The following is a 119,939-nucleotide window of genomic DNA, read 5'->3' as shown; positions in this document are numbered from 1 at the left end:
CTGCCACTTGTCTGCTGTGTGACCTTGGGCAAGCCACTTAACATTTCTGTGCCTCAGTTCCTCATCTGTAAAATGGGAATTAAGACTGTGAGCCCCACGTGGGACAATCTGATTACCTTGTATCTACCCCAGCACTTAGAAGAGTGTTTGGCACATAGTAAGTGCTTAACAAATGCCACAGTTTTTATTATTGTTATTATCATTATTACACATTTCTTACTGCATTTTTTAGCCTTCATTTGCCTCTGATGTATGTTACATCTTGACTTATGTGCAGGAAACCCTGCCACTGCGTAGTCAGAAGGCAATTTCAGGAGCAAATTATTTTAATAAGTAAATGTGGCCTTGTTTTAGACTGACAAAAATATTTTTCTTTCATTCAAATCACAATTCAATTTGCATTAGAAAATCGCCGTAAAAATAAAAGGTGACATTACAAAACTATCAATTGTTTTAATATTATAGAATTATATTTTCAATAAGCAATACATGTGAATGTTATCACTTTATATTCTAATTTTATAGCAAGATTCTACAAATATGAACATATTTATTTCTATGCAAGCACTCACATGCACTACATTTAAAACATTTCATCTGACATGCTACATCATGGGTTCTAGATATACTAGAGTGAAGAAGCAGTAGTTATCAAAAGCAAGGCTGATGTTCTGGAGTCAGAAAACATCTCAGTGAATATCCCCACTTGTCTTCATTGTGTTTGCGTAAGTTTGCAGTGTGTCAGTGTGCATTTGCGCAATTCTCTTTTGTCCGTCCAGCATCAAGGAGGCGACTGCATGAAAAGTTCAGATCTTTACTTAATTTCTTTAGGTGAGAACTTAGACAGGGCCATCAAGGCAGTCCCGAGGAAGGACAAGCTCATTGCTTTAGGCTTCTTTAATGCCAGAGTTGGTTGTGATTTTGAGTTCTGGCCCATTGCTTTAGGTAGACATGGTATGGGTAAAGCAAACACAAACAGCACCCTCCTTCCGAACAACTGGATGAGCAACCAGCAGGTCATCTCAAGCACAGCTGGAAGCAAAACACAAAACCACATGGATGGACTCACAATCCCATAGCCGGCATCTAATAGATTATGGTATTGGGTAATTTTAAGGCAGAGTAATAGACAGGATGTCATGGTCACATATTCTGTGAGAAATATCTGTGCTGCTTGACCATCATTTTGTGACTAGCAGAATGCAAATTAAGCTGACACCTTCTTAGCACCACCATGGCAAGTTACCTACTGAGAAGCTCAATCCGTGAGCTTTGGCTCTGGCTGTGCTACACTGCAAGCTATTCGACAGGATGGATCCAATTCTTGACTCATTCTCATATTTCAACAGTTCAGATCAGGAGGCTGCATAGTCACAAGAATGCCATTTACAGCACATCTGCAGATGTTTTTGGCTTGGTATTGAGAAAACACTAAGATTGTTTTGATGTAAATGAGAGCGAGGGAAAGCAGATGCAAGAGCCCACTCTTAATATCAAGCATGGATCAACCACAGGAACCCTGCTGCAAAAAAGCGTCTCAGCATTTCAAGGAACTAGCACACCAGATGAAGTGAAAGTGGTGGATGGTAAAAGTTGAGGAGGAGCTGTAGGCTAAAGTTGATCATAAGGACAATAAGAAGCTTTTTAAAGAGCTTCCTGGAGTCTCTGGATCGAAGTCCAGTGGCTCTGATCCCATCCTAAATGCTGATGAGTCACAATCGTGGACTGATTCTGCTGCAGTCCTAGACAGGTGGGCTGAACACTCCAACAAACTTCTTGTTGCCTGTCATCAGTTTTGGTTATCACTAAAAGCGATCTGGAGTCGTTTCTTAAAAATAACCCTCTTCCATTCCTACCAACCATTAAGCTTCACATGGTCCAGGTGACTGGCCAGAAAGTTTACTCCTCTTCTGGGCATAATCTGGGAATGGGAAGAAATAAGTACCAAGAAGTTCAGAGGTGTCCGCTTTGTCCATCTGTTTCAGAAAAAGGACACTTGTGCTTCGTGAGATCATCACTGTGGATTTCTCTCCATACCACAGCTGGAAAGGTTCTTGACAGAGTAATGCCGGTCCACCTAACTGACCAGCTGGCTGAAAAAGTGCTTTCTGAAAGCCGACATGGCTTGCCATTAGAATGCAGGACTACTGACACAATCTACGTCTCTATAGTCTTCATCGACTTCTCAAGGCTTTTGCCTGAGTAAATTGTAATGGTCTGTGGGGTTTTCTTCACAGGTTTGGTGATCCAGAAAATTTTGCTAGCTTTGTTTGTCAGCAAGTTTGCTCCATGCTGGAATGGATCAAGGCTGCTTATCGACACCCTTTCCAGTCACGCATGGCATAAAGCAAGGCTTTACACTTGCACTGACACTTTTCACCATAATGTCCATGGCCTTGCTGCCTGATGCATTCAGAGGCAAGGGCTGTGCAGTCTATGTGCAGTATCTCCAAAATGGGGAGCTCTTGAATCTTCAGTGACTCTGTGCCAAGAGAAAGATGCCAAAGACTTTTCTTTATTTGCAAATTATTGTTCACTAGTGGCCTACACTACACCTTTGGAGACATAAAATCACTGGTTGTTTGGCAGAGTTAATGAATGCTTTGAGTTGACAGTCAGTCTGAAAAAGACCCAAGTCTCGTTCCAACGAAAGCCAAACAGTAGTATAGTATTATCCATCAAAGGTGTGCAGCTTCAAGCCATTGAAAAATTATGTTTCATGGTCACCAGGCTCTCACAAACTGTTGTTACTGATGCTGATGTCACAAGACATATTGGCTTAATCAGCGCAGTGTTTGGGAAGAGGAGTCGTCCTGAAGAGAAAGATCGACGTCTACCTCGCCGCTGTCATCACGACACTGTTATACTACTGTGACGTAGAGGCATCGTACCAATGATATATCAAACAACTTGATCAGGTCCATCTGCACTGCCTGAGGTGGAGAGCTGGCAAAAAATGGCCAGATATCATCCTGTACACAGATGCAAAACTACAGCTTCAAGGCAGTGACGATCAGAGCTCAACTGTGGTGGTATGGCCTTCTAGTACTAATGGAGGCTAAAATGAATTCCCCAAATGACCTTTTACGAAGTGCTCAGCGCAAGAGCTTACTTCAGAGGCAGCTAGAGGAAAAAGTTCAAAGGCGTACTGAAGGCCAATGTCAAAACATGTTCCACCGACACTATTTTTGGGAACTCGTGAGCCAAAACTGGTCTTCTTGGCATCAGATCTGCCATTTGGCTTTGCAGTTTTTTAAAGATGAATACATTGCTGCTGCAAGGGCTCTCCCTTGTACTACACTAAAGGCAGCTTTAGGTGCAGCAAAACAACCAGCACTAACCTTCACAAGCACAGACTGCAGCTGGCCCTGAGCCTCATGCCTTGGCCTCTTTGTGCACCTTGTAATGCATGGAAAGAGAGAGGTCTGAGGCTTGTCCGTGGTTTTCTACAGGAGACTCCATCATCAGGTTTTTTTTTTCAAATCTTGACAGAGGCCAGGGAGAGCTAATAGACTCAGAAGAGAGAACTAAAGCAACAAGTACAGGGGCATAATAAAATTCAACAGTTCAACAAACACTTCACAACAGAGAAATCTATTAGTTAGCTGGAGCAAATTGTTTAGCTTAAGGCTCTCTTAGTACACTGGTTTATCTCGGGGGCTTAGACAGAGCTCCACTAGGTGGGCTGAGAAATTCCACTCGTGCACTGGTCTAGAAGCAGCATGCTTGGATCCCGAATAGAAAAAAATTATTCTCTTCCGTCTCTAGAACCTCATTCAGGCTTAGATAGATTTCAAAAGGAGCAGAGGGTAGTCATCTGTGGGCAAAGCCAGCATTATGCCAACATAATCGTCTCTCATCACAAGCAAGGTGAAATGAAGAGTTGAGCAATTTCAATGAATATGATCACTAGAGACAAGAATCAGGATAATGCAAACTATCAAAGTCCCTCGGTGGGGTGGAATATTGCCTCATTTTGCTTTTGCAAGATCAATATGTATCTTCCTTTTATGTAGATGTCATGGGGTTAAAGAAAACTCTGGGTACCCATAGGAAATACAGGAGATAGAGGAATTTAGAGAAACCCAGATGGATTTCACAGATGGAAAAAGAGTTTCTTAGCTGTTCTTCTTACTAACATCCCAAATTTATTTAAAATAACCCAAACATCTTATTAACCACTTTAAAGTATTTTTTAATGGTCTTAATTGTATCTGATTTTTGAATGCCATTAAAATTGTAGGAAAAAACAAAACTTGCAAGAGTATTTACCAGCAACTACAACAGCCTTATCATCTTGGATGGGTTGGCATGTCAGAAACCAAAAGCCGTTCTATTAGAGGAGGTTCTACAAATGCAGAATTGGAACTAGGAAGAAGTGGAGGGATACATTTAATAGAGCAAATTTCCAGATAAAAAACCTACTTCAAATGCCAAATCAAAATGGCTAATAGTTTCTTTAAAATAAGCTGTACTATTGGACACCTAATTTTTACCAATAAAACCTATTACATCACTGTAATAAGATCAATCATTTCTCACAAACTCTGCTTAAAAACATCAACTCAAAGTATTATGGGGGGGGAAGTAATCCGCTTCCATTTAAATCAATTCACATGCTCCTCCCTCCTTTTTTTTTTAACCTGGGTGGGAAATATCATTTCACGCTTAAGAGATCATATAAGTAATCTTCAAAATGTTGTCCTGAATATTTTGGTTATGTGCCCTAGGTAAGGCTTCCACAGTTTAGTCGCTCAAAGAAAATCTTTCTCTTTTGGGTACGTGCATGCGCACACACACATACACACAAACACACAACCATATCTTTTATATTTATAAGAAACCTAAATTATACTTTATAAAGTATTATAAATATTTACTAACTTATTTTAGTACAGAAAAGACATCCCAATCGTGTGTTTGCTATAATGCCTTAAAATGTACAAAGGAAAAGAATTGAATTGGTCTGTCACCTAGAAATGGGACATTATAGTTTGTATCCCTAAACTAGCAGTTCAATTTGACTTGAAGGAGGGAATTTGAGGATAATGAAGATTGAGTTACCTGGTACTGTTCAATTCTGAACAGACTGATTACCATATCACCCCAATTTACCATTCTTCTTGGCACTAATTGGACCCCCTTGTTAGCCGACTCAGCAGAGATTTAATAAGCCCCAGTGAACAACTACCCTTCATTGCCTTACTACCTCCTCACTTCCAAAGGTTGGGCCCCCTCGGCTTCAGGAGTAAGGTAAATTATAAGAAGCAGTAGTCCCCAGGGGTAAGCAATTACCTTCTGTCTCCAGGGAGATAACATCACTCACTGAGAAAAATCATTTTCTTGGACCTGGAAAAATGTAAAGCCTAGAGAATTTACAAAAGGTTTCTTCTGTTCTTAAATGTACTTTTTCATAATTAGCACAGGACCAGGTAATATATCACTGTGAGCTCTCACTACTTTTCAAATGCTTTCTTCTAAAAGATAGTCTTCTAGTGTCTGATTTTTTCAAAAATGGGTAAACTTTGGTGCAATATTATCATGGGGACAACAGATCAGCTTTCTCAATTAATACAAAATTACCTTCAGGACTAACAACAGAATGCAGTCCATGCCTCACAAGGATTTACCTAAATTTCATATCTTGGGCATAAATACTGTTGCCATAACTCATTTCCTTGCAATATGCAAGGTGTCTTTGATGAAGGATATTTTAAACCCAACCAAAAAATTCAGCATCTTTCTCTTGGTTTGAAGAAAACAGTTTGTAAAGGCATAAGCTGAATGAATCCTATTCCTCTTTGTTTAGCAAGGACTACAGGATGGGGTCAACAACACCAAAGGAGGTACATTTTGCCAGAAATAAGCCTCTTCCAATTTCTCCTTTTTACCACATATGGGATTTAGATGCAAATGGCTGGAACCATCTGAGAGAAGTTTCTAAATGGTTGTACTCTTTTAAATGTGAGGTAAGGGTAGTTGAACCATTAAAAGTTACTTTTTGTGGAAACCACCCTCCTCCTATCTCACCTCCACCCGCCCAACTATTTCTATGTATTAATCCAAGATTTCTTTTAGGCAAGGGTGGATTTTTACTTAGATCCATCTGTTGCAACTGATCTCAGACTAAATGAAATAGGAAATAGCGTGAGATTTCTTAACACAAAGATTAATTTGTTAAATGAAATTAACCTTTGTCATAAAATACAAATTAATCTGACATCATTTGTAAAAGTTGTGTTTTAAAGAATATCTTTTCCTGGGTAAAATTTTGAAATAATGTTTCTGTACTTTCAAAATGTGTGTGTGTGTGTGTGTGTGTGTGGTGTTCACGCATGCAGATACTAAGCTCCCAAAGGGTAAACCAGTGTTTCATGGTAATTAAACATATAATTTATGGCTCCAGTCATTAAATATGCTTTGTAAAATGTTACTTTTAAAATGCATTTGAAGACAGTAATTGCCAGAAAATCTAAGTAATTCCAGAGGTACTGCACTTGGATGTTCAGATTTGACAGTGAAAAAACTTATAATCTCTGCTATTATTTGATAAGTAGCATTTTGTACGTTATCAGAAAATAGTTACAGGTTAAAAACACTTTATATTAACAGATTAAATGTGATACAACATGCTAAAAACATACATTCTCACACTGCTGCTGACACTTTCTTTTATCTAGTGCATGCAATTCCCTGAATGTGATTGTCAGAAGATCATGTCATACAACCAATATGTAATTTGAATTGCTCTAAGTTTTCAAACCCCCAAAGAGTAAAGCAACTTAAATAGGGTGCTGCTATCCTATTTTGACTATTATGTTCTAGGAAGGGATAAATGAGGAAAGCATTTCAACAACTTAACACCAAGCAATCATCTAATATAACTGAGTGTGAAACTATTCCTTCAATTTCTGCTGAAATAATTGGTCTATTTACTCCCACATCATTTAATTTATTCTATAAAGCTGGCTCTGGACTTTATCTGGCTTTTATCTGACTCTAGACAAGAAAGACTTTTTTTCTTTACAAAACATTCAGTATTAATGCAAATAATTTCAAAAATCAGGTTTGTCTTCCCCTGCCCTCTCCCCACATCTCTGACTCCCCTCCCCCCATCCCACAGTGAATGCCCAACTTTGAAAAACTTATAACCAGGGTTTCAGACACCAGAGGCTGGAACATCCATTGACATGTCAATTTCTAACAGCACAATGCCTGTTCATGCAGTGCAGTTTCTTTTCCATTAATAGCTGGAAGGTATTTGGTTTCTCTAAATGCAAATGCATATGTGCCCAGTTTAAACTATTGTCTCATGGTCCCAGCCGACTCGACTTGGATTTATGTAGCAGCAGTATCTGTCGTATGGACTGTTCTCCTTGTAGGAACAAACAATAATACTGTCTTGTGGTACAAAGAATATGTGGTCCTCGGGCTCTGGACAATCAGATCTATCCCAGGTAGAGCACTTTGGATCTAAGGCACTGAAGGTGGGGGTACTCCCTGCAGCTGGGCATGCACCTGAAGGTTGGCTTCCTTCCAGGTATCTCAACATTTCATCCTGTTCTACCTTTTGGTTCAGACTTTTGCATTCCCCTGCCCCGGTAGCTGTAGTGGCCGTGGCAGACCCGGACACGGACACAACCCCCTTAGGGGACAGCTTGCCTCTGAGGAAGGTCTTTTTCATCAGCTCATCAGAGCTCCCTTTGCCTGATTCTAGGTCCGAGGGGGTCCTCAGCAGTTCGATCACTTCCTTGTCCTTTGCCTTTTTGAAGCAGGGGAGTTTTCTGCACCAGAGCAGTTCATTCTCGGGCCATTTCGTACAGCCCTCAGTTTTCCTGGCCAGGGCAATGGCAGCTATGCCAGGCAAGCAAATGGCCGGTCCGATGGCAAGGAGGGGGATGTTCCCCAGGGTCTCCCCTTTCATCCCAGACACAGTAAACATAAAGCCAAAGACAAGGAAGACGCTGACCAAGGCCACCACCAGTCCAGTCCTCGGGTTAATGTCATCTGGTCTCATCTTTTATTCCATCCAGTTCATGGATTGCTTCGGTGAGAGGTGGAGCAGTGCTAAAATTTCTTCTGTCAGGGCTGAAACCACAGTTAGTAAAATCCAAGAAAAGTTCTCCCTCTCTCACTTACACACATACCCACACCTCCCACCCGTTCCCCCCCCCCCACTTCCCCCGCCCCCCACACAAGCACACGCACACATAAAGAGAGCTCTTGAAGGTACCTGAGACTTCTCTTTCAATCTCCCAAAGGATTCCCCAGGAGAAGGGAAGTAAAACCAGTCAGTTTCAACAGAAAAATCCACAGCAGCTGTCCCTCAGCTAATTTCCAGGTTTCTTTGAGGCAGGACTGTCGGCTTTTCCCACTGACTGCACCAGGCTGAAAAGGGAGGTACCTCTGCCCAGCTGTCCCAGGGGTTTCTGAAGCTCTTCCTTTGTATTCCAGGTCAGAGCTGCCAGAACCATGCAGAGTGCTGAAGTGTCCCCCCCGCCCCCCTCCACACCTTCCCCTTCCCCCTCCACACACACACTCCTGCCTTCAAGACAAGGAGCTTATGTGTGTGGATGACTGCAAGTGGCAGTGGCGGAGTGGGAAGTCTTGAAAAGAAAGACTTGAGTCTACAATTACATCATATTTCGGAACGAGCTCAGAAACAAAGACTGTGGTGTGTGTGGGGGGTGTGTATGTGTGTGTGTAGGTGTGTGTAGGTGTGTGTGTGTGTTCGGGGAAGAAGGGAGGGGTCAAGAACTGGAAATCAGCAACACCCACTTCTACTGGACTGAAAGGGTTTGATATCAGGGAGGAGATAAAGCATTCGTGTTTAACCTGAAGAGGTGCTTACGCGGTAAGAGATGCCCGACGTATTTTTTGGTCCGCATTCTCCATCCGGAGTTCGAAAGTGAGCGCATGAATCTAGGGCTCCCACCGACACCATGACAACACACTTAAAAGGTGCAGCACTCCTATTGAATCTTTCAGTTGCCGCTCCGCACTACTGCTCTTACGTGTGACTTTCTGATCCCGGCTGGAGCCAGCGACCCTGCTCAGGGCGACACTTTTTAAGAAAGTTGGCACGGGCAGGCCGACAGGAAAATTGCTTGGCTGTGGCATTCCGTTTGTTTGGCACTGTTGTCTGATTTATGTTGGCTAATAACGCAGAGATTTTCCTTTGCTCTCGTTCCCATAAGGCAGGCTGAAGTTTGGATTACTTTCCAAGTTGATTCCCTTGGGGTAGTTGGGAGTGGGGGTGCTGGAGCCTGCTTCACTATTTGTTTAGCTTTTTTTTCTCCCTTTGCAAGCGAAGAGCTGCTTTTGGGACCTAGCTGGGAGCCAGCTTCTTTTGACAGCCCCTTTGATGTCTAATGCCCCTTTCACCCCGATTTGGGGCAAGAGGCTAGAAAAGCTGCCCTACTGGCGGGTAGGGGAGAAGAGGTATGTGTAGATGTGGGTGTGGGTGTGAGAGGGTGGTGTGGCCATACGCACACTCAAACGGAAATCTCACCATCAACGATGTCTTCAAAAAGGAAGGACAGCTATTTGAATAGATTTGGGAGTTTAGGGTGAGAATGGATTTTAGGGTCCGGCTCTAAATCGGGAGTGGAGTTTCATTTTCCTTGAGGGGTGTGGGCGCGGGGCGGGGGGAGGGGGAAGGAGGGGAAGGAGGGTCTCCGTTTGAGATGGCAGAGCAGACAAATGACTTCGAGAGTTACCCCACATCAAGAGGGGAAAGTGTACGGAGCAATGTGTACAGTGCTCTGCACATAGTAAGCCCTCAATAAATACTAATGAATGAATGAATGAATGAATGTGTGTGGGGGCAACTGATGGGAGGAAGGCTTGAATACGCGGGGGAGAATTATACTGTCTGTTAATGAAGACAACAAAAAGCACTCAGCTCAAAAACTAAAATGCCCGACAGGATAACAACCCAACCCCCTGCCCCTCCCAGAAAGATAATAATAATGGTATTTGTTAAGCACCTACTATGTGCCAAGCACTGTTTTAAGAACTGGGGTAGATACAAGGTCATCACGTTGTCCCACGTGGGGCTCACAGTCGTAATCCCCATTTTACAGATGAGGTAACTGAGTTACAGAGAAGTTAAGTGACTTGCTTAAAGTCACACAGCTGACAAGCGTTGGAGTGGGATTAGAACCCACGACCTCTGACTCCGGAGCTGCTTCGAAAGATGATGATGTCGAGGCTCTGGCTGGGCAGTCCGGCCGTCTCAGTTCCCCTTGCTGGTCCAGGTTCCCCCTCTTAGACCTGGAGTGGCTCCCACCTGAGTCCAGATCTTCCACCCCCTACGCGGCCCACCTCCTTCCACCCTTTCCTCTTCTTTCTTTCAAAAGTCTGTAGCCTATAATCTATGTCTGGAAGGGGGCGGGACGGGGCGGAGCGGAGGAGGTGTTTGCAGGTTCCCTAGCTACCCGTCTTGTTGCCGCCGCTGTTGCTGCTGCTGGCCCTCTCCGACATAACTGTCCTGTAGAGGGTGGGCATGTGAGTGGCGGCTGCAAACCGGGGGCTCTCGTTGCTGAGAAGCGGGATAAGCGGTTGCACCGTGTCCCGCCCCGGTACCTCATCTCTCCCTTCTTCGCTCGCTCCCTCCCTCTCTCTGTCTCTCCGTCCCTCCCTCCATCTCTCTCTCCCTCCCTCCGTCCGTCCCCCGTCCCTCCTTCTCTCCATCCCTCTTTCCCGCTGCCCCTTCCTTCCTCCCTCCTTCCGTCCCTTCCTTCTTCCTTCGATCCTTCCTTCCCTCGGTCCCTCCTCCTCCTCCTTCCCTCCCTCCTTTCCTTGCCGCTCCCTCTCTCCGCTTCCATTTCTGGACGGAGGACTCGTCGACTTGTCGCGGCGAATGCCCTTTCCTCTCTGCTCTCCCGGTGACCCCTCAGTCCGGCTTGCCATTGCAAAAAACGGGGAAGGAAGGCGGCGCCGTTTGTGTCGATGTTTGAGGCTCTTCCCACCCTCGGGCATTAAGAATATAAAAGCCCCGTTTTCTCCTAAAGAGAAACTGTTTGGAAAGGCTACCTTTCACAACCATCACCCACCCTCTTTTGAAAAGGAATGAATCCCATTCTACAGATGAGAAAACCGAGGCATAGATTAAGTGAAATGACTTGCCCAAGGTCACGCAGCAGGCAACCTGATGAGCCGGAACTAGAATCCAAGTCCTCTTTTAAAAAGGAAGAGTGGCGGTTGTGTTCCATCGATTAAGTCGATACAGCAGCCTGGTATAACGTTGCTTTCGACACAAATTCAGTCAAGAAAATGATGCTGTAACTGCTGTGGATGAGAGTGCACTTCAAGCGTTCATGGTTCAATTGATAACAATAATGACAATTATCAATATTTAAATTCTGCAAATGAATGAATTTAAAACGGGTATACCCAAGTCTCTCTCCTTCTCCCACATAATCAATTGGCTAAGCTTATCTGCCTTCCACTCAGCAAGTCAAGCCCTCTTTCCTATCAACATCTTTCTATCAGTTTTTTCTGTCTTTGTCTGCATGTCTATTTAGGGGTCTGCCAGGACAGAGCCAAACCCAATCTGGTCCAGGAAAGCCAAACCTTAAAAGACACCCTTTAAATGCTTATTTAACTACCAAAGTGAATGGTGATCTGCTTCTGATGTTATTGGTATTCACTGGAGCACCTACTGAGTATGATGTGCATCTGTGAAAGTAAAACAAAAGCACGGGCCTGGGAGTCAGGGACTGGGATGCTAGCTCTGGCTCTGCCTGCTGTGTGACATTGGGCAAGTCATTTTACTTATCTATGCCTTGGTTTCCTCATCTGTAAAATGGAATTCATTACCTGTTCTCCCTCCTCCTTAGACTGTGAGCTCTATGTGGGATCTGATTATTTTGTATCTGTCCCAGCGCTTAGAACAGTGCCTGGCACATAGTAAGCACTTAACAAATACTATTTAAAAAAAACAAACTATTATTATTTAGCAGAAGACACTGTGAGGTCCCAGCTGGGACTTCAGGCAGGCTGCAGCACCTAGCTCACTTGGCCAATTTAAAGAGGTTGGGTGCTTTTCTTTAAAGCACTTCATTGACAAGATTCTAAAACATCTGGAATTTAGGCAAGCCAGATCCCCAATAATTCTATGTCTGTGGCCTCAAAATCCAAACCGTGCAGAGCATATGCTAACTATACATTTCTATTTGTGCGTCTCTGTCTCTCTGTGGTATCACAAGCCACAAAACTGTGGTGTTCTTTCTTTTTGTATATCCTCTTTTTCTCACATTTGTATTTGTCCCAGGCCTTCTGCTTCAGCCTCCCTTCTTTCTCTCTTTCTGTCTTACTGTCTCTATCCCTCTGTGTGGGGTCTCTGTCCCTGCCTATGAGTGTCTGTTTCCCCTTCTCTGTCTCTCTATTTTTTTTCTGTCTGCCTCTCTCTGTGTCTTTATCTCATTTTTATTGGTGATCTCTTCCTTCTTTCTTGGTCTTTTTCTCTATCTTTTTGTGTTTGTCCCTGTTTCTGCCTCTGTACGTCCCTCAGCCTGCATCTTTCTCACTTTCATTTTGCCTCTGCTTTTGTCTCTATGACTGTGTCTCTTTTTTTAGTCTCTATTTCTGTCTTTATATCTGTCTCTGGAACTCTCTGAATCTGTCTCTGGTCTCTCCAAATCTGTCTCAGTCCCTGTCTCTCTGTTGCCTTTCTCTAACCCTTTGTCTCAGACTATGTCTCTATTATCTCTGCCTTTGTCTACCTCTTTGAACATCCCTTTCTGCTTCCATTTCCCCATGTTTTGTTGTTTTTCTCTATCTTTCTATTTCTGTTTTTTGGTATTTCCACCTGTCTTTTTTTTCTCTCTGTGACTCACTGTATCTTTGTTCAGACATCCTCTGAGCCCATATTGGTGTATTATTTCCCTTCACCTCATCCAAGATATGAGTTCCTCCTTAAAAGGTTCCTCCTTAATAGCAGCTCCTCACTGACAGCAACTGGGGTCTGGGGGGGCAAGCAGCCTGGGACCTGCACCTCCTCATTGCTCTTTCTATTTCACTATGGCCTGGGAAAATTGTTCTTTTTTATTATTTTAAGTGGGTTTACTTGACACCACTGCTGTTTGTTCTTTCTGTTTGCCCTTTTTAGCTAAGATTGGGGATCCTTAGTGTGTTGGTTTTACATATGCCTAGTCACTGGAAATTTTCTGACTAGGGAGACTTGGGGTAATTACATATAGGATGAATAAATGCCCTTCAAACATGTCTAAACATTCTTGCTTTCTCAATCCAAACCTAAACATTTCAAAACCCTCGGACCTGACCTATTTTCCAATCCAGCTACATAAAGTATTACCATGCAGAACTGCAATACAATATATAACAGCAGTGTCCTCAGTCTGCAAAGACCTCCAGTGGGTGAGGCTTGCACTTTTCTGAGAGAGAGTAAAAAATGAGCTGAACCTAGGAAAGGAGCCACTCAAGGACAGGTGTCTATCTTTAATAATATTAAGATTTGCAATTCCAAGCTTCTGATGAATCATTCCCAAATTAACAAGGAGACTGCTAGGTTGAGAAGAACCAGAATCACAGTAGGTAGGTAGGTATGTTTGAGCCTAGAGTAAGTAGCAGGCATTGTTACAAATATGTTTTATATATATATGTTATAGATAATATATATATATACACAGAGAGAGTGCTAAATATCATTTAAATAAAATTCTAATTATATGAGTACATTGGGGAAGGAGCTATCTATATTGTCTAAAGCAAACCGGATAAACTTTCTAAGAGGTGGTGGCCCTCAAGTTGTGATTTAGAGGAAGGGAGAGATGTGATGTACTATACAGGAGGAGGTAAGTTTTTTCCAAACATTGGAGGCTGTTTAGGCAAAGATTCAGAAGTAACAGAGTGACAGTCAGGGACAAGGAAGTTATAACACATAGGTGCATGGAGAATGTAGGCTGGAGATGAAAGTGGACTGGTTGAGTAAATCAGTGGGCACCTAGAAATGAGATGGTCAGATGTTTGGGTCAATGGGACAGCAGTGATTGGAAAACATAGGAATGGCAAATAATTTTCACTGTAGACTGTGAAATGTTTTGGAGTTTGTGCACCAGTTTCCTCTTTACAGTATCTACATATTCTTTCATCTGTCCTGTGTTATATAAAGTGTCATGGAATATATTTCAGATTCAAACTAGCTGTGGTTCCAACAGTGATTCTCACATTTAAGAGGGTGACCTTAAGGAAGTAGGGACTGAGACCAGGTGTCTTTTTCCATCTCCACTGCCAGTTGCCTGTGTGACTTTTGGCAAATCATTAGGTCTCCCTGGGCCTGAGTTTCTCCATTGGTAAAATAGCCTCTGTTTATGCAAAACTAAAGGGAAAATAGAGCAATGTTTTTACACTCATGTGCTTCCCAGGCTGTCCCTAAAATGATGGTTGGCATTTCTGCACAGAAAAGTCTGCATCAGGGTTGGGCCTGGAGCTACAAAGCAATCATAGTCCTGGAGGGCTCAGAATGGCCAATATGTCAGCCCCTCCTCCCAGGATAAACACCCAATCCCTTTCTCATTTTTGAATCAGATTAGATCCATATATAAAACCAACATGATGTTTTAATTACTATTTAATTATAAACCTCTTTGAGCAGTGTCTTCTGACTAAGCCCAGAGAGTTCATTACAGATGGTCTTATGAGTGGAAGGTACTCGCCAAAGTCAGCAACATTCAGAGACAGAAATGACTTATTTAATCATTTTGTTCAACTCCTGTCTACTCAGAATGGTCACCCATAATGGCAAACCTTGAACGGTGCTTACTGTGCCCTAGAATATTCATTGTTGCCTGGGCATTTACTGCATACTCAAGTGTGGTATCAAAGCTGGAAAGATAGCAGAGAAGTTTGGCGTGTGTGTGTGTGTGTGTGTGTGTGAGTGAGAGAGAGAGAGAGAGAGTGCATTAGAGAGAAAGAGATATATTTCCTGCAGTGCCCTGTAGTTTTACTTCCATTTCACTCAAAAAACAAAAAGCTAACCAATGTGGATTTATAAAATTTAATTCTGCACTATTAGAGCATAGATCTCCCTACAATTTTGACATTTTGAAAGAAAACAGGAGATATTTAGGGGCACGATTCTATGCTTTATGTCTCAGGTGTTTTAGTTGTAGCCCTATCTGGAAGTTCCGGCTACCCCTCTAGTTCTCTGATGCTGTGAAACCATTAGCATCCTCATATTTTCTCTTTTTATTTGTAATGGCATTAGTCTTTTGATATACAGGAAAGGGTCTTTATTTTCCTTCTGAGCATTCCCACTCTGACTTCTGAAGTTTCCACTACCATAGTAATTGCCATTTTTCATCATATTCTGCCAGAGGTTTTGTGGGAAAATCAACAGCCTTGAACAACAACAACAATAACAACCAAAAAAAACACACAAGGCTCATCCCCTCTTCTGACTTCCTTGATTTCAGTTTGTCTCCAGAGATGTGGAAGCAAGGGCATTTGTTTTCCACTGCTGAATTAACAGAATTTTAGAATTCTTTCAGCTCATTAGGGCTCATTAGATTCTGCAGAACCTCAAAGTCTGAAGTTTTCCTTTTTCTTTTTACTGTAATATAAAGTTGGTGCAAAGGAAAGGTGCTTAGATCAATAGTCCTAAAGGCTACTTAAGTCTATAAATAATCATAGAGAAAAATTAATGTAATATGGAAGCCAGCAGTGTAATCTTCACTACTGCCATGCCATCTAAGACTCAATTTACAAGGATTTCATAACACTTTAGATCTGGTAATTTGGGTTTTGATACAGGACCTATTGTTTTGGTGACAAGGGGAGATAGGCTAGGGAAATATACACTTATGCTATTTAAAGGTTAGCCCTGTCTAGCCCTTACTTTAAGGGAGTACATCCTGGAGGCACTTCCGTTACCCTGTCTACAAATCCTTGTTTTTCCAAATTGCATCTAGAATGCAAAGACTTATACTCTAGGGACATGACAGAGACCACTTATTTCCCTGAGCTCACTAAGCAGCCATTTTATGGGCCCTTTGGTGGCATTTCATTATGTCCTTAGATCCTGTTAAAAACCCTGGAAACTTTACAAAATTAGTAGGATGACTCAGACCCATAACAGGTCTGTGGCAGAAGCAGAAAGATGCCCTTCAAAAGTAATTCTCAAAAAATCAATTTTTTATTCTGTGAAAGTTAGTTCAGTTTCACCAGTCGGAATCCTGAAAGAAATGAACACACCCGCCACCCCCCCTCCGCCCCAGGAATCTGATGACTAAGATCTTCTCTAATACACCTGGAAAACATGACCTATATCACAAGATATTCATTTCTTCAGGCTTGCAGTATCACTGCCATCAGATGCTTCATGGACATGCTACTAGGAAGGAGAAAAAGGGCTTGCAAATTTTCACAGGCTACACTTACCTGCAAGACAGTTTTGATTCTTTGTAGAGAAAATAGAAGAGAGGGACAGAGTCACTGTGCCCTGAGAAGCAGATTAGGATTTAGAGGGCTAGAGGTCTGAATTTTGTTATTGCTGCAATCTCAATTGCCTCAACTGTACAGTGGAGATTAAACTTTAATCTAGGGAATTGAGTGGAAGAAACTAATCACTGGGTAGGGCTGGAAAAGTTCTTACGCATATGAAAAACTAGTGCAAACACAATCAATAATATTGGAAAGTATCCAATTTGAATCCCCCAAACTATGGTGCCAGGAAGATGTAATGGAAACAGGGGAAGAGAATCAACTGACTACTAACATTCCTGCCTCGTATTGCTAGTCAAAAGCCAGATTTTTTTATGGTATTTGTTAAGCACTTACTATGCGCATGCCCCATGTCCCAATCCAGAGAGGCTTCTGACTGCACAGTCTGAATTATTCTTTTTCTCACCCTTTCAAAGTCTTATTGAAAACACACCTCTTCTAAGAGGCCTTCCCTCACCCCCTTTCCTTTACTCCCTCTCCCTTCTGTATCACCCTTGCACTTGGATCTATGTGTGCCCTTTAAGCACTTGATATTCATCCATCCACAGCCTAGCAGCACTTATATACATACCCATAATTCTTATTAATTTCCATTAATATCTGTCTCCCCTTCTAGACTGTAAACTCCTTGTGAGTAGAGAATGTGACTACCAACTCTCTTGTATTGTGGTCAGTAAATACCATTGATTGATTAACTGATATTAAATGGTAAAGAGGAAAAGCCAGCCTATCCAACCCTAACTCCAGCCTTACCACAAGTTTACTTGAACAAAGGGCTGAATAGGGTGTAATCAAAGGTGATTTCTGCAGTAAAAAAAAAAAAGAACTTCTGGGAATGTCAGAATATATAGTGTATGGAAGCTCCAAACTTTAAAGGACAGGGCTATTGAGATGGAAACAAGAACACCCATTCTGGCGGACAAGAATGCTGTTTACAGCAAAATGTTCACAGAATATGCCACAGTTGAATGTAGAACTGAGCAGACTATTTTTAGTTTTAGCGAGTAGATCAAGCAGAAGAAACAACATAAAGTTCCCAAGCTTCCCAATGTGGAAAGAGAAGGGAAAACCAAAAGTCAAAAAAAGGCAGACTCAATGAGTAGGATTGCACCTTGGGATTTCACATCTGGATAATAACAGCTGGTGGTTGCTTTGCAACATAAGTCATGGTGTCCCGGCAACACAGCCTGATTATCCCTCCTTTAGGTGGAATGGGAGGGGCCGTCACCAGGACTGAGTCCAGACAATTTTGCACCTGTTGCACAAGCCCACCTTGAATGCAAATGGAGAAAGGGTATTGACCAGAATCCTCTCTTAGACTTATGCTCATGTTCCCTTCCCTCCCAGACCCTACCTCAGTTCCCAGCTGAGCCATGATGATAATGGGGGAGAGAGAGTTCCCCCCACCCTCCCCTCACAGAGGCTTAGTCGGGATGCCTGAACTGTGGCCCCCAATGACAGGTACAACTATGACAGTAGTTAGCTTGGCTCTGGTGGTCTTGGTCCTTTGTGTGAGGAGGTACTTCTATGAAGAATGCATATGGGACTTGTTCCCAGCTCACAACCTCAAACTGAAGCTTGGTGGGAACATTTTTATGAGGAGAATGGCATATTTCTCTCTCTCCCTCTGTATATATATACACAGATATATACAGCAGATATATATATGTATATACAGATATATACAGAGAGAGAGAGAAAGAGACATTTAGATATATACAGCAATTCTGTGACTGGCAGAGCAGCTGCTGGTGCTCCCCTGGAGGTTTTATTTTATCAGCTTGGAAGCAAATGTAACAAAAGTCTTCTAAACAGTCAGAATGGCTGCAAGCAGCTTCATGGGTATTCCCTGGTTCATCTGGGCACAAATCAGCAGGAATAAAGAAAAGGAGGGGGGCAGTGGAACTCTCGTCTTCCCTTTGTGCTCAGAAGAGGGCATAGCTACTGATCCCAAGGTTGAGTTAAGATCTTCACTTTTTTTCCTCTGTGGTTTTCTATTTGGAAATATCAGGGAACATCAGAAAGGACAAGGTAGGATCTGAGTAGAACCAAAGGGTGGTGCTTGGTTCACCACTAACACTTGGGTAAAAATCAGCCTAGCATCCATCCAATCATTATTTTCCTCTCCTCAGAATACAGAAATAAAGCACTCATACAGAGAAAACCTCCTCTGCCTCTGCTCCACTAATCATGTCAGGCTGAAAGATTAGAAATTGGAGAGTGGAAAAACTTGGGGATTCAGGTTTATTTTAATTTTCAACATTAGATTCCTCCTCCCTTTAGTTGCCAGAGTGGTGATGCAAAGTTAAACAGCCATCAATCATCGACAGTATTTGTTCAGCCTCTCCTCGAGTGTCTTCTGTGTACAGGGCACTTTGATGATATTCAGTATGAGACCCTGTGCTCCAAGAGTTCACAATCCACTGAGTTTACAATTTAATAGGACTTCTTTTCTGCTAATCCTAAATGCCCCAGTCTCTAAGGCCCCTTTTAACCATGTGTCCTCTGACTAGGACTGGATTAAGGCATGGTCTCAGTGGGTGAGCTACAACCCATCACCTTCAGAGAGCCCCGCTGATGGTTACGGGGCGGGGGGGGGTGAACCGCTATCGGGCATCCACGAGGACTACCCTGACAATAACCCCAGCCTCTTAATAATAATTAACGATTATGGTATTTGTTTAGCATTTTCGAGTTAAATGCTGTTCTAAACACTGGGGTAGATACAAATTAATCAGGTTGGACACAGTCCCTGACCCACATGGAGCTCCTAGTCTAAGAAGAAGGGAGAACAGGTTTAGAAATCCCATTTTACAGGAGGGAAAACTGAGGCACAGAGACGTTCAGTGACTTGCCCAAGATCACAGCAGGAGGATAACAACAGAGCTGGGATGAGAACTCGCAGGCCACGCTTTTTCCACTAGGCTATTCTAATCCTTTTTCCACAGCTAATATTCTGGACTAGAAACAACCCATGCCAGTACTGAGGAGATGTAGGAGGATTGGTGAAGAGATATGGGCACATGTCATTTGGGAGAAGTAGGAGAAACAAACTTTGGCTTGAGGGGCTTTCTGCCCAGGGTCCACTAGAACCTTAAATTAACCTTTACCTTGATTCTTCTTTGCCCCTGACTGTGGTTGAAGAGTAACAAAATGTGTCATCATTGTCTCCTTTGATGGACCTTTGAGAAGATTAGAGTCATCTTTACTAAAGTATGATGAGTAGTTTCCACTGTGCTTCAGAAAATAATGAAGGAAAGCATCAGGGTTTTTCTGGGTGACAGGAAGTAAGTCAACCAGCACCAAAATGAAATTGTAAACTGCCAAGTGAAAGGGCTAAATCTTAGGGTAGTATCAGAGACTTGCCTCTGTTCCCTGCTTGTATTAAAATTAACTTTAATTATCAACTACACACCTTTTCCTATGATTCCTCACCTTGAAATAGCATCAACTATCCTTATTGGGTCCAAACCATGCAGTTTTATAAATTTTTTTTTGTAAAGAACATCCACAGTTCATATATCTATTTGAGTGTTTCCAGCTTCCATTTTGGGAGCTTGACAAGAGTTACTAAAATGCCAGGGTATTTATTTGTTTATTAGTTTTTAATTTATTTATTCCTCTGTCTATTATCTATAGCTACGATCTGGTATGTTAGTCATCTTGTTCTTATTCTCTTTCCTCTCACCATTCAGATGTAAGCTTCTGTAGAGCAGGGATCAGGGGCACCTATTGTGCATGGAATGCTCTGCTGGGCACCTACCTTGTACAGAGCACCACCCTGGGCACTTACTGTGTGGAATGTAGCAATCACCTTTCATGCCCAACACCTGCAATCCCTCTTTCTCCTGCCCCGCCCAGTGAGCTCCTTTCTTCCCCAGGTGCTCCAAATGAAAAAAACAGCACTACCTCTTTTAGGCCCCAGAAGCTTCTGTAAGCTCTCTTGGCCTATGTGTGACTGGGAGAGGGGCTTGTCTGGTTCAGACTGCCTTGGGAAGGAGACAGAGTGTGGTCCTCTGGGGCCTGGTGAGTCCAGGTTGTGGCTGCTCATGTTAGCCCTCCTATTTCTTGTTACTTTTTTGTGGTTGATATGATTTATGCTTATTATATTGATAATGAAAATGATGACAATTGGGGAAGTGTTGCTGTTGACAATTCAGAAATGATTTGGGTATGATTAATGACTTGTGCATAACTTGGGCTGGGTGGAAGAGGGCTAATTCTGATGTCCATGGTTTTTGTTTGAATTCTCTTGTGGGTATGTGGGAGCCTGAGGAGGGGATACAGTGGGGGTTACTGTGCTGCTATTGACAATGTTGCTATATTTTTGAAATGGGTGGTCTTGGGTGGAGGATTGGAAAGCGTGGTGGAGGCTGTTGGAATCAGGTGGTCTTAAATGTGAGGAGGGTTAATCTTGACAATGCTAATTGCTGGACCAAGAGGGTGAGGGGGGGAAGACAAGAAGCATAGTGATCAAGAGCACATGAAGCATGTGGTGTTTGTTGGGGGGGGCGGGGTGTGGTTTTTCATATTTAAAGCCTCAGGCAACACTAAAATCCCAGAAAAACAAAAAAACAGAGCATCAATTGCCAAAGAAAAGCCACACTACCATACTGTGATCAGGAAGAGAAGATGTCTGGGAGACTTTTTTTGGGAAGAATGGAGTGACAAGGAGGAAAAAAAAATACCACCAGGAGCAACAACCATAGCACAACAAGCAGTGTTTGTGTGGGCTTGGAGAGGTCCTTTTGACTGTTCATTGTTGTACTTTTTCAAGCACTTAGTATAGTGCTCTGCACACAGTAAGCACTTAATAAATATGACTGAATGAATGACTCTTTGTCAGTTCCTCATCTGTGTTCATTTCACCGTGAACTACTACCATCATATGCGTGCTTAATTATTAGTCACTCTAACCTTTGTCTTGGGTTTGTCACACTCTCTCCCGCTACACTGTAAGCCCTTTGAAGGCAGGTGTTGTGTTCCTTAATTTTGTTTTACCCCACGATGATATGCAACAATGGATGAGGACACAAGCAACTCAATGATGGATAGAGCCTGGGCCTGAAAGTCAGAAGGACCTGGGTTCTAATCCCAGCTCTGCCACTTGTCTCCTGTGTGACCTTGGGCAGGTCATTTCACTTCTGTTTGTTACCTTGTCTGTAAAATATTCTCCCTCCTACTTAAACTGTGAGTCCCAGGTGGGACATAATTATCTTGTATCCACCCTAATGCTTAGTATAGTGCTTGGCACAACAGATACCATTATTACTGTACTCTCTCTCAAGCACTTAATACAGCACTTCAACACTCCAGTGCCATTGATTTATTGTAAGATGCAGTAGAGGAAATCTAGTGCTCTTCTCCCCCAACTACAGTGTTGTAAAGTTGCAAGAACATTGTCTGATGTACAGGTACCAGGTAGAAGAAAAGGTCATGGTTCACAACAAGCCCACATCTGTTTCCCCCTTATACCTAAGTGCCCTCAGCTGGGCAGATGCTAGTTGTGGGTCATGCCAATAACGGACTGTATTCTCAGTTTGGATCCCTCATACCCATGGTGCACAAGAAACATGGTGTGTTGGTTCCACTGTGTGTGTTGGGGCAGACAGCCCTTTTCTCTCCTTCCAGATTGTGAGCCCACTGTGGGCGGGAATTGTCTCTGCTGAATTGTACTTTCCAAGCGCTTAGTACAGTGCTCTGTACACCGTGCTCAAATACAATTGAATGAATGTTTTCTTTCATATATTCTCCAAGTTCCTAGGGTAGGTCTGCAGACACTAGGTGCTCACTAAATACAGTTGATATTGTCAACCTAAATACTATCATTTACCCTTCCTCTACAAACATTGGGGAATGGTAACAAAAGCCTTACACTGGATTGACCAAGTGGCAATGCTGAGTGACAAATTTCCCCCTTTGTCAAAGTTTCCTATTATTTAAAATGATGTCCACAAGTTCTGTATTTCCAAGGATTTTCACATTCCAGGGAAATCTAAGAGGTTCAACGTGCCAGGGGACACACAAAATAAGCTGTTTCTTGTCCTCCCACTTCTCCGGCTCAATCCCAAAATCTCATTTTCACCTTGTCTTGAGCCTGCCAACACCTTACATATTTTTTCCAGAGATGACACTGTGTAGGCTAACCGGAGGTCTCCTCAACTCTAGCATAAAAACCTAACAAGTGTAACAGGTACGTTTGCTTTTAGAATAGGCTCCCTAAGGGCAGTTTCTTTATTAATGACTTCAATGTCTTGATCGCTATCCTGGTTGCCAAAATTGATAGCTCCTTATTAAATTTGCAGATCATACTAAGTTGAGTAGGATTCCTAATCTTTTGAGAGACAGGGACAGAAGGTGTGTGACAACTAAGGCAGTACTACAGGTGACTTCACTTAAAAGGTACAATCAATTCTTCCATAATAGGGAAGTTGTGTTCTTCATGACCCTCACACTATGGAAAGAATATTCCCTCATTCTCCAAAAATATTTGGTTCAAATTACATAATTAAAACACATTAAGGCAAAACAGATTGCACTGATGATGGGTGATGATGACAGTGATGGAGATATTGGAATCTGCTTCATAAATGATGGCCAAGCCCTGGTCTAGTGACAGAGACTTAAGGACTGAGAACCCACGTGAAGGAATTGATTATAGTGTTAGTGACTTGTGCAGCATCACCCACACTGTTCCTGGTTTCAAAGCTGTCTCTTGGTATCCCAATTGTCACGGAGCCTTTGCTCAAAGAGAGCAACTCCTCTCCTGATTATTGCCACCAAGTTTGGTCTGTCTGCTATGTCACATGTCTAGGGGACAGAGCACAGGCCTGGGAGTCAAAAGGACCTGGGTTCTAATCCTGGCTCTGCCACTTTTTTTTATATTTGTTAAGCACTTAGTATGTACCAGGCACTGTACTAAGTGCTGGGGTGGCTACAAGCAAATCAGGTTGGACATAGTCCCTGTCCCGCAAAGGACTCAGTCTTAATCCCCATTTTACAGATGAGGTAACTGAGGCACATAGTCAAGTGACTTGCCCAAGGCCACACAAGTGGAGCTGGGATTGACATGTCTGCTGTGTGATCCTGGGCAAGTTGCTTAACTTCTCTGGGCCTCAGTTACCTCCTCTGTCAAATAGGGATGAAAACTGTGAACCCCATGTGGGACATGGACTGTGTCCAACACGATTACCTTGAATCTTTCCAGCATTAGGACAACGCTTGACACATAGTAAGTGCTTAACAAATACCATTATCATTATTATTATTTTCAGACTATTCATAACTGTGTCTTTGAATCATAGTATTTTATTCTGATGTTTTTGTTTGCCATTTCTTGTTTTTGTAAGAATGAAGAAAAGATTTCCCTGACTTTGACTAGGTCACTGTCTCATACTCACAGATGATTTACCAATCGGAGGAGGGCACAGTGGTGAAGTGCTGCCATTGAAATCTCAAAGATATTCTACTCTGTGACCCCAGACCGCATCTGTTCTCCCTACCAATTACATCATTATGTCCTTGGGCATAAAGAGAGATAAGTGGATCGGGTGGGAGAGTGTGGATGACTCGATGCACACCATCACCACTAGTTCAAAAATGATTGCAGTACGTATCCTGCTGCTGGAAGGACATTCCTTTCCTCTTTTAGCCAATGCAATTTGAACAGTGCTCAGCCTGAACTGCATGAGACCTGAAAGTAATGGATCCAGATAGGATTTTCATAGGCTCAGTGTGCAACAGACTCCTCAGTGTAACAGTCACACTCATGAATGTGAGCTGATTGTGTTTTAGGACCTCGTTAATAAACTTGCTCTGCTTTGTGGTGTTGGTTGGTGATGAAACTGTTCAGGAAGCTGGATGTGCCTTCTGTTGTAAATCTAGGTCTCACAGCTTTATAAGAGGTTGTAACTCCACAACAGCCTTACAGAGTGGTCTTGAGCTCTATGTCCTGTGATCTCCATGATCTATCTGGGACTCTTCCGAAGGTAATGCTGGCCCTTTTTTATTCTGTTTTCAACTTCTTTGTCTATCCATGGACCATTGGTCAGTGTACTGCTAAGACAGCAGATTTCAACTGCTGCTTTATGTCCTGTGTTGCCAATTTCTATCTTTGGTTATATACAGGGTTTCCTGGATGGGATGGGACGTAACTTCATGATAATAATAATGGTATTTATTGAGTGTTATGTGCCAGGAACTGTACGAAGTGCCGGGGCAAGATAATTGAGAAGCAGCGTGGCTCAGTGAAAAGAGCACGGGCTTGGGAGTCAGAGGTCATGGGTTCTAATCCCGGCTCTGTCGCTTGTCAGCTGTGTGATTTTGGGTAAGTCACTTAACTACTCTGGGCCTCAGTTGCCTCATCTGTAAAATGGGGATTGACTGTGAGCCTCACATGGGACAACCTGATCACCTTGTATCCCCCCAGCACTTAGAACAGTGCTTTGCACATAGTAAGCGCTTAACAAATACCATTATTATTATTCAGGTTCCACATGGGGTTCACATTCTAAGTAGGGGGAAGAACAGTTTGCCAGTGAGGGAATTGAGGCACAGAGAAGTTAAGTGACTTGCCCAAAGTCACACAGCAGGACAAATGGCAGAGTCAGAATTAGAACCTAGGTCCTCTGACTCCCAGGCCCGTGCTCTTTCTACAAGGCTACTTTGCTTCTCAGTTTTTTCTTCAGATTTAGTTTCAGCTCATAGATTATTTTTTTTGTGCTGAATCTCCAAAGTGATCCGTTATCATTTAGCCTTGATAATGCTCATCGAAGATGAGGCTGAAGCAAACACTGCCTTCACAAAACTACTTAAGACCATTAAAAATGTCAGGAAGCATTTTGTAAGAGAAGGTTTTAAATCACAGCATCCTGGAATTTTGCCCGTTCCTGTAATTATGACTGACTTGCTCAGTTCCCAAGCAGTCTTCACTAGAATCTTTGGAGACTTTTATTTTCTATCCCAAATTGTTGTAGTCTGTTGCTCTGTGGCTATAAAATTCTGGCTGGGTGGTTTCACTAGAGAAGCAGACAGGAGATTCATCTGTTCCTCACCTACCGATTTTTTTTTTTTCCAGAGGATCTGTAAGGCTTAATTAACTCTGGTTTGTAAGGTAGGCTTGAGATTTTGGAAACCAAATAGCATTGTAGACATGTGAATCCAACTCTCCCATTCGATGCTCCCAAGTTTGCATCAAGAAAGGGTGATAAAGGCAAGCTCCCTCCACCTCTTCCCTTGAACTGTTTCAGCTAGACAATCTCTGCTTGGGGTAGCTGCAAGGGCTTTTCCACCTGCTGTAATTGCCACCTTCCCACCTGGCTCTTTAAACTGCCTTAGGAGCTGTCACAGAGTGAGGCAGCAGTGACTCTGTCCACAGCAAAAATCACCAACAGGGTATGTAATAGTAATAACTGTGGTATTTGTTACTATGCAACTGGCACTGTTCTGAGCACTGGGGCAGATACAAGCTAATCTGATTGGACATGGCCCTGGTCCCACACAGGACTCACATTTTATAGATGAGGAAACTGAGGCACAGAGAAGTGCCCAAGGTCACACAGCAAACAAGTGGCAGGTCCGGGATTAGAACCCAGGTCCTTCTGACTCCTAGGCCTGTGCTCTATCCATCAGGCCACACTGCTTCTCTAGCATTTCCTTAAAGTAGGATTGCCAGATATGTGGGGTATACAGTATTCTCTCTGTCATTGCCTTTTGCCATTTCCTTGAAGGTTATACAGGAGGGCTTGCAAATTATCCCATATTTGAGTGACACAAACTCTCTTTTCACAGAAACAGAGGGCAAGTGAAACTGGACTGCAGTTCTTGTCCCAGGGCCTCCCAACTTTAATTTGGCAAACAAACCTCCCCTAAATTGGGCTGTGCATCTTTTGCCTATCAACCTCCGCACGAAACAAAAACTCTTCACTCTTGGCTTCAAAGCTCTCCATCACCTTGGCCCCTCCTACCTCACCTCCCTTCTCTCTTTCTACTGCCCACTCTGTATACTCCACTCCTCTGCCGCTCACCTCCTCACTGTCCCCTGGCCCACGTCCTACTGCTGTCCTGGAATGCCCTCCCTCCTCACCTCCGCCAAACTAACTCTTTTCCCCTCTTAAAAGCCCTACTGAGAGCTCACCTCCTCCAAGAGGCCTTCCCAGACTGAGCTCCCCCTTTTTCCCTCTTCTCCTCCCCCTACCCCTTCCCCTCCCCTTAGCACTGTGCTCATTAGTATATATTATTTATAACCCTATTTTGTTAGAGGCGTACATCCCCTTGATTCTATTTATTGTGATAATGTCTTGTTTTTGTTTCGTTCTGTTTTGCTCTGCTGTCTGTCTCCCCCAGTTAGACTGTGAGCCTGTCACTGGGCAGGGATTGTCTCTATCTGTTGCCTAATTGTACATTTCAAGCGCTTAGTACAGTGCTCTGCACATAGTAAGCGTTCAATAAATACTAATGAATGAATGAATGGTATCAAACTCTCCACTGGAGGTGATGTACCATCTTTATGTGGTGCTCAGGGGACAGGGAAGAGGAATCTCCTCTAAATCCATGTAGACACTCCTATTTCAATTTTGGGCTCAACAAAGTCCAATTCCCCTATACGTAGGAAAGGAAATAAGCCTCAATTCAGAGTTTCTTTGAAATTCAAATCATTTACAACGAATCATATCAGCTTAGAGTTTATCTAGAGATTCATATTAAGTACAGATTAAAAACAAATTAAAATGTTGACTTCCTACTTAAACCCATTTATGGCTAGAGTTAGGCTTCTGGGATTATTCTGTCATGAAGTTTGGTTCCAAAGAGGCCCAGTGAATACCAATTAGGTTGATTTTTCAAAGCCTAAACCCTTAAGAAAGGGTTCTGAGATATCTCATATGTAAGACTTTGGGCACTAGAAGAATTAAAGTCTCATTTTTTCCTAATGCAGAATGTCCTGTAAGTGGCATATATCCCTGTGCTTGGTGACCTAAAGAAAGGACATGATTATAATTCATGAACATCAGCTCATTTCACTGAAAAGACATTTGATCAGGTCACAAATGGTAATGAACAATTTACATCTAAAGAAGATTTTAATTTACGACCTGCAGGAAGTCTTTTTTTTTTGGCCTGAGAAACATCCACATTTCATCAGTGTTTGCACTTCAGCTGGTACCTCAACTATAAACTTTCTTCCTGAAAACCTTCTGTTTCTTACAAATTAAAGTCATGTTTTGGCTCTGTTCCTGAATTTCTATAGCATCATCTAGACTATTGTGGTACAAACATTGCCCTTGAATTCTCTCTGAGAACCTGTTTATCAGTGCAGGGAAGCAGCGTGGCTCAATGGAAAGAGCCTGGGCTTCGGAGTCAGAGGTCATGGGTTCGACTCCCGGCTCTGCCACTTGTCAGCTGTGTGACTGTGAGCGAGTCACTTCACTTCTCTGTGCCTCAGTTACCTCATCTGTAAAATGGGGATTAACTGTGAGCCCCACATGGGACAACCTGATTACCCTGTATCTCCCCCAGTGCTTAGAACAGTGCTCGGCACATAGTAAGCACTTAACAAATACCAATATTATTATTATTATTATTCTGCCTAAATGTAACTGTATACCAGTATTCACCATTATAATAATTTTGGTTTTTACTAAGTTCTTAGAAGATTCTAAGCACTGTGTTAAGTACTGGGTAGATACAAGATGATCAGGCCGAACTCAGTTCCTGCCCCACATGGGACTCACAAGCTAAGAGGTAGGGAGAACAGCTATCCTTTTCCCATTTCACAGGTAATTTATAATAATGTCTGTCTCCTCTTCTAGACTGCAAGCTCATTGTGGGCAGGGAATGTCTGTTGTACTCTTCCAAGAGCTTAGTACAGTGCTCTGCCCACAGTAAGCACTCAATATAGTTGAATGCATAAATGAAGTAAGAAAACAGATCCAGAGAGGCAGATTTTAAGGTCTCTGCTATACAATCCCAAGCATTCTGCATACAGTAGGTGCTCAAGAAACATGATTGATCAAATGTCTTGCCTAAGGTCATAGGGCAGGACAGAGCTGGAACTAAAACCCAGGTATCCTGACTCACACTAGGCCATGCTACCTTCCATCTTTATTCCAACTGAATAGCCACTTGAGATTTCCTCCTTGCCTGTAAGTCGGTTTATATTGTTGTGTCTGGGAATAATCAACACAAACATTTCACCTTAGGCCTTACAGATTGTTTTTTTGTACCTAAATTTATTGCAAGTACATCACTTTGCCAATATTTCATTGAGGACTAACAGGAGGAGCTGAGCACTATACAGGCATAACCCATGACACAACCAGGGGATACAGCCATCATTGTTTGACACCTTGACAATCTAATACATCACTAAAAGATTCCAAAGCACAAGAGGGTGCTGTGATCTATCCATCACCGGCTAAAATTTTGGGATTAAGAAATCTTGAATCAATTTTTTTTAAGTGAACATATTTATAAAAAAATGATTAAAGAAGACCCTGGTGGAGAGAGAAGTTCAAAGGTGTGAAGAGGTGTTTGGCTGGAGTTGGCCTGCTAGAAAGTACTTTATGAAGACAAGAAGAAAGCTGTGTTCAATTTAAGTTGGACACTAAAACCATAACTCAGAACAAGCATCTACTTTTGCTGCTTCCTACAAAGCTTCATAATCATACTACAACTCCTCCTGGGACTCCACACAGATTCATTCATTCAATAGTATTTATTGAGCGCTTACTATGTGCAGAGCACTGTACTAAGCGCTTGGGATGAACAAGTCGGCAACAGATAGAGACAGTCCCTGCCGTTTGACGGGCTTACAGTCTAATCGGGGGAGACGGACAGACAAGAACAATGGCACTAAACAGCGTCAAGGGGAAGAACATCTCGTAAAAACAATGGCAACTAAATAGAATCAAGGCGATGTACAATTCATTAACAAAATAAATAGGGTAACGAAAATATATACAGTTGAGCGGACGAGTACAGTGCTGTGGGGATGGGAAGGGAGAGGTGGAGGAGCAGAGGGAAAAGGGGAAAATGAGGCTTTAGCTGCGGAGAGGTAAAGGGGGGATGGCAGAGGGAGTAGAGGGGGAAGAGGAGCTCAGTCTGGGAACGCCTCTTGGAGGAGGTGATTTTTAAGTAAGGTTTTGAAGAGGGAAAGAGAATCAGTTTGGCGGAGGTGAGGAGGGAGGGCGTTCCAGGACCGCGGGAGGACGTGACCCAGGGGTCGACGGCGGGATAGGCGAGACCGAGGGACGGCGAGGAGGTGGGCGGCGGAGGAGCGGAGCGTGCGGGGTGGGTGGTAGAAAGAGAGAAGGGAGGAGAGGTAGGAAGGGGCAAGGTGATGGAGAGCCTTGAAGCCTAGAGTGAGGAGTTTTTGTTTGGAGCGGAGGCTGATAGGCAACCACTGGAGTTGTTTAAGAAGGGGAGTGACATGCCCAGATCGTTTCTGCAGGAAGATGAGCCAGGCAGCGGAGTGAAGAATAGACCGGAGCGGGGCGAGAGAGGAGGAAGGGAGGTCAGAGAGAAGGCTGACACAGTAGTCTAGCCGGGATATAACGAGAGCCCGTAATAGTAAGGTAGCCGTTTGGGTGGAGAGGAAAGGGCGGATCTTGGCGATATTGTAGAGGTGAAACCGGCAGGTCTTGGTAACAGATAGGATGTGTGGGGTGAACGAGAGGGACGAGTCAAGGATGACACCGAGATTGCGGGCCCGAGAGACGGGAAGGATGGTCGTGCCATCCACGGTGACGGAGAAGTCTGGGAGCGGACCGGGCTTGGGAGGGAAGATGAGGAGCTCAGTCTTGCTCATGTTGAGTTTTAGGTGGCGGGCCGACATCCAGGTGGAGACGTCCCGGAGGCAGGAGGAGATGCGAGCCTGAAGGGAGGGGGAGAGGACAGGGGCGGAGATGTAGATCTGCGTGTCATCTGCATAGAGATGGTAGTCAAAGCCGTGAGAGCGAATGAGTTCACCGAGGGAGTGAGTGTAAATGGAGAACAGAAGAGGGCCAAGAACTGACCCTTGAGGAACTCCAACAGTTAAAGGATGGGAGGGGGAGGAGGCTCCAGCGTAGGAGACCGAGAATGATCGGCCAGAGAGGTAAGAGGAGAACCAGGAGAGGACAGAGTCCGTGAAGCCAAGGTGAGATAAGGTATGGAGGAGGAGGGGATGGTCGACAGTGTCAAAGGCAGCAGAGAGGTCAAGGAGGATCAGAATGGAGTAGGAGCCATTGGATTTGGCAAGAAGGAGGTCATGGGTGACCTTAGAGAGAGCAGTCTCCGTAGAGTGGAGGGGACGGAAGCCAGATTGGAGGGGGTCCAGGAGAGAATGGGAGTTAAGGAATTCTAGGCATCGATTGTAGACGACTCGTTCTAAGATTTTGGAAAGGAAGGGTAGTAGGGAGATAGGACGATAACTGGAGGGGGAAGTGGGGTCAAGAGCGGGTTTTTTTAGGATGGGGGAGACGGATACTGTGATTGTGCTCAGCACCAAGCTGCAAAGACAAGGGTGAGAAATCCATCTCTCCCCTGTCACTCTCTGCGTGTACATTTTCACTCCTCTACTCCCCTCCAAGGAAGGGGAATATAATGCCCTGTAAAAAAAAAACTAGTAACTGGGAGTCAGGAGACCAGGCTTCTAATGACAGTTCTGCCACTTATCTGCTGTGTGACCTTGGGCAAGTCACTTAACTTCTCTGTTTCTGTTACCTCATCTGTAAAATGGGTATTCGACACCTTTTATCCCTATTTAGTCGCTGAGCCCCAGGTAGGTCAAGGACTGTGTCTGACCTGATTATTTTATATCTATCCCAGAACTTAGCACAGTGTTTGGCATGTAGTGAGTGCTTAACAAATACCACAGTTATTATTTCCCCAAAGATGGTGGGTATGGGTGGCTTTAGATCACTTGATTCCAAAATCCCAACACCTTTAAGGGAAAAAAAATTAGTTGGGCATGGAAGGTTTATAATTTACGAATCAACTGTACTCTCCCAAGTGCTTAGTACCCTTGTCAGCTGTGTGACTGTGGGCAAATCACTTAACTTCTCTGTGCCGCAGTTACCTCATCTGTAAAATGGGGATTAAGACTGTGAGCCCCACGTGGGACAACCTGATTACCCTGTATCTACCCCAGCGCTTAGAACAGTGCTTGGCACATAGGAAGTACTTAACAAATATCAACATTATTATTATTATTACAGCACTAAGTACAGTGCTCTGCCCACAAGTGCTCAATAAATAACAATTGATTGACTACTGATGTGATAATTCTGATGAAAGGCATTCTGATAGTGGGAAAATTATCCTTTGGGAGGTAAGTTCCCTAGAACAGGTTTTCAGAATCAGGGGGGCAGCAGGGCAGAGGGCTCTGCAGTAAATGGCTGAGGAGCCTCGGCTTCTTAAACAGGCAAATGGATTCCTAAGTGTGGTTTTTAGTGTTTTGCCATGGGTCTGGTCTAGTGGGAGCTTGGGCTGCTCCCAGAAGGTGTTTATAGGGAAGGGTGTCCCAGATGTTAGGGGTGGTTCTGGGAAGCCAGGAAAGTGAGCCGAATCGGCCACCACATGGACTCGGGTGCTCTCCTCCCAGGTGGCGGTTCCTTGGACTGCCTGCCCCCCATTTCCAGGCTAGCTCTTTAGCAGCCTTTTTGGCCACCGACCGCGGACTTTAGCAGCTTGTTGGCCGCCGACCGCCGACTCATCCACGCCGAGACCACCCCCCTCTCCCGGGAAGCTGAGCCTTGTCATCGCCCGGACCCCTGGAGCCGTTACCTCGTGGGCTCGGGATGTCTGCTCCCCTGAGGCGCAGCCTCGGCCCGCCCGGCCCCGATTCCCGACAAACCCCTCACTTTTTGCCTGCCGCTCGCCGACTCATCTGCGCCTCCTCCGCCTCTCCCGGGGAGCTGAGCCTCGGACCGCCCGGCCCCGCGCCCGCCTCATCCTTTCCCAACCTGGACCTCCGCACCCCCGCTCGGGAACTTCGACACTAAGGATCTTCGCCCCCACAGACTCCCAGCCACCAGCTCCCATTCCACCCCCACCCCCGCTCGGGCCCGGGGACATTGCGCTCCCCTTCTCGACCCTGGGGACATTGTGCTCCCCTGCTCGGCCCTAGGGACATTGTGTCCTCTGAAGACATTGTGTCCCCCTGCTCGGCCCCGAGGACATTGTGCTCCCCAACCGCCCCCCAACTCCGCCTGAGGCGGCCATTTTGGGAAGCCCTCACTCCCTCTTCCCCCTTGAGGTGATTCATCTCCCCCGCCCCGGGCGACGATGTCCTTGTTCTCACCGTGTTACCTTAGCCGCTGCCTACAGCCGCAACCCACCCCAGACAACCTCAGCCCCCTCACCCCCCACCCCCGCCCCGCCGCCTCAGGGACATTTGGTCATGAGCTCTGGGACTCTCTCGGCCTCTAGCCGCTTGACTTTGAGTCTGATAGGGTAGGGTCGGGTTGTCCCCCAACCCTGGTCATGGCCTGCTTATTAACACTATTGTATCTTACTGTACCATGTTGCTATATTAGCGATTTCGTTAGCGATTTTGCTTGTTATTTATTGTCGTCAGTGCTGCCACCCACCTCTCTGGCCTCACCAGCCGCCTGAGTTTGATGAGGTCGGCCCTTAATCGAGCCTACCCCTGACCCTGGTCATCGCCCGCTTATTAACACTACTGTATTGTATCATACTGTATCATGTTGCTATATTACCGATTTCGTTTGTTACTGTTTATTGTTGTCAGGGCTGCCACCCACCTCTCTGGCCTCACCATGTCCCTCCTCCCCTGCTCCTCCCTCCCGCCCCTTCCTATCTTCCCCTTCCCCTCTCTCGCTCAGCCCTTTCCCGCTCTCTCCTCTGCCTCCTCCCCACCTCCCCTCCCCCGCCCTAGAACCCCACTTTACCAGCGCTACCCCTCTTCCCCCTCCCCCTACTCTCCCCCCCACCAAACCACCTCCTCACCCCCTCCCTTCTCTCTTCCCCACCCACACCCCATCTCAGTCCTCCTGTCCCACCGCTACCCCTCATCCCCCTCTCCCCGTCCAGGGCCCCGCCACCTCCTTCCCATCCAAGCCCTCCCCTCCCCCTACCCTTCCCCCCCCCCCCCTTGCACCCACAGCTACTTTCAAGTGTGGCCTCTGGAACCCCCGCTCTATTACAGGCAAGCTACCTTTCATCCATGACCTTTTCCTCTCCCGCTCTCTCCTCCTCCTCGCCCTTTCAGAAACGTGGCTCACTCCCGAAGACACGGTCTCTGCCGCTGCTCTCTCCAGCGGAGGCCTATCCTTCTCCCACTACCCCAGACTCACCGGTAAGGGAGGAGGCGTCGGCTTCCTCCTCTCACCCCGTTGCCGCTTCTGCACTATCCCTCCTCCCCCCTCCCTCTCCTTCCCCTCCTTCGAAGCCCATATCATTCGCCTCTACCACCCCCTCCAGATACTTGTCGCTGTCATCTACCGCCATCCTGGTCCCACCTCCGACTTCTTCAACCACCTAGACCCTTTTCTCACCTTCCTTCTCTCCTTCTCTCTGCCCACTCTGATCCTCGGAGACTTCAACATCCATATGGATGTACCCGATGACTCCTCTGCCGCCCGCCTGCTATCCCTCCTCGACTCTGCCGACCTCCTCCTCCACCATACCGCGCCCACTCACCGACTCGGTCACACCCTCGATCTCATCATCTCCTACCGCTGCACTGTCTCCTCCCTCACCAACTCTGAAATCCCTCTCTCTGACCATAACCTTCTCACCTGCCTCATCTCTCACACTCCCTCCCCCTGCAAGTCTTTGCTACTGCCCCACAGAGACCTCCGCTCTCTTGATCCCATCCGTCTTTCCAAAAGCATCTCTCCTCACCTTGCCACCCTGTCCTCACTTCCCACTCTCAGTGATCAGGTCTCCGCTCTCAACTCCACCCTCTCTACTCATCTCAACTCTCTCGCCCCCCTTTCCGTCCGCCGCTCTCGCTCCACTAACCCACAGCCCCGGATCACCTCCTCTGTCTGCCTCCTACGCTCCTATTCTCGAGCTGCTGAGCGCTGCTGGCAAAAGTCCAAGCACCAAGCCGACCTCACACACTTCAAATTTATCCTTTCCTGCCTTAACTCTGCCCTCTCCTCCGCCAAGCAAAACTTCTCCTCCCTCATCGACACCCATGCCCGTCACCCCCGCCGATTGTTCCGGACCTTTAACTCTCTCCTTAGGCCCCCTGTTCCTCCCCCTCCCCCATCTCTCACCCCCAATGATCTGGCCACCTATTTCATCACAAAAATCAACACAATCAGGTCTGAGCTCCCCAGAGTCACCCCTCCGCCTCTCCCCTCCCCCCCACCAACCCTCTCCCCTACTTTTCCATCCTTCCCTGCAGTATCTTCAGAGGAGATCTCCTCCCTCCTCGCAAGTGCCACCCCCTCCACCTGCGCCTCGGACCCCATTCCCTCTCACCTTATTAAAACCATCGCCCCTGCCCTCCTCCCTTCCTTAACTTCTATTTTTAACCACTCAATCTCCAATGGCTCCTTCCCCTCTGCCTTCAAACATGCCCACGTCTCCCCCATCCTAAAAAAACCCGCTCTTGACCCCACTTCCCCCTCCAGTTATCACCCTATCTCCCTACTACCCTTCCTTTCCAAAATCCTAGAACGAGTCGTCTACAATCGCTGCTTAGAATTCCTTAACTCCCATTCTCTCCTGGACCCCCTCCAATCTGGCTTCCGTCCCCTCCACTCTACGGAGACTGCTCTCTCTAAGGTCACCCATGACCTCCTTCTTGCCAAATCCAATGGCTCCTACTCCATTCTGATCCTCCTTGACCTCTCTGCTGCCTTTGACACTGTCGACCATCCCCTCCTCCTCCATACCTTATCTCACCTTGGCTTCACGGACTCTGTCCTCTCCTGGTTCTCCTCTTACCTCTCTGGCCGGTCATTCTCGGTCTCCTTCGCTGGCGCCTCCTCCCCCTCCCATCCTTTAACTGTTGGAGTTCCTCAAGGGTCAGTTCTTGGCCCTCTTCTGTTCTCCATTTACACTCACTCCTTTGAACTCATTCACTCTCACGGCTTTGACTACCATCTCTACGCAGATGACACGCAGATCTACATCTCCGCCCCTGTCCTCTCCCCCTCCCTTCAGGCTCGCATCTCTTCCTGCCTCCAGGATGTCTCCACCTGGATGTCGGCCCGCCACCTAAAACTCAACATGAGCAAGACTGAGCTCCTCATCTTCCCTCCCAAACCCGGTCCTCTCCCAGACTTCCCTATCACTGTCGATGGCACGACCATCCTTCCCGTCTCTCGGGCCCGCAATCTCGGTGTCATCCTTGACTCGTCTCTCTCGTTCACCCCACACATCCTATCTGTTACCGAGACCTGCCGGTTTCACCTTTACAATATCACCAAGATCCACCCTTTCCTCTCCACCCAAACGGCTACCTTACTGCTACGGGCTCTCGTTATATCCCGGCTAGACTACTATGTCAGCCTTCTCTCTGATCTCCCTTCCTCCTCTCTCGCCCTGCTCCAGTCTATTCTTCACTCCGCTGCCCGGCTCATCTTCCTGCAGAAACGATCTGGGCATGTCACTCCCTTTCTTAAACACCTCCAGTGGTTGCCTATCAACCTCCGCTCCAAACAAAAACTCCTCACTCTAGGCTTCAAGGCTCTACGTCACCTTGCCCCTTCCTACCTCTCCTCCCTTCTCTCTTTCTACTGCCCACCCCGCACGCTCCGCTCCTCTGCTGCCCACCTCCTCACCGTCCCTCAGTTTCGCCTATCCCGCCGTCGACCCCTGGGCCACGTCCTCCCGCGGTCCTGGAATGCCCTCCCTCCTCACCTCCGCCAAACTGATTCTCTTCCCCTCTTCAAAACCCTACTTAAAACTCACCTCCTCCAAGGGGCCTTCCCAGACTGAGCTCCCCTTCTCCCTCTACTCCCTCTACCACCCCCCCTTCACCTCTCCGCAGCTTAACCCTCTTTTCCCCCCAATTCCCTCTGCTCCTCCCCCTCTCCCTTCCCATCCCCTCAGCACTGTACTCGTCTGCTCAACTGTATATGTTTTCATTACCCTATTTATTTTGTTAATGAAATGTACATCGCCTCGATTCTATTTAGTTGCCATTGTTTTTATGAGATGTTCTTCCCCTTGACTCTATTTATTGCCATTGTTCTTGTCTGTCCGTCTCCCCCGATTAGACTGTAAGCCCGTCAAATGGCAGGGACTGTCTCTATCTGTTGCCGACTTGTTCATTCCAAGCGCTTAGTACAGTGCTCTGCACATAGTAAGCGCTCAATAAATACTATTGAATGAATATCAGAGTGATTGAGGGATCATCCCTGGGCAAATGTTTTATGACAGGATTTGTGTATCTGCTCATCTGTCAGTTTCGCATTATCATGGGCTTCTGGTGAATTCAGTTCTTCTCAAAGGGGCATGGCCATTGCCCTATATGGGTGGCAGCTGTGCAAGCTTCCAGGTGTGGCCCTGGGACTGACATGCATTCTGAGCAAATCCACTTTTCATACAACCTTAAGCAAGACGGACAGAAGAAATCTCCCTGCCCATTTGTTTGTAAAGCACGAGACGATGATTACACATGACAAATTTGTCACCAGCTGTGAAGCTTTTGATTTTAACATGTTGGGATAAAGGCATTCATTAGCACAACCGAGCTAAAAGCTACAGAACTCCCGATGCCCCAGCAAGCTCTTGCTTGGGGGCATTTCTTCATGCTCATTGGGGTGAATTCTCATGCAGCAAGTGCCCTTACTTTTTCTTGAAGCCACCTATAACTTAGCTATGTCTTGTTGTTGGGGGCGGGTAGGGGGGTTGATGGTATTTAAGTGCCTACTGTGTGCCAAGCACTGTATTAAGCGCTGAGGTTGATACAGTCAGGCTGGACACAGCCTATGTCCCACTTGGGGCTCACAGTCTTAATCCCCATTTTACAGATGAGGTAAGTGAGGCGCAGAGAAGTTAAGTGACTTGTCCAAGGTCATACAGCAGACAAGTGGTGGAGCTGGGATTAGTGCTTTTTGTTATGGTTAAACCAGGGGTGAGTTTGTAATTTTCAGGCCTTCTTCTGCTGAGATCCCTGGATGAAAAGTCTACATTTATTGAAATATCTTACCAGTCAGTGATAGTATTTTGTAAGTGCCTACTGTTGGTAAAGCACTGCAACTAAGAACTGGGAAAAAAATTACATGAGGATTAGACATGGCCCCTGTCCCTTAAGGGAATCACAATCTATGAAACTGACGGAACTGGAATAGTGTATCCAAAGCCTTTCCAATACTTTTTTTTAAAGGATTTTAATCATTGAAAGTAATTCTTTCCCAATCAATCAATGGTATTTACTGAGTGCTTACTTGCACAGAGCACAGTACTAAGCGCTTGGAAGAGTACAATATAACATTCCCTGCCCACAAGGAGTTCACGGTAACTGAATAGAATGGAGTTGGTCTGCAAAGCCGTGCACGACATAGTCCACCTGTGATTACAGAGAGTGGGGAAAGAGAAGAAGCATTTTTCCCTGCCTGTGCATGGGTACTGGGGACCCACATGGATTTTGCTTCACTTGTGGGTTACCCCAATACAACTGCCAAAAAAGGGGTAAAAGAAGAGCAGGAAGGAGAGGAGCAAGATTGGAATCAATGAGTAGGCACCTCTGGAACCATCTTGTTAGCTACATCATGCTACCCAGAGAGTTCAATCAATCAATGGTATTCACTGTGCACAGAGCACTTTACTAAGCGCTTGGGAGAGTACAATGCAGCAAAGTTGGTAGACACGATCCCTGCCTAGAGTTGAGGGGAGAGGGGCATTTTCCAGTCCAGTCAAGTGGAAGCTGAGGCTTTCTCCAGTTCAGTTAAGTGTACAGTTATCAGGAGGTTAAAGAACATGGAATGGAAGCTCCCATGACCTTTACACCCAAAAATACATGTCACTAGAGAAGAATCAAGTTCATTACTCCATCTGCACACCTATCCTGGGAAGTTGCAGATGAATAAAACTCAAGGACAAATAGAAAAATGACTTGCTCAAGTCACCAGTGATTATGAACTGTGACATGTTTCTTAGCTTTACTGATTCTGCAGGGGCATTTACTTTAAGAGAACTGGAGACAAGCCTCAGTAAAACAGAAGCCATTTGAGAATGTGTGGCCAGTTTAGTAGTTTAACTCTCAGTCTACTTTGAAGAAGTATACCACCCTCCAGGGGCTTGTAAAGTGATCCGAAGAAATATCTGTTTGCTTCAGAGGTTGGATTCATTTCTGGATTCTTTATCAATTTGCTTTATTTGGGTTTCCTTCTATCTTATGGCTACTGGAAGTTAGTTTTTAGAGCATAGGGCATCCCAGAAATTTCACACTAACACGCTGATAAAATTGCAACTGTTTGAAGTATTTCTCAGGTATATATAGTATTGCTGAGTTCTATATTTTGTGTTCAAATGGAAACTATCAGTCAAGAAACAGGAGAAGGAACAAAAAGTGATAAATGGAGGTGTCTTGCAGTATCCTTTTGGTGTGTCACAAGATATTGAGAGTCTGAGGCAAAGCAGCCTTTCGGGGGAGGGTCATATACGAAGCTCCCCTTTCTCTGATCCAAATACATAATTAGAAGAGGTTCACTATGAGTTCTGACATTAACCGGAAGTTAAACAGAAATCCTGCCTACCAGGCTTTCTACTAAAGCTGAGTTGGCCGAAGGGTGTTAGGACAGAAAAGTCAGGAACTCTGGGCTCTAGTCCAGGGACTGCTACTCAGCAGTCTCTGCCACTTCCCCTTAAGATTGTGCACACCAGGGACAATGCACTGATGTTTTGTCCATGCCACTACAAGTAGGCATGCCAAGGAGAGGCCATGCCAACAGTAGAGAGAAACATGATTCTTATCTCCTAGTAACAAAGGAACTCCATTTTTAAAATGATAATATAAATATTATTCCCAGAAATGAGCCCAGTTCTTGGGGACATTAGCTACTTCCTTGGCCAAAAAAAGTGACTGCAGCTTCCCAAGGAGCTTCTTCATTCCTAGAAAGGAGTGGGGTTGGGGTAGCTATAATAATTTAGAGACTCACCATGGCCTAGTGGATAGGGCATGGGCCTGGGAGTCAGAAGGATCAGGGTTCTAAACTCAACTCCACCACTTTTCTGCTGCGTGACCTTAGGCAAGTCACTTAACTATTCTTTGCCTCAGTTACCTCATCTGTAAAATGGGGATTAAGGCTGTGATCTCCATGTGGGACATAGACTGTGTCCAACCTGATTAACTTGCATCTACCCCAGTGCTTAGTACAGTTCCTGGCAGAGAGTAAGCACGTAACTAATACCATTAAAAATATTGAATTTATTAGAACCCAAGGATCTATTGTCCAAGAACTAATCCTTCCCCAGGATTGGGGAAGAGTCATGGATTAGGGGAGGGAGGTCTAGGCTGAGCCAATTTGGTGATCTAACAGCTTTATTTGGGGTGAGGGGGTTGACAGGAGGCATGAGAAGTGGTGAATTCCCACTGTCTTGGGATAATGCTCCATAGACTCTCCTCTTGCCCTTGCTTCCCTGCCTCCCTTTTTGTGTCTCTGCTGAATTTCAGTTGCAAATGGTTACTCAGAATATTAATGCTCTAAAAGGGGGCACACAGGCTGGAATTAATACTATAGGGACATAATGAAACACAGTCTCAAATAATGCCACAGAGCAGTGGACTGTTGGGAGACCACTGCACCAAATTGACCACCCAGAAGAGCAGCAATCAGGAAAGGTATCACTCTCCTTGAGCAAAGACTTCGCCAAGATTGGAATTCTAACAGGCAGTTTAGAAAACAGAGAAAGTTTTTGGATGGAAAGACACATGAGTGCAGCAAGGAAATCCCTTCATATGCACACAGTATGGACAAGAACTTTAAGTTGCAAATACGTCTTTAAGATCACACCTCCACACATGGGTAGGTTTTCCTGTTGATGGTGTCATTTTTGAAAAATGAAGGGTAGCTATATAAAGTCTAACTTGATGGCCAAAGAAAATAAATCCCAATGAGTTAGTGACATCCCAAGGAATACTAGATTTGCCAGCAATAGGTGATATTACCCCTGTGAAACTACAAGCTGAAAATGGTCTAAATTGGGCAATTGCATATTTATAGAAAGGGTGGACTGAAGCAGTTACTTCACTAATCCTATTTCAATCAATTATTTTAGGTTGAAGTTCAATGGCAAAATGGTTCAGAATACTTGGACTTGGTCCCCTGATTTTTCCATCAGGTGAAGCAGATTATTATCTAGATTTTGTATTTATCTGTTTCCCCGTTAAAGATTGTGTCATGGCCCATTTTTAGGAAATTGTGTAAAATAATGGTGGCACAGATGGCTGTATCTCAGTGTCATCTATCTTAGTGGCCTTTTGCTCCAGGCTGTGTATCACTTTGGGACATGTGGACTCAGCAAGAGAGTGATTAAATAGCTTCCCAAGAAAGTGCAATGTGTCATTATCTTAGGCATTACAGGAATGCAATCAGACTACTCACTTCAAACATGACATGGGTCATATCCAGAAATGTTTTAAATTCTTCCAGTTCTGAGATGCATCTTTGAAGTGAAAATAGGAGGAAAATGAAATAGTATTATAACTACCTTTTAGGAATGTGAAAAAGCCCCCAAATAATACTTTGAAATAAGTTTATATCAAATTAAAAAGTGCTGTTAATTACTTAGCACCGGGTACTTTAAATGCTAAGCTTATTATTTAAGCTTCATAAATAAATCCACATATCTCCATTTAGATTATGAGCCCCATGTGGGACAGGGACTGTCTGATTTAATCTTGTATCTACCACAGTGGTTAACACATAGTCAACACTCAATAAATAGTATCATGTTATTTTGCTTAAGCATAATCATTACCTCTAGGACATAATTGATCTATTCTACCATCTCTGTTATATTGTACTCTCCAAGGACTTAGTACAGTGCTCTGCACACAGTAAGTGCTCAATAAATACTACTGATCTATACAGTCCTAGTTGAATTAGATGATACTTGTAAAGTGTTTTGGTAAAACCTAGTTATAAAATTACTGGTTCTTCCTCACTGATACTTCACTGATACTAGAGAAGCAGTGTGGCTCAATGGAAAGAGCCCAGGCTTGGGAGTCAGAGTTCAAGGGTTCGAATCCTGGCTCTGCCACTTGTCAGCTGTGTGACTGTGGGCAAGTCACTTAACTTCTCTGTGCCTCAGTTACCTCATCTGTAAAATGGGGATTAACTGTGAGCCTCATGCGGGACAACCTGATTACCCTGTATCTACCCCAGCGCTTAGAACAGTGTTGTGCACATTGTTCTGCTTAACAAATACCAGCATTATTATTATTATTGTTGTTCACAGCTCTGAACTCCTATTTTATAGGTGAGCATATTCATTCAATTGTATTCATTGAGCGTTTACTGTGTGCAGAGGACAGTACTAAGGGCTTGGTAGAGTATACTACAACAGAATTAGCAGATGTGTCCCCTGCCTATAACGAGCTTTCATGGATTCAGACTTTAGGATTCAAAGTAACAGAACGAAGCAAGCACCAAAGATTACACCCACTCCAAAAGAATCAATCACTCATATTTATTGAGTGCTGACTGTGTGCAGAGTGCTTTCTTGTAAGAGTACAGTAAAACAGAGTTGGTAGACATATTCTCTGCCCACAAGTAGATTACAGTCTAAGAGGGGGCAAAAGAGAGAGAGAGAGATAAGTTCCCAATTGAGAAACAACTGTGTTCCCAAAACCTTTCAAGGACTTCTTCAGTAGATGTGACTTCCCAGTTACCATATCAGTGCTTCTTCCAACTCTCTGAAAGTTAAGGATGAGAGAGGAATTCTTATGAAAGAAAGTAAAAGATGACAGCCCACCCAAGCCTGGTAAGCTCATGATGGAAATTGAGATCACTATGGTGGTCTGATTCCTTTCTTCACCTAGATTTAATTTCTACTAAGGCCTATGAGAATTTCAGAAATCTTTTTGCTGTCTGCCAAATGCCATATACATTAGCAGAACACAGCTCAGTGTGTTTTTGCAAGCAAACCAATGAGAAGCAGTTACAGGAGCTGGAAGTTGAATGGTTCTGTTGCAACTGGCAGGTGGCCCTGATTATAGTATCTCAACCAAAAAAAGCCAACACTCCCAAACTCCTAGAATCATCCAAGCTAGCAAATATAAAATTGAATTTCCTCTTCAGTGTCTAAAGATTTTCTCATGGGGGATGGGGAACAATGTGACTCTCTTCTGGTCAGATTGTTCATTACTGTCAAAACTGAAGATTTAACACAGTGCTTGATATTACTGACTATTTCACAGGATGGAATGTCATGCTGCAAACTTTGTAAAAAATAATTTTGTCAGAGCCAAAAGCTTTTCTGCCTAGAGGAAAAATATGAACACTTAAAAGAGGAATATTTTTAAAATTAAGTTTTAAAGTCCATGTGTGTCTGTGTATATGTGTGCGCGCACCCGCACACGTTATGTAAACACTAAGCAATGCCATCTCAATTATAAAACTGTCCAGCAGTTATCAAGATCCTGAGTTTGGAATAGCCCACTGTTTGATATAGTCCAACCTTGAGCTAAGAGTACCATTGATGTATTAAAAGGTGGCATCCAAACCAATGCCATGCTCTTGGATATTAAAGGCACCCACAGGAGCTCTATAAGACATCCCAAGTGCTCTGATGAAGGCTAGGAACCCAGGCACCAATACAAAAAACAACTGGGGAAATGTCCAAGTTCTTGTCTGCTACGAAGCCACCAAGACTATGCATATAGAAAAGCCACGTCTCTAGGTTGTTAAGCTCATAGCACATAGCTAGATTGTAAGATCCTTAAGGACAAGTAGCTCTCTAAATTGTAAACTCATTGTGGGCAGGGAACATGTCTACCAGTTTTGTCATATCATACTCTCCCAAGCACTTAATACAATACCCTGCACACTTTAAGCACTCAGTAAATACAATTGCTTGATTGATTGATCATCTCTTCTAACTCATATATTCACCCAAGCACTTGGTGCAGTGCTCTCCACACCGTAGGTGCTTAATAAATATAATTGATTGATCAACATGACTAAGATTGGTTAAATGAGGATGATTTTGATTTAAGCAGTGAAAACATCTTCAACACCCACAGCTCCTCATGCTCATAACAAAAAGGGAGGCCTTTGGAAGACTGTGGTGTGACATGCAGATCGAACTTAAGAACATGGGGGACAAGGAGTGGGATGGCAAGACTTTAGAGATGTGGGGCTAAGCCAATGACAACCACACCAGCACTAAGAAAGCTACAGAACTGAAAAATGCAGGTGGCTTCACCCTCAGAGTCACAGAGAAAAAGGGAATCCTGTGGAGAGGGCAATGATATTTCAGTGATCATCTACACACATTTTTTATGGTATTAAGCACTTACTATATGCCAGGTACTGTTCTAAGCACTGGGGCTAGAGACAAGCTAATCACGTTGGACACAGTCCCTCTCCCATAAGGGGCTCCCATTCTTTACCCCTATTTTACAGATGAGGTAACTGAGGCATAGAGAAGTGAAGTGATTTTCCCAGGGTTCCACAGCAGACAAGTGATGGATTAGAACCCAGGTCCTTCTGACTTCTGGGCCATTAACCATTAGGCAACTCTGCTTCAACATTTCTCACAGTGAGGATGGCCTAAAAAACAGAGAACCAGTCAAAATGTAAAAGTGAAACCTTAGCTCCAACGTTTGAGGAAGTCACTAGCATAGTCAAAATCATGAACAATGCTGAGCACTGGACCTTATGACATTTCTGCAGAAGTCTACAAGTGAGGAGGGCTCTTTCATCTTGGATGTCTGCCTGGGCCCTTACTCAACATTTGGAGCACTAAGGAAATGTCACAGAACTTCAATGATGACGAAGTAGACACTGTCTTCAAAGGAATTGTGAGAATGGACAGCATGGTAATTACTGGGCCATCTATCTGCTCTCCTCTGCTGGCAAGATCTTAATGGGAGCACTGCTGGACAGGCTCCTAAAGAATATTGTTCATCATGCGTTTCCTGAGCCACAAAGAGATTTCAAATCTAATAGCAGTCCAGCAAACAGGATCTCTGCAGCAAAACAGATACATGAAAAGTGCAGAAAAAAAGACCTGGGCCATTATAGCTAGCCCCATAACTCAGCCAGTGACCCTCTCAGTCCTCTTTGACCTGAGACTTTCAGAACTCAAGGTTTCCCCTACCTGATCTCCCCTAGTCTCCCCTGCTAGGCTGTAAAATCCTTGAGGGCAGGGATTATGCAAGGGCTTAGTATAGGAGTAGTAGTTTTAGTAGTCAGTCGGTCAATCTGTGCTGACTGTGTGCAGAGCACTATGCTAAGCATTTAACAGTGTAAAAGACACATACCCTGCCCACAAGGAGCTTACAAACTAGTAGTAATGGTATTTATTAAGTGGTTTCTATGGACAGAGCACAGTATTAAGTACTGGAAAGGAAGAACATGGATGTGATATAGATATGGTTTCTGGGCTCCTTGAAGGGGCCCACAATCTAAGAATAAGTGGGGAGAAGGGATTGGCAGCAGACATGTAAGGAACACCCTGTGAATCAGTTGTCATGTCTGGATTCAACATCCCTATATTCTTCCCCATGCCTAATACAGTACTTCACATATTATGAGCACTTAGTAAATGTTATCATTGATTTATTGATTTGACACCATCCCCTGGGGTCTGGGAGTTTCCAAACAAATATAACTGTCCTGAAATGTGCCCTATGATCTTGTGGCTATTTACTCCATAATGGTTTGGCTAGTCACCTCAGAGTTAAGGATGTCCTGTCTGATCCTTTATCTCTCTTTGAAATGAGACCTCAAAATAATTAGGGCTAGGGGTGGTGGGGAGAAGGGAGAGAGGGAGGGTGGGAGAGAGACAGGGAGAGTCACTTTGCTCCTCTATAAAAAAAAGTTTTGATTCTGTCCACTACTAGTGCCTAGCTCAGCATAAGGCACCCCATGCTAAGTACCATACATGCCCCATGTGTGTAAGGCAGCATACTTGCTGCTAATGCTGATTATAAGTAAACACACTGGTTGTGCTAGGGCATATTCATTCTCATTCACTACCTCCTTGCCATAGGGGCTAGGCAGGGATGGGGAGAATTTAGCTAAATGATTTTCAAGACTGAACTCCAAGAGAAGAATTAATTCCATTCAAAAATGAATCTGTTACTCAGAGGAATATGGTTCAGATAGAAAAGCAGCCACCTCCTTCTACATTTTCTCCACTCATGTCCCCCTCCACCATTACCTCTAGCAGCACCATGGCCAGGTTTACAGAGTGAAATGTCCAACTACTCTACTAAATGAAGCTGCCACAGCTGCTCTCAGAGAAACTTCACATTAAAATGTGTAATGCAACAATTTGGCTAAACTCTGTGGATGGCTCCCAATTCATGCGGCAGATTAAACTGCATAACCAGGGCTGAGATTCACTTGGGGCTTTCACCTGCTCCTTCTGTTCATCGAGAACTACTAATGAAACATAGTATGGAAAGGGAAAAAGACCCAATCTGGCCAAAGGAATTGGAGCTGGGAGATGAAAGAAGAGATCCTGATGAACACAAAGGAGGAAAGAAAGCAGGCCAACCAAGTGCTGAAGCAATTTAGAGGGATTGGAGAAAGCAGGCCGGAGGGAACTCCTTTTGAAATAGGAAGATTGAGGGGTGACAAGCCAGCTCTTTCTAGGCCCCTCTTGTCTTCCCAGCACTTTATGTACATATCCATAATGTATTCATTTATTTCAATGTATGTCTCACCTTCTAGACTGTAAGCTCACTGAAAGCAGGGAACATATCTACCAACTCTGTTATATTTTTATAGTGTATTCCCCCAAGCTCCAAGTTCAGTGCTCTGCCTACAGTGTTCAATAAAGACAATTGATTTATTGATTGGAGTCAAACAAAGCCACGCAGGCTGCTGGTGGCGTAAGTTGTAGCTCGTTTCATAGTAGGATCTAGGGGCCAGTTACATTCTGCAGGATGTCATCAGCCCAGTGTAGGCAAAGATCAAATGGTAGCATATTGGAGAATCCAGTGGCTAGAAAATTATTGATTGATAGATTGAATGATTCACTGAAAGGACCGGGGAAGTTTGGATGTCCTAATAGACACTGACCCTTGAAGATGGTATTTAGATGTTCACTTTTCCCATTGTAAGCAGCCTATGAGAACTGCCATGAACTAAATAACCTTGTTGAGGTCTCTACCTTTCACACTTTCACACTTGTGGAAGGAAGGTCCACAAACATACCGAAGCAAGGGAAACAGAAGCAACCTCATGAATTTTATTCTTGACCCTTACCCCAAGAACATCCAAAGAAGTCACACAACCTAGAATTCTTTCTAAGAGTTTTCCCCTCACAACCCAGCTTTTATTTCTAGTCCAGACTCCAAGATCATCTTATCTTCCAAGTCCTCCTAAAATTCCACCTGCTCTCAGAAGATGTCACTGTTCAAGTCACAACTCCCCAGTCATGTCAAACCCAACATCTGCCCTTTAAACATACATGCGGATGGGTGGATTCCGATGTTTGATGGTCTTGAGGTGGGGAAAGTACATGCTGCTTCCTCCCTAGAATGGTCACCCTTAAGCACATAAGTCTGTGTGCTTTATACTGGATAAGCAGCATGACATAATGACATCCTACAAAAGTTGACATAAGACTGCCCAACCCCATTTCTCCACAGTGGGGTGGGGGGAGCACCCCTGACCCACCATACCTGTTCCAGATTTATTGTATTCTCCTGCCAAGTCCCTATTGAGTCAGGAAGGAGGTGGCTGGGTGCTTTCCAATTTTCAATCATAGCCACCTCACTACCACCCACCCTGATGATATCACCTAAGCTAACTGTCTCACCACCTGAAGCTGGCCTAGTATGTACTTTATCCTTAGCCTCAGAATTTATGAACATATGTATGCTTTCTGTGTTTACTTAGTTCATCCTGATAAATTGGTACTACTTCCTGCACTATCTTTGTCCTTCCTCCTACTGTCATTATCTGGAAATAATTTTGGTCTGTCAATCAGTCAGTCAATTAATGGCATTTATTGAGTACTTACATGCAGAGCACTGAACTAAACACTTGGGAGAGTACAATACAAGAGTTGGTAGGCATTATTCCTGCCTTCAAGGAGCTTACAGTCTAGTATGGGAGACAGACTGTAAGCTCCTGGAGGGCAGGAAGCATGCATCTTGTCACAGTTGCACTCTCCCAAGTGCTTAGCCCAGTACTTTTCACTGAGTTGGCATTCAATAAATGCCATTGGCTGACTAATCAATTCATTTTGTAAGAAAACCCTAGTCCTATGGTGGAACAGAACAGATTTTGATTTCACTGCACTAGCAAGCAATAGAAGAAAGAAAAATGAAACATGTTCAAGCCCAAATTGAAATACAAATATTATGTGTTGATAGAAAAAAAGGCAAAATGGAAGACTAATAAAGTACAAGAAAGAAACATGGATTTCTATTTAGAAGGTAATGATCTTATTTTCCTTCATCATAAATGATGATGTAATCTCCCTCCTAGAACAGCAGATGAACCTTTGTTCTGAGACTTCCTACTGGGCCTGCCCATCTCATAGAACACTCCAGGTGGTTCTTTAGTTATAAACTTTCACTGCTGATAATAGCACAGCCCTAGCAGGCACTCCCCTCCTTGCAGAGTCAGGACTAGAACCCAGGTGTCCTGATTCCCAGAGCTATTTTTGGACAGGTTGTTCTTGATTCAAACTTCAACTTCCTTGCCTATTGCCATTTGCTGAACAGTACCCTGCCTAGGTAACAGAATTCTGTGACGGGAATTAGTTCTGGATTCAAGCAATCAATAGTATTTATCATGCACTTATTATGTGCAAAGAACTGTACTGAGTGCTTGGGAGAGGATAATACAATAGAGTTAGAAGATCAGCGAGGTAAGATTGGGGGGAGAGCTGATCGACTGCCTTAAGGTCGAGGGTAAGGATTTTCTGTTTGCAGAGGTAAATGGGCAACCACTGGAGGATTATGGGAGACATGGACAGAACTTTTTTTTAGAAAAATGATGCAGGTAGAAGAGTGATGTATGGATGGGAAAGGGGAGAGAAGGGAGGGAGGGAGGGAGGTCAATGAGAAGGCTGATGCATTAGTCAAAGTGAGATATGACAAGAGCTTGGATCAGCATAGTAACAGTTTGGAAAGGAAAAGGTGGATTCTAGTGATGGCATGAAGGTAGAACCTACAGGATTTTGTAACAGTTGAATGTGCAAGTTGAATAAGAGGGATGAATCAAGGTAGACCTGATCCCTTGCCCTCACGGATGCTCTTTGGTGGCTTATAGGACTTCCCCGATACAAACTGATGCATTATCACAGTTTTTTCAGACTTCAAATGTTCCAGAATCATCAGCATTTCTTTTGGGGTATGCACCTCTAGGGCACTGTCATATGCATAGAGAAAATCGCGAATGGCTGTCTCTAGGGTCAATCAATCACTGGTATTTACTGAGTACTTACTCTGTGCAGAGCACTGTACTAAGTGCTTGGGAGAGTACAATACAACAGAGTTGGTAGATATATTCCCTGTCCACAAAGAGCTTATAGTCTAGAGGTTGATACTTGTAGCGTGTTGAGAAGGACAAGTTTCCCAGTGGATCAGAGGCATTTTCCAGCATGGCATGTAGAATAAATTGAACAGGACTGGAACTGCTATGCCACACTGGCAACAGAGAATGGATCAGTCAGCCGTACCACAGTGAAGCCATCTTACAATCTTGATGCATTTTTCAGGGTATCCAAATTCACAAATTGCCAGTCTGGATCTATTGATGGTGAGAGATATTTTTACAAGACCCGAGAAAGCTGTTTAGAGATCTAGGAAGTGGTTCTTGCACTTCTCCTGTATTTGACAGGTCCTATACCTGATCGTAACTGCTGTGGCAATACAAGGGTGCTCAGCTTGGCAATGAAGCAGTGATGGGGGGTGGAAGATATGGGATAGTTCTGGAAGCAGGAGGCGCTCTTACGGCAGTGGCATGGGGGACATCCCGATTCTGCTCTCTGTTGGCAGGTCAACTCTGATGATTGCTTCAGTTGTCCCACCACAAGCACAGTCCTACACATGGACTGCCTACCTTAAAGAATGCCTCTCCAGATTCAGCCATAATTCAAGCTATTTGTCTCACTTTGCAAGCTTGTCAGCTCCTCTTGGGCAGGGAATGTGTCTTCCTACCAAGTGCTTAGTATAGTGCTCTGCACATGGTAAAGTGCTCAAAAAATACCATTGATTGACTGATTTGGCACCTCCCAATACGAGTGAGAAAATCTGGTAGATTTCCCCCCCCCAAAAAAACCCACCACCCATTCATTCAATCAATCGTATTTATTGAGCACTTACTTTGTGCAGAGCACTGCACCAAGAGTTTGGGAGAGTACAATACAACAATAAACAGACACATTACCTTCCCACAACAAGCTAACGATCTAGAGGGGGGGAGATAGACATTAATAAATAAACAGACATAAATTACAGATATGTACATAAGTGCTGTGGGCCTGGGATGGGGGACAAGCAAAGGGAGAAAGGGTGACGCAGAAGGGAGTGGGAGAAGAGGAAAGGTGGGGGCTTAGTCAGGGAAGGCCTCCTGGAGGATATCTGCTTTCAGTAAAGCGTTGAAGGCAGGGGGAGAATAATTGTAGGATTTGAGGAGGGAGGGCGTTTCAGGCCAGAGGCAGGACATGGGTGAGGGGTCGGCTGTGAGATAGGCGAGCATGAGGCACATGAGAAGGTTAGCATTAGAGGAGCGAAGTTGTGTTGTGTGGTGAGCCCACAACATGCAGACTTATTAGTGACTGTTTGTAATCCCATGAACAACAAAGAGAAAGAGACTCAGGAAGGCACAGAAGGGCTCTGAGACAGGTGATTTCTGGCCTGTGGGGGCGGGCCAAGAAGGGAGGCATGGCTTTCGCCCCCTGTTCTACCCGGTAACAGGTCTGGACCAATCAATGACTGCTACGAAGAGCCCCAGCTGCGACACCTAATGTAGATAAAAGGCATGTGTTTTGAATTGTGAAGAGGCCCACAGAGTGGTAGAAACATGTAGAGAAGCAAAAAGGAAACATGCTGAGAGCAGCAAAAGTAGTATGAGAGCCCATTCGGAAGCTGCAGAAGACAGCAGTACTTGGAAACAGAAGAGGTATTGGCAGAACGGGCTCCTTTGGTCACAGACTGGTATTGGACCCTTGGTGGAGTGGAGTGAATGAGTTTGTGTATGTGTCACTCCCTTGCATGCTGGTAAAACTAAGTTAACTTTCCACAGCAACGCTGGTGATCAGAGATGTGGTTTGAACTCTATTACGAGTCACTGAGGCTCCTCCGGTCCAGGATGGTAGTGGTTGGTATGAAGTGGGGGCTCGCGACAGGTTGTAGTAGAAGAGTAGCGAGGTGAGGTAGGAGGGGGCACCTGTAAAGCCTGTCTTGATGACTGGAAGCATATTCTAATAAAAATAATGAATATAGTATTGTAACATGCTAATGCTTCCTCAAGGCAAGTGTTAGCATTAAAAAAAAGCTGAAACACTCAAGGTTATCTTCAGTCAGGAAGTGGGTGGGACAGTCGCCTGATTTTTGCACCATGACGGGGTGACTGCCATTGAAAATTTGAAAACAGAGACCACACTTCCAACTTGGGTATAAACAAGTACCTGTGAAGGGTTAATCATGGCCCTGGAATAAGCAAAGGGAAAAAGGGGTTGGTCAGGGACTGCTCCAGAGAAATGTTCTAGGCTTGGGGATTTGGGCAGACCTCCAAATGATGTCATTAATTTTAGGAAGCAGCATGACCTAGTAGAACTCAATCATTTTGCCCCCTACCTCACCTCCTAACTCCTCTCACCTCACAGCTTTCCTACTATAATCCAGTCTGCAAACTTTGCTCCTCTATTGCCAACATACTCACTGTACCTCGATCTCATTTATCTTGCCACTGACCTTTCATCCACATTCTGCCTCTCGCCTGAAATGCCCTCCCTCTTCATATCTGACAGATGATCACTCTCCTCACCTTCAAAGCCTTATTGGAAGCACAACTCTTCCAAGAGGTCTTCTTTGACTAAGCCCTTATTTCTTCTTCTCCCACTCTTCTGCAACCCCTTGCACTTGGATTTGCACTTTTATTCAACCCACCCTCAGACCCACAGCACATATGTACATATCTGTCATTTATTTATATTAATGTCTGTCACCCCATCTAGACTCTAAGCTCACTGTGAGCAGGGAACATGTCGATCAATGCTGTTATACTGTACTCTCCTAAGCACTTAGTATAGTACTCCACACACAGTAAGTGCCATGACTGGTTGATTAATTGATTGTCAGGGGACCCAGGTTCTAATCCCAACTCTGCAACTTACCTGCTGAATGGTCTTCAGCAAGTCATTTAACTTCTCTGTGCCTCAGTTTTGACATCTGTAAAATGGGGGGTTAGATACCTGTTCTGCTACTTAGACTGTGAGCCCCAGATGGGTAAGGAATCATATCTGATTGCACTCCATCTACCTTAGCATTTAATACAGTGTTTGACACATAATAAAGACTTAAATACTCTTTTCCCTCTCCTTCTTCTTCCCTGCCCTAACAAATGCAGCATAATGTAATGATATCATATGGAAAGGGAAAGAAAGGCCAATATTTCCCTCCAAGGTTCCTAAATGTATAAAGCCTGCCCTGGAAACTTCATTACTGACTACAGCCATCCTTCATACTTCAAGAGGATGCTACTGATGGCGAATTCCCTTGTTGGCTACCTGTGTAGATGGAAAGACCAATAGGGGACCCACGGTTCTGACCAGACTATGCACACACAAAAACTATCCTTTTAGTGTGCTGTTCTGTTTTGGTTTGCAGGTTCTGGTGCTTTTTTCACTTTTGTCTTTCTGTAAAAGAGTCTGTTCTTGGTTGCAGTGGACCATACTGATCTGCCTGGTGCAGTTGTCTCAGTTTTTCAGCTGAGATGCAATATTATCTAAGGCTGTGCTTTACTGCAACCTTCAAACATTTCCTCTGTCCTTATTTTCTGTTGCCCATTTTCTGTTCACCTCGCAGCAGCTGTTTGGGAATCCTACTGACCTCTTGTCCATTAATTGATTTAATTCTAGGTAGCTTACAGATTCTCTGCCCATAAAATACAGAGGGTGGTTTGATGTTTTAATTCTTTAGAGGAAAGCATCTAAATAAGTGCTAAAACATTAAGCATTGTAGAAATCAGCTTCTGGATGTCTTTCTGTTTTCAGAGAATTTTACTGCCAACCTTGAATCCCTTACATAATGGGCCACCACTTGTATTGTTTCATGATTTCTGCTCAAAACAACATGCTGTATGCCTATTATTTGATATTTCCAAAACCTTTCACAGGGAGCCATAGACTGCTGTTGCAAACTAATGAGCATTTGCTGGACAAAAAGCCACTAATTGAGATTATATAGTAATGTATTAGTTTCCTGCTGCCATGAGCACTTAGAGCTCCTGCTCACAACAGATTAATTAAAAATTTCCCTACCGTGTTAAAATTCATTTATTGTAGGGAAAGAATGACCATGCTTTTGTGGTAACTTTCATAAGGAGAAAATTACAATGATTTGTAGGAGAAATTGTGCTTAAATATACATGAAACCAGGTTTTGCAATTTGTAGCTCTTTTGTGTCAAAATTTAATTGTATTTATTCTGGCTAAAGCAATGTTTTAAACTCTGTCATATTTTTCCTGACTCAATTGCTATAAACTTTGAGTCAGTATCAATCTTCCTTGGAAGAACTTTGTGTGTACTTGTCAATATTAAATTGATTTGAATTTGATAGATGTGGCATTTACAAATAACTGACTTCAGAGTCTACATGTAACCTGTCTACATTTATATGTTAAGGAGGAAACAGCATGGCCTAGTGGAAAGATCATGGACCTGGGAGTCAGAAAACCTGTCTGCTGTGTGACTTTGGGCAAGTCACTTAACTTCTCTGTGCCTCAGTTACCTCATCTGTAAAATGGAGATTGAGACTTACTCCTGCCTACTTAGATGGTGAGCCCCAAGTGGGACAGGGACTGAGTTTAACCTCATTATCTCTTATCTACCCCAGCTCTTAGTACAGTGCCTGGCACATAGTGAGCACTTAACAAGTACCACTTAAAAAATAATAGAAGAGGAAGGAATTCAAATGAGAGCTGAGTCCTTTGTATATAGGTAAATCATCTAGGAAACCCAAACAAGTAAGAACTAATAGGAGGAGGAGGAAGAGGAAGAACAGCAGCTGTATTTATTGAACTCTTACTTGGTGTTCTGAACTGTACTGGGTGCTTGGGAAGGGCAGAATAAAGAAGTGGCATGTTCCTTGCTCAAAAGGAGCTGACACTCCAATGGGAGAGACAGACACAAAAACATTTACAACTAGAGTGGTCGCCTTCTTCCTTTGTACTGAAAGATGGTTTTGGGGGGTTTTTTAATGGTAATTTTTAAGCGCTTACTATGCACCAGGCACTATACTATGGGAAGTAGCATGGTGTAGTGGATAGAGCACAGGCCTGGGAATCAGAAGGTCATGAGTTCTAATCCTGGCTCTGCCATATGTCTGCTGTATGACCTTGGGCAGGTCACTTCACTTCTCTGGGCCTCAGTTCCCTCATCTGTAAAATGGGGATTGAGAATGTGAGCCTCACCTGGGACAGGGATTGTGTCCAACACGATTTGCTTGTATCTACCCCAGTGCCTAGTACAGTGCCCGGCACATAGTAAGTGCTTAACAAATGTCATAATTATTATTACTATTACTAAGCTCTGGGGTAGATACAAGCTTATCAGGCTGGACACAGGCCATGTCCCATATGGGGCTCACTGTCTTAATCCCATTTTACAGATGTGGTAACTGAGGCATAGAGAAGTGAAGTGACTTGCCCAAGCAGACAAGTGGAGGAGCTGGGAATAGAACCCAGGTCCTCTGACTCCCAGGCCCGTGCTCCTTCCACCAGGCCATGCTACTTCTCATTAAACTTCCATGCTGCTTCACATTTTAGTTGCTCATTAAACACTTCCTTTCATAAATGACCAACAATCAGATCTGATAGAACATTATAAAAAACACTTTTTCTCCAAAAAGCATTGTAATTTAAAAAAATTGTGTTTAACATTCTCATACACACACACACACACACACACATCCCAGGGCTGTCCTTGGCTTCTGAAGATGATACTATTGTAAGTTAAGTTTTATGGATGGGGCCTAAAATAACTGCCCAAGTTCACACTGCAGATGTGGCAGATCTGGAATTAGAACCCACATCCTTTGATTCCCAGGCCTGTGCTCGTTCCACTAGACCATGCTGCTTCCAATGGGGTTGGGTTACAGGAAAGCCACTAGGAAGATGGGATAGTAAGGAATGAGGGATGGGGAAAGGGGAAGAGGGAGTTCCAGGGTAATTTTCACTTATCTGTAGGGCTCAGCTGCCATGTTAGAGGTGGTTCTGAGATAGAACCTAACTAATTTCATTTAATCCTTGGGGAAATGTACCCCATGATACAACCATTTCTGATATAGCCACATGTTTGAGGAATTCCCCTTTCATTTATTCAATTGAATTTATTGAGTGCCTACTGTGTGCAAAGCATTGTACTAAGCGCTTGGAAGAGTACAATATAACACACATTCCTGCCCAAAATGAGCTCACAGTCTAGAGGGGGAAAAGACATTAATATAAATAACCAGAATAAATAAATTACAGTTCCCCTAACAGGGAACATCTGAATTTACTATTTTAATGACTCTTCTTTCAGGATATATAGTAAAATCATTTGACATAAAAGGCAGGGATACAAATGCACTTTCCAAATCTCCTAGTCTACCATCATACCAATCCATACAACTCATCCCTTAAAATTCCTTCACTTCTGCAGGCTAATGGTGCCAAATGTCATTCCTTCTCTGAATTCAGTTTACAGGGGCTGTGCTTTAAAAAGAGAGATGATCCCATGGGAAGTATTCTGTGAGACAGTGAGACTGCTAATAGATCACTGATGCCTTTCTGAAGCCTACCACTATATTTTTGCCCAGTGGTTTTCCCAGTTATTCAAGTCAGAATCACAGTGTTACATGTCATATTTGTCAGGTATCCTATTTTTGGACATGGCAAAACTTTTCAGCACACTAACAAATTATTCTTCACACTGTCCCTCTAAGTAGAACAGTGTCCTTTCCCCAGTTTCACAAAGAAGTGAACTGGAAGTCCAACAATATATTTATAAAAGGATTACACAGGGAAAATGCTAGCGGAGATGACTCTTCCAGGACTCTTGTCCCTGGAGAAAATATTCCCTAGGTCCTGCTTTTTGAGCACAACATTTCAAAGTGCTTGCATGAGACCCCATCTGATGGTTGCATGATGGGTTGGTGTGCTTTGTATCGCAAAATGTTAATGAGGTGAAATTCTTCAAGATGATTTGACACAAGGGTGTTTTTTAATGGCTACTGATTGATCAGCTCATAGTTTAAATTACAAGGTCACCCAATCTTCCTAGCAGGGTTGGTGCCAGGGAAGAGAGAGGCAGAACTTTCCCTGAAGCTGCATCAGGGGAAGGGATTCACGTGTGGGAGCAGACTGTCCACCGTGACACACACACACATGCTCATTTCCTTTGCAGTGGCAGCTGGAGTGGGGAAAACAGGAAAGTATGTTTTCCTCCCCTGTCTTGGCTCATTAGCCTAGGCTCCAGAGCGGTCATCATATCAATCAACCAATCGTACCTATTGAGGAATTAGTGTATGTAGAGCTGTACTGAGCACTTGGGAGCATACAATATAACAATATAACACATTCCCTGCCCACAACGAACTTACAGTATGGGGGGGGAGAGATATTAATATAAATACATTATGGATATGAACATAAATTTTGTGCCATAGCGGGGAAAGCAGGAAAGCCAGGTTCACCCACCCCCCTGTGTTTGTCTTTTTTTTTTTAAAAAAAGAGAGAAGTATGAATTTGACTTCTCTTTTCCTTTTCCCTAAGGGGCCCACAACCTGCCACCCACCCAATGTCCACACTGGGCCAACATTGTGGTGGGCACCAGGCCGGTATTTAGATTGCATCATAAGATTGGTAGAATTGATAGGACACTCAGAGAAATTCCCAAGACAACCACATACCTCTTATGCAAATCACAACCCCTTCCCGGACCTGTGAGATATTGTGAAATAATCAGACTTTTTCCCAATGTAGCATCAAGGCTCATCCAGCAGAATTTTGTATAATCTGTTCTCAAACCATTTGCTCTGGTTGAAAGAAGCCAGCATTCCCAATAAAATGATCATGCTCCCAATCGCTTTGTCATTTCTATCTTGAACATTCCCAGCCATTTTTAAACCAGGTTACAAATATTTCCCAAAACAGTAAGTGATTTTCCAAGGAATTCTCATTTTACCCATTGCAAAGTAACTCCTTTTATGAGATAGCAAATACTGACAGATGGTGGAGTTGCCCATCAGGAACAGTGGATGAGCCTCAGGTCTAAGACTCCAGTACTAATGCTCATGGCTTGAGTTGTGCCACTCTCACTCTCTCATCCCTGCCAGCTGGATTCCCAAGGGGGCACAGAGTGCAACAAGCTAGTAGGCTAGTGGAATGCAGCACACTGAAAAGCTTGTGAATGGTCTTCCCCACATTTGCCGGCTGCAGGCAGAACTGGAAGTAGAATCCAACTTTGCTGATGACCAGAGCAGTGCTCTTTCTACTGGACCAACAGCAAGGTTGTTAAAAATGCTGCTAAGCCTGGACCTTAGAAATCGTCCTTAGGAAATGTGCTAATGTGTTACGTACTTATTCACTAAAGCAATCTAAAGTTTTCTTTGAATGTGTGCTTAGGTAAGAAAATAAGATTTATGAGGGACCAATAGAATAAGTTGGGGTTATTTAGGTTGGAGAAAAGGAGAGATAAAGAACAGATTTAATAACTGTCTGCAGGTATCGCAGGTCTATCAATAATGTTGTATTTCCTTCTGCCTTTGGGACATCTCTATCTCATTCAATCATATTTACAGAGCACTTACTGTGTGCAGAGCACTGTGTTAAGCATTTAGTACAGTGCTTAGCATGTCTTAGAGAAGGAGCGTGGCTCAGTGGAAAGAACCCGGGCTTGGGAGTCAGAGGCCATGGGTTCGAATCTCAGCTCTGCCACTTGTCAGCTGTGTGACTGTGGGCAAGTCACTTAACTTCTCTATGCCTCAGTTACCTCATCTGGAAAATGGGGATGAAGACTGTGAGCCTCACGTGGGACAACCTAATTACCCTGTATCTATCCCAGCGCTTAGAACAGTGCTCTGCACATAGTAAGCGCTTAACAAATACCAACATTATTATGTCTCTATCTGGACATGCTGGAATTTCAACTATATAAGGCCCAAATTCCTCATCTTCCCTCCTAAACCTGGCATTTCAACTATGTAAGGCCCAAATTCCTCATCTTCCCTCCTAAACCCTCATTTCTCCCTACTTTTCCTATCACTATCAACAACACACTTTTCCCTGCCTCGTTGTTAACTGTAGTATATTTGTCAATTTATTCCTGCTGTTTCATCTGTTATATTTTAAGCTCCTCGAGGGCCAGTGCAGGCTTCTGTTTGCTCAGATGTAGAAAATCCATCTCCTCAGATAATTCTGGTATTTTCAGATTAAAGTATGGCCTAAAGGAAAGAACACAGAGAGAGAGAGAGGCCCCGGACTCTGATCTCAGCTTTGCCACTTGCCTACTGTGTAACCTTGGGCAAGTCACTTATTTCTCTGTATCTCAATTTGCTCTTCTCTAATAGGGGAATAAATACCTGCTCTCCCACCCTTTTAGACTGTAAGCCCCATACGGGACAGGAACTGTGTCTAACCTGATTGTGTTAAATCTATCATCCCAGTGCTTAGTGCAGTGCTTGATATGTACAGTGCTTAATAAATACCACAGTTATTAAGACACTGGAAACTCCAGATGAGAGAGCAGGTGAGGGGGGCAAGAGGAAAGATAGGGAGGAAGAAAAAGAAAATCAATCAATTATATTTGAGTACTTACTGTGTATAGAACACTGTAGTAAGTGCTTGGAAGAGAGCAGTACAATAGAGATGGTAGATGTGATCCTTTCCCCCAAGGAGCTTACAGTCTATATGGGGAGATGGGCATTAAAATAAATTACAGAAAGGGAAAAAGGCAGGGTATAAGGATATGTATATAAGTGCTCTGGGAGTGGGTTGGAAATCAAGTGCTTAAAGGATACAGATCCAAGTGTATAGATGATACATAAGTGAAAGCTAATAGGGAAATGAAGGCTTAGTCATGGAAGGTCTGAAGGTCTCTTGGAGAAAGCATGATTTTAGGAAGACTTTAAAGGTGGGGAGAAGAGTAATCTGTTGGATATGAAGAGGAAGGGATTTCCAAGTCAGAGGATGTGGGCAAGGGGTTGGTGGCAAAATAGATGGATCAAGGTACAGTGAAAAAGTTGGTGTTAGAGGAGCAAAGCATGTGGACTGGGTTGTAGGAGATTAGCAAATTAAGGCAGAAGGAGGAGAGCTGAAGGGAGAGCTGATGCAGTGCCTTAAAACCAGTGACAGTGAGGAGTTTCTGTTTGATATGGAGTTGGATGGGCAACCACTGGAGGTTTTCGAGGAGTGCAGAGACATGGATTGAATTTGTTTTAGAAAAATGATCCAGGCAGCAGAGCAAAGTATGACCTAGAGAGGGGAGAGAATAGAGACAGGGAGACTAGTGAAGAGGCTGAGGCAGTAGTCAGGTTGGCCTACGAAGAATCATTAGCCCCTGATCCACAGATGGCAGAGAGATTACTTTTTCTGCATTTTTAATCCAAAGTTTGGTAGGGGACTCTAGATGACGAATTACGTACAGCCCACCTATTTCAGAGATTGGGAAAGGTGAGAACCAGAAAAGTTCCATTCATTGTCACAGAGTGGGCAAGTCCATGTGAAGTCAGCCTCAAATTAGAATGAATAAAACTCAGAGAATTCACATTTATCTTAATGGCCCTGCCTAAATCTGACTCCACATCCAGACCTTTAATTACAACTCAGGTCTGGAGGACCAGGAAGATTAAGCTGGAGTCATGCAGAAGGGGAGTTTTGTTCTTTCAGATTCCATCTACTGGTATGACTCCTGGATGGGCTAGGAATTTGCTTTACTGAAACCTGCTGTCTGGGTCGCTGGCATTTCTAGGCTGATTTCCTCACCTGGAGGACCTGCAAAGTAGTAATAGAATGTGGTACCAGGGCTAAGGGGGTGAAAAAGCCCTAAATTCTGTCAGACAGAGGTGTAGGTGCCAGTTTATTGGTTGACAGAGCTGGGAAAGTGGCACATGGCTGCAAAAAAACCCCGGTTTTCTTGGCTCAGAGCATACCAAGCTAATGTTAGCTTGCATTTAGTTAGGTTTGTTCTAAGAAGAACTGAGCCAAAAGGAAGGATTTTTGTCCCAGTAGAAATGCCTTTAAATAAAACCACTTGGTCCCTGAAGGCACTGCCGGTAAATCAGTGGCAAACAGGAATAGAGCACGCCTCCACTTTTCGGACTCAAACATCTTGGCTTATAGGCCATGCTACCTCTATCTGGTAACATGATGTCCAACCTTCTGCTCTTTGTGGAGTTAAATCCTTTTATTGGCAACTTAGGTACCACTGTACTATTGGATTAAAATCCAAATCTCTTCAGCCAAGGACACCTGATATGCTCAATTTCTTCTGAATTCAGCCTATAGGGGTGATTAAACTAAAGGAGGGATGATCTCATTGGAAACCTGCTAGATAGATAGATAGAAGGGCTGTGAATAGGCCTCTCTTGCCTTTTACAAGGTTCATGTGGCTCTTTCTCTGGAAACATTAGTCCTACTTAGAATTTCCTAAGGAAGGAATTTGGAGATATTTGTTCAATTTGACACCACAACAGTGGACATCATGCTCCTCCAGTATGACTATTATTTAGTTTGGCTTCTAGCTTAGGTCTTTGAGGAAGTGAGATGTATAGGGAAATAGATAGTGATTAATATGTGGACACTGTTCTCAAGCCACCGTTGATTTAAAAAATTTTGTTTCCCCTTCAAGGCCTTAGAGTATTCTCTCAACATTACTTCCTCAAATGGAACCAACAAAGATGAGGTCATAAGATCTGACTTTGGATATCCTAGGAAGGCAAGATTTCTATTCTAGTTGGATTTTTTTTTTTTCCTTATGGTATTTTCTAGGCACTTACAATGTGTCAAGAACTGTTCTAAGCACTGGGGTAGAAACAAGATAACCAGGTTGGACACAGTCCCTATTCATTCATTCTTTCATTCATTCAATAGTATTTATTGAGTGCTTACTATGTGCAGAGCACTGTACTAAGCGCTTGGAATGAACAAGTCGGCAACAGATAGAGACAGTCCCTGCCATTTGACGGGCTTACAGTCTAATCGGGGGAGACAGACATACAAGAACAATGGCAATAAATACAGTCAAGGGGAAGAACATCTTGTAAAAACAATGGCAACTAAATAGAATCAAGGCGATGTACATTTCATTAACAAAATAAGGTAATGAAAATATATACAGTTGAGCAGACAAGTACAGTGCTGAGGGGATGGGAAGGTAGAGGGGGAGGAGCAGAGGGAAATGGGGGGAAAAGAGGGTTAAGCTGCGGAGAGGTGAAGGGGGGACGGTAGAGGGAGTAGAGGAGAAGGGGAGCTCAGTCTGGGAAGGCCCCTTGGAGGAGGTGAGTTTTAAGTAGGGTTTTGAAGAGGGGAAGAGAATTAGATTGTCGGAGGTAAGGAGGGAGGGCATTCCAGGACCGCGGGAGGACGTGGCCCAGGGGTCGACGGCGGGATAGGCGAGGCCGAGGGACGGTGAGGAGGTGGGCGGCGGAGGAGCGGAGCGTGCGGGGTGGGCGGTAGAAAGAGAGAAGGGAGGAGAGGTAGGAAGGGGCAAGGTGATGTAGAGCCTTGAAGCCTAGAGTGAGGAGTTTTTGTTTGGAGCGGAGGTTGATAGGCAACCACTGGAGGTGTTTAAGAAGGGGAGTGACATGCCCAGAGCGTTTCTGCAGGAAGATGAGCCGGGCAGAGGAGTGAAGAATAGACTGGAGCGGGGCGAGAGAGGAGGAAGGGAGATCAGAGAGAAGGCTGACACAGTAGTCTAGCCGGGATATAACGAGGGCCTGTAGCAGTAAGGTAGCCATTTGGGTGGAGAGGAAAGGGCGGATCTTGGCGATATTGTAAAGGTGAAACCGGCAGGTCTTGGTAACGGATAGGATGTGTGGAGTGAACGAGAGAGACGAGTCAAGGATGACACCGAGATTGCGGGCCTGAGAGACAGGAAGGATGGTCGTGCCATCCACAGTGAAAGGGAAGTCTGGGAGAGGACCGGGCTTGGGAGGGAAGATGAGGAGCTCAGTCTTGCTCATGTTGCATTTTAGGTGGCGGGCCGACATCCAGGTGGAGACATCCTGGAGGCAGGAGGAGATGAGAGCCTGAAGGGAGGGGGAGAGGACAGGGGCAGAGATGTAGATCTGTGTGTCATCTGCATAGAGATGGTAGTCAAAGCCGTGAGAGCGAATGAGTTCACCAAGGGAGTGAGTGTAAATGGAGAACAGAAGAGGGCCAAGAACTGACCCTTCACAGACTAAATCAGAGGGAAGAGGATTTAATCCCCATTCTACAGATGAGTAACTGAGGCACAGAGAAGTTAAGTGACTTGCCCAAGGTCACTCATCAGACAAGTTTCAGAGCTGGGATTAGAACCCAGGTCCTCTGACTTCCAGGCCCATGCACTTTTCACTAGGCAATACTGCTTCTCTTTTCCATAATGATGAAGAGAAATTTCCACAAGCTCTCATAAAGGGAATTGCAAAGGTCTCAAAGAAAAAGGCTATACTTAAACCTGACCCTCCTGTGGAGATGGACTGATGTTCAGTGCTATAATAGTAAGAGCTGTGGTATCAGTTAAGTGTTTACTATGTGTCAAGAACTGTAACAAACTCTGGAGTAGATAAAAGATAACCAGGTCTGTCAGAGTCCCTTCCCCACTCAGGACTCACAGTATAAGAAGGAGGGAGAACATGTATTTTATTCCCATTTTACTGATGAGGAAACTGAGGCACAGAGAAGTTAAGTGACTTGCCCATTGGGGTCTAGCTGGTTCAGCCATCAACCCTCCCACACTGAATGGCAAGATACCAAAGAATGGAATTCCAAGATAATCAAGTTTCTGTGTAGATACAGGGGGAAAAAAGTTCTTCATCTTATCTCTTGCACCTTCCTGACTCTTGCTCAAGACAGTGTGTTTCATTCTTTCTTGTTTAATGCAGACAGCGTCTCAGCCTCTCTGTTTTCTTCTAGTGTTTGCTTTTGAGGAAAACTATTCATGTAACTTTTTGCAGCTAGCCTGTGTTAGTTTCTAACACGAGATTTAGCATACTGTGTAGGGAATTACAGTATTTCATTACTATTTTAAAACATTAGAAGCCATTGAATTGCCATAAGTGAAAACCAAATCACCCCTTGTTATTAAAAAGGAAATTAACTTTAAGCACATTTTAAACTCCTGTTTTGTTGCATTCCAACTAAATTTTATCATTCATTATCAGGATCAGGCTGAACTATCAGACTAAAGGCAGCTTCCCTGGAGATCATTCGCAGAATGTGGAGGAAGCAATGTACAGCAGAGAACTTCTAACCAGTGCTTGGAAGAATGTTTTCAATACTGATGTATCTATTTTCTGTTGAAATCTGAGGTGACTAAGCAGTATAGTTTATTGTAAGAAATATTTTGAGGTCAGATTGTGAGGCTTACTTGTTGACTGATAACACTGATAGTGTTAGCAATGGAAAAAAGGATTGAATGAAGTAAGAAGAATCTCTGGGGTTTCTGTCCTTATCTTGGGCTACTTTCTTATTTCTGAACCTCTCAGAAAAGCCTAGATTATCTTCTCATTTTCCTTGCAAGACATCCTCCAGAATGTGTTGGCTAGCTGAATTTAAAATCTTACCCACTTTCTGGGGTTAGTCAATTTTACCCTTTCTAGCCTGGGCCCCAGGTCAAATGTAGGCCAATGCCATCACCTTTTTTTGCTATGTACTTACTATGTGCCAAGCACTGGGTTAGATACAAGATAATTAAGTTGGACATAATCCCTGCCCCTCATTGGGCTCACAGTCTAATTAGTTCACCCCAGGGAAGAAATAGAATCAAAATACAATATACTGCTATGCTTTGAAACCTATCAAGCCTCCCCTGTCATAAAAGGGGAAAAAATTAAAAAAAAATTCTCCAGATCCCACTGCATTTTCCCACTGTTATCACATATCCCTACTCCTGGTCCATGTCCAAATTTCTTGAATGGGCTGATTTCTCTTAACTGACACTAAACTCCCCTCTGTGCTAAATGCTGGGTTAGATAAAATATAGACACAGTCCTTATCCTACACAAGGACTCACAGTTTAAGAAGGAGACAACAGTTATTTTATCCCTATTTTAAAGATGAGGAAACTAAGGCCCTGAGAAGCTAATGGTCTGGGCCTAGGTTACCCAGCAGACAAGTAGTGGGGTTGGGATGAGAATCCAAGTGTCCTGATTCCCAGACTCTACTGAATGAAGATCTGATTGCTGCCTCTAAAACCTGACTAAAGCCTCACCCCTACTTGCCCTCCCTTCTGCGTCGCCTATGCGCTGTGTCTCTGCCCCTTAAGCTCTTTGATATTGACCACCCCATAGCACCTATATACTTATCTATATGTTAGCAGCATGGCCTAGTGGCAAGAACATGGGCTTGGGAGTCAGAGGATGTGGCTTCTAATCCCAACTCTGCTACTTGTCTGCTGTGTGACCTTGGGAAAATCACTTAACTTCTCTGTGCCCTGGTTACCTCTTCTGTAAAGTGGGGATTAAGACTGTGAGCCCTACATGGGACAACCTGGTTACCTTGCATCTACCCCATCGCTTAAAGCAGTGAATGGTACATAGTGCTTAACAAATACCATAATTATTATTATATGTAATTTATCTTAAAGCCTGTCTCTCCCTCTAGTCTGTAAGCCCCTTGTGGGTAGGACCATGTCTACCTACTTAATTGCATTATACTTTCCCCAAGTGCTTAGTACAGTATTCTGCAGACAGTAAGCATTCAATAAATTTTATTGATTCATTGGTCAAACTAACCTTTCTTCTGTGTCTCCTCTCAACTCACCTGCCTCAGAACTGCTGCTCATATACTTACTCCTTCTCGGAATTACCTGCCTCTTCAAATTCTCCCAACTCTCAGTCCCATAGCACTCTTTGTGTATTAATTCATATTATCTACTATTTGGGCACTTCATTATTCATCTATCCATCTTTCCATTCCCTTTTTTGCCCCATCTGTAAATTATTTTGGGCCCATCTCCCCCATTAGATTATCAGCTTCTTGGGGGCAGGGATCCTCTCTGCTGCACTCTCTGAAGTGCTTAGTAAAGTGCTCTGCACCCAGTAAGTCCTCAATAAATACTATTTTCCTTAGTTGCCTTAGACCTAAAAGATATTTTGTTGCAAGAAGCCTGGTGAGTTCACAATCAGCAGTAAAAGCTTTTCCTCACTGATCTCTGGGTAGTCTGTGATTAAACACAAGGCCTACAGTAGCCAAGTCTTAAAGCTATTCCTAATAGGAAAGCACCTGTGGTATAGACATGAGGGCCAGGTGTTTCAGGCAGACTATTGCTAATTGAGCAAAAATCAACCTTAAGCCTTATTTATCAGCTTCAGTGACTGGAAGAGTCTTCCCATGTACCTCCCAAGTCTGTTCATTCTAATGGGCTTTCTTTCAGGACAATTAGTCCTTGGGGAAGAATGAGAAAAGCTGAATGGAGTTTTCCAGGTTTCCCTCCGTGCCAATGATACAATTCCATTCCAGCTGGCTGGAACTTTTCTCTGTATTCAGCTCCTTCTGTATATAATAACACCACATAATTCTGAGTATATTAGAATAAACAAAGCTTTTTTGAGGAAGAAGTATTTCCAGGATTTCTATGCTCTTCCCTACATCTTTCTTTCATATCTGATCAAGTTGGATCAGATTCATTCACCAAATATCCACCAAGTTACCTTTAAGGGATCCAGAAATGGAGGAAGGGAAAAGTCCACATATAAGAATATCTTTTTTTTTCTTCTGTGTTTTTGTCAGTACATTTGCTTTAGCAGGATTGAAGTAGCTCAACTCTGGAACACAGTGTCTCAGTGTGTTTTTGCTGTCCAGGCTATGGCTGTGGAATTCCCACTGGAACAGTCCAGGTTATGGTGAGTGGCAGATGATAATGGTGTTGAGATCCTTTCAAACCCTTCTCTTTTTCCCCTTGCTCCCATTCCCCTGTCTTTCTCTCTCCTCTCTCTCTCTCTCCTTTTCCTCTCTCTCTCTTTCTCCCCCTTTTCCTCTCTCTGCCCCCATTCAGACACCATTCATATCTGAACCACCCCATTTTTGGCTTCATCTCCATCAACCAAATTTATTGAACATTTACTGTGTGTAGAACTCTCTATTAAGTGCTTGGGAGAGTACAAAATAACAGAGTTGGTAGATATGTTCCCTGCATAAAAGGAGCTTACATCAGATTTTAATCGCAACTCTGGTCTGGTCCCCAAAATCACCTTTAGTAGACAGGAGCACTCTGAACCTTGAACTTCACCAGGCCAAATAATGTATGTGAGCCTACAACTGCAGTATTTGAGGCAACCATTCTGACCTACTTGATACAGACTAGAGAGGCTAGGGCCCAAGCAGATAGAAGATACTACAACACCGATCGGGCCAAAATTACAAGACCCAAACCCATCAAAGTCTGAATAGTAGGAGTTTAAGCCACTGAGGCCGAGACAGGGGTGGGCTAAAAGCCACCAGAATTCAGAATTCATCAGGTTGAAGCTATTGGATACAGGGCTGTCACTGACTGAAAGCTTTGGAGCCCAGGTAAGGCAGAGATGCTACCATTTATTTTCTTCTCTCTCTCCCAGAAAAGTCAGAAATAATGAGGCTCCAGTTCAGACTACTTTGGAACTTTGGCCTAACCCAACCTAGGTTTTCTTAAGAGGGTGACTATGTGAGAGAGTGAGGAAAGAAATAGGAATAGAAAAAGTGAGAGAGGAGAGGAGATCAATGGAGAGAATGGTAAGAAAAACATGGAGAGAAATTAGGGTTTGTGCTTACTAACTCTGTTATATTGTACTCTTCCAAGTGTGAGCCCGTTATTGGGCAGGGATTTTCTCTATCTGTTGCCGAATTGTACATTCCAAGCGCTTAGTACAGTGCTCTGCACATAGTAAGCGCTCAATAAGTATGATTGAATGAATGAATGCTTAATAATAATAATTATGGCATTTAAGTGTTTATTATGTGCCAGGCACTGTACTAAGTGCTGGGGTGGATACAAGCAAAGCGAGTTGGACACAGGCCCTATCTCACATGGGGCTCATAGTCTCGATATACATTTTACAGATGAGGTAATTGAAGCCCAGAGAGGTGAAGTGACTTGCCCAAGGTCACACAGCAGACAAGTGGCTGAGCAGAGATTAGAACCCATGGCCTTCTTACTCCCAGGCCCACACTCCATCCACTATGCTACACTGCATGCTCCTCACACAGTTAATGCTCAATAAATACCACTGATCAATTGATTGATTGAACTGATAGGGCAGTAGAGTGAAACACAGTAGAAGAGGGACTGAAGGCAGGGATGGAGAATATAGAAATGAGGAATTGGGACAAAAACATTGGGAAATAATAACAATCATATTTTTAAAGTGCTTATTAAGTGCCAAGCACTGTGCTAATCACTTGGATAGGCACAGGATAATCAAGAAGTGCCTTTTGTGCCCTGAGTAGAACTTCACTCTTGGATTGTGCTTAATGTCTCCAATTGATAAGGTGTTGGCGGTAAATTGAAATCAAGAGAGCTGGTTCAACTAAATTCCTTTGGGACAAGTGCTCATTGTATCCCAGCCTTTACAATGTTAGAATATTGCCATTGCTAAGTCCCTTCTAGGAGTAGATAAGTTCATTTTTCAGGGGGAGGTCTGGATTTGCTTAGTAGAAGGTGGCTACCTGAAAGTGAAGAGCACTGGACAGAGATGGAGAGGTTAAGAGAGGGTAGGCCAGAGGGGTGGGAGCAGGGCAACCTAGGCTAAAAAATGGGGTGGTTTTTTGAAAGTTTTGGAAGACTAGTATAAATTTTGATGAGTTGGTAAATCTAGTATTTTCTTAAATTCTGCAATCTGATAGTTAATTTGGCCTGCTCCTAAGAGGTAGTTTGAATCTTTCTAGAAGCAATCTTAAATAGACAGATGATAATTTCATCAGCATTAACTATAGACCATACTTCAAATACTTACATTTTTACATCAAATGGCAAGAAAGGATCACCACCAACCCATAGTGTCTGAATTATTTTGTATTTTCCCCAGGGTTTAGTATGGTGCTTAGCATGAAGCAAGTGCTCAGTAGATACCATGATTAATACCACGAAGCCTGGAATTTACTCAGTCCACCACCGATACTGAAGGAACATTCATGACAATATAGCTTTACTGAATGGAACACTTGAGAATAACAGAGATCCAAGCAGTGACAAATACCTTGTAATTGCTAAAATTGCCCTTTTAACATTCTATCCCTCTGGTTTACATATATTTTTGGTTTTCTTATTTGACTTGCAGACAATGGCATATAGTGAATTTTTAAATGATAGAGTTATCCTTCCATTTGTAGTTGCTGCTGCTGCCAGTGAGACCATATACTTGCATACTGCACCCTTGAAAACTCAGTTGTGCCCCTTTTCTGGCCTCCTCTCATGCAGAGGGAGCTTGGTTTAGAGGGGAATATGTCCTACTATGAACAGGATGTGCATTTGAGTTATTTTTGTAGTAGTGATAATCCATAAATCATACAGTAAAAACAATGTACATAATGTAGCATAACATATCTCAAGCACCAAAATATAGGCTACACTAGGAGTTTCCTGGGTTTCCCTGTGGCACTCATTAAGAAGGAATGAAAATAGGTCACCAGCAGTGATGGCCATCATCTTTGTTTAATATAAAGATACTGGCTAATCCTGCTGCTGTTCTATTTTAATTTAGTAGTAGTATTAAAATCCCACTTGGTGCAGTGTGCTAAGCTTTTGAGAAACACAACACAAGGAAATGGCACAATCCCTGTGCTCACAAGAGCTTATACTCTAACAGGAAAGACAAATGGAAAAATATTTACAAAGAGTAGTCAAGATAGATAATTGAATAGATGTATACATCAAAATGCTAAGGATGCTGTCTCTATATATTTATATATACAGACATATGCACATTATTATACATTATTACATTACATTATTAATACATATTATTTTATATAGTGGAATCATTAGTGATTCAATGATAACGGAGTTTCCTCTCAGGAATGATGAATGAGACTGCTAATTGAGAACTGGCACAGAGAGTTGATTACAGGGCTAGTGATTTGTGCAGTCTCTCATCCTCCCTGCCAGTCAGGTTCCCTCTGATGCTTGAAATGCAGTGAGCAGGTAGGCAAGTGAGAGATTCTCAGATCAGTGCTCTTTCCACTGGACCAAAAGCAGAACTCAATTTGCATTAGATAGTGGAGAACTCTAGTATGATAGTACAAAGTGCCTTTTTGTTGAATAGGCTGCGAAAGATAACATTTTGAAAATTAAGTATTTGCTTATACACAAAAAACTAATTCAAATATGTTAATTATTGGCACAAATTTACATTGCTGCTTGATCATGGAACTATATTCATTGTCTTTTAAATATGTTCACATTTTGATCTTGGGAACGCAGTAGTATACATTACATTATTTCCTTTGGGAAACTCGAATTCATTTAAAACTCTAACCCTTAACACTATATTATTCTGGAACCAATTAAACATGCTAACTGGGGGATGGCAGTATATTGAATATATGGCATACATACACGTATTCCAACTGTAAGCTTCTTTATAGAGCTCTCTCAAGTGTACAGTACAGCATACTACACACAGTAGGGACTCAACAAATATTCCTGAATGAAGACTAAATATCAAGCTCCTGGAGAATAAAGGCCCTATTGAAATGAGAAACCTCAGCTATGAATAATGACGCAAATAGCAAATGGGCACTCCTCAGAGACACTATCTTTCAGGCAGCCGTCCAGACAGTGGATATCAGCAAGGAGATATCTACCATTAAAGCTATTCTGATGAAAATGACTCAGATTACAAACTACTTGCAGCAAAACAAAAAACACATCAGCCACGTCTTGCAGTTCTTCATGATTATAACAAAATGGAGACCTTCAAAAGCCTATGAAAGACGATACAGATCAAGATAAGAAACCTGCATGATTAGTGGTGACATGCCAGAACTGAAGAGATCCAGAACTGAGCATCTTCTGTAAAAAGCAAACAAAAAAAAAAACTATATGCCCCCCCACACACGCACACGCTCATCATCATCATCACTAAAGAGTACAACAGGAACCACCCTTATCACAGAAAGAGAAGAAATCTTCTTTAGATGGCAGGGATACGTTCATGTATTTCTGAACATACTTTCCACCATCAGGGAGAAGGCCCTTTGAGGCAAAGAAAAAAAAAATATGACTTTTGAGAAGGGAATTTCTACAGTCCAAGCCATGAAAAATGGAAAAGCATCTAATTCTGATGACATTCCTGAAGAAGTCTACAAGAATTGAGGGGACCTAATCCTCAAGCAACTGCATGAGCTTCTCCTCAACATATGGAACACTGAGGATGTGTCAAAAGACTTTAAAGATGCCACCATAATTATGATCTTCATAGAGAAAGTGAGAGAACTGACTACTTCCAAAGTGACTCAGAATACCCATGTGTATTTTGGCATATATGGCTCAAGAAACTGTTTTCAGCAAACAGTATTTCCCGGGTAACTGTCTTAAAGACATAGAACCTGTTGCATTGGAAGAAATTCCCAGGAGATGAGAAACCTATTCTAACTTCAGTTCTTGGTTCCCTGGTAATATCTTCAAGTCCAGGAGTTTAGAATTGATTGAATAGGATGGGACCTACCATACAGTGCTACTTTATTCTAATGTTGATGGGGGAAAGGATCAAACAGAGCAACTTCCACTCTTTCAGCCATTGACCAAAGACCTTAGTGAAATTAGCAGGGCAGTGCAATTTGCTTAGGAGTTACATAGAATAAAGGTTTCAGTTTCTTCCTGAACTTCTTCTGTAACTGCTGTGCTGCAAAGATCATGTCTACTTGGCTGCATTTCATTAACGATGGACAGTGGATTTTAAAGAGCCTGTCAGTGTCCAAAAATTCATGCCAGCATTTTTGATTCTGCTCAATGTTGGATACTGCTGCCAAGCAGAATTAATTGGCAGCATTAAGTTCTAGGCTGTGGATGAAATGTGAGAGAGCTGAATGCACTTATGTTTTCTTTACGGTTTCCACTGTATGCATGCTACATTCTCTCATTGAAGTGAAGCTCTTGTAGGATGGGGCCTGTGTTTTCTATTTTGATTGTGTGGTCTACACAAAGTAGGAGCTCAGGAAATACTGATGATGGTGATGACCATGGAAACTACCAAGGAATCATACTGCTTTCCATTGCCAACAAGATTCTACCCAAGTCTCAAAGTGACTTCAGGCCAAAACACATTATGGCAGATAGGATGTTTGCAGCATGACACATAAAGTAACTCTGCAGGGAGCAACATCAGCACCTCGATCCTGTTTCCATAAATGTGACAAAAGCATTTGACATCCTCAACGGGCCAGAGTTCTGGCAATTTGTTTGCAAGTTTGACTGCCCTGAGAAATTCACGAAGATTTCTGGGCTATTCCATTACAGTTTGGTTGTGAAGCAGGGCTACATGGTAGGTCCAGTCCTAATCAATCCTAGTCTATGCTGCCATGCTTGAGGATGTAAATGAAGGATCTTGAAGCAGGAGTCAGAATATGATTCTGATCCACCAGGAAACTCTTCCAACTAAACTGGCTATGAACATCATCAAAAGCCTTTAGGACAGTCACCGTATGGTGCCAACTGTGTCCCAGCGGCACATATACAAGAAGACAAACAAATAACTCTGGCCTAGGGCTTTGGATTTACAATGTCTAATGAAAACTGAGCTCTCATACCAGTCTAATCCACAGGAAATCTTACGTATAACCAAATATTTTCATTGGCAACCCAGAACTTAATGCTAGCACTGAATTCTGCGAGGCAGTCCCAGCAGCTCAACAGAAGGCTGGCCCAGCTCATAAACAGTATGGGGTGGCTGAGTTTTTATTGGGATTTGTATTACATAGAGGTCAGTTCTTTGGCCATTGAAGAATCTAGTTATTTAACTGGAATATTAGAGGTAAATATTCAGGTTGGACACAGTCCATGTCCCACATGGGGCTCACAATCTTAATTCCCATTTTACAGATGAAGCAACTGAGGCACAGAGAAGTTAAATGACTTGCCCAAGGTCACAAAGCAGACAAGTGGAAGAGTCAGGATTAGAACCCAGGTCCTTCTGACTCCCAGACCAGTGCTCTATCCATGAGGCCATGCTGCTTCTCACACTGCTCCACCACTCTTACCTGCGGTGTGATGTTGGGCAAGTCACTTAATTTCTCTGTGTCATAGTTCTCACATTTTTAAAATGGTATTTAAGGGCTTACTGTGTTAAGCATTGTTCTAAGTGCTGGAGTAGATACAATTAATCAGGTTGGACACAGTCCCTGTTCCATATGGGGCTCACAGTCTAATTAGGAGGAGAACAGATTTTGAATCCCCATTTTATACTTGAAGAAACTGAGGCACAGAGAAGTTGTGACTTGTCCAGGTTCACGCAGGAGACAAGTGACAAAGGAAGCAGTGTGACCTAGTGGAAAGAGCATGGGCCTGGGAGTCAGAGGAGCTGAGTTCTAAACCCAGCCTCTCCACTAGTCTGCTGGGGGACTTCGGACAAGTCACTTAACATCTCTGTGCCTGTTATCTCACCTGTTAAATGGGGATTAAGATTGTGAGCCCCATGTGGACTGTTAGAGTGGGTCTAACTGGATTACCTTGTATATAACCCAATGCTTAATACAGTGTCTGGAAAATATTAAGAGCTTAATAAATACCATAAAAATGTGGCAAAGGCAGAATTATAACCCAGGTCCTCTGACTCCCAGGCCTGTACTCTTTCCACTAGGCTTTGCTGCTGCCATAGTATCTGTTCTCCCTCCTAATTATTCTTTGAACCCTATGAGGGACCTGATTATCCTGTATCTACTCCAGTGATTAGCAAATAGTAAGCATTTAACAAATACCGAAATCATTTTTATTAGAAGTGGAAAGTGATTTTCTTCTACAGGTAGTTGATAAGCAAGACATCCTCCAAGGAATTAATTAAACCCCCGCAGAGAAGGAATTGGGTGCTCCATGCTCTACAGTCTCTGTGTTTGTGCATTTCTGGTGGTGACTCTTTTTCAGCTTTATATGTATATGAATAAATACATAAATATGCATATAAATTTATATACATAAGTACCATTATATATATATATATATATATATAGGTATTTGTTAAGCACTTACTATGTGCCAGACACTGTACCAAACACTGAGGTAGGTACAAGGGTCCCTCTCCCTCATGGAGCTCAAAGTCTTAATCCCCATTTTACAGAGGAGGTAACTGAGCCACAGAGTCAGGATTAGAACCCAGGTCCTCTGACTACCAGGCACTCTTTCTATTAAGCCACACTGCTTCCTTCTATTTTTTTTTATAATCCTTTAAATCCAGCAGTTAGTTTTTTTCAAGTAAATAGTTTGTTGGGCTTTGCCAAGTGGTCATCTATTATAATGCACTGAGATAAGTATGGTGAATTCTTCTTAGATATCCTCTTCTGTCACAGGAAGGAGTCTCACACCAAATACTGAGTCTATAGGTACTTAGTCCATTAAGAATGAAGGTACAACTGTCAAATTAGTCTCTATTATTAGATTAATGGTGCATATGCTTATCTGAGGTGTCTGTTTCCTTTAAAATAATCTAAGGTGAGGGCCCCTCAACTGGCTCTCATGGAGAGGAGGAGCTCAGGTTGGGTAATGAGGAAGGAGATCAGATGTGATCTGGCAAGGAAAAAGAAGCATGCAGGCAAGATCAGCAAGGATATTTCAAGCTCTCCTGACTCCTGAGAGGAAGCCACCCCAAGGAACTGAGTTGTTGCCCAGCTCATGGATGGACTGAGAGGGTAAAAAAGGTAAACCCGGAGGGAGGAGTAAACAATAGTTTCTCAAAGCAGGTGGATTAGGAATGCTAATAGATACTACCATTCCCCTTAGCCTTTGGGTAGGACACAAGGGTTCTGGGAACTATTATGCTGAAGGAGCCCAAGATGCATACTGTGAGCAAAGCACTGTACTAAGTGCTTGGGAGAGCACAATATAATAGAGTTAGGATACATGTTCCCTGCCCATAAGGAGCTTACAGTCTAGAGGAGCTGATTCTATTATTCGTATACACAGAGGCCTAAGTAGAGGGATTCTCCGAAGTGCAGACCCCAACAGGCTCTATACTGTAAACTTTGTGTGGACAGGGAATGTTTCTGTTGCATTGTACTTTCCCAAGCTCTTAATACATTACTCTGCACACAGTAAATGCTCAGTAAATATAACTGACTAGAACTGTGTACATGCACGCAAACACGCACAAGCAGACAAAGAATGAATGTAGAAATGTGACATGGTAACAATGAACTGAACTTGTCAGACCATTCAGTGAAAACAGGAGACCTGTGGTGTGTGAAAAAATCATTGCTCGGGGTGGGGTTTAAGTTCTCAGGAAATGGGAAGGACTGCCTAAGAAACATGATGTCTTGATGCTAAATTGAAAGGCCAGGTCAGTCAAGAGTATAGGATGGGGGTGGAGAAGGTAGTTGAAGAAGAAAAGCAGAGTTCAAAGCAGAAAGAAGGAAGAAGTTGGGGTGTGAATGAAGTAGAGTTGTACTGAAAAGAGCTAAAAAAAAAAAAAGATTGCTTTCTAATCTCCATGGATACTGGATAGGTGGAATGAAGGTGAAACCTGAGATGATGAGGCACACAGTAGTTTTGCAGTGGACCCGTCAGGGAAGATGGATCGATATAATAAGGCTAGGATGTTGGAGGAGATCAAAGGGGCAAAAGTCAATGGATTATTTCCATATATGTTTTTATGGCTTCCACTCATTAGTTTCTTGGGTGTCCTGCTTACCTACTTTGACTTGACCATGTATTGAACCTCCCCATCTCTCTCTGCAGCAGCTTTAAAATATTCAAAAGGACGGTGAAAGATTGATAGCCCTAGAGGCTTAAGTCCTTTCATTATGTACCACACAATGTATGTGCAAATGTCATACATGCAAGCTCTGCCTCCTCTTTGATGTTGAAGGACCATTTCCAGAAATGCACTGCCCACTCAGTAGGTGTGCCTTCTTCAAAGAATGAGTGTTTGATATCAGGTGAAGTGATGTGTTTTATCAAAGTATGATGTTAAAATTACTAACATTGTTCTTCAGGACCCACTTTTCATTGCTCCAAACAAGGAACACATTTAACAGAATAGTTGAGAGGCTGAAAGGTTTCATCAGTTTTTTAAGCGTATTGCATACTTGGAACTTCCATTATAGTATGATACTTATTTTGATAATCACATAGTTGCTTCTGCCACGCAAGCTAGAGTAACCTGGGGCTAATCCAAAGGTGAATCCAAGCTGGTTTGCAAAATCTCATCCAGAGTGAGATGGATGTTTTTTTCACACAGAGGCTTGTTTATGGTCAGCCAAGATAAATACCCTGAACGGCTTTCTCAGCACTGGCAATATTACAATTTGCTGTGATGTTGACTCGTTAGGCTTCGAAATAAGTTTCTTTCCTGAAAGTGTCTGTTTGGAATGGCAAGAGATAGTGGCTGGGGGGCGGGGAGGGGGGGTGGGAGCCATACCTTTGGCCCAAAGATTGTCACCAGAAGATTTTGATTTTTCAGAAACATTCTGTCTCTCGGAGTCTGTGTTCCACTCTGAGCTCACTATTACCTGGGAATGATGGGGTGGGGGGATTTTAATAAAGCTCCTGCTGACACATGGCAGCACCGGCTCCAAACACCTCCAAAACAGGGACAATGGAGCTGGGAAGGACACATATTCTCTTCACCTCAGCTGTGTGACTGTGGGCAAGTCACTTTAATAATAATAATAATGTTGGTATTTGTTAAGCGCTTACTATGTGCCGAGCACTGTTCTAAGCGCTGGGGTAGACATAGGGGAATCAGGTTGTCCCACGTGGGGCTCACAGTCTTCATCCCCATTTTACAGATGAGGGAACTGAGGCACAGAGAAGTTAAGTGACTTGCCCACAGTCACACAGCCAACAAGTGGCAGATCTGGGATTCGAACTCATGAGCCCTGACTCCAAAGCCCATGGTCTTTCCACTGAGCCACGCTTCTCTGTGCCTCAGTTCCCTCATCTGTAAAATGGGGATGAAGACCGTGAGCCTCATGTGGGACAACCTGATGACCCTGTATCTACCCCAGCGCTTAGAACAGTGCTCGGCACATAGTAAGCACTTAACAAATACCAACATTACTATTATTATTATTAAATCCTGTCTGTAGGAAGGCCCCGGAGGCTCCAAACCCCTCCTAGATGCTAATTTTGACTTTCCAGAAACATTCTCTCCATTTCCAGTAAAGTTTTAATAAAGGTTCAGATCTGGTTGGCGAAGACCAGTCACAAGAATGAGAATAATGTCAGGGTTATGGAAAGATGGTTTATAACCTTGATGAAAATTAACCCCTTCAACAGAGTGAAGGAAGATTCATTCATTCAATCATATTTATTGAGCACTTACTGTGTGCAGAGCACTGTACTAAGTGCTTGGAAAGTACAATTGAGCAATAAAGAGTGATAACCCCTGCCCATTCCGGGCTTACAGTTTTGTTTGATGTTTACAGACATCAAACCAAGTAAACAGGCATCACTATAAAGAGAATTATAGATATGTACATATACACAAGTGTTGTGGGGTGGCGGGGGGTAGAGCAAAGGGAGTGAGTCGAGGTGATGGGGAGGAGAAGCTGAGGAAAAGGGGGGCTTAGTTTGGGAAGGCCTCTTGGAGGAGGTGAGCCTTCAGTAGGACTTTGAATGGGGGAAATGTGATTGGCGGATATAAGGAGGAAGGGAGTTCCAGGCCAGAAGTCGGACGTGGGCTGGGGGTCGATGGTGGGACAGGCAAGAACGAGGCACAGTGAGGAGGTTAGCACCAGAAGAGCGGAGTGAGTGGGTTGGGCTGTAGAAGGTGAGAAGGGAGGTGAGGTAGGAGGGGGCAAGGTAATGGAGAGCTTTGAAGCCAATAGTGAGGAGTTTTTGCTTGATAATGGAGGTTGATAGGCAACCACTGGAGATTTTTGAGGAGGAGGGTGACGTGCCCAGAACATTTCTATAGAAAGATAATCTGGGCAGCAGAGTGAAGCATGAAAGATTGGATAGAGGTGGAAGGGATGGCTGTAATTAAATCAGATATAGGTTAGGCAGTATGCACCCCTATCGTGTACTTGCTGGTTCACCTGGTAATTTTGAAAGAAAACTTTTTACAGATTTTTCACTTAGAGGTACAGGAGATTAACTTCATGCATGTCTACTAAGTACAAGTTGGAGAGAGCCCATGTGAAGTGTATAGAATATAACTATATACACATTTAGACTGTGAGCCCATTATTGGGCAGGGATTGTCTCTATCTGTTGCCGAATTGTACGTTCCAAGCACTTAGTACAGTGCTCTGCACATAGTAAGTGCTCAATAAATACTATTTATTGAATGAATGAACCAGGTAGCCTTCCAACATCTAGCAACAAAGTCAAATGTTGTAAGTTGTTTTTTTCTCTTGCAGAAATCCTGTAAACCTGATAATGTTGAGTGGGTAAAAGGAAATAAAGGGGTGTCAACAGGGCACTGGAGGTAAATGAAGATACTGGCAAATGCAAACCTTGACTCAAAAAAGTGAAAAAACTATACAAATATTCCACACTGACGAAATCTAAAAAATCAGATGGATGAATAAGAATGCTTGACAGGATGAGAGAGGCTTGATTCATTTGGTCTCTCTGTGATAGAGGTCTGGTGTAATGAAAAGAGCCCAGGCGTGGGAGTCAGAGGACTTAAACTCTAATCCTGGTTCTGGCACTAACTGACATGTGACCTTGGTTACATCACTTAATTCTTTGTGCCTCAATTTCCTCACCTGTAAAATGGGGAGTAAATACTTGTACTCTCTCCCCTTAGATTGTGACAGGGACTGTGTCCAACCTAATGATAATAATGCTATTTGTTAAGCACTTACTATGTGCCAAGCACTGTTCTTGGTGCTTAATAACTTGATAATCTGTTATCTACTCCAGTGCTGACTACAGTGCTTGGTGCATAGTACGTGTTTACTGTTATTATTATGAAACAACATAGTCTCCATTTTATAAAACAAACTATACTACAGTCATTTGACTAGGATGAGGAAAGTGAACTGGAAATATTAGATGATATTGGATATCCTACAAAACTAGGGCAGGTAATGAAGGTAGGAGACTTGAATCACATAGACTGGCTGAATGAGCAGTGGAGATGAGGTTTTTAGATGATAGAAGATTGGTTTCTAGAATAATTAGTCCTAGCCTCCTCCACAAGGAAAGATCCTATGTTGGATTTAATTCTGAGTAGTAGATAAGAGCTTCATGCAGGAAGTATATGAGACAACTATTTTGCAATAGTGATCTTTAAATTCTACTTTCCTCCTAGAGAAGGACTGCTAAAATAGAAATAACCCAAGGATATCAAGTTTTAGAAAAGAAAACTGTGTGAAAATGCAGACCTTAGCAACTCCTGTTCAATTTTTCCCTGTGTGGCTGCACGTTGGTCTTTTCAGTCAAATTTGCACCCAATGGAAAGGATCTCCCCTTTTGTTTTGAAGATGATGTCACTGCTGGTGAAAATTTACCTGTGGATGCTAGTGAGACTGAAAAAAATCAATGTGGGATTGATAGTTCAGACCACGCCATGCTGGTACTTAGACTGTGAGCCCCATGTCGGACACAGGGACTGTGTCTGACCTGATTAAACTGTATTTACCCTAGCCCTCAGAACAGTGCTTGACACACAGTAAGTACTAAATAAGTACCATTTGGCAAGGTGTGGGGGAAACGTGCATACACAAAGATTGTCCTTAGCTGTGCTGACAGGTTTACCATTTGCAACATCTGGCACTGTTTTCATTTTTCCCTCGGACCCATGATGCTCTAGAAATTTCTGCTTGACACATGTAGTAAGCGTTTAACAAATATCATCATTATTATTATTGAGAGTGGATTCTCAATAAATGGTTTTGGATAGATGAGTGGATTAATACTGGAATTGCCAAATCCTGGGCTCTGGGTCCCCCTCAAGTTTATTAAAAATGGGACATGCAAAGGACAAGCTGTCTGAAATGAGGGCTTCCCTTTCTTCTTCTTCCCTCCCTAACCCTTATTAGCTCCCAGCCCCTGCCACAACTTCTCTACCCATCCTCTTGCCTGTCATCTGCTCCTCTGGTACTTTCTGTCCAGGGCACTTTGGACTCAGGCATAATTTCATGACAGGTCATAAATTGAAACGAGTACTTCCTATCCAGAACTCTGGTTAGAGTGAATAAGGTGGACACACAGGACTCCATTTCACTCTATAAAGTACTTCATGTCATGAAGTCCTAGGAGGGTGTTCAGGTCAGAACACTGAAAGCACAAACCCTGGGAAATTGGTCCCGTGGACCAGGATGACAAATAATGGGATGAGAACAGCAAAAGATATTTAAAATCTGGCAGCAATCCAAGGAGGTTATTGTGCACGGCAGTTCTCTTTGTACTCTGAATGGTGAAGCCTGGACATTTTGCTACATCACTGCAACTTTTTGGAAGATAAATAGGAATACCAAAGTGACAGGCAGATCAGTCTTACTGTTTTTCTGAAAAGGGCCTCAGACTTATTGGAACAAGAAAAGTCATTCACATTATAAGGGGACCTCGAGGGAATCAGTGATCACTCAAATGATCTTCATTTTGACCTTTATGGTGCTGAGACCAGACTATTGAATGCTTACTGTGTGCAGAGCACTGTACTAAATGCTTGGAAAAGTACAATGTAATAAGTTGCTCAAACTACAAGAGGTGACAGAACCATGGACCTTAGCATGTGCAGATGTTGAGAGAGGTCACGGGGAAAGAAGGAAAGAGAAGATAGAAGCTGACAGAGGGGTAACAAATATAAAGCAGAGACATATCAGTGCAGACATGCTGGACACAAAATTGAAAAGCAGCAGCAGTAGGATATACAGAGCTAGAAAAAAGGGACATGTAAATAGGATGTCACTGTGGCCTACATGTGACCTGGGGCCTTGAGCCATTCATGTCAGTGTCCCTCTGGGGGGAGCCAAAGGCCTGTAAAGAAACAGTGCCTCATGTTGTCAGTTTTTTTGCTGTTTTTTAATAGTTCTTGTTAAGCCAGCCACTGTACTCAGCATCATGGTAGATACAAGATATTCGGTTAAACACTGCCCTGTCCCATATAAGGCTCACAGTTAAATTGGGGGAGGATTTAATCCCCGTTTTACAGAGGAGATAACTAAGGACCAGAGAAGTTGTGATTTGTCCAAGCTCACACAGCAGATGTGGCAGAACTGTGATTAGAACCCAGGTCTTCTAACTTCCAGGCCCATGATATTTCCATAGGCCACACTGCTTCTCTGTCATGTCTCCTCTGCCACCAACATGAAATGTGTAACTCTAGAAATATTGTCCAGATCCCAGGTAGTATGGCTGGGACTGATGCACTGGAAATGTTCATTGATGTCCTCTTCTCCCCCTCTTCTCCCCCACTCTGATTCTCTCCCACCTTGGACCCTGCCCCACCCTGGCAGTGGCTTTAAGAAGGTAGCAGCAGCCAGTGAGTATAGTCATCTCTGGCACTGGACTTTTTTATGGCATTTAAGTGCTTACTATGGCTCAAACACTGCTCAAAGTGTGGGGATAAATACAAGTTAATTAGGTTGGTCACAATCCCTGTCCCAGGTGGGGCTCACAATCTAAATGGGAGGGAGAACAGGAGAACTGTGGTCCAGAGAAGTCAAGTGACTTGCCCAAAGTCACACAGCAAGCAATTGGCAGACCCAGAATTAGAACTCAGGTCCTCTGACTCCCAGGCCATGCTCTTTCCACTAGGCCATGCTGCTTTCAGAGCTGGTAGGTGGCCCTTCTGGGGATTATGGAAAGAGGAAATAGTACCTCAATCTCATCTATCTCGCCACTGACCTCTTGCCCACATCCTGCTCTGGCCTAGAACTCTCTCCCTCCTCATATCTGACAGACAATTACTCTTCCTCACTTCAAAGCCTTATTGAAGGTATATTTCCTCCAAGAAGCCTTCCCTGATTAAGTCCTCTTTTCCTTTTTTTCCACTCCCTTCTGCATCACCCTGACTTTTGTTCCCTTTATTCATCACCCCCCCCCCCCTCAGCCCCACAGCATTTAGGTACATATCCATAATTTATTTATTTTAATATCTGTCTCTCCCTCTAGGCTGAAAGCTCATTGTGGATGGAATATATTTGTTATGTTGTTATATTGTACTCTCCCAAGAGCTTAGAACAGTGCTCTGCACACAGTAAGTGCTCAGTAAATATGATTGACTGACTTGTAATGGGACCTCCAGAAAATCGGTTCCATTGCCTCCACACTAATTTGCTGCCATCTGTTACTTTCATTTGTTGCTGTGGCTTTTGTTCATCCTCTACCCGGCTTCTTTGAGTTCTCACTGCAGCCACCACCACCAAGGCCACAAGAGGAACATTTGTCTGTCTTGCTGGACTCCTGGAAAACCTAGGAGCCACAATGCTCCATGGATGGAGCATCTAGTCATGCTGCTTTAAAGGCATAAACATTTCTATCACTTTGCAGAATGAGTCAGCTATGTGGTCTAGTGGATAGTGCATGGATCTGGGAGTCAGAAGGACCTAATTCCAGTTCCACCACTTGTCCGCTGTGTGACCTCGGGCAAGTCACTTCCTTTCTCTGTGCCTCAGTTACCTCATCTGTGGGACATGGACTATGTCCAATCTGATTGGCTTGTATCCTCCCCAGTGCTTAGAACAGTGTCTGGTACATAATGCTTAACAAATACCTAACAAACAACAAAGTTTGCTTTTTGTTGTTTACTTAACAAAAAAGTCCTAAAAGTCACTGAAATAGTCTTTGTTCTTCAGCTTAGTACAAAACAAATGAAAATGATTCTGTAGGACCTTTGAGGAAAAGGATTGAAGTGTGAGCCCGAAGAACCTGAGGAGAGAAGACTAAATGAGCCCTCTTCCTCTAGATTTTGTCTGGCTGCTTCCTAGGAGTAAATCAGGCAGAATTAAAAGCTACATATAGCTCTAAAGGCACAAATAGGCTTTAGTGCAGTTTCTATTGCACTTGGATCCCTTGAATCTGTGCTATGTGAAACAATAGGAGCAAAAACCAGTTTTAGCGATGTGCTATACACATGAACATCTTTAGTTAACTGGATGTGTTGTTGGGATGCTGAAAACTTTCTCTCCAGTGCTGGAATAACCTCTTCTTGGGAAAGGAATCTTAGGAGAATTGTTTTAATTCTCCCTATAGCACTACAGCAAAATGTTTCATGTCTTTATGCTTTTATGGTTTCCTTTCCATATCACCGTTAGCCCTTTTCAAAGGACCATAATGTGCCCCCTCTGAATTGATCAACTGCATTTATTGAGCATATACTGCCTGCAGAGCATCATACTAAGTGCTCTACGGGTGGGTGGCAAGACCAGGCTAAGGCCAGAGAAACAGTGTGGCTTAATGGAAAGAGCACAGGCCTGGGAATCAGAGGACCTGGGTTGTAATCCCAGTTCTGCCATTTACTGCCTTTGAGACCTCAAGAATTTCATTTCTCTGTGCCTTGGTTTCCTCATCTCTAAAATGGTGATTATATAGTGTCCCCCCTCCAAGTTAGACTGTGAGCTCCATGTGGGACAGGGGCAGTGTCCAAACTGATTATCTTATATCTACCTGAGCACTTAGTATAGTGCTTGATACATAGTAAGTGCTTAACAAATATTATTATATTATCATTATATTAAGGTCCTGAAAGGTGGTGACAGTTACACTGAGTGATAGAGGACAACCTCCACCCTTTCCCACTTAATCTGAAATGTAGCCAAAAGGAGGCCATCTTATTGGCTGCCTAGAGTGCTAGACTGCTGACAAAGCTTTTCTTCCTCCTTCAGCTGCCTAACACTTTGGACAACCCTTATAGCATCCCTCTTGCCTCTCTTGAAATTGAAGTTATTGTATTGTTCCTTCTAGGCACTGACTAGTCCTTACTTGGAAAAAAAATTCATTTTTTTCTCATTAGGATCCTCTGTTGTGTTCAATTTAAGTATTTGGACCAGGAAGTGAAGGTGGTTCAAATGACAGAATTTTATTGCTTTGATTTTAAGACTTGTACCAAGTTGTTTTCTGGGAAGTGTCCTTGCAACTATATCAAACTGTTTCTCTTTTAGGGAATTTAAACAGGAGGGGCCAAGATCAGGCCCTCCTATCCTTCCAGGTTGGCATCACCACTAACACACCAGTGCTATATAGGACATTATTTTTTTTTTAACATTTACATGCCATTTATTTCATCAGTGCTCAGAAGAAAAAAAACAAATCAAAATATAAGTACTGACTGATTTAAAAAAAAAAAAAGACTTTCCACTGAGTACTCTGCTGTTCTGCTCTAAATATTTAAATATTTCCATCAATCACTACAAGTTGAGGCAATAAATATAGTTGACAGCACAAATCATTCTAATTCAGGGGGAAATGAATGCAGGATTACTAATCCCTATTTAATTCTGTAATTCATGACTCAGCCTCATATGTGTTTCAAATGTGGTTGATTCAGTTCCAAGTATTTCTTAACAGTGATCATGAAATATATTGCCAGCCCATTAGGAAAATAGCTAGTGATCAACTTCTTTGCAAGGCCAAAAAAGAATTTTGTTGTTTTGTATTTTCCTTAAGCTGCTATGAAGAACTGTCTATTACGAAAATAAGTTTCACAGGAACTCAATTTCAAAGATAGTCCTGCAGTTCATGGTTTTATTACTATATTAACATTTGTTTAGTACCAACAATAAAGTAGGCATTGCACCAGAATCCTTCTCTATTACATTGGCAACTAAAACCAGTAAGTACCTACCTATAAGGACCAGAATAAAGAGCTTGTGTGGCCTGTCTCAGTTCCTGCCTTGGCCCAGCACTGGACCCTACCAGTACTAGCCCAAACTGACCTAGGCAGGTCATCCTCCAAGGCCCTACTGAGTTTAATTTGTGGGGGTAAGCAATACGAGTGCAAATTGGATTAAGGATGTGCCTGGGCATCTCTATCTGATCACCCTCTACCCAGTTGAAGGGGTTGATTTACAACCCACTAATGAACCACATCCCTCTCAAGGTTGCACCTGGAGAGTTTCCAGTACTCTACCAGTCTCGACTATGGGAGGGAAGGTCAAACAGAAGCATAACCCTTCCATTCCTAGCTAGGGCAGTGGCTAACGAGTGGAAGGCAATCTGCTACAAGTCAAAACTCACCTGTGCTGGGCAGCAGTAGCACAGGAGAGAGTTGAGGGCGGAGACTCAAGTTTACTGCACAGAAGGAGGCAATGGTAAACCACTTCTGGATTTTTACCAAGAAAATTCTATAGACACTACCAGAATGATTGATGATGGAGGTGGGGTGTTGCAGGAGATGTGTTCATGAAGTCGCTATGGGTCAGAGATGACTCAACAGCATAAGGCAAGACAATAAGCCACATGCTTTGATTGGTTCCTGCAAATGAGATCTGATGCGTTTAGAACCTCTGCCAATCATATGATGCAATCTAACCCAGATGGGGGAGGAGGATCTGAGTCATTGCCAGAATTAACATCTACATAGCTCCAGTTCATTAGGCGGGGTGGGGTGGAGGGGAGTACTCCTTTCGTCTGGCAGCTAAGCTTTGTGGAACCATTTTGTGGTCATCCAACCCCGAGGGCTCAGGTATCACATAAATCCACTGACTTTCTTGAGCCCATGGAAGCTCTACCTGTCTTATATGCTGCGTGGTTCCCAACAATGATCCTCCTGTAAACTATAAGCTCCTTGTGGTCAGGGATAGCACCTACTAACTTCATAATATTGTGCTTAATAAAGGGCTCTACACGCAGTAAGCACTCAGAAAGTACTAGTGATTGATTAACTATACTCAGTGGAATTTTGATAATACTCTTATATGGCTGGCTAGCTCTAAAGCTCATATCCCCAAGACGTCACAAAATACTGGCAGGGGCAAGGAACATGCAAATTTATTCCATTTTAAAAGTCTTTCTCTAGTCTTTCTTTCTGGGAGACTTCTACTTTACCTTTTTAGACCTTATTTGGAACCTATCATTTGAGGTAGGTACCTAAACAATGCAATGTTCAATTTTTTAAATGGTGGAAGGAAATAGATGTTAAATAGGGTTAAATTTAATTGTTTGAGTGGTGGTGGTGCTTTATGGAGAATGATTGCAGGTTGGGGCTATTTGATTTTGGGGCTATTTCTATCTGCTTATTGGTGCATACTGCTTTATTAAAGAACCTTATTATTAGTTATTAACAAATTCCCTAATAATACCAGTGGAAAAATAAAACTTGAAATCAGTCAGAATAAATATGTACCACGAATTATGTCCCCTATTTTCCAGGAATTAATATGTATGAATAAATAGTTTTATTCAGGGCCTAGTTTGCATAAGCATAACTTTTGTGGGTGTGAGAAATAAACACTACACTGGTTAAAACATTCTAAAACAGGGTTAAGCTTGGGGCATGAGTATTTTGGAAATGTGTTAGGGAGTAGAGGATAGTGTGTGCTACTCACTTTGTTGTTCCTCTATCTTACTTGATAGGCTGGTCAAAAATACAGCTTTGCCTCTAAGGTTCCTGCAGGCTGTTTTCAACAGCTGGTGGAACTGGGCTGATTGACTCTGGCTTTCAGTAACAAAGCTGCAGGGAATCACCACTAGGCATCTAACTACCAATACAGGTGGAGTTTGGAGTGGTAGGATCTCAGATACTGGTTTGAAGACCTAAGGAAAAACAAATCACAGCTGCAAAGCAAAACTACCTTCCTAATGTAAACAAATGTAGCCTATTACAAGGCAGCACATGCAGAAAAGCTGTTAAAACATGTGCTCATATCAATCAGTAGTATTTATTGAGCACTTACTGTGGGCAGAGTAAAATTCAACAGAGTTTGTAGACAATATTCTCTGCCCACAAGGAGCTTACTCTCTAGAGAGGGAGGCAGTCATAACTATAAAGTATGGATTTGTACATAAGTGCTGTGTGGCTGAGGGTGGGGTGAATATCAAGTGCTTAAAGGGTACAGATCTGAGTGCACAGGCAATGCAGATGAGAGAGGGGATAGGGAAAAAGAGGGTTTAATCAGGGAAGGCCTCTTGGAGGAGCTATGATTTTAATAAAGGTTTGAAGGTGGGGAAAGTGGTTTTCTGTCATATATGGAGTTGGAGGGAGTTCCAGGTCAGAGGAAAGACATGGGCAAGGGGTCAGCACCAAGATAGATGAGATCAAGGTACAGTGAGTCAAGCTGGCATTAGAGGAGCATTGTGTGTGGACTTGGTTGCAGTAGGAAATCAGTAAGATAAGGTAGAAAAGAGCGAGCTGATTAAGTGCTTTAAAACCAATGGTAAGGAGTTTGTAGAGGTTAATGAGCAACCACTGGAGGTTCTTGATGAGTGGGGAGACATTGTGTTTTTAGGAAAGTGATCTAGGAAGCAGAGTGAAGGTTGTACTGAATTGGAGAGGGACAAGAAGTATGGAGGTCAGCAAGGAAGCTGATGTAGAGGTCAAGGTGAGATAAAAGTGCTTGAATAATCATAGTAGCAGTTCAGATGGAGAGAAAAGGCAGATTTTAGCAGTGTCAGGAAGGTAGAACTGACAGGATTTGGTGATGGATTGAATATGTGTGCTGTGGGAGAGATGAGCCAGTCAGTACCTATTGAGTATTGTGTGCAGAGCACTGTACTAAGCACTTGGGAGAGTACAACAGAGTTAGTAGATATTTTCCATACCCACAGCAAGCTTACAGTCTAGAGGGAGAGACAGACACTTTAATAATAATTGTGGTATTTGTTAAGCTTACTATGTGCCAAGCACTGTACAAAGTACTAGGGTTGGTACAAGGTAATCAGATCCCACATGGGTCTCACAGTCTAAATAGGAGGGAGAAGAGGTATTTATTAAATCCCTGTTTTTCAGTTGAGGGAACTGAGGCATAGAGAAGTGAAGTGACTTGCTTAAGGTCACAGCAGAAAAGTGGCAGAGCCAAGATTAGAACCCAGGTCCTCTGACTCCCAGGTATATGTGCTTTCTACTAGGCCATGCTGCTTCCCTACTAGGCTACACTGCTTACTTATAAATAAATAATTTACAGAAATGTACACATGTGCTGTGGGACTGAGGGTGAGGTGAATACCATATGCCCAAAAGATACATAGACAAGAACATAGATGACTCAAAAGAGAGCCAAATTAGGAAAGACCTCTTGGAGGAGATCCAACCTAAATAGGCTATGAATGTGGGGAAGAGTGATGGTCTGGCTTATATAGAGGGGGAGGGAGTTCCAGGCCAGAGAGAGGATGTGGGAAAGGGGTCAGTGGTGAGACAGCTGAGACTGAAGCACAGAGAACAAGCTGGTGCTAAAGGAGCAAAGTGTGTGGGCTGTGATGGACTATAGTAGGAGATCAGTGAAGTAAGGTTGGAGGGAGTGAGCTGAGTGAGTGTTTTAAAGCTGATGGTAAGGAGTTTCTGTTTGAGTCAAGGATAATGCCAAAATTATGGGCTTGTGAGCTAGGGAGGATGATGGTGTTGTCCACAGTTATGGGAAAGTCACTGGGAGGACAGGGTTTGAGTGGGAAGATGAGGAGTTTTGTCTTAGACATGTTTAACATGAGGTGTTGGCGGGACATCTAAGTAGAGAGGCCTCAAAGGTCAGGGAAAAATCTTTGGAGGTCTCTCAATCATGTTAGGAAGTCAGTGAACCCCACTAGATGTTGCTTCCGCTCCAAACAACCGATACTCTGGATAAGCTCAACTGTCAGTCACAATTGGCACCTGTTATGTTTACTTGATAGTCAACCTCCCAGGTGCAATTTTTAAGTCACTCCACCTCTATCCATGCCCCTCTGTCCCCTTAATTTAAAAAAGTGTATTTATATGGTTTTTTTGTATTCTTTTATTGGGATCAGTGAGCAGGGAGCCAGATGCCAGACTCACAACCCCCATCCCTTGCTCCCTTAAGGAAGCAAGTCTAAAAGCAATTGAGAATGGCAGAGGAAAGACCAGAGATGACAGGGGATGCTCCCAACTGCAGACAAAACTGCTGAAATGCAAGCTCCATGAGGGCAGGGATAATAATAATTGTGGTATTTGTTAAACACAATGTGCCAGGCACTGTGCAAAGTGCTGGGGTGGATTGGGGTGCAAATTGGGTTGGACACAGTCCCTATCCCACATGGGGCTCACAGTCTTAATCCTCATTTTACAGAGGAAGGAACTGAAGCACAGAGAAATGAAATGACTATATCAAAGCCACACAACAGACAAGGGGCAAAGCTGGGATTAGACCTCATGACCTTTCGACTCCCAGGTCCATGCTCTATCTGCTATGCCATGCTGATTGTGTCTTCTAACTCTTTTTAGGACATTGCTCTGCATAGACTAAAGTGCTCAATAAATTCTACTGAATGATTAGCTCTCTGACTCCCAAAGCAGAGATGGTCTGGGTGTGTGGCTGGGATGCATGACCACTCAGGAGAGGGCTGAGAGGAGCATCATAGGAGTGGACCTGGTTCTTCCCCTTTTTCCTCCCCACTGAACAGGGATGGACATGCTCTTCTTACCAATCAAGAAATGGTATTTATTGAACACTTTGTGCTGAGCACTGTATTCAGCACTTGGGAGAGTACAATACAACAGATTTGGTAGGCACGATCCCTGCCCACATAGAGTTTAGAGCCAACATTCCCCAGGGCTGGAAGATAGAAATAAAGACTAGCCTCCTTCCCCTAGATGCAGTTTCATAGTCCTTCTGCTCAGGGAGCCAGAGTATCAAGGAGTGGGTCCAGAAATGAGTAAGCAGTGTGGCCTAGTGGGAAGAGCACTGACCTGGGAGTCAGGGGACCTGGGTTCTAATCCTAACTCTGCCACTTATCTGTGTGACCTTAGGTAAGTCACTTCACTTCTCTAGACCTCTATTACCTCATCTGTAAAATGGAGATTAAGACTGGAAGCCCCATGTGGGACATGGACCTGATTAGCTTGCATCTACCCCAGTGCTTAAGGTCTGCCACTACGTAAGTGCTTAAGAAGTACCATTTTAAAAAAACTGGATGGAGGAAGTGAGGGGAAGAAACTGGGGGAAGATTGGATTCTTTGTTTCATCTCTATACCAATTCCAGAGCCGGAAGGGATGAGGACCACAGATGGCAATCAGGCTCTGCTTCCTGGCTTCTGCTATCCCTCTCCCAACCTTAAATCAATGGAAGACAAAACAGGCATTAAAAAATATTTCATTATTAATTACATGAAATATATGAAATGCATTCTATACATATATTAATGAAGTAGAAAGAAAAGATAATGATACAAAAACTGGCATTTTAGTGAATTAAACCAGCAACAAATATGCCCATGAACCTGAATAAAAGTAAATTGACTCCTCTCTTTGCTCTCATATTGGAAACACCTTTTGTCCTCCCCACCTACTAGTCCACTTAGCTGATGGTTAAATAGGACCTCATGGAGTCTCCAATAGTTTCAGTGTAATCAGGTATGACACAGTCCCTGACCCACATGGGGCTCACAGTCTAAGAGACAGGGAGAACAGGTGCTGCCATGAAATTCCAAAAGGTGAATTGTCTACATGAGACAACTGGAGACAATGTATTCCAAAAATGGAATAAAGGACACACACAAAAAAGACCCCCATTGTTGGGCAAGGCAAAGGCCACACCTCTGAGACAACTGGGACTTTAGAAAAGATGAAAAAATATGTGCAGGGGAGAGTGGGGGTCAAAAGACATGAGATGACAAAGACTTGCCTCTCTGGTAGTGGATAATGCAACAGGACACTATGTCAACATGGTCAAGTTTGGGAGAGGGTCTTGGAGGATGAGTGGAGACTCACCGAAGAATGAAACAACCTAAGAGACTTAAGAGGACCCAGTGCGAGGGTGAGAGGTTTTATTAAAGTTTCAGAAGGTCACAGAGTGGTGGGAGAGCCCAAGAGACATTCAGAAGGAAGGTGATGAGCAGGAAGAGTGATGCCAGGAGATTTCAAGAAAGGAAGAAAATAGGCTTTAAGGAAAACAAGGGATAGCAATAGACAGGGACAACAAGAACTGGAAAAAATTAATGACCTCAAGAAACCACTGAGGGAGGAGGGATGAGAATAAAAGAAGGTTAAGAGCAGAAAGGGATGGGCAGGCAAAGTATATGGGGTTACCATTAAATTTTTAGACTGCACCCAAAGGAGAGAGGGAGAAAGTGGCACTAAGAACAAGGACAGAGAGATGAAGAATGACAGGAAATGGGTCCTGGGAATGATTACTGACTCTTATAAAAAGCTATTTATTTTTTTAAAGGAGGCTGGAGAAGCACTGTGAGCTGTGGTGGACAATCACTTGCTGAAGGTAAATTTGAATGAACAGATGAAGCAACATAAAGGAAAAATTGCAAAGGGAGAGGAGGCTAGAGTCATGGGAGTACTGGAACAAAGGAGCACTACAGACAGGAATGGACTGATGGCTGAACTCTATGAATTATGCATGGATGTGCTGGGCAAGGCACTAGTTAAATTTTTTAATGAAAGGTAGAGGGAGGGCAATTGATAGTATTTGAGTGCTCACTATGCGCAAAGCACTGTACTAAGCGCTTGGGAGGGTACAGTACAGCAGAGTTGGCAGTCACGTTCTCTGCCCACAATGAGCTTACAGCCTACAGAACAAAAGGGTGAAACAATGGGGCAAAGCACCCTCACCCTGCTGTATCTTGGCTCTGTCCCTTCTCAGCTGTGTGACTGTGGGCAAGTCACTTAACTTCTCTTAACTTAACTTAGGGAAGCAGCGTGGCTCAGTGGAAAGAGCATGGGCTTTGGAGTCAGAGGTCATGAGTTCGAATCCCAGCTCTGCCACCTGTCAGCTGTGTGACTGTGGGCAAGTCACTTAACTTCTCTGTGCCTCAGTTACCTCATCTGTAAAATGGGGATTAAGACTGTGAGCCCCACGTGGGACAACCTGATTCCCCTGTGTCTACCCCAGCGCTTAGAACAGTGCTCTGCACATAGTAAGCGCTTAACAAATACCAACATTTATTTTTATTTATTCTCTGTGCCTCAGTTACCTCCTCTGTAAAATGGGGATTAAGACTGTGAGCCTCACGAGGGACAACTTGATTACTCTGTATCTACCTCAGCACTTAGAACAGTGCTCTGCGCATAGTAATCACTTAACAAATACCAACATTATTATTATAAGAATCAATTGATCCATAGTATTTATGGAGCACTTACTATCTGCAGAGAACTGCACTAAGCTCTTGAAAGAGTACGATGCAATAGAGTTGATAGACACATTCCTGGTGGACACAATGCCTGCCCTTAATGAGTTTTCAATCTGGTGGGGGGAACAGACATTAAATTACAGAGAGAGGACAAACAGAGTATGAGGATATGTCTATCAGTACTGTGCGGCTGGCGTGAGTATCAAAGTGCTTAAGGGGTATAGACCCAAATGTGTAGGTGGCACAAAAGAAAGCTCATATAGTTGTGAAAATGAGGGATGAGTCAGAGAAGGCTTCTTGGAGGTGTGATTTTTTTTTAAGTAAGACTTTGGAGATGAGAAGCAAAGAGGAGTACATACAGAATTTGAAACTGCTCATTCTGTTCAATACCAATTAGGAGATAGTGTTGGTATTTGTTAAGCGCTTACTATGTGCAGAGCACTGTTCTAAGCGCTGGGGTAATTACAGGGTAATCAGGTTGTCCCCCGTGAGGCTCACAGTCTTCATCCCCATTTTCCAGATGAGGTAACTGAGGCACAGAGAAGTGAAGTGACTTGCCCACACTCACACAGCTGACAAGTGGCAGAGGCGGAATTCGAACCCATGACCTCTGACTCCCAAGCCCGGGCTCTTTCCACTGAGCCACGCTGCTTCTCTGATCTATGTGGGTAAGCTATTAAGGAGATTGGAAGTTGCGACAGGTGAAATGTTGCATGGGTTTTTCAGAAGGGCAATAAAAGGAAGAAGGATGGTAGACTTGCCTGGTACATATGAATTCTTTTCTAACATAAGCAATAGAGGCTAGGATGGTGCCTAAGTGCATCAGAAGATACCCAGACATCCCAAATGTCCCCAAGGGGAAAGGATGGATTGAAGAGGAGATAGACTTGAGAGGGAGGAAAGGCAGGGTGCCCCTTGTACCGTACTTCTATATGCTTGGGCAAAAGATCCTTATCTGTGAGCATGCAGTGCTGCCATAAACGCTGTCACGTGGTGGTGAAGTTGGAAGGGTAAGATGTCAGTTGAAGCTAATGATGAAGGTCCAAATAACATCACTAAGGAGACAGGAGAACAAGAAATGATGTGCACACTGAGTTTTTATGAAGCTACTTATTAGTGATCTATTAATCAGTGGTATTTGAGTGCGTACTATATGCGGAGCACTATACTAAGTGGTGGGAAAGAATACACAGGTGGAAATTAGCTATGGACCTTGTCCGTCAAAGGGCTGACAATCTCTGAAGGGCAAAGATTATGAAAAGAAAAATATCTAAGACAAGCTGAGAGAGGTGGCAACCCCTAGAGTGGTGGATGGACTAAAAATAGAAGGACCAGTTAAAGGCTTAAAATTCTCTTTTGGGTGATGAAATATTGATGGGTAGGAAAACTGGGGGAGGCCCACAAAAGAATAAAACAATGGGACCCGTGGAAAAATGAGATCGATCAAGTAGATTTTCATCCCAATGTTTTTATACATTAGTTCTATATGGAGAGTGCCTGAGACTCTTATCACATCTATTTAAGGCTTTTTATGCCCTGTGGGGACATGAAATTGACAGTATGAAAGAAGAAATTATTTACTTGGATGTGAAGGCCACGTGTTGGGAATGATCGATCTGGATTTAAGGTTTGACACTTTATGCCTTTTTAATTGCAAGAAACAGTAATGGAGGCAGAGTGGAGGTGGAGTTTTCAAGTACACCTCTCTCCTGCAGTTAGAAGAGCAGTGGGAAAGGCTTTTCTGTCTTGAAAAGGAAAATGGGAAGAGGAATCCTGTCACCAAATCCTGTTTTACCTTCACAACATTGCTAAAATCTGCACTTTCCTCTCCCTCCAAACTGCTACCATGCTGATCCAAGCACTTATGCTGTCCCACCAAGATTACTGCATCTGCCTCCTTACTGTCCTCCCTGTCTCTACCCCCTACAGTCCGTACTTCACTCTGCTGCATGGATCATTTTTCTAAAAAAACCTTTCAGTCCAAGTCTTCCCACTCCTCAAGAACTTCCCATAGCTCGCCATCCACATCAAATAGAAACTCCTTACCATCGGCTTTAAAGCATTCAATCAGTTTGCCCCCTCCTATCTCACCTCATTGATCTCCTACTATAGCCCAGCCTGCACACTTCACTCCTCTAACACCAGTTTATTCAGTTTGTTTACCCATGACCCATGTCCTCCCCCTAGCCGGGAACTCCCTTCCTCTCCATATTCACCAGATTGCCACTCTCCCCACCTTCAAGGCATTATTAAGGTCACATCTCCTCCAAGAGGCCTTCCCTGATTAAGCCCTCTTTTCCCCTATCTCCCTCTCCCCTCTGTGTCACCTATACTTGGATCTGTGACCTTTGGGCACTTGATATTTGCCTCACCCTTTAACCCCATAGCATTTATGTACATGTCTTTTAATTATATATTGTAAATTATTTATTTACATTAATGTCTGTCTCCCCCGGTAGGCTGTAAGCTCATTAGTGTCTGCTAACTCTGTTGTACTGTACTCTCCGAAATGCTTAGTACAGTGCTCTGCACATAGTAAGCTCTCAATAAAATACCATTGATGATGATGATGATGATGATGAAAGAGCCCAGGCAGCTGACTGGTAGAGAATGTCTTTCAAGGTGCCCATTTGCTGTCCATGTTGGGAAGGAGAAATCAGGCTCATTAAGTGGAAAATACCTCTTTTCAAACAAAGCAAATTTATTTGTACAATTGTACTTGATAATTCATAAAGGACCTCCTCCCTACTAGATATGTTAATGATATGTTAATATTCTTTATTTGAAGGAACTGAGGCACAGAAGGGTTCAATAATATTACTTTGTGTTTAGGGTATGTCTTTCTCCAAGGATCTCAAGTGCTTTATTGATGTTATATAATTAAATTGCATAGCATTCCTATGAGGTTGCCAAGGAACACATTTTATTATTTCAAAGGAAACTGAGACATTGGGAGGTTAAGGGCTTGGACCATGATAGCAAATTAGTGATGGAGCCAGGAATAGAACCTAGATCTTCAAGCTCTTTCACTCTAGTGCTCTGTCTCAATCATGGATAGAATTAGGCATTAGAAATCCTGAAAGCCACCACAGCACTCTGTTTTGCTCACTACTCTCAAAACAATCTTCCTGCCCTTCTCGAAGAAATGATTAGGGCCCTCTAAAATATGGGGATGAAATGCACAGGTTATAAAACACACACACCTTTCTAAATGAAAAACATAGCAATGGTGTGTCATGGAAACCAAAGGAAAAGCAATCTTTCAAAATATTGACCTTTTCTCAGGGACAGAGACCATGCATCAAGACTTGGCTCTGGCATTACTTTATTCATATTAATGTCTGTCTCTTCCTCTAGACTGTAAGTTCACTATGGGCAGAGAACAGCAGTGTGGCTTAGTGGAAAGAGCAAGGGCTTGGGAGTCAGAGGTCATGGGTTCTCATCCCAGCTCTGCCACTTATCATTTGTGTGCCCTTGGGCAAGTCACTTAACTTTTCTGTGTCTCAGTTACCTCATCTGTAAAATGGGGATGAAGACTGTGAGCCCTACGTGGGATGACCTGATTACCTTGTGTCTACCCCAGCGCTTAGAACAGTGCTTGGTATATAGTAAGTGCTTAACAAATACCAACATTATTATTATTATTTATTATCTCTGTTGTACTGTACTCTGCCAGGTAGTTAGTACAGTGCTCTGCCCACAGCGCTCAGTAAATACCATTGATGATTAGCTTGTTGAATGAACTTTAGTCAGTTTTTTCTTCATCTTTTTTGCCTTTGTCTTCTGTGCATTAACTGTAGAACAAATAGTTACATTGTGTGTATATATATATTGACCTCCCTGTTAGGACATCTGGTAGAAATGAGATTTTTAACCATTTTAAAATATATAACACCCTTAGTTTCACTTATTTTGCTTCTAGTCAGGTATCCTGGGATAAAAATAACCCAACCATCATTACATCTAAATTTATCTAAGTCTGAGATGGTGACAAGGCATCCCACCCAGTCAGAAAATGAACACTAATTCCATCTCTTCGCCCCAACTCCAGGCCCATCAAGCTTCCATTTGCCAGCAATGTGCTGTTTTCTGTTTTTAAAAAGAATCTCCCACATAGGCTTAACCTGTCCTATGCAAATGGCTCCTTAATCCTCTGGAATGGACTCAATAACTATAGGAAGGCTAGGAAGAATAACTGAGAGAATCCCCATAGCCTGCCTAACCCCATATCTCCAAAGTGCTTCCAAGTCTTACTGAAGGCACATCTCCAAGAGGCCTTCCCTGACTAGGCCTTCATTTCCTCTTTCCCACTCCCTTCTGGGTCACCCTGGCACTTGGATTTGCTCCCCTTTATTCACATCCTCCCTCAGTCTCACAACACTTACATACATATAATTTATTTAGGTTAATATCTGCTCCCCCTCTAGAACGTAAGCTTGTTGTGGGCAGGGAACATGCCTACCAATTCTGGTATATTGTACTGCTTAGTAGATTGCTCTGCATACAGTAAGTGCTCAATAAATATGATTGCTTGTTTGCACAAACAGCATTCAAACTTGATTATAGCCAGATAACTGCAGTCATCCTCACCAATGTGGGCAAAGCACCCTGGTTTGTTTCTCACTTATTATTAACTGTTTTGTACTTGAGGAAGAGATTTCTATCTTAGCTCACTTTACACACTCTAAGGTCTCAGGAAATCCTCTGAGGATACCACTGGCTTGCAACATTTTAGCACTTGGTTCGTCCTTGCCCAGGTAAGTTGCACTGTGGCCTATATTAGTGAATAGTTATGTCATAGTTCTGAAGAAATCAAATTTTCCTGTAAGCTAGCTGGAAGGGGAGAAATTAATGGGCTAGTCAAAGAGATTTGGTCTTCATAAGCAAAGAGAGAAATCAATCACTTGTGAGAGGTTGCTGTTTCTAAGGAGCTACTTATGTTGGGAGCCCCCTTAGGCTTGAAAAATTCTCATTTCTTTTGCTATTGATTTTGCCAAATTCTAAGGTCTGGTTATTCAGCATGAAAAAAGGGGTTCCCAGTCATTTTCTGGTCAGTTCTAACTTTCCTCCCAATCCTTCCTGGAAAGTTCAGCAGTCATGAGGGCAAGTCAGACTATTCTTTCTTTCTTTTTCCATTTTCTTTCATTAGCTTGTGAACCAAAGCTTCAAGATTAGTTTTAAAGTCAAAATTGGAAACGTCAAATGGAAAGGAGCTCTCAGAAGATGCTCTTGGGAGGAGTATCTTAGGATCAGAAGGATCAAGACCACAGTCAAAATGATGAGAACTGGTGCCCGCGTTGTACTAAAATGGGGAGAAGAAGGGGATAAGTGGGTGATTTCCCTGTCTAGCAGGTAATGGGGCCCAATAGAGTAAGGTAGACCATAGAATCCTACAACCTTGCTCTTACACCTTCACCCTTTTGTCATGTTTCTCTGGTAGAAGATGGTTCTAAAATCTCTGGAGTACCAGCTGATAGGTACTCTTTTTCAAGATCAGATATATTAAAGCCACAAGATAATGAGAGCTCTTCCCTAGTAACATTAATACCCTGAATTGTTAGTGTGTTCATTTTTCCAAAGTACTTTCACACATGTATCTCAATTTTGCCCTCACAATATCCCCATATAATAGAGGCAGATATTATTTTTCCCATTTTACAGATGAAGAAGCTGAGTCTTGCCCAAAGTCGCACAGCACCTCAGTATCAGAGCTAGCTCAAGAACCTAGGTCCTCTGACTCCCAGACCCATGCCCTTTCCACTAGACCACCACGCTTGCCTCAGACTCTTTCGGGGATCCTATTTTAGATTTAGTCCTCTTGCCTCGGGAACATATCAAACCTGTCTATAAATTATTTCCAATCATGAGCAGCATACTAAGTCCATTTTCAATTGTTCATTGCTTTCAACTATTCCATGCCTAAACAGATACCTTTCTTTATTCACTAGCCTGCAGTTTCTTCAGTTTAATTCTGGTTCCATGTTGTGTTATTTCTCTCATAAGTAAGCAGGTTTTGCATAAAAAACTTCTGTTTTGAGATGTTTTAAATTATTTATCCCAGCTTCAGCGGTTGCTCCTTACTCCCAGCATTCTCTGATCCAGGACTCTCTGGTCTCTTCTAATTCTGAAAAATGAAAGGTTTGCAATATTCTATAACATTAAACATCATTAAACTAGTCGTTCTCTAAAGTAATTCCAATCACAACACCACAATATTAACTAAATCAATCAGTGGATCTTAATGAGTGCCCACTATGTGCAGAGCACTGTACTAATTAAGCACTTTATAATACAACAGACTTAGCAGATACATTCCCTGTCCATAGGAAGCTTAAATAAGGAGTTGTAGTATGATTATTAGGCTTTGTAGGAGGCTGCAGAAGAAGAAACTTGCTCTGTCACTGACGGTAGAAGTAATTTTTCAAATTGAGTGAAAAATTTGTCCAATTAAGGCTGAAGAGCAGTCTTCTTCATAAAACACCTTGCATTAGTCTGTCTTTCTGAATATCTCTACCCACCTTTGAACTCCTCTCTCCATCGGGTCTTCTTCATTCATTTTAAAAAGTTCATCTGTTTTCTTGAAAATTGATGCAAGACTTTTTAATCCCAACACTTTAGTGATGAAGTGAAAATTATAGACTCAGGGTAGCTAAAATAACCATCTCCTCCACCACTGTGGAGTAGGGGTTTCTCTGCATCATCTGAAAGCAGCACAAAGTCCAGATGAAGTAAAAGGGCAGAGATTTTTATCCTGAATAAGAAATCTTTCTCTATCATACTGAAATGTTCACTTGCTTTCTTATAGAGGCCAGATTTCAGTGTGTCTTCAGGAAGGGGCAGGAGAGGCAGTGAAGGGAGATAACTGAATTCCCTGCTGTGATTGGATGTATCATGGGGCAGGGCCTAGGGATCCTGGACCACATCAGCAATTAATGCATGACGTAGCTCTAAATTTTATGCACTGTGGTCATTCGGGACTGGGGATATGCCTGTTTGCAAATGAAGCAGCATGGCCTAATGAAAAGAGCATGGGCCGGCTTCTAATTTGAGCTCTGCCAATTACTTGCTGTGTGACCTTGAGCAAGCCACTTAACTTCTCTGTGCCTCAGTTTTCCTGTTCTCCCCCCTATTTAGACTGTGAGCCCCAGGCAGGACAGGGACTGTGTCTAACCTAATTGACTTGTATCTATCCCAGCTCTTAGTGTTTGACACATAGCAAGCACTTAATATACTTTTTTTAGAAAAATCCAGAAATTAGGACTATTCTGGCTAAACTAGTTAGCCCATCGTGTACCAACCCCCAGTTGGCTTTCCTCACTTTAAATAGCTGGGCTTCCACATCTAGGCCTAAGCATGGTTAAGTGAGATCATACAGTAGGCTGGGACTTTGCATCAAACTGAAACTCCTTACCATTGACTTTCATGCACCTTGTCCCCTTCTACTTCACCTTGCTGCTCTCCTACTACAACCCAGCCCGCACGCTTCACTGCTCGAATTCCATCCTACTCACTGTACCTCGCTCTCCTCTATCTCACCGCTGACCTCTCTCCCACTCTTGCCTCTGGCCTGGAATGCCCTCTCCCTTCATATCCAAAAGACAATTACTCTCCCCACCTTCAAAGCCATACTGAAGGCACATCTCTTTCAAGAGCCTTCCCTGAGTAGGCCCTTATTTCCTCTTTGCCCACTTCCTTCTGCGTCACCGCAATTTGCTCCATTTATTCACCCCTCCCTCAGCTTCGTAGCACTTATGTACATCTCTGTAATTTATTTCTATTATTGTCTGTCTCCTCCTCTAGACTGTAAGCTCATTGTGGACAGGGAAAATGGTCTCCCAACTCTGTTATAGTGTACTCTCCCAAGCACTTAGTACAGTGCTCTGCACACAGTAAGTGATCAATAAATATGATTTGATTGATTGATTGGGACATGAAGTTCACATACTCCAAACTCCTTTAACCAAACCCTTCCCTTGTACTCAGTCACCTAGAGAGAAGGGGAAGGAAGGCAAGGTTAGGGGCATGCTTCCCTATATAGAAAAACTAATTAGGATTAGAAGTGGTCTAAAGTGCAGTAGGCTGTCCCCTTGGAAGATGAGTGTGTATGTGAATGTGGATAGCCTTTGGCCATCCAAGATGAGGAGACAGATTGATGATTGTCATGATGAAGATTCCTAAACTGAAAGTTTTTCAAAAAGCCCCAACATGCATTTCTAGTAGAACTGTGTGTAGTGTTAAATGTCTTCATTAAGTTATTTAACTTAGATTTTTATATCATCACAACTTAATCAAGTGCAGAGACATTTCCCAGAATGCCCAATAAAAGAAACTTTAATTCATCCATGTTAGTCCAAAGATGTTAATGGAGTGGGTCCTTGAAACCCATGCAGCATAAACCAGAAATGCTTTATTGAATTCCAGACTGCATTGCAAGATTTCACTTTCCCAAAGTAAAACCTAAACACACAGTGTATGTATTTTTATCGTTGTACGTTCAGGTCTTAATTTGGGGAAGATGTGCTCTCCCCATATAAGGAAGCCTTTCAACTCTGTTGCAACAGCTCTCTCCTTTCCTCTAAGTCCCATTTTCTAGATATCTTGACCCAGACTCTAGACACATGTACGTTCTTAGCCTCTTCCATTAAGTTAAGTACCTTGGCATTATCTCATGAAGCTCTACCTTCAGTAGCTGTGCAAGAATGCAATTTGGAGAGTGCTGGAATATCTGAACCCTGATCTCCACTTGTGAATAATTCTCAATCTGAGAGTCCATATTTTCCATTCAACAACTAGAGGAAACTAATAGATAAAAATTTTGGGGGGTGGGGGAGGGGGAATTTGGAGAATCAGTGAACCTAGTGAAGAGGGAAAAAAATTAAATGAATTACTTTTACAGTGTTTATGTTAAAATTACTCTATTGCATTTTATAGTATTAGGGTGATGTTGTAGAATAAAACATTAGAACAGTAGGAGCTATATAATCCTAATTGTTACAGAGATTGCTTTTTTCCTCCCTCAAGTGTGACTTTTATTGTTAAATAAGAACTTAAAAGTTATAATAATTACCCCTCTGATCTCACCAACATAAGAGACAATATGGAATCCTAGAATTAAAAAAATCAATTAAAACTAAGAAATATCTATTCTGGGGAAAACAGGATTATGACATATACATGAAGTTGGCAAGAATTTAAAGTTTTCATGAAGGGAAAAAGGGAGGCACATATATTTTAGTAGATGCCCGGGGAAGGATCATATGGAGATTCTCTTTTCTATTTAAATCTTTTGTTCAAAAGAAGAAAAGCACCCTTTTTGTTGTATTGTCTCAGTGTCATCGTTGCCAAAGGTAGTGTCTTCCTTGATTTGTCCTCATATTAAAAAAATACTCCTTCCTGTTTTGCAATAATAAGTATCTTTCCTTGGATATTAAATAACATGCTCAAACTGACAAAGGAAACACCATTACCGACCTGATTATTTAGAATCAGTGAAGCAACAGCCCTCCACTGAACCATTAAAAGTAACCCAAATTTACTGAACCAAACCAAAATTAACTAAATCCAGCCAGGGGCAGTAAACAGCTTTTCGATATCTCTCTCTTTGGTGTAGATTTAGACTATTTTCAAAGAGGAGATAAAAACTCACATATCTGTGGAATGCATTTCTAATTATTGTTCTGGTGGCTCCAACCCCATCCACAGAAAGACAAAAGTTCATTAATGAGTCCAAAGGCAGCCTGGGCATATGGAGAGTGTACCCCAATCTATTTTTCAAACACTTAAGAAAAGCAGTGTAGTGGAAAGAGCAGAGAATGGAAGCCAGGAGACCTGCTCAGCCACTTTTATTTTTAATGGTATTTCTTAAGTGCTTACTATGTGTCAGGCATTGTTCTAAGAGCTAGGGTAATCAAGTTGGACGGAGTCCTTGTCCCATATGTGGCTCACAGTCTTAATCCCCATTTTACAGATGAGGGAACTGAGGCCCATAGAAATGAAATGACTTGTGCAAAGCCACAAGCAGACAAGTAACAAAGCGAGGCCTAGAACTCAAGTCCTTCTGACTCCCAAGTCCATGCTCTATCCATTAGTCCATATTGCTGCTTGCTACTTGCTTCTTGCCAGTTGCCTGCTGTGTGACCTTGGGCAAATCACCCAACCTCTCTGGGCCTCAGTTTCCTCATCCGTAAAATGGGGATTCACTACCTGTTCTCCCTCCTATTATTTAGGCTGTGAGTCCCATATGGGACAGGGACTATAGCTGACCTGACTAGCTTGTATCTACTCCAGGGCTTTGACCAGTGCTTGGCACATAGCACTAAACAGATATTATTATTGTTTATATACCTATCATCTGAGCATGTCACCCCCCTCCTCAAAAATCTCCTGTGGTTGCCCATTAACCTTCGCTTGAAGCAAAAACTCCTCACTATTGGCTTCAAAGCTCTCCATTACCTTGCCCTCTCCTACCTCACCTCCCTTCTCTCCTCCTACAGCCCAGCCCGTACACTCTGCTCCTCTGCTGCTAAGCTCCTCATTGTGCCTCGTTCTCACCTGTCCCGCCGTTGACCCCTGGCCCATGTCCTACCTCTGGTCTGGAATGTCCTCCCTCCTCACATCTGCCAAACTAGCTTTCTTCCCCCCTTCAAAGCTCTACTAAGAGCTTACCTCCTCCAAGAGGCCTACCCAGACTGAGCCCCCCTTTTCCTCTGCTCCTCCTCCCCTCCCCATCGCCCCTACTCCCTCCCTCTGCTCTACCCGCCCCTCCACCCCACAGCACTTGTGTATATTTGTACATATTTATTATTCTATTTATTTTATTAATGATGTATATATATCTATAATTCTATTTATCTTTTTTGATGCTATTGATGCCTATCTACTTGTTTTGTTTTGTTGTCTGTCTCTCCCTTCTAGACTGTGAGCCCGTTGTTGGGTAGGGTTGTCTCTCTCTGTTGCCAAATTGTACATTCCAAGCACTTAGTACAGTGCCCTGCCTTGCACAAATAATACGATTGAATGAATGAATCATCATAGCTCCCGAATCACTCAAACAGGAACTTCTATAGACTGATAGGTGTGTTATAGAAAAACAGAGACAATGTTCATGTGATTATTAACTGCTCTGAATTAGCAGGGAAGCAGTGTAGCCTAGTGAAAACAGCCAAGGCCTGGCAGTCAGAGGACTTAAGCTAAAATCTCAGCTCCACCACTTACCTGCTTTGTGACCTTGGGCAAGTCAGTTCACTTCTCTATGCCTCAGATCCCTCACCTGCAAAATGGGGATTCAAAACCTGTTCTCCTACTTAAACTATTAATCCCATGTGGGACCTGATTATCTTGTATTTACCCCAGCATTTAATACAGTGCTTGGCATATAGTAAATGCTTAACAAATGCCATAATTACTATTACTGAGTAATTCCTAGGACTTCAGGCTTCAGGAGTTGAGTAACTCCATGTATTTGGGCCCTGACTTATGTCTCCATCTATTTATTAATTCCTTAATTACTTTACTATTTGTTGTAACATCACGCCTGCAAAAGAAAATTTCAGAACAAAAGGAACTTCTAATAAATGGCACAGTTTTCTCCTGTGGCTTTGGTAAAAAGAGTGGCTAGAAAATGAGGTCGTACCTAATTAAAGACTGTCTCTAAACGAAGGCATACAGTAATTATACAGAGAAATTTTAACAAGATGAATCCATAGCAAGGAAAACAACCATAACGAACAGACATGTTCCTCAAAAATAGGCCAGCCTATAAGGGGCAAGTATTATTCCCCTAAATTCACTGGAAGTTGGACTGGCCTTATGCCAACCTCTAATGACACCCAATCAATCAATCAGTGGTATTTATTGAGTGCTTATTGTGTGAAGAACACTATACTAAGCGCTTGGAAGAGAATAATGCAAGAGTTGATAGACACATTCCCTGCCCACAACAAGTTTACAGTCCAGAGGCTCTTTTTTTTTTAAAAAAAAAAATGGTATTTAAGTGCTTACTATGCACCAGCCACTGTACTAAGCTCTAGGGTAGATACAAGCTAAACAGACTAGACCCAGTCCATGTCCCACATGGGGCTCACAATATTAATCCCCATTTTAAATAATAATGATTATGGTACTTAAGTGCTTACTATGTGCCACACATTGTTCTAAATGCTGGGGTAGAAACAAGCAAATCAGGTAGGACATAGTCCCTGTCCCACATGAGGCTCATGCTCTTATCCCCATTTTACAGATGAGGTAACTGAGGCACAGAGAAGTGAAGTGACTTGTCCAAGGTCACACAGCAGAGAAGCAGCAGAGCCGGGATTAGAACTCAGGTCCTTCTGACTTCCAGGAACATGCTCTGTCCGCTAAGCCACACTGCTTCTCATTTGATATTTTTGCACTGCTCCAAGCCCTGCTGTTGGTCCAGTGGAAAAAACGTTGCTCTAGGAATGAGGATTCTTGGGATTCCGGTGCCAGTTCTGCCTGCAGCTGGCTAACATGAGTGAAGACAGAACCCTTTGCAGTGTACTACACTCCAACCTGCCTACTTGCTCATTCCACTCAATGTCCCAGGGGTGAACACGACCGGTAGGGACAAGAGAGAGAATGTGAGTGGCACTCCCTAAATCATTCCATCTCTGATCAATTCCTCTGCTCAAGTTCTCAAACCTGAAATCCCTGGATTGGGCCTCTTCCGTCATTCCTCGTGGGATACTCCCTCCTCATTATTGCCCTGCTTTTAATAGAATTTTCATTTTGGCTTGCTTTTCCCACTGAAGAATAATTCTGCCCTGGGGGAATTTCCCTTTTCCCAAATTGAAATTCAGTTCTCATCCCCTACTCTTTGCCCCTGAGTGGTCCCCCTGACTGGAATGTATTTAATAATAATTAATTATAATTGTGGTATTTGTTAAGTGCCTATTCTTTGTCAGGCACTGTACTAAGTGCTGGGGTAAATACAACCAAATAAGGTTGAACACAGCCCCATCCCACGAGAGGCTCACATTTTTCAGATGAGGGAACAGGCCTAGAGAAATTAAGTGACTTGCCCAAGCTCACACAGCAGATATGTGGCAGAGCAGGGATTAGAACCCATGACCTCTGGACTCCCAGGCCCATGCTCTATCCACTATGCCATGCTGCTTCATTTGATTCTGTACAGGTTCCTACTTCCCTTTTTTGCCATCTCTCCTGTGCCCTTATACCCACCATGTGATATGAACCTCATTTGTATCTTGGATGTGTAATCATTCTGTTATTTTTAAACATTCACATTATTATTGTTAAAAACCTTAAAATTTTAGTCAGTGGGCATTATCTATCATTTGAAAGCTGCTTCTTTACATTTTTTGGGGGGGGAAGACCTCCATCAGGGCCCATCCTAATGATTAACTGCCTTGCTTCAGGGCCCTGAAATAGTATACTGACTTCACTCTGTCAGGACCCTATAATAATGCTAAGCATGGTATTTATTAAGTATCTTCTATGTGCTACGTGCTGGGGGAGATATAATAATAATGGTATTTGTTAAGCGCTTACTATGTACTAAGCACTTGAGTGGATACAAGCAAATTGGGTTGGACACAGTCCCTGTCCTAGGTGGAGCTCAGTCTCAATCTCCATTTTACAGGTGAGGTAACTGAGGCACAGAAAAGTGAGGTGACTTGTCCAAGGTCACACAGCAGACAAATAGTGGAGCTGGGATTAGAACCCGTGACCTTCTGACTCCCAGGTCCAAGCTCTATCCACTATGCCATGCTGCTTTACAATTAGATAGGAAACTGACCCTGTCTCACATGGAACTCACAGTCTAAGAAGGAGGGTGAACAGGTATTACTTACCCCTCTTTTATAGATGAGGAAACACACACACAAATGTTAAGTGACTTGCCACACAACAAGCAAATAGTGGAGCTGGGATTAGAACCCAGGCCTCTTGCTTCCCAGTTCTGTGCTCTGTCACTGCTTCTCATAACGCTGCTGGTTGACCATCTTGAAGGGGAAATCCTCTTTCCTGCTGGTATTCAAAACTGCAGTGATGGAATGACAAGGGTGGCTTCAGGGGGGTAAGAGTGTGGCATATAGTGACATGGATGCCCAGTTGAGTAGTGATGTGAAAAATAAACACTAGTGGCAGAGGGCAGGTACACAGTGAGTGAGGGGCCTCTGAACCTGTTTGTGTCAACACATGTGAACCCAAATAGTGTGTGTTCCTATTTGGCTGGGTAGTATGGACTATGGTATGGCCTTCATTGCCTCCCTACTGCATCAGGCAATGCTAAACTCATACAGACCCCAGGCATGAATATCAAGCTCACAGGCCCACAAAGCATCACTGAGTTATAGCATCCTTACAACACTCAGTGCTCACTGTGTGAACTTCAAGGCAGCCAGCAGGTTTAGGCCAGCGTACCTGAGTACAGTCACCCCATAACTGTGGGGGAAGCAATGGGGGAAATTACCATGATCACCACATGAAGCAAGGTCCCATGTTTAGTCAGGCACAGCCCAGTTAATTATATTTATTGGGCACTTACTGTGTGTAGAGTACTGTACTAAGCCCCTGGGAGTCTTGTCTTATGCTTTTGAGTCATCTCTGACCCATAGGGACTCCATGGACACATCTCTCCCAGAATACCCCAACTCCATCTCCAATTGTTCTGATAGTTTATCCGTAGAGTTGTCTAGGTAAATATACAGAAGTGATTAACCATTGCCTTCTTCCATGCAGTGACCTTGAGTCTCTGCCCTTGATTCTCTTCCATGCCTCTGCTGCCCAGCAAAGGGGAGTTTTGACTTGTAGCAGATTGTCTTCCACTCACTAGCCACTGCCCAAGCTAGGAATGGAATGGGTATGGCTCTGCTTGACTCTCCCTGCCTTAGCTGAGACAGGTAGGGTACTAGGAACTTCCCAGGTGTGATCCTCAGAGGACTCTGGGAGAATACAGTTACACCTACACACACACGAAATGCTGGCCAAAGCAATTCAACAAAGAGCAAGCAATAATCACAAAATGATGAAACCTCGACCAAGGTGGGAGATAGACTTCTACAAAATCAAATTTAAACCAAGGACATGGCAGTGGATTTTAAACCAAGTTATTCATTCATTCATTCAATAGTATTTATTGAGCGCTTACTATGTGCAGAGCACTGTACTAAGCGCTTGGGATGAACAAGTCGGCAACAGATAGAGACAGTCCCTGCCGTTTGACGGGCTTACAGTCTAATCGGGGGAGACGGACAGACAAGAACAATGGCACTAAACAGCGTCAAGGGGAAGAACATCTCATATAAACAATGGCAACTAAATAGAATCAAGGCGATGTACAATTCATTAACAAAATAAATAGGGTAACGAAAATATATACAGTTGAGCGGACGAGTACAGTGCTGTGGGGATGGGAAGGGAGAGGTGGAGGAGCAGAGGGAAAAGGGGAAAATGAGGCTTTAGCTGCGGAGAGGTAAAGGGGGGATGGCAGAGGGAGTAGAGGGGGAAGAGGAGCTCAGTCTGGGAACGCCTCTTGGAAAAGTTATATAACAAGAGCAGCATAATGCAACATCACCAAAAAAAAAAACCAAAACAACAACCAACCACCACCACCCAATTGTAGCCTAACCTCGATTTTTCTAGGTTTGGTATAACATAATAATAATAATGTTGGTATTTGTTAAGTGCTTACTATGTGCAGAGCACTGTTCTAAGCGCTGGGATAGATAGAGGGTAATCAGGTCGTCCCACGTGAGGCTCACAGTTAATCCCCATTTTACAGATGAGGGAACTGAGGCACAGAGAAGTTGTGACTTGCCCACCATCACACAGCTGACAAGTGGCAGAGCTGGGATTCGAACCCATGACCTCTGACTCCAAAGCTCGGGCTCTTTCCACTGTGCCACGCTGCTTCTCAACATCCATCAGCAGTGTGGCTTAGTGGAAAGGGCATGGGCTTGAGAATCAGAGGACACGGGTTCTAATACCGGCTCTGCCACTTGTCTGCTGTGTGACCTTGGGCAAGCTGCTTAACTTCTCTGTGCTTCAGTTACCTCATCTGTAAAATGGGGATTAAAACTGTGAGCCCCACGTGGGACAACCTGCTTACCTTGTATTCACCCCAGCGCTTAGAACAGCGCTCAGCACATAGTAAGCACTTAACAAATACCATATTATTATTATATAGGGAAGAAAAATAGAGTGCCAGCAGCCACAGTTTTGGTTGTGGAGCTAAACACCCTGTCTGTGGCTACTGGTACCGTATCAGTCAATGCTATTTGAGTGCTTACTGGGTGCAGAGCACTGTACTAAGTGCTTGGACGAGCACAGTGCAAGAGAGTTGGCAGACACATTCCCTATCCCATTCCCTACTACCTCTTCTCGTTGTCCCCTCTTGGCTTAGTGAAAAGAGCACGGGCTTGGGAGTCGGAGAACGTAGGTTCTAATCCCGCCTCCGTCACTTGTCTACTGTGTGACCTTGGGCAAGTCACATAACTTCTCTGTGCTTCAGTTACCTCATCTTTAAAATGGACATTAAAAGTGTGAGCTCCACGTGGGACAACCTGATTACCCTGTATCTACTCCAGCGCTTAGAACAGTGCTTGGCAAATAAGCGCTTAACAAATACCATCATTATTATTATTATTCCAACAGCTCCGCCATAGCCATAAAGCTGCAGGACACCAGCCTGCACTCTGGCTCCCTGCTGCAATGGTGCTGACCTCTCTTGCTGCAGGTAAGCAGTAGGCAGAGAAGGATCTGATCCAAATCTCTCACACCGACTCTTTCCTGGCCTGGTTTCATGATCAACGATTGCTCCCACTCTTTCTTTCCCCTCCCCTGGTGATATGTCACAGCAAACAAAGGGTGATGTTGGACTCCCCTTGCCCCCAGGCATCAACCGTCTGTCCTGGGCCCCATAATCCACCTACACAACTTCAGCACATGCATTAAACTGTTGTAACACAACATGACTTGGACCGTTTTTCTAAGTAGTGAGTTGGGCTATCACAAGTGAAAGTAAAATGGTGTCGGAAGCATTGGAAAGGCCTGCTGAATTTGCATAGCCTGATAGGTGATTAGGCAGCCTACTTGCTCTGCCTTGGCCCAAAGAAAGGAAGCTACTAAAATACATATTTTAATTTTAGTCTATATATGCATGAACACAAGCAGTTGCTTTCAAAATGCAGCATCCCAAGCCACAACAGAAACATGCTGTGGGTAGAATGTTTCCTAATCACGTTGTAGCCAAAACACACACACACACAATAGGCATCTGTGGAATGGTGATTAAGACTGTGGGCCCTGTGTGGGACAGGGACTGTGTCCAACCTGATTACCTTGTACATACCCCAGTGCTTAGAACAGTGCCTAGCACACAGTAAGCACTTAACAGATGCCATTAAAAAAAGTGCTTCTGGCTGGTCATGAGAATCATGACTTGCACACCCTTACTTCACGTCTTTGATTTAAATCATGAGTTTTCATGAGTCTGTGGGGTGGTTGATATTTCCCCAGCTAAAAAACAATGACTCCTGATTTTTCCAGTGCCTAAAGTTATTTTCTATAAGAAGTTAGATACTTGAGGAGGAGCATTAACTCTTTCAAATCACTATGGGGGCATTTAATTCATTGCTGCCTCCAGAGCGCATACATTGCTGCAAATATACTCAGTTGGCCCAGCTGAGGTCTGAAAGAGGAATTTTAGGAATTTAGAAAATAGGGCTCAAAATAGTTTTATTTGGAAATTCTCTTTCAAAATGAACAAAACTCATCCTAATGCAAAGAGAAAAGTAACATGATGATGAAAATTTCACCCTGTAAATGATTTCATTCTCAAGGTCCAGCATTGTTTTTAACCATTTTAATAATGTCCCTTAAACAAGAGCAGCAGGTTTTGTTCACAATAGCTTGATTCTTCTTTTCTGTATTTCCCATGAATCATATACAGAGACCTCTCTATGAGTTCTCAATTTCAATATGATAAATGGATGCTTTTTTCTTATTATTGTTACCCTTGTTCATAATCTTTCTTGCAGTGTCACAATGGGCTAGGTACTGTCTAAAAGTCAGAATTAGACACTATCTCTGACCAAGGAGCTCACAGTCTAAATTGCTTAAAATAATACATTCAATAGAGTATGTAGAGAAAAATCCATATTACCATTAAGTATGCTAAAATATTTTTTTGTGGAACCTGAACCTATTTTAAGCAACAAAATTATTCAGTAATGCTTTCATACACTCGAATAATGAATATAAAAAGCAAGTCACTAAGTAACATGCCTATTCAAATACTAGTCTTCCACAGTTAATCTGCATAAAGAGTTTGTAGCATAAATCATTCCCATTAAAGACACCAAAAAAGCAAAAAATAGAAAATGATCCAGTAAAAGGAATTGTACACACAACATATAACTACTCAGTTATCCTGAGCAAGAGTAATTGCAAATCATTTGTGATGGAGGGAGACGAAACAGCCCATCAGCTTTAATAGGCATCACTCATATTGTTGCTATTTTAAATTTTCAATTAAAACTGCTTGGATAGCATCAATCCCAAAAGAATCCATTATACCTTTCACTGAGAATTCACGTTCATGTAGTCTCTACACAATTAATCAAATATGAGTTATTCCTCCCCCTCCCCCATCCCCCACCTTAAATGATAGCTGGTTTTCTCTTGCCTAGGCAGCACTATCATAATTAGCTATTTCTTGCAAATGATTACCCTGGTGATTTGAGTTTCTTCTTGTTTTAATATAACATTTAACTTCAGTTAAAAAACTGAAAAATAGTAAAGGAGAAAAAATGCAGTTTAGAGTTGTTGAATGCAATAGAAGAACAAAAGAAAGTGATTATTTTTCCAGTCTGAGTTGACAGCCTAAGCCATAAATTATTTTGTTATAAAGATTGTGGTAAATAATCATAATGGCAATATTTCTTAAGGAAATATATGGGTAAGGACAGGGAGTGAGGAGGATGTCATTAGAGACCTCGGTGAGTCCCGTCCCAGTGGAGCGAAGGAAGTGAACACTAGATTGTAATGGGCAAAGAGGAGAAGCTGTTGGAGAGGAAGTGATGGCAATGGATATATACAACTCATTCAAGGAATTGGGATAAAAATGAGAGCTTGGAAATAGGGCACTACCTGGAGAGAACAGTGAGATTCAGAGGAGGTTTTCTTGTAGGAGAGACTTGAGCATGATTGGAGGCAGAGGGAAAGGAGCCCAGTGGTGAGAGGTTGAAGATGGCAGGAAGGAAAGAAAGGAGGTGTTTGGGTTTTGTTTTTTTTAATGAAATGATAAGCAATGGGGTCCAGGGCACAGGTGCTGGAGATAGATTTTAAAAGCAGGCAGAGACCTGTTTTTGAGACCGCTGGGAAGGAAGGGACTCTTGATGTGAGGCTAGAAAAGTGCTGAGGGAGGGAGGGACTTGGAGGAGTTCACACCCCATGGTTACTATTTTACCAATCAAGTAGTCAGTGAGGTTATCAGCAATTAGAAAAGGAGGTTCTGTTTTGCAGTCTGCCAAAAGCCATGGTAACTTTATTCTCTCTTTTTACTCACGCATCACGGGACAGTGTTACCGGCTGGGGAGCACAATTCAGTGACCGCTTCGAGTTCTTTGTTTTTGATGAAAATTACAAACCACTGCAGTAGACAGACCAGTCCGGCATGCAGCAATCAGGAGAAAGAGTGGTCTTGGGCAAAGGACTTGATTACACTGGGATGCCAAGAGGCAGGCTCAGAAGCTGACATAGGCCCAGTGTGGGGACAGGTTACCCTTATGTGTTGGTCACCATCAGTTTTGCCACCCACATTTGCTCCCATAAATAGGATCTTACCATGAGTAGCTTCAACTTGGAAAACAAAGAAAAGCTCCCTCTCTGTCTCTCTATACATATAAGCAGCCCTCAACCTATGACTTCTTGAATTCCAGTGTTCATCACTTCCAACATTTCTAAGCTAACCCCCTGTTGTGGCTTTACGATATTGGGTCCAACTTTATGGCACTAGCTCCTTCTGTGGCCTAGGGAGGTACAGGGGTACCTCAGAGGTAAGATGAATGTGTTGCCTCTCCCTGATGACTTGGTTATATGACCCCAGCCTCCTCCACTCCATCCCCACTCCTCTTCTTTCCCCAGATTGTTTTCTCTTTCACTAGTTCCTGCTGGCCTTTTCCTCCTCCACCCCCCACGTCTCCTTGCCCAACCAGTGTACTTCATTGCTGTTGTTGTGAAACTTTGCTGTACACACCCAAGTTGGAGCTGGGCCAGACAGTCATGTAAATCAATCAGTGGCACGTATGATTCTGAGTGCTTAGGTGAGTACAGTACAGTAGAGTTGGTAGACACAATCAAGCAATCAATAATATTTATTGAGCACTTACTGTGTGCAAAGCACTGTACTAAGCACTTGGGAGAGTACAACATAGAGTGGGTAGACACATTCCCTGCCCGATCCCTTCCCTGAAGGAGCTGAACATCTAGTGGATTTCTTGCTTGTGGAGAGGGTGCCAGGTTTGGAAAAGAAGGCAGCCTGTATGGGAACAACTGCTGCTCTCTCCCTCTTCCCTGTTTGTGGCCCCCAGGAACAGCACAGCTGTAGGGACCTGGGTGAACCAAAGTGGGACAGGTAGGGTGGAGGAAGTCACCTCATTCATTCAATCATATTTATTGAGGGCTTACTATGTGCAAAGCACTGTACTAAGAGCTTGGGAGAGTACAATATAAAAACAGATACATTCCTGCTCACAGTCTAGAGAGGAAGACAGACATTAATATAAATAGATAAATAAATTCCACCTACCAGGCCTCCTCCTCTGCCCCGGCCACTCCAGTTCCTCCAGTTCTGCCAATCCTGGGGGCTGCAAGCAGAAAAGTGTGTGTGTGTGTGTGTGTGTGTGTGTGTGTGTGTGTGTGTGTGTGCATGTGTGTGTGTGTTGGGGAGGGGGAATGGCTGTTCCCCCCCAAGCATCCTCCTGCCCCTCACCCCAGCCTGCAGTCTCGCAAATCTGCCAGGATTCTCTTGGCTGTAATTTGGAAGCACCACAATTTTGAGAATTGCTAATTTTGAGGTTAAAATTGTTAGCACTGTAGATTGTATTTATTATTTGTTTCTACCATTATTATATTCTCCCCACAGGTACAGACCACCGCAAAATGTTCCATATGCCATCACGTTTTTACACTGTGCATCTGGCATAAGTCATACGGTGACACATTTATTGTGGTACCCATCCTTGAGAGAAAATAGCAAATTATTTTTCCGCCTCGGGGCAGCCCAGTGTCTGAGACTGGCCCTGAACTGAGGTGGTTGGGGGAGTGGATTCAAGGGTGTTGAGAGGGGCGCAAGGAGGACACAGGAAAATGGGGGGAAATTTTGGTGTGAAAAAGGAGGGAAAAATTTAAAGAGGAAACCTCACCCAAATGCAGATGGTAGCTTTGCCCCATTGGCTCCTCAGCCAAGCACATAGACTAAATGGTCTGAACCTGCGGTTCCTCTAGTACTGAGCAGGATTACTATGGCAACGGCACATCATCAGTAGGGGAAAGCCAACCTATCTCAAAAAGATCCAGGAAAACACATGAGATTGTGTAAAAATACAGTGAAAATACCTTTTCTCCCATTGTCATTATGTCACTATTTTTAGACCTTGGCCATTCATGGCTTTCCAGTTCCTGGATTTGGATCGTTCATAGTGGTCTCTGTGATCACCTATTCTATGGCTTGGGGGTGAAAAGCAAACTGCAAAACCCCATAGACTGTAAGCTCCTTGTGGGTAAGAATCGTGTCTATTTATGTTGTGTTACACTTTCCCAAATGCTCAGTACAGTGCTCTGCGCACAGTATTCACTCAATAAATATCATCGATTGATTGAATGGCAAGGAATTCAACCCTATTTTACAGATCAGCTTAGCCCTTCACATTCCTAAAAAATGTGCCTTTCCACCACTGCTATTGTACCTTCATGGAAGACAGGAAAACACAGAGTCCATGAATGTGGGAATCTCTTCCTAATTTTACAATGGGGTTGAACTTCATGTTATTTGTAGTTTCACAATTTGCAGCAAGGTACACATATGTGCCAAGGAATCCGAATCAGTATCAACTGTATTTGAATGCCTGTTGTGAGCAGCTATCTGTACTAGTTTAGGGAACTTCGAAGACATGACCTCAGCCACAGGTTGGTGACAATATACTGGAGGAGACGATACATATATGATAATTAAGAATATACAAGAATTCAGAGTGAGAGAATAGCTGTGATTAATAGACGCACATGAATAAGCAAATCAGTAACAAATAAATACATAACTTCTGAGAGACTAATAAGATGGGATGAGAAAATGAGGGGAGGATTGACTGGGGAGCCTGTATCAATCAATCAATGGTATTTATTGAGTACTTGCTGTGTGCAGAGTACTATACTAAGCACTTGGGAAAGTACAATATAATAGAATTGGTAGACATGAGCCCTGCCCACAAGGAGCTTACAGTCCATTATCTACTCTAATGTTGATGGGCAGGGATTGTCTCTATCTGTTGCTGAATTGTACATTCCAAGTGCTTAGTACAGTGCTTTGCACATAGTAAGCGCTCAATAAATTTGATTGAATGAATGAATGAATACTGAAGTCCCAAAATAATGTGTTTTCTCCTTGTCCTCCTGTCTCTAAGTACTAATGCTACTTTTATTCATTCCATTGCTTTTCTTTCTCTGCGCGGGTGGCTCTCAAGTAGGGAGGGGAATACTAAGCAAATTTGAAGCAGAACTAAAGACCGGGTCAACTGATTCTAAATTCTGTGCTTTAATCACTGCTAAACAATATTTCCTTCCACTGATGGAGAAGTGACATAAATTATCTCCTAGCTTTTCCACGTAGAAATACGATAAAAAATGCCTTGTTAGCTTGTCGATCCCCTGAATTGAAAACCTTAGGTAACCTTTCCACTTATCTCCACCTACCCCAAAAGAATATATGTCACAGTTTTGTGTTTCCCATTCATTCTGAGAAAGTCTTAACTCCCATTTTGAATTGTTTACATCTCTCTTTGAATCTGTGGTAAGCATGCTTCTAATGAGCACATTTATTTAATGAAATGATTAATTGACTCAAATGAGTGTGTAGACACACACAGAAACAGCTGCTTGGACTGATAAAAGACTGCCTTCAAATAAGACTACATCCCTAGCATGAAGCTTATCACCATGGATATATGTTAATTTTAAAGTTAATAAGAATATGAAAGGGTGCATGAGCTTTTGTATCTTTTTTTTTATGCCAGTGCATTAAACATGCAATCTGGTATTGCTTAAATTGTACAAAATCAGGTGGTTTAAAGATGACATTTGTTCCTCTACTTAGTGTTAGCTGGAGTCTAGACTTTGATATTTAGATATATATTTTGTAAACTGGATTGTATTTCATAAAATGACCAAATCTGTATTGGCACTCAAAGATGTTAGTTGTCGTAGCCAGGAAGAGTAGGAATTTCTTTGTGTGTCTTTCTTAACAGGCCCTTTCCAAGGTTGTTAACACAGGACAGTACTGAGTGAACTCAGGAGAGCCAAAACACATAGGACGGTGGAATCAAGGGATAAGCTGAGAGGCGAGGTCAAGTTGAGTTCACAAAGCTGATCAATCATTTGTATTCATTTAGCACTTACTGTGTGCAGAGCATGGTACTCAGTGCTTGGAAGAGTACAATACAGCAGAGTTGGTAGGCATGTTCCCTGCCCACAATGAGCTTACATGTAGAGGGGAAGAAAGACATTAACACAAGTAAATAATTTATAATATATAGATCTGCACATAAATGCTGTGGGGTTGACATGGGGCTGATCTGGATCATCCTGGACTACTGTTTATAAGCATAACTTGATTAAGGAGAACTTAGTGGTAACCTAAAAAATGGAGAGACATCTGAAAGGACCACACAGAAGAATCTCTCCTGTTCCCTGTCCAGCGAAAGGGATTTCACATCTTCCTTCAGGTATCCATTGGCTGGTTTTGGCATTCTATCATGGGATTCTGTCTAATGTACAGCCTACATCACTCATGCTAAAGCTTCAACTCATTTCCTCTTGTCCTAGTCTTGGTCAAGAGATGGAAAGCTGTGGGTGGAAGCCCTCAGTATACCAGCCGTTTGCCCACTTCAAACTTGTATTTAGGCCACCCCTCAACTGTCCCTTCTCTGGGATAAACAAACAAGTTTTCTTTTGTCCATAGATTGAGTCTTCCAACCTCTTGTTTGTTTTGATGTCTCTGCTCTGAAACATCGCCTCTGTCTTTATATCACTCTTGAATTGAGGGTCCTGGAACTAAAGTTCAGTTTCCTGCTTGCCTTTTTAACAACAGGATTGACCTGCTGACTCAAGATGATGGCTTATTAAAAATCCAAGCAAGGCCTGCAAAAATCTTGGATTTTTCTGGGTGGTAAAATGAGCCAGATTTTCTACACTAATACTGCAGTAATGCACTAAATGTGCTCTCGTGACCTCAAAGAGTAATTTTTGCCTCCCTAAGCTCCTTGCATACTACTCATAGGGAATGATTTAAGCACAGGAGAAAAATCTGACTGCCTGATTTGTAACTCAATCAGTCAGTGGTATGTATTGAGTCCTTACTGTGGGACTGAGATTATGGAAGAGTGCACCAGAGGAAAAATGCACATTTCCTGTCTGTAAGGAGCCTAAAATCTGGTGGAGAGAGGCATATGGATATTATTTTAAAATAGTGGGAGCAGGAGGGCAAACAGGGATATAGCAGGTTATGGTATGAAATGAATATGCAGGATGAAATAGCTGCATATTAGAATTCATAATAGAATAAATAAACCATGAATGAAGAGGATGGGCATAAGTGCCAAGGGTGGCTGTTGGGTTGATGTAATTTAGGGTGGTGGGAATTAACTGGGAAAAGTCTCATGGATGAGGTGGGATTTTAGTATAGCTATGAAGATGGGGAGAGTTGAGATCTGGGAGATTTGAAGGGGGAGGGGAGGTTGTTCTAGGCACAGGGTAGTGAAAACCTTATGCGGGAAGAGAGTGAGCAAGGGATTGGATGTGAGAGAGTTGAGAACAAGGTACAGTTAGCAGGTTAGTTTGAGAGGAGCAAAAGGCGCAAACTGGGTAGCACTGGGTAAAGGGAGCCTATATGTAAGCTGAGTAGGGGAGAGAACTGGTAGAGAAACAGCATGGCCTAATGGAAAGAGCACAGAACTGAGTCAGAGGACCTGGGATTTAATCCCGATTTTGCCACTAGCCTGTTATGTGACGTTGGGCCAATCACTGTACTTCTCTGTGCCTCAATTTCTTCATCTGCAAAATGGGGATTCAATACCTGCTCTTGCCTCCTACTTGGACTGTGAGCCTCCTGTGGGCCAGGGACTTGGACTGTGAGCCTCCTGTGGGCCAGGGACTACATCTGACCTGATTACCTTGTACCTACCCCAATACTTAGAACAGTGCTTTAACACATAGAATGTGCTTAATATTATCATTTTTATTATTATTAAGACCAACAGTGTGAGTTTCTGCTTGATGCAGGAGTCATTAAAGGTTTCATTGTCGCTTCTTTAACCAAAAAACAGGGAGCTTTTTCTCCCCACTTTGCAATTCTTTTCTTTGGTATAGAACCAAGTGTATTTTATTTGGGAGCCAGGGAAATAGCTGTTCCCTATATGATTGATATGCAGTGGCAAAATGTTTCTAAGCCACTGGAGTATAAGTGATAATTAAGCTCAACGAATGCTACCATTTTAGGTTCACACTACTCATATATAACTACACAAAAGCTGCTAGGAATGGGAGGACTGAGAAGCAGTGTGGCCTAGTAGAAAGTGCATGGGCCTGGGAGTCAGGAGACCCGAGTTCTAATCCTAACTCCACTACTTGCCCACTGTGTGACCTGGGACAAATCACTTCACTTCTCTGTGCTTCAGTCTCCTCATCTGTAAAATGGGGATTCGCCACCTGTTCTCTCTCCTACAGTGGAAAGAGCCCGGGCTTTGGAGTTAGAGGTCATGGGTTCGAATACCGGCTCTGCCACTTCTCAGCTGTGTGACTGTGGGCAAGTCACTTAACTTCTCTGTGCCTCAGTTACCTCATCTGTAAAATGGGGATTAAGACTGTGAGCCCCACGTGGGACAACCTGATTCCCCTGTGTCTACCCCAGCGCTTAGAACAGTGCTCTGCACATAGTAAGCGCTTAACAAATACTAACATTATTATTATTATTACTTATCAATCAATTAATTGTATTTACGGAAGGCTTACTGTTTGCAGAGCACTATACTAAGTGCTCGGGAAAGTACAATATGATAGAGGTGGTAGATGTCATTTCTGCCCACAGGGGGAGACAAACATTAAAATAAATTACAAATAGGGGACGCAGCAAGCTGTGGGGATATATACATAAGTGCCGTGGGACTGGAGTGAGTATCAGAGTGTTTAAGAGGTAAACAGCCAAGTGCCTACTTGATGCTAAGGGGAAGGTGAGTAGGAGAAATGAGGGCTTACTCAGGGAAGGTGTCTTGGAGGATACTTGATTTTTAGGAGGGTTTTGAAGGTGGGGAGAGTGCAAACCCCATTCAATATAAGGACTGTGTACAAGCTGCTTATGTCATATCTACCCCAGGACTTACAAATCCTTGGCCCACAGTAAGCCCTTAACAAATACCACAGTGGGGTTTTTTTTCCCATTAGAAGGGCTAAGGGTAGTTTAAAGTGTGGTCTTGCAGGCCTCTTCTCTTTTCCGGCTCCTTCCTGACAATGAGCGAGCCACGGATACAGTCAGTAAGCCCGCACACAGATGTTCTTGGGGTCTCGGCCTGCTGAAGTCTTGCTAACTTCAACTACAGGTGACTCTGAACCAGATATGAGCCACCAAAAGCAGAGGTTGCTGGCACACAGAGTCAGGCTGGGAGCAGGTCAGCAGACTGGATTAAATTGAATAGAGTCCAGGGACCTGTTTTGCCCACCTTGGCTTAGATTATGCAAGATATTTTGACTTGGACTTCTGTACATTCTAGATGCTGGGTTTAAATTAAGCAGGAGAATTTTGGTTGGACATAAAAACTTTTAAATCTCAGGGTGGAAAACTTGGAAGAGACTATCAAGGGAGGCAGTGGGGATCTCCATCCTTGGACATCTTTAAGAGAAAAATAGGTAACCATCTTTTCTGATTTATAAACTCTCCTTAGCATTTATGTATCTATATTCACCCTCAGCATTTATGTATATATGAATATTCTTTTAGGTATTTATTCAGCTATTTCATTGCTATTAGATTATAAACTCTTTGAGGAGAGGGCTCGTTTACCAACTCTGTTGTACTATCCAAAGGACTTAGTAAAGTAGACTGAAAGTTCCTTGTTAGCAGGGAACATGTCTACCAATCTTGTTAGATTGTAGTAATAATAATAATAATAATAATGATATTTGTTAAGCGCTTACTCTGTTCTGAGCACTGTTCTAAGCACTGGGATAGATACAAGGTTATCAGGTTGTCCCACGTGGGGCTCACAGTCTTCATCCCCATTTTACAGATGAGGTAACTGAGTCACAGAGAAGTGAAATGACTTGCCCAAAGTCACACAGCTGACAAGTGGTGGAGCCGGGATTAGAACCCATGACCTCTGACTCCCAAGCCTGTGCTCTTTCCACTAAGCCATTGTACTTTCCCAAACACTTAGTGCTTTGCACACAAGTAAGCACTCACAAAATACCACTGATTGATTGGTCTGCACACAGTAAGTGCTCAGAATATATTATTGATTGATTACTGGAGGCAGGGGGCTGGATCAATGAACCTAGGAAGTTCCTTCAGCTCCAGACTTCTTTTATTCAATGGTTGTCTGAGAAAAGAAGTCAAAGGAGGAAAGCTTTGGACTATAAAAGAAAATTGCTTCAAAATGAATTATAGTATCTACCAGGGCTGGACCAAGCTTTGGGTGAACAAAGTAATAGGCTGGGGCATTATTTCTTTAAGGGCACTGCCAAGTTGACATTGTACATGGGGTTGCAGGTCACTATCTGCAGCTACTACTTGAATGGGGATAATTTTTAAAAGTTTGCCTAGGTTGCCAAAATACTTTGAGTCATCTCTGATGCCCACAAATTTAAATGCACCCAAGCAACTTCCTACCCATTCAATCTTGGGGCTGAAATGAAAAAAAAAAATTGGTGAGAATGTTTTTTTGCCAAGTGATGTCAGAAATATAGAGGAACAGTGAGGACCTAGTGTTCTAGTCCTGGCTCTGCTACTTCTCTGCTGTGTGATCTTGGGCAAGTCACTTAACTTCTCTGTACCTGTTACTTCACCTATAAAATAGGGATTAAGATGGAAAGCCCCATGTGGGGCATGGGACTGTGTCCAACCTGATTACCCTGTATCTTCCCCAGCGCTTAGTGTAGTGACTGGCATATAGTAAGTGCTTAAATACCATTAAATATGTATGTATAGGTTAAAGTAAAATGCCCAGAATATTATTTCTCTGAAATGGAAAATATATTCGTAGGTGCAGTTCCCATCAGAGCCGGGACCTACGTCGTCCTCTTCACCCATCAGACAGCTTCGGGAGTAAATTTCAGGAAAAGTGTTAATTATCCTTTTTTATACCTTTTAGTAATGATAGCTCCCAGCTGTTGTCCGGAGAAAATGGAAAACTCCAGTATTTTTCTGAGAACTTCACACCTCTTAAAAACTTAGTCT

The 119,939-nt window shown here is 43.2% G+C and overlaps 1 protein-coding gene, 1 long non-coding RNA gene and 1 other non-coding gene across 4 annotated transcripts; 2 read left to right on the top strand and 1 right to left on the bottom strand.

Moving 5' to 3' along the window:
* Nucleotides 1-7,122: 7,122 nt before the first annotated feature.
* On the bottom strand, nt 7,123-8,450 carry TMEM215 (transmembrane protein 215). The gene is made up of 2 exons (XM_001509267.3): nt 8,234-8,450; nt 7,123-8,088 (listed from the first exon to the last, which is right to left on the bottom strand). The coding sequence occupies exon 2, from the start codon at nt 8,015-8,017 to the stop codon at nt 7,298-7,300; it is 720 nt and encodes a 239-aa protein (XP_001509317.1). The 5' UTR covers nt 8,018-8,088; nt 8,234-8,450; the 3' UTR covers nt 7,123-7,297.
* Nucleotides 8,451-20,408: 11,958 nt separating this feature from the next.
* Nucleotides 20,409-107,955, top strand: LOC114807903. 2 transcript variants are annotated; one of them, XR_003755915.2, is made up of 3 exons: nt 20,409-20,493; nt 90,322-90,369; nt 107,873-107,955. It is a non-coding gene; the product is annotated as an uncharacterized LOC114807903 (long non-coding RNA). The 2 variants fall into 2 exon arrangements; XR_005659654.1 differs by lacking the exon at nt 20,409-20,493 and adding an exon at nt 50,572-50,687.
* On the top strand, nt 84,078-84,215 carry LOC114808588. The gene has a single exon (XR_003756434.1). It is a non-coding gene; the product is annotated as a small nucleolar RNA SNORA7 (small nucleolar RNA).
* Nucleotides 107,956-119,939: the final 11,984 nt, after the last annotated feature.

The sequence above is a fragment of the Ornithorhynchus anatinus genome, chromosome X5, assembly GCF_004115215.2.
Source record: "Ornithorhynchus anatinus isolate Pmale09 chromosome X5, mOrnAna1.pri.v4, whole genome shotgun sequence".
Taxonomy (NCBI): Eukaryota; Metazoa; Chordata; class Mammalia; order Monotremata; family Ornithorhynchidae; genus Ornithorhynchus; species Ornithorhynchus anatinus.
The sequence above is the reverse complement of the archived record's forward strand: the minus strand, read 5'-3'. Positions and strand labels throughout refer to the sequence as shown.

Bases quoted from the DNA above. Each gene is read 5' to 3' on its own strand.
- TMEM215 (XM_001509267.3), bottom strand. From the start codon at position 8,017: ATGAGACCAGATGACATTAACCCGAGGACTGGACTGGTGGTGGCCTTG.